Below are 135,593 nucleotides of genomic sequence, written 5' to 3'. Positions count from 1 at the left end.
GCTGCTTCCACAGGGATAGTGTGTTACATGTTCAAGGTGAGTGAAATGCCAGGGCAGCTCCTCTTAGCCCTCAGCTTAACATACTCAGGGTTGCCCATCACCCCAACCCATCTACCGCTGACCACATGCTCCAACACTGTCCCCTAGCCAGGTCACACTTATGAAATCTGCTACTCTGACTGTACACACAACAGAACTTGGATGATTATGAGGGCAATATGTAGCTCTTCTGGAAGCAATTTCTTGTGTTTTCATGTGTACAGTACATTATAAATCAGCCGAACATTTGGAACACAAATATAGCTTTGGCATGGCTGAACTTAATAGGCTGGCATTCTGCGAAACCATGCCACATTCTCTGCAATCACCACTCTTTAACATCTAGCACTGCGTGGACACAGTGTTCCTAGTCGCAATGCACAGAGGGGGCCCTGCCAACTCCTCAGACAGTGAGAGATGACGGTGATTATTCCTAAAGCCATCTCACTATCGACTGATGTATGCAAGGGGGCAGAGAAGGGGGTACGCCTGGGGGGTGCAGGAACATTGGCAACTTTTTTCCAACCCAGAAACAAAAAAAGACCTGCAAACGTGAGCGAGTCGTTGACCTAGAAATAAGACACGGTGTCCCCGTTTGGTAATTATCCTCCTCCACAGATGAGGTCAGGCCGAAAACACTGCGGAAAACAAAGTGGGGTGATGATGATGGCAGCGGTGACGATGGGAGAATGAAAAGGAGAGGGGAAGAGCACATGACGAGGTGAAAATGAGAGAGTGGTGGAACTCACTGCTCAGTGTGAGTGAGCATGGGAAATGCGTGGGACCGTCACTGGCTCTGAGGGCATCTGTTTGGTGCCTGACGCACACACACCCACATGGATGTACACATATGCATGGGTACACACATACACAAATAAGTGTAGAGCTGTTCATTCACTTGCTGAGCAACCCTCAATTGAATGCACGGATGCAGCAGACGGTCATCCTGGCCACTTACCTACATTTCCTTGCTAAATGTTTTGACAAAATCTCCAAATTTAAGCTACAAAAGGTCAACAAAAGTTTTCATGTGGAGCATATTTATAAATTGAATCAGTGAAAAAACATCTTTCATCTGCTGTGTGCAGCTGTGAGGGATGCTTTCACTTGTGGAGGAGTGAAGGGAAACAACAGTGCTGTCTTAGTTGGACCACCAGAGGGCAAAATCTGGTCAGAAACTATAATGCAGATTCTCTCAAGCGTCACGTGAATGAACACACATACACACACACTCATACACATAGGCATTTTCATGTATCTACAGGCACAGATGCACACTCCCTGCTATTTGACACACATACAATCCTTATGTCAGCGTTTACATTCTTCCACTTGCGGTAACATATAGTATATACAAGTCACGGCGTTAACAGTTTATATTACACATTTCTGTTGAGTGTATGGATCTGGATGTACAGTCTTGCTGAGCAAGGAGTAACTAAATATACATATGTAATGGTTGACCCTTAAAGGCACAGTTTGCCATATAATTGCTAAAATACATATTTTTCTTCTTAATTGTAGTGCTTTGAATGAATGTGGATGGTATTGGTGCAGAGTGTGTGTATTGGTGTGAATGTTTCATCTGTGAAATAAGAAACAACAATGGCATCTTACTTCTCTAATTGTAGCTAAAACTAGCTGTATAAAAAAATATAGTTCCTAAGTGAATCTGGTCACAACAAGATCTGTGGATTATTTTGATTTCATGATTTATGGAAACAGATAATGCTGTGGAGTTCTTTAAACATATTTGTTTTACTTTTAACACGACAAGCCAAGTGCCTACTAGATCCATTATATTTGAGGGGAGGCAAACATCTTTACAGCCTATATCTCGATTGATAAATAGCACTTCAGGGAAGAGAAAAATATGTTTTTGATCATACTAAGAAGATGTCAGGTTTTGGGAGGTACATGTGTTGTATTGGGCCTATGATTCATTTAAATGCCCACTAAGATCAAACAGACAGCACAGGTAGCTGTCAGCTTGGAGCCGGGAGGTCTTGAAACTGACTACCCTGTGAGCTCACCTCACTGTAGATTATGGGTCTAGATTTAAGCCAAACGCTGGCAGGATCCAGCATGATGCGGTCTTTTCTCATGCCTAGGTTATTTTTATAGCTGAGGTGGTGGTGGAGCCATTGGGAGGTCTGATTACTCTCTGGAATAGGCCAATACAATCAAATCTCCCTGCCGTGTATCTGTGAATCCAGCCTTGACGAAGCAAGACTGCAAAGGGTGATTCTGAGCAGCAGCAGGAAGTTATTACGCTGCATTTAGTGTATGCTGCACATTCAGCTCCATCCAAGCCCGCCGTGCAGCCCACGTCTGTGCAGCTTTTTTATTTCACATTTGTATGTTTCATATACGTCTGTGCAGAGAAGCCATAGATGGTTTAGGTCAGCTGTTGTGAAGCCCATGCTGAGGGCGGAGGGAAACAGCCGCTAAGGGCCATGACGTGTGCTGTTACTGCATTCGTGTGCACTTTTATACGGCTTTAATTACAGACTGCAAACACAGACAGACTTGTTTATTCTGCTGCATAGTATACACTGAGGCCTGGTTGGCACCACAAACACACACACACACACACACACACACACACACACACACACACACACACACACACACACACACACACGCACACACACACACACACACACACACACACACACACACACACACACACACACACACACACACACACACACACACACACACACACACACACACACACACACACACACACATTTCTTTGTAGTAGTAAAATTATCTGTCCTGGACAGTGGAGCAGGTTGTACCTGCCAGTTGACTGACTCACTTTTTTATGTTCATGAACATAGTCATTTATGGATATATAAGTGCAGAACATCATCACAAACAAGCAAGGACCTCTTACATTTAGAAGTTTTCTTTTCATCTTTTATTTTGTATGCATTAAACAATTCAACGTTCTCCAGATTTAAGCTTTCGCCATCCAATGGTGGCAGTCTCCCTCAGCTTAAACAAATAGGCTATTTAAAGGGCATCAGCCTAACATAGGCTGCTTTATTTTGAGTAGACGAAGTAGGTATAAATAGACTTTCAGGAGTGCAACAAGCGAACGCTTCATATGAAATGGCTGGCGTTACATCATTGCCTGTGAGAGTGAAGTGCTGGAGAAGCGCTGGGCTCTCTGGGCCAGCCATTATGGTTTGTACTAATGTTCTGGTTTCACAGTCCAAACATTCTAAGAGCTGTTATTTGCTCTCTTTTTCCCTTTTACTCAGTAATTCTGCTTGTTTTTTTCAGCCGAGCAAAGCTGTCAACAGAGAGGAGAAGCAGCTTAAAGTGGGAGACAGAAAAGGGATGGAGGAGGAAGAAGAGAGAGACAGGACGAAGAGAAAAAGTAAAGCAACAAAAACATAATCGACTTACAAGTTTGTAAACTTGTGTCTCCTGTGGGGTAAAGTTATAACATGCCACGTGTCCTTATACGTTTTTACTTACTTGCGTCTCGGAGCAATGGGTGTACGTTTGTCGATGCGTGTGCGGTAAGAAAAGAAGGTTGGTTTGATTAAAGGATTAAAATCGCCGATGCTTTTTTCCCCTGGCTTTTTGGCACTCTTCTGTATTCTCAACCACTCAAACAGCAAGGTGTATCTCAGTGCAGACAGTCTGGGGTCTGAGGAGGCAGCGTCCACCGTGTGGTTAGCATACTGCAACTCATCATTACCGTTGGCTTTGGCTGACGCTACTGAGCGGACTTGTATAAGTGAATCAGTGCCGCTGTGAGAAGTTCCAACTGGTAGCTAAATCACTGGACAAACCAACGTTCCCCCATCATGCATCTCTCCCGCATTTATCCTCTGTCTGTAATGGCGCCTGCTCTTTTTCATACACAGTGTGATGAAGAATCGCTGAATTGGCACATTCTGACACCAGACTTCAAGTTGTCTCTTAGTTGGCTCTTACATCTGTCATTCTGTACCAAAGAGAGAGAAAACGTTTAAGAGATAATGATGGAGACATTTATGATGGCGGGGCTGGGATTTGTCGAAGTTGTAAGCGACTGTATTGGCCATTCGTTTTTTTTCTGTATGACTACTTAAAAGATCACGAGATAAATGCAGCTATGAAATGTATGAATGTGGTCTTAGACAGTACCATTGGACCCATTGTCCCATAATGCAATGCTCAATTGAAATGGTTCTAGTCTGTCCAAATGTTCCCAAATCGGCCTGCCTAAGCCGCAAAGCTCACTTTACACCTCTATCTCATTTGTTTTATACATACAAAAGGTCCTGTGTTGCTGCACCAGGTCAAGCAATAGTCCTGCACAAAAGGATACTTTTAAAACCCCAGCCTGCTGCTTTTACATTTTTACACCATTTCTTTGTATGTTTTTTCATATGAACTCAACATCTGATGAATCATGTCTGCATATCATATTTTTGTTGACATTTTCGTCCAAATAACAGATCTTCTTCACCCTTTTCAAGAATTTCTTTCTTCCAAATTACACCTGACGCAAAAGAAGCGCCGTCTAGATACTTTCAGGGTTGTGGATGGATGTGTAAAAGGGTCCTTGGACAGAGCAAGCTGGTTGCCCCTGTTTTCAGTAAATACTGGTATTCCCATACAGAGCTCAAAAGCAAGTTATAGACTGTTATAGTATGTCAGTAAAAGACTTACTGACCAAATGTGCTTTCAGTAGTTAATTGCTTGCAGCTTGCAGTCCTTTAGACATAAATCATGTACTATTGGTCAAGCTGACTGGCGGTCCCACACTCAGTGATTGTACCTAAAGGCCTTACCGAGGAATGAGAAATGTGATGTTTTGACTAATAGTGTGCGAGCTGAAGGAAAGTCAAATTGCCTCTTGTCCATTGACAAAATTATTGGAACACAATTTGTTTAACGTCCTCATCTCAAAGGGAAAAATGAAGGCAGTGTACCCGCTCTGTTCTTTTCAAGCTGGCATGCTGTTATACCTAACAATGGGTCTTTCACCAGGTGTTGGGTAGGTGTATTTGTCAATGGGCTGCCATTATTTCATTGACACAAGTCATGTTTTCTTAATCTATAATAACTCTGCAATTGCAAACCAGCTGTAAAATCACAAGGATGGCTGTTCTCATTTAATTTCAAACCTTTATTTACCCAGGTGTATCCCATTGAGATCATTGATCTCTTTTTCAAGGGAGACCTGCTCAAGTAGGTGAAACATGAAACATAAAAACATAAACAGAACAACAAGAAGGACATCATACAGCATCATTACAGGGATTACAATTTACATAACTATCCACATGTACAGGTACCAACAGCTTCCGATTGAGTAGCATCCAACCGAGCTTTAAAAACATTTAGTGGCACCAGATTGCTCAGTTTCCATTTCAAGACAGAGGAGCTGCGCATCTAAAAGCTGTCTTCCCTAAGACAGTCCTAGCAGTTGGCACATTTAATAAAACTACAGCATGCGATCTCAGGCAGTAGCCACTTACAATTCGCCGTGAGATCAGGGAGCAGATATAGGATGGAAGTTTCCCTAACATGGCTTTGTAAATAAAAATGTACCAGTGACTGAGCCTCCATACAGTTAGTGAAGGCAAACCAGCCCTTGCATACAGGGTACAGTGATGGATTAATGCTTTACAGTTTGTCACAAATCTCAGTGCGCTGTGATACGCAGCATCTAACTTGACCAGGCAATTGGCAGGTGCATTCATATACATCAAATGTTCCTGTAGAAGAAACCTAGCCTAACCCTCAGTGCTTTAAGCAGGTTATTGACATGAAGTTTATCAATCAATCAATCAATCAATGTTTATTTATATAGCCCAATATCACAAATGTTACATTTGTCTCAGTGGTCTTCACAGTTTGTACAGAACATTAGTATGACAATACGACACCCTCTGTCCTTAGACCCTCACATCGTACAAGGAAAAACTTCCGAAGAAAACCCACAGTTTAAAGGGGAAAATGGGAGAAACCTCAGGGAGAGCAACAGAGGAGGGATCCCTCTCCCAGGACGGACAGACGTGCAATAGATGCCGTGTGTAAATTGAAAAGATAATACATTTGCAACATAGGTAGTCCAAATGTTTGGAAATGCATGTGTGTATAATAGGAAGATGAATCCACGAGGATATCCAGCCAGGACCTATGATCCAGGACTACAGCCACGACTCAAGATCCAGGGCTCGCGATGCAGGACACAGGAGCGCAGGATCATCCATGACTCCGGATCCCGGCGTATATAGACACCAAAAAGAAAGACATGTGGGGAAGCTGGGTTAATCGGAACATGAGAGTACACAGGTATAGACAGAGAGAAGGAAGAAGTAAGATGTCCCCCGACAAACTAAGCCTATATCAGCAAAACTAGGGGCTGAATCTAATCAGCCCTAACTATAAGCTTTATCAAAAAGGAAGGTCTTAAGCGCACTCTTAAAAACGGATAGGGTGTCTGCCGCCCGAACACAAACTGGAAGCTGATTCCACAAATGTGGAGCTTGATAAGAAAAGGCTCTGGCTCCCATTGTACTTTTAGAGACTCTAGGAACAACCAACAACCCTGCATTATTGGAACGCAATTTAAAAGTGAGACAATCATCAAGCCAGATACCAAGGTATTTGTAACAGGTAACCACTTCAAGTATTATTCCTTGCATTGTTACAATATCTAAAACAGGCTCTGGTGTCTTTTTAGCTTTTGAAAAGAGCATTACCTTGGTTTTATCAACATTTAAAAGAAGCTTTAGTTCAGAGAGCTGAGTCTGAATAATGTTAAAAACAGCCTGTCATTCAACAACAGCCTCCTTAATGGAGGGACCTGCACAGTACATCACAGTATCGTCCGCATAAAAAAAACATGCTATTGGTCTGAGCTGCTAAACTGTCCCAGCGGTTTCCTTTTTTTTTTACATCCATAAATAAAGTCAAACTGCTGGATTATTATGAACCACCCTGTAACAAGCATTCTGTGGGCAGATCCACAGGATACTCCTGCAATAATGAATAAAGGGCCCTGCATCCAACATTATATAACATTCCTCCTGGAATCTACACCTAAACAGATATCCTGCTCAAACACAAAGAATAAACTGTCTCAAAAGAAAATAGTAAAACTTTGGCCAAGAATGGATGGCGAACTCTTCTAGACTCTTGATTGCAGTTCCAGTGAAAACTGATCCTAGGTAATTGTCCTGCCATCTCACTAACGCCGCACTGATTCCTTTACGAAAAAGAGTTGCAAGGAGGACAGCAAAGAGCTAAGTCTGGACAAAAGCAGGTTAATAAAACTGTTTATGCACATACATGGATTTAAAAGTTGATGGTTTTGTGTTTCTGTTATCATTATTCAAGCGAGTCACTATAGCCTAGCACATCCAGAAGAGGGTGCATGCTGCAAGAGGCATTCATTTCTGTGTGAAGCTGAAGCTGTCGCCACATGGACAGCTGGTTGTGAGCTGCAGAGCTCTGAGAGAGCACAAACTGCCACATCCTTTTACACCATCAATAAGTCGGTGCATAATACGCACAGATCTGCATCGTTTTACCCTCTCTATATCACTAGCAAATAAATGTGTCTAGAGACCATGAAAGTGACCTTAGACAAGTGCCTGGAAACAAAATGACACCCTCCGGCGATCCACAGCAGTGCAACAGGACCCTGTCCCGAGTTAGATGAGCCTGCTTTCAATCAGCACACATCAGGCTGTATATCAGCTCTAATTAGTGCATGTGGGCCTGCAGCACAGAGCTTGGTGTGAGACATGAGCTTTCCGTGCGCTGCGAGCTCTCCCCCGCACGGCACAGCCAGACCTCGGGCCTATACGACTTGCATTGCGTGGGATGTGACGCACAACTTTTATAGGCTCGCTATTCCTCATCTTAGCAGCACATGTGTCACAGTCTGAACAAGATTCCACAACAATTGGATCAAAAATATGAAACACAGACATCCATTTCCGTGCCGCTCTCGCACACAATCTCTGTAGCGATTATTGATGATCGAATGATTGATGATCATTGATCACCTCTTACAAGTGTTACAAGAGCGGATTTAGAGTTAGGCCTTAAAGCTATGATTGGTTATGTACTTCAGAAGTGTTTTTGTTATTTTTTATTTAATCATCTTTATATCCTGACAGCAATCAATAAATAAAATGAAAATAATAAGATACAGTATGTGTGGCTGTTCCAGGACTGTTAAAAGTTCATCCATCATTTCATTAAAGGTCAATCAATAGCTGTCGTGTCTACCTGCACACATTATTTTGTGCTCTCATTGAGCGCACTGGATTCTTCCATAAGCTGCTAGCTTGACAACTGCGGGTGCCAACAATAGCCATGTAAGTTGTTTTTACCTTTTATATTGATCATATTTGAACAATCTAGCCTTCTCTTGCTGGCTTCTCTTTTGTTACTTACCGAAGGGTGCATTGTGGAAAAGAAAGGACGATTCTCGCAGTGAAAGGCCCGCAGAGGAATATCACCTGATTCGGCAGGTTATTGTGTTTAAAGTGTGTAGTTTTTATTGGACCCCAACTTAACTGTTTTGATTAGCTCTCAACGCTCTCATCAACCCATGTTTTCTCAGCAAGTAGATGTTTTCACTGAAAATACCTTGAGAAAACACTGTAAAGTTGACAAAGGGATTAACAGATGAAGAAATATAGTGGAGCATTTTGTGGCTAAAAAGTAAAACATACTTTGTGTATCCCTACCGTGTTTGATTGTGTTCCAAAATCTATAAATGTTTTTGCTCCAAATTGAAATGAGATGAAGCTGTTTTTCCGTTATCCTGCCAACAGACAAACAAACCCAAAAAAAGTAATACAAATGTCCGTGTCATTGTGCTGCCCCTTACCTTCAGAAAACATTCATTAATGTTCGGACTTAAGGCCTCTACATATTGAATCCATTTCCTTCCTCATATAATATTTCCAAAACCAATTTTTTAATGTCTAGAGACTTTTAGAGTTGATATCAGATCATGATGTTCTTCTTCTATTTTTTTGCCATGATGGGGGCGGGCTGTTTGTTTGAGCAAGCTGCCCTTCAGAACGTTGTGTACGTCCCTGGCTAGATGCTGGCCGGGGGGAGGACATTGGCTGAGCTGTGTGACTTTATTGGGAAAATAAGGGTAAGTGGTGCGGTGGGGAGCATGGGGGCCGAGGGGCGAAGGGGCTTTTGGAGCAGGAGGGGGGGGTTTACTGACAGGGGAATTTACTTACTAGTCCACCGGAGACATTCCTCACTTACGCTGTGGCTGTTGAAAAACTAATCCTCGCAGTAAATCTTGACATTATACATCCACACAGCTAAAATTATCCGGTGAAGGTCATGCAGAAATTGTGACCAGGGTTTGGCTGCATTCTGACAAAGTGCTAGAAATCCAGACGTAGACAAACATCCAGATAAACATAGTTCTATCACTCTGGCAGCTTTGCACAGCTCCCTGACAATGTCCAAACATTGCAATTTCAATTTGCACGCCCTGAATCATTACACAAAATGCAGGTATTTTAGGTAGGCCGAAATTGTTTTATTATTTTTAACACAGTAATTGCAAGGCAAATGGTCTTAATTGTAACCCCAGCCTCTGAAATAAACAAGGCTGAAAAACGAAAGTGGTGATTATGGTTTCCCTGGGCCTGATGTGGGATTTGTGAAGCTGCTGCCAACTGCGTTTTCATGTCACTGTTTCAAAGTCCTGCCCAATATAGAAGCATTTAATCACTCATCAGATGCTTTAATGGAGGACAGTTCGAAGACTCTGTCCAGCACAGGAGTGATACCGAGTCTACTCCCCCCCTCATCATTCACCCCTCAGTGGAATGTTCCATAGGCTGTATCCTCCACAATTACCCCTGCAGCCGTGATGAATGGTGGAAAACTGGATCTGACAAATAATATCTATCAGTGTCTCATTTTCCCAGAAAAGACATTTAAATTGTGGTGCAGCCATAATAAATGTACAAATGTCATTGTAACATACAGGAAGGATTTATATGCTTCAATTTGAATAATGCTAAATGTCTGCAATATGATTTGATATCTGTGCCAGTGCTCACCGAGAGGCCAAAACCAGCAGCCAGGGTCTCTGCTTCTCCTAATTTAGTTGTCTTTAGCAGGTACTTCTATCACCGCATGTTTTTTTTTTGACAGATTAGATGACAGTGGATGATACATGCCTGACTCTGGCCTCATTTTATATTAGTGGTAACTTGATAAATGCAGCAATGTGCTAATGGCTACTAGACACATGTGTAAGTCTGTAAGCCTGTGTTTTTGCATTTTGTCTTGTAGGGCAGAGGTGAGGGTGTGACCTTTTTTTTCTTTGCATCGATTCTTGCTGCCTCAGCTTGGCGTTCTCTTCTCAGATGCTGCTGCCAGGCGCTCGCTATGGCCATTTCACTTCTATGCCAGTGTTGTGCTTGGCCAGATGTAAGAATAACTAAAGTATTGGCAGCATGCAACCCTTCAAACACACACACACACACACACACACACACACACACACACACACACACACACACACACACACACACACACACACACACACACACACACACACACACACACACACACACACACACACACACACACACACACACACACACACACACACACAGAAACCTTTCCAATTAAGCATACTTTATAAAGAGTTGATATGTTTAGAGTAAAAATACATTTAAAAAAACGTTTTTCAGAACTATGCTTATTCACTTTCTCTTGAGATTCGGATCAGCAGAAAGATCTCACATCTGAGCTGGAGCCCGGAGACAGTTGAGCTTAACATAAGATCCAGTACTGATGGGCAAAGCAGTTTCTTAATATACTGTATCACTCTAATCTATTAATTTAAAAGTGTCTTTAAAAGATTTGCTAACCATATTGTTCAGTGCTTAACCGAGGCTCCGACTGCACGTAAGCTCAACTGTCTCCGGGCTCCAGCTACATATTTAGCGCTCAGATGTGAGATCTTTCTGCTGATCTGAATCTCAAGAGAAAGTGAATAAGCATAGTTCTGAAAAACGTTTTTTTAAATGTATTTTTATTCTAAACATATCAACTCTTTATAAACCTCCTTCAGACTATCGCTCCTGATATTCTACCGTTTCTTACCCATTTCATCAACACTTCTCTAACTTCTGGTCACTTTCCAAACAGTCTCAAGGAGGCAAGAGTAAACCCTCTCCTAAAGAAACCCACTCTCAACCCGTCCGATGTTATAATCTACAGGCCTGTCTCTCTCCTCCCGTTCCTGTCTAAATCACTTGAACGCGCTGTCTTTAAACAACTCTCCTGTTATCTCCATCAGAACAACCTTCTGGATCCGCACCAGTCTGGTTTCAAGGCAGGTCACTCCACAGAAACTGCTCTCCTTGCTGTCACTGAGGAACTGCACACGGCTAAAGCAGCATCCCTCTCCTCTATCCTGTTGGACCTGTCTGCTGCATTCGACACGGTGAATCATCAGATCCTCCGTTGCACTCTCCAAAAACTTGGAGTTTCAGGCTCTGCACTTTCCCTCCTCACCTCATACCTCAAAGACCGTACCTACAGGGTAACTTGGAGAGGGTCCGAGTCCGACCCTTGTCAATTAACTACAGGGGTCCCTCAGGGCTCTGTTCTTGGTCCCCTCCTCTTCTCCCTGTACACAAACTCGCTCGATCAGTCATTAGCCCGCATGGTTTTTCATACCACTGCTACGCTGATGACACCCAACTAATTCTGTCCTTTCCCCGCTCAGAGACCCAGGTCGTCGCACGCATCTCTGCTTGTCTAGCTGACATCTCTCAGTGGATGTCTGCTCATCACCTCAAGCTCAACCTTGACAAGACTGAACTGCTTTTCCTTCCGGGAAAAGATTGTCCCACTCTTGACCTAACAATCAACATCGGCACCTCTGTTGTTTCCCCGACTCAGACTGCAAGGAATCTGGGTGTGATCCTAGATAACAAACTGTCCTTCACTGAAAACATCGCTGCTACAACCCGCTGCTGCAGATACACTCTTTACAACATCAGGAGGATACGTCCCCAGCTGACCCAGAAAGCAACGCAGGTTCTGGTCCAGGCTCTCGTCATCTCACGCCTAGACTACTGCAACTCCCTCCTGGCTGGTCTACCTGCATGTGCCATCCGACCTCTGCAGCTCATCCAGAATGCAGCGGCTCGTCTGGTCTTTAACCTTCCAACATTTTCCCACACCACTCCGCTCCTCCACTCCCTTCACTGGCTTCCAGTAATTTCTAGAATCCACTTCAAGACACTGGTACTTGCTTACCATGCTGCGAATGGATCTGGCCCTTCCTACATCCAGAACATGGTTAAACCATAAACCCCAGCGCGTGCACTTCGCTCTGCATCAGTCAAACGGCTCGCTGCACCCTCGCTGCGAGGGGGACCCAAGTTCCCATCAGCAAAAACACGTCGGTTTGCTATCCTGGCTCCAAAATGGTGGAATGAGCTTCCCATTGAAATCAGGACAGCAGATAGCTTGCACATCTTCCGGCGCAGACTGAAAACTCATCTCTTTCGACTCCACTTTGAGCGATAGAATTACTAACAAATAACTGCTAACAGAGTATTTATACTAATAAAGGACTGGCTTATCTATAGCCAGTTGAGTAGCACTTGAAATGTTTGGCTCTATGAAACCTGCTTTGGATAAAAGCGTCAGCTAAATGCAATGTAATGTATAGTCACACTCACTGAAACTGCTGGATAGAGATATTGTTTGCAAACTGAAAAAGTCCCACCCCTTTCTCTACAGCACATACATTTTTTGTGACACATATTATATATAACATAAATATTTGCTCCTGCTTCCTACATAAAGACTTCAGAGAGCTGGAGAGGCACAGGCTTGATCGATTGTGTCAGAGAATGAATCATTTAACTAAAGTTTAGCCCGGTGACCAGTGAGCAGGGAACGGTTGCTTGTAAAGGATAAGCCAGTCAGATAATAACGTTCTTGGATAAAGATTCTCGTATTTTCCTCATAGACAACAAGTCTCTTGCCATTGCTTGAGCCTATGTGACGTTTGCAGCGTCGGCCCTCAGTGACGAAAGGACTGAATTGAACTCTCACACACTGCTCCTCTAATGTAATGTCTAGATAACCTAAGGGTTGCAGTGCATGTGTGAAAGGGGAGAATATCAGCCGCACCAACCTTCCAAATTCAACATTCCTCCAATGTATTTAATAATGAAAATATCAACTTGGCAAAACTCTGAATAGCCAGTGGCATCTTATATGCAATAACAAGAGCTACCTTGAGTAACCCTCGTCTCAGCTTTTCTCTCTCTCTGTCGTTGCTTTCCCATTCAGTGTGTGTGTTTCCAACCCAGTCTCACGGCATTTCGTGTTATAGTCACGACATTTAATCTATTGATTCGTGTTCACCAACACGATTTTCCCCTTTTTTTCATGTCACACAGAACGATTTTAAAAGCAATGTATTGTAGTATCTATTGGTAGTATGTTTCGTGCCTGCAGCACCTCTTTTTGTCCGTTCGGGTCTTGGAAGACCGGAAGCTGTGTGGTTCATAAAAACATGTTCTTACTCAATATCAAGCCACGATTATTGTTTTTATTTTAAATCGTATAATGTCGGACTTTTTTTGTCGTCTGTGAGGAAAATAAATGGGGCTCAGAGCCTCAGAATACTGAAATCTGTATTTTTTTAATCTTTTTTTCCTTCTAATTTGTTATTCTTTTCTAAATAACACACTGTTATTTACTCACCAATAACACACAATTATCCTTCTTTTTATTTATTTGTTTAATTCCATAATGTCTGGCTTTTTTGGCATCCGTCAGGAACTGAATTTCAAAATAAAAATAACCAGAAACAGACGTAGGCCTATAAGGGACATTTCGAGCATCATAGAGTGGCGAAGTCCCTCCCCTTCCGGGGGACCTCCATGGGACCTTATTTCGTAAAAATCATGTATTGAAGTCAATGGAGAAAGAAAGATTATCTTTTGATCCCGTTTGAATTGTGCAACGAATTACACATATGATGTTTGTCAATTTAAAAGATAATTTTGCAAGTCAAAACAATTAAAATGTGTCATAAAACTGTGAAGTAACACATTTGTTTGTGTTAAGCGCTCAATGAACTACATCTCCCGTCTCGCAGGACACACCAAGACGGCCGTCGAGTTGGCACATTTCACCTCTTTCTTTCAGAATGAAGTGAAAAGTATTAAAAGAGGTGAAAATCACTACAAGTCTGGCCATGTTGAGAGCTGTACATAGACAAAAGGGGAGTTAGTCGGTTCCGTAAGAGCCAGCATGCGGGACCGGGATTCTGGGATTTGTAGTCTTTCTAGTTGCGTATTTTTCATAGTCTTATATTTCAACAGTTTTACGACAAACTGTGACTTTTTTGACACGGAATTTTTTTTTTAAGATCATATGTGTAATTCATGACACAATTCAAACGGGATCGAAAGATACGTTTTCTCTCTCCATTGACTTCAATACATAATTTTTCAGAAATAAGGTCCCATGGGGCGGAAGTAGATGGGCGTGACTTCGCCACTCTAGAGTGGCGAAGTCACGCCCATCAAATACAAGACTAAATACACAACTAGAAAGACTACAAATCCCAGAGTCGCGTAAGTGATGTCACAATTGTTTTCCTCCACCAAGAGATAGCTAAGATCAGCATGGCGCTGGCTAAGATAAGATAACTTTAACAAGATGCCTGTGTGCTTAGTACCAGGTTGTTATCATACCAGCAATGGGTCTTGCTCGTTCTTTTGCTTCCCGTCTGATGAAAGGACCAGGAGTGGCTGGATCAAGTTAGCTACCTAGCTAGTAGCTAGCACGTTAGTTAGCATTACAGCCTTGTCATTTTTATTAGCCTTAATATGAAGTAACATTAAGTAACCAAAAATGTTAAACAGTAAGAGTAGTAGTCATATTTCGTGAACCCTTTGAAGAGTACTGTCACCGGTGTGATCATTCTATAATACACAATTTAAGCCCGGGGGAGAAATGCTAACGCTAGCATCAGCGATCGCCGATCTTTTCTACTTCATGTTATCTGCACAAATGGTTGACATTAAACATTAATAAGACCAGGCAGTTCAGAGAGAATCAAATTAAGGCAGGCAAGCAGCTTTGCATGACATTCTTCTGGACGTGTTTCATTGTGGTGATAGTGAGGGTAGACAATCCTTTTGTTGACAAGACAGTAGTGACGGCCATCTTGGTGACGTGTGTTGTTGTGAGTCTGCGAGTCCAGAGATGTAGTTCATTAATTGTTTCACACAAACAAATGTGTTACTTCACAGTTTTACGATACTTTTTTTTTTTTGACTTGCAAAATTATCTTTTAAATTGACAAACATCATATGTGTAATTCGTGGCACAATTCAAATGGGATCGAAAGATAATCTTTCTCTCTCCATTGACTTCAATACATAATTTTTTCAAAATAAGGTCCCATGGAGGTCCACCGGAAGGGGAGGGACTTCTCCACTCTATTGCGATACACAGCCACTGAACTGATTACCCAAGATCCTCAGCTATGGACACGAAAAAAAGGGGAAAATCGTGTTGGTCAACACGAATCAATAGATTAAATGTCGTGACTATAACACGAAATGCCGTGAGACAGGGTTGGTGTTTCTCTCTCTCTCACTCTTATACATACATTCTCATAAATGTACAGCTGCAAAAACACAAATTGTTTAGCTAATAGGAAGCTGGCATTGAGCCTTTAAAGTGATTGTAGTAGCTCCTCAAGCTGAGTCGAAGTTCAACCCCATGGATATGTTAAATGAGGGAACACAGATCTTTATAAGATTGGGCATTAGACGTTACCTCAGTTCATCCCTCATGCTTCGTCTTATTTCTCCACCCATGTTTCTTCCTTTTTCTCCATCAATGTTTTTCAAAGCTTCTTGGCTGATGTTTGAGGGTTGGTGAGTTGTTCTGCTCCTCTTTGCTATTACTTCCCCTTACTCTTCCTCTCTATTCTTAACCTGAATTCTACCCTTTATCCTTTCAGAGCTGCAGCAATGCTGGGGAAAGAGAAACACAGACCAGGCTTCTCTTCATTCCAAGTGCAATCTCTGAGACATCTCTCTTGGTGAGTTTAAATTGGGAAAAATGTAAACTGTATCATATGCTTCTGTTTGAATTGGAAAGTGTGTGAATTCTCACTGTGAGGAGCGTACTTCTGGAGTGTGCCATGCAGAGACTGTAGCTAACATAAAGACAGCTGTCAGCTGTTACAGGAATAACTCGCAATTGGCTCCTTAATAGTAGTCACTAAGTGTGTAAAAAGTCATGACAACAAAGAACATTCAGGCTGGCAGTGGATCTACCTTCAGTCAGAATCAATGGCTAGCTAAAACAAAATATGCTAGCCAAATGTTGATGTTGAAGACAAGTTTGTGGACTCCAAAATAAGTCGATTAAACAGGCGCACAGATAATCTATCACTTTACAAAGTTGACCCTGCTGGCTGCTTTGCATTAGCACTTCATATAAGTTAATTGGTATGCCCCCCGCCCACTGCCATCCAGCCAGGAAAGAAGGAAAGTGATGATGTGACCCTAATACTCGACCGAGCATAATGATGTGTAAATACCTCCTCACAGTCGGCGGCCTGCTTGTTAAAATTTTGCAGGCGTGTTAGGGTGATAGCCCTGATGTTGTTGTAAGCAACCCAGTCTCACGGCATTTCGTGTTATAATCACGACATTTATTTAATCTATTGATTCGTGTTCACCAACACCATTTTCGCATTTGTTTCGTGTCACACAGAACGATTTTGAAAGCAATGTATTTCTATTGGTAGTATGTTTCGTGCCTGCACCACGTCTTTTTGTCTGGTCGGGTCTTGGAAGACCAGAAGCTGTGTGGTTCATAAAAACATTTTCTTTCTCAATATCTTATCCTAAGCCTAACCCTATCCCTTTTATTTTAAATTGTATAATGTCGGAGTTTTTTTGCCGTCCGCGAGGAAAATAAATGGGGCTCAGAGCCTCAGAATACTGAAATCTGTATTTTTTGTAATCTTTTTTTCCTTCTAATTTGTTATTATTTGGTGCAGGCACGAAACATATACCAATAGAAATACATTGCTTCTAAAATCGTTCTGTGTCAGAATACTGAAATCTGTATTTGACAAACCACCTGTTTTGACTGTAGCTTGAAAAGAAAAATCCCGTCTGTGTGAAGCAGAAAAGTTTGGCTTAGTTAAAGCCAATGCAGAACCACATTTTCCACTCTACATGGATGAATGCATTGTAGCTTTTAAGAGTCAGTTTAATCAAATGTAATTCACCAAACTATTCCTTTAACATCTTAAGAAATTATTTATCTACATTTGTTTCAAGAACCAGAGCTAACTGTCTGTCTGCTGTTGGTTTCCATTGACCAACAGTAATAGGAGAGCTGAACAAAGGAAAGGCAACAGAAAGAGACAAAGGAAGCTCTCAGTACTAGTATCTGATGTGACCTGAAAGCTCACATTCAGGTATGAAGCGGTGAATGGAGTGAGGTAATCTTGGACCTCTGTGAGTAACAGATAGAAAAGGAGCAAGTCCATTCAAGGACTGTCCCCCGACTGAACTTTAGCTGATCAATTAACTCCATTATGTTAATCTGGGATGCACTCCATGTTCCCTGTGGCTCTCAATCAACCCAGGAACCCAGGGATGAGCCAAGACAGAGAGGACGGGTACACCAGTTCATTTCCCGCCGACCAATGAGGTCATCCAATGAGGAGGCCGGGTGGCATCCGTCCTCCTACGAGGTCACCTCAGGGTCTGTCACGGCCTTCAGCACATGTCTTATAAGTGACCACTTTGATGTCTTCAAGGAAAACAAGATCAGATGAAGATTTATCAGAGACAATCCAGTCTCTTTTTATTTGTGTTTTTATGTGCCAAAGTTTTAATGGGGCCCAGATTCTTTTGTGCAAGATACCATTTAAACCCGATGAACTGAGGGGCAAACATGCATGCAGTCTTACATCTAAAGTGCGTTGGGTTACACCCAAACCCAAGAGCTAAGAATAAAACACAGATGCATTTTCCACCACATCCAGGTGCAGCTTTAACAATGAACAAAGCAAAACAACGCATTTTTTTGTCTCTAACAGAGACGCTTTGGTTCTGCTAAAGCATGCATCCCGAAGGCGATTCATGACAGTTGAGCATCCAGGGTCCATTACCTTGAGCTGACGCACCAAATCAAGACCACTTCAATGACCCAGAGAGGCAGCCGTGACTAAAAATAAAGAGGCAGAAAGGCCAAGAATAGCCTCGGCATGAGGGGAAGGAGTGAATTACTGCCGCGATAAGCCATGATTCCTACACATGCAGTGGGATCATGATGTGGCGGGGGCATGCAAATTGGTACCAGCTGTGTGGCCTTGGAGTATGCTGTTGCGGACAGGAGACACGGTCCAACTATGCAGATTAATCATTTACTCATATAACACGGCCACGTTGGAAACCTCAGGCACTCACTGCATTTATCTCCATTCATGTGTGGTGGCTCTCAAGCTTGGCCTTGTGTCATGGGACTCAGGAAACAATGGTGGCCTCAGAGAAGCACCACATAGTTCATTAAGGTTGACGAGGGAGCTTACAGGATCAATCATCTCATCACCCCGGATCATGAGCAACATGACTGTTATAAGACACCCTCCTGCTCCTCCTTCCCCTGGGCATCTCACCATCCCATACCCCACTATAATTCTTTCTATTGATAGTCCCAAAGTGTTGCTGTCAATCTATTTCAAAGATTGGCTTTCGTGGAAACTATTTGGCCCACATTTGGGTTATAGATGCATTCTTGCGATTTAGCACCCAGTTTTCTAGGAACTACATATTCTCCGAACTGGAATTTATGATTTAAGAAAGTGTGATTTTGAAAGTGGAGCCAGCTGGAGTGGCAGTCAACAAATAACATTTATTTAACATGAGAAACTTAGACCTTCAAGGAAAGATGTCAGTGCTGAGATGTCAGTAAAGTCATCACTGACACAACGCTAAGGAGTCTATATATCCTTTATTTAACCAGGTAAAAGACTAAAAGATTAAAATCTCTTTTCCAAGAGCGACCTGGCCAAGAAGGGCAGCATGTACAAAGTTACAACAGATAAAACACAGACATGACAGGCAGACAAATACAGCTGTAAAACACAAATAAAATGGCACATTAGCCAGTTACACACTTAGCTAGCTAGTCTACATCCACACCGGGCGCTATGGACGTTCAACAACTACTGACAGTTCTTATAAACCTCTGAGTTCACATACATGGAATTGCACACCTAATTTTACAGATGGGGGTTAAACACTCAGAATCATGATGACAGAATTCTAACGGCTGCATATGCATACACAAAAATCATTGCCTCTTTGGGTTGTTGGTTTACTGGACAAGACCCCCATGTGTTACTCAGTCAAGCCTCTGTTTATGGTGCTGTTTTTACAGGTCTATAAAATATTAGTCTGAACCACTCTACTCTTGTGTGTATGGAAAAGCCACATCTGAAGCCTGCTGGTTTGTCAGGAGTGGCTGTGGGGAATAAGAGCTAATGCCGTGGCTTGGGAGCCTTCCTATAACAACACAGACTCCTTCAAGGGTCCCACCATGACAGCCAAGACCACTGCTCGGGGCCTCGACTGCTGAATGTACTTCAAACATTGAACACGCTGCAGGGGACCCGTGCTGTGTTTACTGACCGACCTGTCTGGCTTATTGCCAAGAGCAGCTCTCAGACAGAAGTTGTGACATCACTGCACATCTCAGCCTGTGTTGTATAATAACGACTAAGACCTGTTCTAGGGAGCGTGCCGTGTTCGCGGTGTCTTCTCTGAGGGTCTACTCTCAGAGAGGCACAACCTCCAGATAGAGAAGCTTGGCCTCATGTCTTTCATCACTTTCAGCTTGTCCTTATCTTGTGTCCCTAATGTCTCTCTCATGCATTATTTTCTTTTGCATCATGACAGTTTTACAGGCTTTTTTTCATCTCTTGGTATCATATTATCTTATATTAGTTAAATGGATTTAATAATCCTCCAAATCACTAGATACCACTCTTTCTTTATCAGAGAGAAAGAGACAAAAAGCGACAAACAGAAAGTAAAGAACACAAACTTTTAATCATTTTCTACCAGCTATGGCAGTCTCACGTCATTTTGTGTTATAGTCACGACATTTAATCTATTGATTCGTGTTCACCAACACGATTTTCCCCTTTTTTTTCGTGTCACACAGAACGATTTTAAAAGCAATGTATTTGTATTGTTTAAAAGTGTGTGTTATGGTTCTGGTGTGAAATAAAGTACAATTACATTTAAGACAAGAAAAGAAGAATCGGAATCGCAACTCTTGACTTGGTATCGAAACCAAAATGTTGGTATCGTGACAACACTACTCCTGACAGTTAAACCTGATATTTAGTAGGTCTGTTAAGTATTGAATGCTGATCATTCTGACGTAAACGGAGCCCCGCGCCAACGGAGCCCCGCGCCCCCCCCCCCCCTGAAATTCAAGGTGATATATATAATTAAAAAAATATATATATATATATAGCACCAAATTGCAAATAATCTATAACTACTGTCACTTTTCACATTGAACATGTGCTCTTTTATTAAATAAACTAAACGCTTTCATCTTAAGTTGTGGGTTTAGTGTTTTTGACCCTAAGAAACACTGATGCATTAATCAATAACAATAATCCACAGCTCCTCTCTCTGCTCCAGAGGATTTAAAAAATATATCCCAATGCCAAAAAAATGCATCAGTGACGTGGTTGAAATCTTGTCTCCAGAAAACCAAAAACTGAAACAAGCGGTATCAGTGACTGTGTGTTTGATGTGGCTCTTTGTAGTAACATAGAAAAAATGTGGCTCTTAACCTCTAACTGGTTGGCCACCCCTGGCCTAGTGGTTAAAGCACGTTATTGAATTATTGTTTTTATGTGTTATATATTTGATGAAAAAAATAGGGGGAAAGTAGAAGGTCAATGATAGAAATATAGAATATAAAAAATCAAGAAGATACTATAAGTGATCTCTACAATACAACAGTTTAGTGCAGGATGTACAAAGATATTAATAGGAGGAGATGCAAAACAGAAAAACGAATTAACCTTTATTTAAACATTAAATAATACTTTAGATTAAGGTCTTCTTTTAAATAAATATTAAGCCTGACAAAGTACTTTATATTATACGTATGAATTATACTCTTATGTATGTAGATAGTATAAGAAATGTGCAGAATATGACAGTTTAATGGTGGAGGTACACACATATTGATAGATGTCTTGTAATGCACTGTTGAGGAACCTGCGACCCAAGTTTTTCATTCATTGCATAACTCCACCATAGTTGTGTATATGATATGTCAATAAACCTTAGAAAATCTTGAAATCTTGAAAGGGATGTGCAAAATAGCCATTATATACAGTCTTTAATTAACTATTAGTAGAGAATAACGAGTAATGAATATACTTGATAGGGATCTGCAGATAAATGCTTAGTCTTCTCAAGCACCAACTATCAAATATCCTGATTGTTGGCACTTGACCATCACCTTCCCTGAATTTTACTCCGGTGTAACTAAAGTCTGATTTAAGGGTTGTTTATATTTCACATCATTAATCAGAATCTGCAAAGTAACTCCAATAAATGTAGTGGAGTAAAAATACCAGGTAAACCTCTGAATTGTAGTGGAGTAGAATTACAAAGTAACAATGAGCTGTCATGTGGGTATATTAATGCTGCGCATTATGGACACAAGCGATTTTCACCCATTTATTAATTATATGTTTTACATTTGATAACACCAATGTTTTTAATACTGGCAACTTCTAATTGTGGGAAAAACAAAAACGTTCAGTAAAGACGTCCCATAGAACATTTTGCGAAACCCAATAGCCAGCATGTGTAGTTCTGGGGGGGGCGTTCGATTCCAGTTTTGGATAGTCTGGCGTGGTTTCGTTCCATTTCAAACAGCTGTTTGACGCTCAGCGTAACCTTGGAGCACAGCCAAGCCCGCCTTAACCTGCCATCAGGCCCTGGGGCTGATGGCAGGTTTTGTAGGCCCCCTATTTAAACAACAAATCAAAGTCCTTTATAGCCTCGGCAGGCTCTGTGATCGCACTTCTCCACTCTGTTCTACGCGTGCCTGGTCCTCTCCTCCAGATGAGTGACGTATCGGGCCTCCCTCATGTATCTGTCCGGTTGCCGTTGGCTCCCCTCCACGTAGCAAGTCCTCGTCGTCCTCTCCATCTCCTCCATCGGATAATGTTCCTCCTGTCTGTTTTTCCTCTCCCGCTACTCCATCGCTATCAGAACCAGGCGGCCTACTTGGCTCCGAGGCCCCGCGGCCGGCACCGCTGCCGCTCGGTACAGAACTCATCTGTCCTTCCTCCTCATCCTGGCCTACAGGTTTAAAACAATCTGTAAGCTTCGGCATTTTTTGTAATAGCTGCTTGTCTCGAAACTCCTTTTCCCTCAACAATTTCCTTTTCCGAGCGCCACTCTCAAACTTTTTCTTCTCCGACATTTTCTCCTAAACAACCTTCATCTGTCACTCAATCACTCGCAATTTCAATACGTCACATGTGAAACATAATCTCATTCTGATTGGCTGATAAGTGGTGCCCACTGGCTGTTTCGGAGTCATCATTTTTGAGAAAAATCTCTGGAATCCATCGATCTGATTGATTAGCGGAGCAAATGATCAAAATACTACAGAGGGAAGATATTTTCGTTTGGATTACTGGTCTGGGGGAAGCTCGTGTGTGTGTGTGTGTGTGTGTGTGTGTGTGTGTGTGTGTGTGTGTGTGTGTGTGTGTGTGTGTGTGTGTGTGTGTGTGTGTGTGTGTGTGTGTGTGTGTGTGTGTGTGTGTGTGTGTGTGTGTGTGTGTGTGTGTGTGTGTGTGTGTGTGTGTGTGTGTGTGTATTTTTGCGTTTGTGTGTATTGTGTTTGTTTCCCGGGGAAAACACTCACGAGAAACACCGGCTGTTGTCATGCCTGCTGTGACGTCAAGTTACTCCGTTCTCTGCTTGTAATTATGTCGTTACAAGCTTCAAAGTTGTATTTATCATCTGAATTTGCCGAAACAAGTTTAATATTCTGAAAGCCAAGACTTTGTTTATTTGAAACCAGATGAAAACAAACTGTCACGGACCCTGCCGTGTTATTTATGATTACTATACGCCTTACATTCATAATTTCAGCGGAGGGAGGGGGGGCGGCGCTGTGGAACAGCAGAGTGGCGAGGGAGAGCTGTCTTCTTCCCTTTACAAGCTTCAAAAATGTATTTATCGTGTGATTTTGGAAATAAAAGTTTCATATTCTGAAAGCCAAGACTTTGTTTATTTAAACAAAAATTAAAAACATCTGCAATAAAAACCTTTTTATTTTTATTTATTTATTTATTTTTAATTGGCTCATGATAGGCCCCTGATCTCCGTAGGCCCCTGGGCTTCAGCCCAGGTCAGCCCGTGCATTAAGGCGGCCCTGCGCACAGCCACTCCAACATCCAATCCCAGAGCTTGAAGATTAATCACGGGGACAGTAGTCCTAAACGATAGCTGGGGATTATGGGTAGTGTCGTGTCTTCGGCCATCCTAAACTCAGAAATGTTTTTCGGATTTGATATGGCATTAACACCATATCCCTACATGCATTGCAACTAAAACATCCAATCAGCGAGCTTAAACCATAGCTGAGGATCTTGGGTAATCAGTTCAGTGTATCGCAATGATGCTCGAAATGTCCCTTATAGGCCTACGTCTGTTTCCGGTTATTTTATTTTGAAATTCAGTTCCTGACGGTCGCCAAAAAAGCCTGAGATTTAAAATAAATCGTTCTGTGTGACACGAAAAAAAAGGGGAAAATCGTGTTGGTGAACACGAATCAATAGATTAAATGTCGTAACTATAACACGAAATGCCGTGAGACTGGGTTGGCTATGGAGACCAAACAAAACACTTTCTCGACATATTTCCATTAACAAAGCCAAGAGCTCGGCTAAAATGTTGGAGAGGAACACAGCTCACACTGTGACAGGTTACGTTTAAAGACCAACGGTGAAGATGACAGACAACACATATTTTGTCATTTTATTAGAAATGCATTCACCCCCTCCTAACATGCTCCTAATTCTTTGCACATCATTACAAGGAAAATGTTTGGAATCTAAAATACACACAACACATAAACAGACCGAGTAACATTTGTATATTCAAGAAATAACTTTGTCTCTGAAAAATGTAAATAATTCAAAAAGACAAACTCAATCTGTAGAGGAGATATAAACTTTGAGAAATCAGAAAGAGAGAGACGGAGAGAGCTAGAATAATATGGACTATAAGGTATTATGACGGAAGATGGCCTGAGGCATAGAGTCTGGTGTACACATCATATGCACCCCTTTGTGTACTGCATGCATTTACCAGATACACACCCACAAACACACTCACACGAAGTGAATCCCATCCACCAACCCAGCAAGAGGAATGCGGGTCCAGTAAATATCTAAAAGGGGAGAGTTGACAGATGGCAGTCCTGAACACAATAATTACCACATACTTCCCGCCACTGTGCATGTCTGCTACATCCTCAGCTCCTCAGGCTAACTCCCTCAAACCCAAACCAACGGCGCAAAGAGCCCACACAGCAGCTTTATCCAGCTTAGGGCTCACAAAGAAGCCTGGCTGTGGGTTAGCAGCTACATGTTAACCACAACACATACTGTATAGGTTGGCTAGCTGTTAACCAAACGCATTAGCCTACAGACATATAGGTTTAAACTAACTAGAATCATGTGATACTGCAGCGTAGATCAGCTCAGACCACAGAAGCGTATAACCACGGAAGAGCCATTATCTGCCTCCCTCACCAAACCTACCGTGACAGACTCCACTGAGACCGTGTTTAGACCCCGGGGCTGCTTCTCACACCATAAACACTCAACTTCAATTCACTAGCTGTCTGCAGCTCCCATCCAACCCACAGGTATGGCTACGCAAGCTGGGATGGCCAAGACAGCGTAATCAGCAGATTGGGGGTTGGGATCCGCAACCATGAAGATGAGTGGCGTCCACCATCAGAATGTCCTGAAAACTAAGCTGCACCTCGCTGAAACATTTCTCACTCTGCCATGTGGCCTCCCTTGATAGAGAGTTCAGAGACAAACACACTGGAGGAAGACATCAACATTGCAACAAGTACTTACGGGTTCCAGTTTATTTCAACTTGTTTCACAAGCGCAGTAGAGTTTCAAATGTTTACACCAGAGTTCTGAACCTTGCGGACGAGATGCTATTTGTGTTGTTTAATATACAAACAGGGTCACAGGAGATTTGTCAGTCTTTGAATGTCTGACATATTTGTATTTTGATGAGGAGCTTTAAATATATCAGTATGGGATCTATTTGGTGCTCAAAATATGTACATGACTTGTCAATCTGTGTCAAAAATGTTAATAAATCGTGGTTCAGACATAATAAATAACTTACATTTTTGCCTTGAAATCCAACCAACCACACAGAGAACAGATTTATTAAACAACTCAATAAAATGTGCCTAAAGGCAATGGATACGTAAGGGGTTTAGGGGATAGATCATGGATCGTGAGCTGGAAAAAAGTGTGTTTTATGTGTGCACAAACAACCCTGCTCCCTCTCTCTCACCATGACCTTTCCGCACAAGGTATGATGAAGGATGAACTGGCCTTCCAGGGTTCACTGAGTTGGTCCACAAGTACTCCACTGACCCCCCTCTGTGCACTCAGCTCTGATGCTTGGCCATGCAAGGAATGTTCACACATACGGATACAAACACAAACACTCAGGCATGGCCTGAAAACTGGTAGCAGGCTATCTAACATTCCTGACCTGGAAGACATTGTCTAAATTTGGAGACTGGTCCTCCTTCCAAAAAAGCTACAGCACCGGTTGTTTGCTCAAATGCCTCAAATGACCTATGTTTGTGATTTTCTGAGAAGGACCTCGTGTGGCCATGCGAATTATGACTGTTGTCTGTCAGAAGCAAAGGTGGAAGCAGCGTGATGTTGTTAAAGTACCGCAAAAGCTCTTAGGGAAGGTTGGAACGGATGGTTGGGTGACACCAGCATCTGTTTGCGTCTCCATTTACCGTTGTTTTTACCATGACTATCATCCTCTCCTAAACTTAACCACATAGATGTTGATTTTAAACCTACACCACAATGTGTTTCCAACCTTAACCAAGGTTTTAGCCTTGCTAGTGGCTCTACAGATGGATAAGTCATTTAGTTGGTACACCACTTTGGTCCAAAATTAAACATCTCAACAAACAGGATGGATTGTCAATAAATATTGTACAGACACTCATCGCCCGCACAGGATTAAACCCTTTGACTGGTGATCATTTCCCTCTTACTTAAGGCACTGCTGCGCTCACTCTCCCAGAGTTGATAGCATAGCTTTAGACGCTTAGCCCCCTTTTAACCCTGATACACGATATTCCACGATCTGCAGTTTTTTTCTGGAAGGTATGACAAAGATGCCAATGGGGAGAAGGATCAGAAAACACCCACTGTTTTTGGAATTGTATAACACATTAATAAAGTCAGCCAACACCTCTGATGCAGATTAATATAGCATTGGCTAACAATGATTAGTAACCCCCTTAGAGATTTTATGTGAGTTTCATGGTGTTTATCCAACTGCTTCTGTGTGTTTTTGATCCAGCATCACTAGATTAGTATTTTCCCCTTTCTCTTTCCTCTGATTCTTACCCTGTCTTTTTCTTTCTCTTAGTTGAAGGGCGGTGGAGAGGGGAGGGAAAGTGAGCAAGCCGTCTGACCCCATAAGACTGGACTCCGTCAACCATGCATCGACCACAAGCATTGGTCTCAACTGCTCATGTCAGATGTTATAAAGTGCCCATGTAGGCCTCATGAAGGACCCCTGTGTGCCATCACTAATAAAGGGCCTCTATTTCCCCACGACGACTCACACAGTGGTCTGGCCCTGGGCTCAATCCTAAAAATATAGAAACATACATATGCAATTTAGTAATTGGTATATTTGTTTCATAGATAATTCATGCACATTCACTGAAGCTCAGTCAAGAGATTTTTCAGAGGAGGAATAAAAAAAGGGGGGGGAAAGACTGCACTTGACAGGTTTTAATCAAAACGATTCATTACAGCTTTACAGTCTGACAGCAGCACTAAAATAGGCAGTCTTCTAACCCATTTTTTTTCAGACGGCATTGGGATGAGGTTGGGAACATGTTGGTCAGCAATGTTGTTTACGGAACTGCCAAGCACATCAATTAATCTTCACTCCCTGTGAGTTGACATATTGTCAAAATAGTAGCACTTAATCAGTGAGATTTCCCAAAGGGACAAAATGTACAGAGCAAACAGCAACACTCGAGCTCGGTTCATACCTCCCACGACTTACAACAGAGGATTTGTGTCCAAAAGCACTTCTGGCACATGAAATGAAGGAGCTGTATGGAAAGCCAGGCTAACCAGCCCTATACTGCTTTGTGTGGGGGGGAAAGGTGGGAGCAATAGGCTTTATAACTAGACGTTTTTTAAGGAATCAAACAACTATTATGAATCCAGCACTTTTATTTTAAAGGGGACATACATGCTCTTGTTCAAATGTGTCTCTACAGTGACATGTTTACATGCTTTAATGTTCTAAAAGTGCTTTATTTTTCCCATACTGCCTGTGCTGCAGCACCTCTTTTCACCCTCTGTCTGAAACCAGAGCCCAGTCTGCAATGATTGGTTGGCTGGCCTGCTCTGTTGTGATTGGTCAACCGCTTAAGAATGTCAGAAATGTCCTGTGCCTTAGCCTATCGCGTACAATGTTCTGGAGTGCTAGCCAATTGATGCGTTTGTGTAGTGATGTCACTATGTTACGTATTTAAACAAAGGAGTGTTGTTAATGCTTTCTGTTTTTTTTACTTTCACTTATATATTTTAACATATTCTATCTTTTTATTTTATTTTTGCCTTAAATGCCTGGCTTTTACGTATTCCTTGTAAAGCACTTTAAGGTAAAAAAAATGTCCATAAAAAGATTAATATTACTTAATTATAATTGTTTGACCTATTATTATTACTGTTATGTGTAATAGGGTTTGCTCATAGTGATAACCCTAAAGAGAAATATCACCTAGCCTCTTTCAGTTCATTGTTTTGGTTCATGACCCAAACTCATATCTCTCCACTCAAGCCTAAAAAGTAAATGAGCAAAGAAGCTCTAAAAACAGACTGACACTGATAGACAGCCTGCCGGACGGTAGCTGGTTAACATAGTGCAGTGTTTCTCAAAGTGGGGGGCGCGTCCCTCCTGGGGGGCGCAGAGGCATGATAGGGGGCGCAAGAGACGCCACTGAGCCTGCAACCCCGTTTTGAAGAAATGTGCAGTGCCAAACAGGCTCATTGCAGCCACTTTTTTGCCAAATATCAGCATTTTCTTTCTTTTCATTTTTTTGCAGAGATTGCAAAGTGGCAAAGTATTATAACTTATTGTTCTAGCAAAGGGATTGCACAATTGTATTATGTATTTTTTTTTTTGAGCACACAGACTTATGGAGCATTGTTTTATTATCACTGTTCTAGCAGTGATTTTTTTTTTTAAATGTTGAAAGGAATGCTCACGTTCATATTGATGTATTTTAATAAATGTTAACTTGGCCCATTACGTGACTATTTGTGTTGGGGGGTCCGACTTTTTTTTTCTCCAAAAGGGGGGCCTGACGTTTGAGAACCACTGACATAGTGGAACATTTAGCAGCTAATGAGCCAGATTATCCCCTTAAGCGTTTAAGCTAAAAGGAGACTGGATACTTGCCCTTAAGGTGACCAGAAACACAACTCCAAATTATTGAGTATATTTCTTTATTGCCGCTAGATGTGCACATAGTCAACTCTTTGCTAACAAGTCCTCCCTATCAAGTAAAACATTGATAATTATTCAGTGTTGTGTTTAGAGCTTGTTTCTGCTGCCCCCAAATGGCCAAACATTTCAGTTATTGCCAAATTCAACTGATATGCAGTTTGTTACAAATCCTTCCAAAACAAGCCGCCAAGGAAAGCTATCTGTATTTCGCAGTATGCCAGAGTTGTGGTGTCTGGTGTCTCGGTTGACTTTTGGTGCATCTTTCCCCTGTCCAAGGTATAAAACCGTCAAACAATAATGAGTCACTTTAGTTTTAAAAAGACTAAGCTGAATGGGGCTTGCCATACTACTGAAGTACCTTCAAAGACAGAAAAGGAAATGGCAATGACTTAACAGTCACTCAAAGCCAGCACTTCCTCCTTGTTTTCCATATCTTATCTTCCTCTTTATGCTCTGAGGCTCCTCAACCATTTCCCCGTCACTTTCCATCTCTTATCTGATGATGCTCAAAGAAGGGAATTGGAATGTGTGTGTAAGTGCGTGTGTTTGCATGCGTGTGCGTGTGTTCAGCAGTTGTGTGTGTGATTGGTGAAAGGGGGGTTATTGTTGGGCCTCTGCTACACGGATGTCATAATTAGGAAATGGAATTCTGGGAATTCCTGGTAAGGTTAGACGGTCCTAGAACTCTTTATCTGCTGGAGCCGAGCCCCCCTCTCCTTACGGAAAATTACAACATGTTCCAGCACACACCATCAGAGCAATCAATTACCCCCTCCTCATAGAACACACATCGTAAACAACAAATATCCCAAAACATCCTACAATTGTAACCTCATGGCACTGAGGTTCACAAGCATCAGTGACATGTTGGTTTGATGTGGACCCAACCACATGGGCTGGCTAATTAACCTCAACTATTCTAAATATATCAAGTGCTTTATTTATACCACTATCAGAAAATAGTTATTTCCAGGAAAGGGAAATAAACTGCTGAATGCACTCCTCACTAGTACAATAAAATGCTTTATTCTTTAAAACAGGTAATTTTTTTATATAAGGCTGTAACATTATCACCATACCAGTCCAATGTTGTTTTTCGTGTAGACACAGGCGCCAGTATAGAAACAATGCTCTCCAATCAAGACATGTCAAATAACACTTTTCTAATGAGCTAGCTAAAAGGTTTATTATTGCTTACTAATGCATAGTTTTGCAGGGTCCAACATGTCTCTGAGGAGCACTGGAAAATAACAGACACAAATAAGACTTTGGATCGTCCTACTTCTTATGCTACGTTCACACCGGACGCGATGCGAATATTCGCTTCGCTCTAAACGCTCCTATCGCTCCTATCGCATCGCTCTAGTCGCTCGAGTTTCACCGCGGCTGCCAGCTGTGTTTACTCGCATCATTCAAACAAGACGCGCTAGCTCGGGAGCTACAACTACAACAAAATGAACATATTTTACCGTGATTAAATTGTAATACACGTTTCTAAATGATGCCGACGTAACAACATACTGATACCGGTTAGTAAAAACCATGAATTAATGCTTGACAAGTCTGGAGACAAGTCTGCAGGCGAAAAACCTTTTAAAATGCTTGTTTTCTGAATGGAGATTGAGTCGACCAGGCTAAGCTAACGTTGTATATGCTCACGCCACACTCATAACAACGGCCTACAGACATAAATAAACCAGCGACTGTATTCGCCATGACACAGACAGTCTGTGGTTTGTTCTTGTTTAACTTTTGTACAGTTTCTGAACAGATATGAGGAGCTGTGATCTCTGTGTGCTAACTGCTAACAGCTAATGGCTGATGTTTTCTGGTTGAACGTCAGTGACGGCAGGCTGAGATCCTCACCGCTGATTGGCCTCCGTGAGAACGCGTCACGTGAATTTGACGCCCGAGTTGAAAAAATTGAACTCTCGCGTTTGACGCGGCCCCCTTCAATCGCCTCAATCGCGTGATTCGCGCCGCGTCCACCGCTTCATGCGCGCCGTCGGAGCAAATTCGCGTCTGATTGTGTCTCTGCATTGACTTTACATGTAATCGCGCCGCCCCCAAACGTCGCATCGCGTCCGGTGTGAACGTAGCATTAGAAACTCTTAACAACAACCACATGAAGCCAAGAGGATGAATTGATGAATTGTAAATGAAGTACTCGTACTTCTAGGTCTCAGCATTAAGCACAGCAGTTTGTTAGCCTTGTTGTGCCATTTCTAGCAGCCGGTTCACAATTTAAAAGTGCATGATGCAACCAAAAACAGGAGTTTCAATAGGCTGAAATCACCAAAACTTTTCCTCCATCACCATGTCACTACAGGTCCACTACAAGTGGTCAACAACGTCTTGTTACTGGTAGCATTTTACGGTACCACATTCAGTTATTTTAGGTTGTGTTTTGGGGTTCATTAAGTTGTATACTTCTTGTTTTGTGAGTCATCCGCTCCCAAATTGACTCACAAAGTCTTGTGCGGACGCCTTTAAACAAACAAACCTGGATTTACATCACATAGCCGAGACCTCACAGTGCCTTTTGCGACTGAGCACTGCCAAATTCTATTTAGTTTGGCAGCCTCAGTGATGTTGCCACCTTTGAGTTTTTCACAGCTTGGTCTAGCATTAGCTTTTATTGGTTGTGTTTGGGCCAGTGTTGCTTTGTGGAGATAATCACGTAATAAACACATCAAATAGCATAAGCCGATTTGCGAAAACATAATATAAAAATATTTTCCATATTACCAACGCAACGAGTGAATAAATAGATAAACGATCCTGCCATATGCCCTCTCAATCGCAAACGCAAACGGACCGAATTCGTTATCAGAAAAGTATTCCGTTCACTCGCATTCGGCTCATTTAACGTATCCGTTCACACGAGACCACTGGAAACGCTGTAGTACATATGCCGGGCCTGTAAGTGGCGCTGTACTTCTGCCACAAAATACACCAAAAGCGGCGAAGAAAACACTTGAGCATGGTTGCCATGGTTGCCCTTCTGTTTATGCCCTGCGGTAGATTTAGCAACATGTAGTTCATGTAATTCTCCATGTCCACTTGTTGCTGATGGTTGTGGTAGAGGAGCTGTAGATTTTGCACTAACATCTGTAGTATGGTCAGTAGCAGTAGCTACTGTCAGTAGCTACTGCCCATGCTACAGCAGTGAGCAGCAGAAAATGATCGTAGGGTGTACACACTGAGCCGTTTGGCCCCCCAGAGCGTTCCGTTTGCAGATCTATCCACCTTGGGACCCGTTATCGTTTGCGGGGTCCGTTTCCGCAGTTCCGTTACTGCCTCGTGTGAACGAACGGGCTATACGCGAGAGAAAAGTAGTTTCGTTCTCGTGTAAACACCGCCTTACACACCAGAGCCCACGGTTTGGGCTTACAGTGGAGCGGGGTATTGTTGCACTGCAGGAATACTGTGAGCCAGCTTGTCTTCTAACACAGTCTAATGAGGCAGGAACATGACTATCCACTCTAACACTCTTTCTCTACGTGCACTTCCCTGAATATTGTCAATTATCCCCCATGTCTTGGCTGACCTGACTCTGAATGTGGGTCACGGACTACACAATCACCTGGTAATTACCACAGAGTAAACATGCCAAGCCAGGGGAGAAGTTTTAATGATTGTCAGGCTGCCACAAAGGACCCTTCATCTCTAATGAGGGGTAAGTGTGTCATATTATGTTTGCACAATTGTTGGACCTGAACACCATTATAAATATATCATCCCTGGATCCAATATTATGGGATGAGGGAAATGTTGGGGGGATCAGTGTGATCAAATGGAAGTGTAACCCAGAAAGGTCTCGCTTTGCCTCGATGAAGCTGTCTAAAGTGATGTTACATAAAAAGCCCTTTGCCCAGTTCTTGAATCAGATGATTAATTGCTCACCGGTCTTTTCAGCAGCTATGACACTATGTGCCACCCACGGAGTCCGCTCTGGCCTCATGTCTCACTCTCATTAAATGGGGCCTTTGTGTCCCAGCTGCTCTCTTTTGTCCCAGCGTGCCTACCTATCAGAGGGGTCGACCCCTGTGTCTCTAGCCACGATGACATCAGCTCTGTCCTCATCATGGCTAGAGCAGCCAAGGTGTGGGCTCTCATAGGCAGCTACGGGCCATCTCTTTCCCCTTATCACTCAATCACTCCTTTGTACTGGCCGGGCCTGCAGGCTTATATGGACAGTAATGAGACGAAGCACTTTGTAATCCGCCAGCGCTCTAGCAATATAACCCATACAGAGCAAACTCTATAATAGCACATTGTTTGAGGCAAGTTAAGTTTGGGTCTGAGATGTGGCGCTTTCTGGATGGTTGGAATCAGAGCCCAGAGTTTGCCTGCTGAGCTGGGCCAGTAAGACCTCTCTTTTCACAAGTCAGGTGAGTTAACTCACCAAAGAGTGCATTAATGGGATAGGGAGAGAGAGAGGGAGAAAGATTTTGCAGACCTATGTTGCGAACCTGCGTGTTTTTATGTTGCGGTACGCAGTGCAAAACATCAAGTTTACATGCTCTTTAATGAGATGAGACAGTTTTTCAACTCTCTGGACTCATAAAACCTTATAAAGTATGTACTTCCATCGTGTTAAAACAAGCATATTTTTCTTAAATGCAGCTCCCATAAGTCAACATTTAGACGATACGTATTCACTGGACAATACGTACACACACACACCAACAAATACACACCAACAAATACACACGCACACACACATACCAACAAATACACACCAACAAATACACAGTCATAAACTGAGCCACATTTAGAAACTAAGATATCATCTTCAGTTTCCTCGAAGACTTAAGTGTTGGATATTTCACAGCTTCTCCTTACAGAGGAACACTGATCCCTACTCGTGCTTTTTCTCCTCTGAGGGGTTTTATAAGTTTTGTTTACACTACAAGACTCTATGCTCAGCTTTGATTAACTGATCTGAGTCTTTTCATACTATGTTTTTGTAGCCATGTCCTGAATGGATCTGAACTGACCCTATGATGACGAATAACAATATTAACATAAAAATAAGATATTGGGAAATATGTGAATTTTTTTTTTTGCTGAGAGACAATGGTCCAGTGTTTGGGATTTTTTGGCAGAAATGGAATGTATCGTTTTCATAAATATGTTTTCATTAGTGTACAATCACCTCAAAGTTAGTTGCTGATTTTTTCCCTCAGATTGGAATTCCCTCTTCGTATTTTGCAGGTCTTCTTCCACAGAGCAAGCCACGTTGCATCGCCACAACACAAGCAAGCCAAAACTCCAGAAAGGTCATTTCATGTTTTAACTTACCAAAAGGCCACAGTAGTTCTCCTACACGCTTAGAAAGGGAAGGGTGAGCAGATTTATAATATTAAATTGGTTGCAATCTGCAACCTCACCAGTAGATGACACTAAATCCTACACACTGGTCCTTTAAATTAGAAGATTATTACCTCATTTATCTCATGTCGATGCGATAAATCTGAAGCTACAGCTAACATGCAGTTAGACTGGTAAATCCACAACCTCTCTGTTTGACACCTAACTTTAGAGGTGTTAGTAGGTGGGTTATGTAATTTCTAGACAGAGAGCCAGGCTTGCGGTATCTTCCTGTTTTCAGACTTTGTGCTAAGCTAAGCTAATCAGCTTGGATAAACATGAGAGTAGAATCAATCTTCTAATCTAATTAAACAAGAATGGAAATAAGAATATGCCACCTCTTAGTTGTTTAATCACTTAATTGGTCGTTTTTGTCTGTCTACTAACATTTATTTGGTAGATTGGTCAATTTGTAATGCTTATGCATGCTGAATTACTTTTTTTGAAGTAGCTCATGAGCACATTGCTGGAAACATTTAAAGTGGAAAAGTAGCATTATTCCTTTTGGAGAAACATAGTTGTTATCAGGCGTGTTTATCAACTAGTCCATTAGTCCACAAAATGGTATGTTATAAGTGTTATTCGACTAAGATCTTCTATGGTCAAGCACAGTCTTGTGTATTTCCCAGAACATCAAATCAATTTATATATAATGTACGGTGTATTGTTTTTTCATCGCCTTTTACACCAGTGCGTTGGAGCTGTTTTTGAGTGCTTGTTTATGTTTGTTTGTTTTTCTTTTTGGCAGTGAGACAAAATTCCAAATTCTATTAAAAAAACAATTATTCAGTGACATCATTGATGCTATCATTGTTTTTCAAATGCTAGTACAGAATCAAGAGAGATATTGCACTGGATGCACGCCCAAGTCACAATTTAATATAGAATAAATATATCTGATCAAGGACAGCAATCAGAGAATGTAATGAAATGTAAAATATGTATTTTTTTCTGTTCACACTGAATTAATTTGAGGGGGAACAAATTCAGATTGGAGACACTTTTACCTGAAGTGTAAACGCGGCGATACTGTCCCTCATTTACAACAACACACACGGTTTGAGAGTTAAAGGAGAAGATGTTATACGTTTTTTTATTGAAGTCTCTTTAGGCGCGTTCACACCGCAGTTCCGATATAGTTCCGAAATGTTGCGTTCACACCAAAAAGAGCCGGAACTAAAATTAGTTAATGAGAACCTTTTCACCCCCTTTTCCGTCCCTGCTAGAGAGCAGGGACTTTCATGGGAGAAAAGGGTTCCTATGTCTGATTGGCTGGATGGAATGCAAACCACGCCCCGTAAAACTCCCAAAAAAGTTTTGTGAAGCCGCCATTTTATTATCCTCGCATTAGCATTATTAGCATTAGCATTAGCCCAGCGCAGAAACGCAGAGAGACTAACTTATGGCAACACAAAATAAAACATGGGAGCGGTGGAGATGAGGAGGTGTCGGCGTTCTGGCGATTTACTCGGAAGGCTTCAGTAGAAGCTGCTGGGACTCCCAGCAGCTTCTACTGAAGCCAGTCCCCAACTCCGGGGACTTCCGGCCGGGGACTTTGGGCGGCAGTATACGCCGTGAAGTGGTTTGCGGCCTGCCAGTAAACCCAAAGCAGAAGAAGAAGAAGTGATGTCAATGGCTTAATTTGCCTAATCCTCCCCCAAGGACTTATTCCGGTGTGAACACGATCTGTACTTAGTTCATGAGAACTAAAGAGTTCTCATGAACTAAGTTCTGATGAACCTTTGTGGGAAAAGTACTGCAGTGTGAATGCGCCTTTTGGGGTCACTCAGTCAGGAGTAATGGTCCAGCTGCTTTCCACGGCTGAGCCTGAACTTTTAGCCGTATTGCACCCACATGCTTCCCATAAAGTACTATAAGCAGTCTGTAAACTCGTAATATTAATTGCTGTTACAGAAGCCTCCCTCCAAGTGAAGTGAGCCCCCATTCACACAAACAAATACACACGCTCACACACACACCCCAGCCGGGCCTCTCTGTTGTGGTTTCATTGGTTGATCACTTGCCAGGGCCGCAGGGGTCCCAACTCAGAACACATGTCTGCTTTCTGTATGTTTACAGTACAGCAGTCAAAGTGAATGAGCATTACTCCTGTCAAAGCATACTCCTCATTTTCTGGACAGTCACAAAAAGGAGACAATGCCTTCACGCAACATAAATATGAAACAGATTCTTAATACCTCTGAAACAAGACAGATTAAATAGGCTATGAAAAAAAACATATCACTATAGCTTTCACGCCACCATCTGTGGATCAGACTGAGACAGTCCTCACATTTATTCAAGTGAGCGTGACAGATGCAGTCAAGTTGTGAACAAGGTCTTCATACAAAGTGCAACAAACCCTGACACACGTACAAAACACGCAATCATATCATATAAACTCAATTTTGTAATCAACATGGATGACATGTCGCTTCATCTGCTAATGACAACCACGCAAAATTATTGAAAGCTCCAGGGTAGCCACTAAATTGAGCTTTAGGTGCAATTGTTTAGTCAAACTTAAACATACTTTTTATTCAAATTTGAAAAAACTTGATTATACGTTTCAAAGTATACAGTTGGTCGCTGCTTGCTCACTCTTTGCGAGATTATTTTAACCTTGTGAATAAAGTTTTAAATCATGATGTTCATTTGGTTAGTCAAACCACTGAATGTTCTTGTTTCTTTGTTTGGCATTTTGTGTTGCTTTCATATGAAGTAAACACGAGTGGTGCCAGTAGCTCCAACCCTTAAAGGTGTCCTGTGGTGTTGCCATGACAAAAACAAAAGATTTGTTCAGTTCAGTGTTATTGACTAAAACAAATTGTGTGTAAGACATTTGCAAAGCACATTTTTTTTAAAAGCTCGAATCCTTCATGGTTTACTTCCATGTTTGTATTGGCATGTCTTTGTTAGCACATTGCTGCATTTCCATATCACTACTAGTGGTCCAAAACGTCATCATTACATTACATTACATTACATTGCATTTAGCTGACGCTTTTATCCAAAGCGACTTACAATAAGTACATTCGACCAGGAAGACACAACCTTGAAGAAAACAGAATCATATAAGTACATCAGGTTTCATAGAGCCAAACATTTCAAGTGCTACTCAACTGGCTTTAGGTAAGCCAGTCCTTTATTAGTATAAAAGTGCTTCGTTAATAGTTCTAACGCTCGAAGTGGAGTCGAAAGAGATGAGTTTTCAGTTTGCGCCGGAAGATGTGCAAGCTATCTGCCGTCCTGATGTCAATGGGGAGCTCATTCCACCATCTTGGAGCCAGGACAGCAAACCCACGTGTTTTCGCCGATGGGAACTTGGGTCCCCCTCGCAGCGAGGGCGCAACGAGTCGTTTGGCTGATGCAGAGCGTAGTGCACGCGCTGGGGTATACGGTTTAACCATGTCCTGGATGTAGGAAGGGCCAGATCCATTCGCAGCATGGTAAGCAAGTACCAGTGTCTTGAAGTGGATTCTAGCAGTTACCGGAAGCCCGTGCAGGGAGCGGAGGAGCGGAGTGGTGTGGGAGAATTTAGGAAGGTTGAAGACCAGACGAGCCGCTGCATTCTGGATGAGCTGCAGAGGTCGGATGGCACATGCAGGTAGACCAGCCAGGAGGGAGTTGCAGTAGTCTAGGCGTGAGATGACGAGAGCCTGGACCAGAACCTGAGTCGCTTTCTGAGTCATCACACCAAAACGAGTCCATATTTAGCAGTGGTGATGCCCAGCCATGCAATTGTGATGTAGTTCGTTTTAGCCTAGCGTTAGCTTTTTACCTGTGGCGCTTCGAAAGTCACAAATTGGCGTTAATATGTGGAGATTATCCTGCCGAACATTATATCTTAGTATCATGAATGGGTGTTTGCCATGGAGCTTTTTTTTCTGCAATACAGAAAAAACAATCTTTTGTGAAACATGCTAACTGTTTAGCATGACTGTACATTATCAATACTTGAAACTGTATCTTTACAAACAAAAACAACCAGGGTTCACTTACCAGCTGTTACTCAGCAGATTGCTCTGTTGTCTTGGAGATATATGTTGAGTTGTGTCCATCCACAGAGGAAGACTGTGAAATACAAATGTGGTTCTAGTGTAAATTGTCCTTGAGATTTTGTTTTGTTTTGTAATATACCAGCTGACGTTTAAGACGAAATAAGGATGGGAGGTCTGTTGGTGAGTCCAGCGGTTGACAAAGTCTTCAGATATGTTCTTAAGTAAAAGTAGAAAAACCACAGTCCTACTTTGTTTGTTCGAAAAACATCAGAGTATACCTGAAATACCAAAAGTGTAAAAACGTTTTCTGGCGCTTTCTACAGAATTCACAATGATATAATATAATTGTGTTATATTTATCGATGCACTAATGTGTTTATCACGCTAAGGTTGTGGTTGGTTTACCATATGCTGATTAGCTTATGGATTTCTATAGGATCTATAAAGATTTTCCTAACTTGAAAAATAAATAATTTGTTGATTTTGCGCAATAAAAAACGTAACCACAGTTATATTATAGTCTCTAAATAACTATAATACTTGAATGCCTCCAGGTCGTTAGTCTTGGTTGAGCAGTTTTTCCCATATGACTTGCATGCAGCACCAGCAGGCATCGGTGACGCACTCCATTACAAGCCTGTGGTCCACTGCAGCGCCCTGATTGGGCCAAACCGAGGGTGTGTTCACAGCGTGGGCAGCTTTTAGCAGACGTGAATTGAGCAGGAGATTCCAGTTTGTGGTATAGGCACAACTGGAAACGCTCCAAGCCCATCTCCAGACGCGCGCCTCGGCCGCTGCACCCTCCTGTGTGTGAGCCGGCTGCAAATCCAGTGGACTTTGAAAAATAATGCTGCATTGCAATTTCCGTTCTGTGCTCTTCAAGCTTAAGCCAATTTGTGGCAAACAGACTGGAACAACTTTTTATTGAGGAACGCAAAGTTTATAACGATGCTATATTGAATTTAGATTATACCATACTAATACCAAAACAAATCTTTGAATTAGAGTAATAGTATGAGGATAGGAGACAACACTGAGACAAGATCATTGTAAATCAACAGCAGACAGCAGAGTCTACCACATCCAGCATAAGAATATAATGGGAATATTGAAATGTTGAGGTTTTCCACGCTCCACCATCTCCTGGCCAGAATACCTCCCATTTCTCAGCTGTGGTGACTTCTCTGAAATTCATTCCACTGACTAAAAACCTAAATTAAACCGATAGATACTGCAGTCTGTAGATAATAATTATCTATATTTAGAGCTATAAGTGATCATCATTTTGGTTAGGCTAGAGCGGGAGTTCAAAAATGCTCTAGGCTAATTTCATTGATGGTGTAAATATAGCCATGGGTTTAAAGTTTTTCCACCAGACAGAGCCAGAGCTTCCCATGAAAAGGATTTTATGAAAATAAATGAAATTGTTACGATAAACACATTTCAAAGTCACAGATCTATGAAATTAGGCAGGCCACAATCAGATGCCTGTTTGTCTGTCTTTTCCTCTGTCTGTCTTTCACACACACTCGCACCACGGCCAATTGTTTCCCCATGTTCCTGTATAGGAGGTCTGAGCAGTGGCGTAGCACATTTGTCCCAGGGTTTGAGTTTCAGTATGGTCCCCACATCCACCCGATCACACGCAGATACTAAGGCCACGTTTACACAGAGACGAAACGGAGACGAAAACGAACTTTAGTCGACTCGATATCAAAAAAGTCTATGCCGGGTCTGTAAGTGGCGCTGTACTTCTGCCACAAAATACACCAAAAGCAGCGAAGAAGACCCCCCCGAGCATGGTTGCCTGGTTGCCCTTCTGTTTATTCTCCGCGGTAGATTTAGCAACATGTAGTTCCAACCCAATCTCACAAAAAAACGTGTAATAATTACATTGGTCCACAACTTGGGACGTAGTATTTCTACAAAAACGCCTCTGAAATTGTAAGATCCCTACGTTTTTTTTCACCATTCATTCCAATGGCTGGATGTCACGTGATCTTCAAATTTCTCCCTGCAGAAAAAAAAAAACATGGCCGACATTCGTTTTATTCTCGGTGGCAAATGCCTATTTTAAGGTTAGTTTGGCCATTAAAATGCGTTTTGATGTCATTTGATGCGAGAAATATGAGTTGTTATTTCAGATTATGTGTGCAGTGGATGCACATGATCTTTAGTTTGCTAGTTATTACGAAGATTACTTCAGGAAATTGTGTCCATTCAACATTTTCATTGTTACCAAGGTGGTTGCTATCGATATTATTTCTGTTATGTTGTGTAACTGTTTAATGGTGTTATTTTTAATGCTACCCCCTTCCCCGTCAATTTATAGTGTTGGTCCACAGCGCAAACGTATTAGTTTAACAAAATCCGCATCTAAAATTGTGGCATAGATACGTTATTTCCCCCTGTGCAATTCTCTAACCCAGTCTCACATCTCACATCACATCGTCATAAACAAATACCGGAAACAGACCAAAAACATTTTTTTTAAATAATACTTTATTCGGAGTGTGCTTGCTTTTCTCTTTGAAAGTCATCACATAACGGCATTGTAATAAACTGTTCGGCTGCATTAAATATTACATATCTGCCGTAGTTCTCTATGTATAGAGCCCTGATGAGAAGACTTCTAGACAAACTGGAAGACCTGCGGCCAAAACTGAAAACGTGACGTGGATCATAAATATATCAGCAATAAAACAACATCTTCCATTTCTTTTCACACAATACGTCTCCTTGCAGTATCAACACTAATTCGGCTGACTTTTATATTTGATCCAATTGGTAGATAGGCTGTATTTACACCATAAACGTGCACAGCTAATATAAAGGGACACCTAGTGGTTAAAGCATGTTATTGAATTTCATTATTTGTATTATTAGATATTAATAGGATCCCTATAAAGCAGGGGTATTCAACTAAAATTCAACGAGGTCCAGTTAGAGAAAATCTCCCCATGCAAAGGTCCGGAACATCAAAATGTCTAAGTTGCTTTATGAATTAGTGTGATATATATTGAAGTAGCCTGCAGCTTTATCAACGTCTGCATGTAATCAACAACTGACTGCCAATCAAATAAAGAAAGTACAATTCAAAAACAACAATATGTATTGTCTATTAACATTGAACTATACAGATACACAGTAAATACTGTGGATATGTGTAATGTTCCTTTTGGGCTGCATTTAAAAAATAAAATAGAGAAAATAAATAAAATAGCTTTTGAAAATATGTGCATCTTAAAAGTGCTTAATTTTAGATAAATAAAATAAAGTGTAGCAGCAGCTTGAGTGTCCCTTTTTCTTTGTTAACCGTTTCACATCATGACCTAACTTTTTCAGCCTATAGAACAATATCAGTCTTTACACATCACAACAATTGAACAGTTTTAAAGTTTCTCTTTCTTTCCCTCTTATATTGCAGTCCCTCACTCGCTTTTTTTAATTCAGTGCGAGAATTGAGCTCCAGCTTGTCCTGCCAGGAGTTTAAATCTGGGCTGAAATGGTGTCAGGGCCATTCTCATACACACATGCAGGTGCTCATTGGTTAGCCTCGGTTAGCCTGCGCTGGAACGATATTTAGTTTTAATTTTGATCCTGGTGGACTGATCATATTGGGCTCTGAGACTGCTTATTTTTTGTGACCTCAGTTCTGAATTGAGAGGGAATGTTTGGTCAAACACTTTGTGTTTTGTCTCATAGTGGCATTTTGGCACTTTTAATGAGCGCCACGGTCTCTGAACAAATGAGACACACCGGTTCTTTGCTCCCAGTGGGCAGGATGAACATGAACGAGTCCGTCCACTCAGGGTTAAAAGCTCTGTTCTCACTGTCCACTTTTCTCTTCTTGGAGAGCGCCATGTGTAATTATTTGTCTCTCCCTGTCTGCCGCTAACACGCCTGTTCACTCTCCTCTCCGTCTTCTCTCCCTGTATCGCTAATTATTCTCTTCACTCACTTTCCTCTGCGCTTCTCTCTGCCGCGCTTTCATCTCTTCTTCTGTGTTTCTCTCCCTGTATCGCTCCCTCGTCTCTTTCGCCCCCTGTCGGTGGCGGTTAAAATAGAATCGCCCCGTCAAAATTGAAATCCCCTATTAATGTATTGATTATAGGTCCGGGTCCGTACAGGTCGGCGTCTGGGTCCGGATCCGGACCGCGGTCCGCCTGTTGCCGACCCCTGCTATAAAGTTAATTAGCTATAAATAGTTCATTAAAGACTGTATACAATGACTATTTTGCACATCCCTTTCAAGATTTCAAGATTTTCTAAGGTTTATTGACATATCATATACACAACTTGTGTTTTTCAAGTTTTTCATTCATTGCATAACTATGCAATCTATATCTATATGGCGCTGATTTTAGCTATCTCTTAGTGGAGGAAAACAGTTATGACATCACTTACGTGACTCTGGGATTTGTAGTCTTTCTAGTTGCGTATTTTTCATAGTCTTATATTTCAACAGTTTTATGACAAACTGACCTTTCCGAAATAAGGTCCCATGGACCGGAAGTAGATGGGCGTGACTTCGCCACTCTATAGGACGTACACACAGTGGCGGCGCCAGAGATTTCCTCTAGGGGGTGCTGTGGGGTAGCTTGACGTTTCATAGAGGGTGCTCAAACATTTAGGGTTTCCCATTAATGCACCAGCGCTACAGTTGAATTGTCTACTGCAGGGGTGCCCAACCTTTTTTGAACCGAGAGCTACTTTTAAAGTTGCCAGTCTGCCGAGATCTACCAGTCCAAATAGAGAGGCGTAGCCATTACTGACAGCCTACTACCAGGTAAATACACACTACTTGTATAAAACTGACCTTTCTACAATGAATACTTCATAAAATACTGCAGATCCTTTATCTTACCTCTTTCTAATCTACACACATACAAGTATTTAACTGAAGTTACACAAGTGTTGTTGATACAGAGTTGGAGTTTATTCACACGTCACATACTACAGTGGGTCATGTTTTCAAGAAACATTGAAGTGCTGCCACATATGACACAGGAAAAAAAGAAAAGACTCTGAACCCTTTATTTGCCATTATATAAAAATAGTGTTGCTACAAAAGTATAAATGAGGCTTACTAATAAGACAACTCAGATCTGAAGCTACACAGGAATCTGCTGCCAAAGTGCAATAAAAAAGACAAAATTAATAGAATCAAACCCTTTTTTTGTTGCATTTTAGTAGATTATAAAAAGAAATGCCTTTAAAATAGGATGCAAGCAACACTAGTTTCTTAACCTGAATTGATAATAGACTAATCAATTTAAACAGAACATATCTTAATGTTTGCATTCTTATACCATGTTGTACAATAATTATAATGAATAAGTTCAAACAAACTAAAACTTAAAGCTGATTAATAGCGGTATCTAACTTGAGTTTTTATTATATCAAAAACCTGTTGAAATGCTACCGTTTTTTACTGTCCCCCAAAAGCGCGTCGGCAGCCTCCAGGACTGCTTCTTTCACAACTTCGCCATCTTTGAAAGACTGCATGTGTTTGGCAAGAACGTGACTGACACGATAAGATGCTCTGGTAGCAGCAGCCTTGCTCTTGTTGTTGGGCCCTGGTGAAAATGGACTGCTGTGCATTTAGCTGTCCTTTCAGGCCCCTCCCCTTTTGGAGCGTAGGGCAGAATTAGGAGGGAATTCCGTCTCGTAGCGTTTGTGCACTGTTTTGAAATGCCGCTCCTAAATTACCCTTCTTCGATAAAGCCACGCTCGCATTGCAGATGAGACAGATGGACTTTGAATTGGAATAGATACAAAAATAATCATCCTCCCACTCGGAGTGAGAATTATATATGTTTTGCTTCTGCCATAATTGCGGTCTTGTGTGTGTGCGGCCTGTCACTCCTGTGTTGACACGGACAACGTTAGCGAACTAGTGCAGTGCACACTGCCCACTGCTCACCAGCCACGCCCCGACACATGGGGTCACGCCGGCCAATCACAAAGCTTTGATGCGTTCAAGTGCATTATTCTGGCACAGGAAGATTATGTTACAGGACATTAACGATAAAACAGAATATTGTTGTTCTATTTTTAGACACATCTCGCGATCGACTGGGAATCTCCCCGCGATCGACCGGTCGATCGCGATCGACTGGTTGGGCACCCCTGGTCTACTGCAACACTCCCCACACACACACACACACACACACACACACACACACACACACACACACACACACACACACACACACACACACACACACACACACACACACACACACACACACACACACACACACACACACACACACACACACACACACACACACACACACACACACACACACACACACACACACACACACACACACACACACACACACACACAGTGCACCCGCGACTGTTACAATGAAGGCTCGATAATCAGCTCACGGCATATAGGCAGGGGTAAAGTGCTATTTTTACAAGTGGAGAGCGGACCTCACCTCCTCTAGGAGGGTCCTCACCTCCTCTAGGGGGGTCCGGGGGCATGCTCCCCCGGGAAGATTTGTTTTTAAATATTGAAGTTAAAAGCATCAATCTGGTGCACTTTGAGAGCAACATTAAGAGATCTATGGATACATCTCTCAATACCCATACGAAACAGAACTGTCAACAGATTTACTTTTTCTTTATAGATATTTTACAAATCACTCCCCTTTTAAAACAAACCGTTTGAGACCCACTGAGATAACTAGACTAAAGTGAACCATCTAAACACTGAGAGAGTCCTTTACTTCACCTGAGCTGAGGTTACCTGAGACTCTCCGTCTGACAGGAGAGAGTTCTCTCTCCACCTTGTTGTTGAAAAAGCTCCTTATATCCGTTAGCTTGGCTAGCTAGCACCAGATGCTAACCACTGTCACTACCCGATCTGCAGCTCTGCCCGATCTGCAGTGCGCATGTGCGAGATGGTCCACCATATTGGACAACTCCGGACGGCAACCCAAGATGGACACTTGACCAGTGGCGAGCCGTGACTTTTCTACCTAGGCCCTCTGACCCCACCCCCCTCTTCCCTCGAAAAAAAAAAAAGAAAACGTTTTTACGTCACAGCCTATAATATACTTCAGCGGAATATCAAAACAGCGGCCCGGGGTGCAAAACGCATCAATGACAGCGACCCTCTACCACACAAAACAACACCATTTATATACACACCTATCATGACAGGATACCCACAGCCAAGTAACAATTACAAATGAATTAAGTCGGCACGGCGGCCCACATTGAAAATCACTTTGACTTACCTTTGATGATCAAATCACCTAAACACAAAGTCCATCCTCCTGTCTTTTTGGATGAAGAACTTGATGGCGTCGTCATGCAGCTGATCCTTTGCTTTTAAAGCAATCAGCAATTCCTTCTCGATCGAAATTAAGGCCAAGTCTGACAGTCGGACTTGCCCAGTCGTGGACCTCGAGTAGCTTTTTATGCGCTTCAGCGCAGAGAAGGACCTCTCCACAGAGGCAGTGGACACAGGTATTGTCAGGATGATGCATGAGAGGGTGTACACCTGTTTCATGCTTTCACTCAGTCCTTTTTTGAGGAGAAACTGATGAATGTCGGCTGGGCTTTTCCCCAAAATGTCAGACATGCCGTACATCACGGCGAGTTCCGTGTGCAGTCGAGGCTGGTCGAAATATCCGCCATAGCTCTCCATCAAACTGTTCAAGGCAGCAGTTGGGAAATAGTTACAGTAATGCCCGAACTGTTGCGGGTCCAGAAGGGCCAGGAATTCCAGCTTTTTGTGGTCACTGAAGCGGTTGGAAATCTGGGTTAGCAGGCTGTCAATTACGCTGCAGTGGAGCTCCCTGTACCGTGCACGAACGTCTCCTTGAGCTCCACGGCCGCGCGGAGGACCAACCAAAGCCTGGGTTTCATCGTAGACGCTGTCAAAGTTCCCCTTCTCCTGTTCAATTTGTCGCTGTAGCTGATCCACTCTGGCCAGGCAGAACTGCATATCAAAACCTTTGTTCTGAAGTATTTCAAAAACAACATCCGAGTAGGAGAAGATAGCGTGGAAGGTTTTCAACCAAAAGCTGAAATCGAAGCTGGTAAGGAGGGTGATGTATCCATCAGAGCAATGAACAGTTTCGTCATCAAACTCTGTGTGATGGTCTACGATGTGCTCGAACACCTACGAGAGTAATGCTTAGTTTAGAAAAAACAACTTATAGACCTCCAGTAAACACTAAGATTAGCTTTTCATTTAATGTAATACTAGCATAGTTCTTTACCTTCATGTTTTTATGAGTGGGTAGTTTCCAACACTAAATCATTTCTTTATTATTGTTAATATTTCCATTACGTTCATTGTTATTATTATCTTACCTCTCTCAATTCCCTGGTCTTCTCTGCCACTGTGCACACCAAGCGAGAATGAAAGCACCAGCGAGTAGGAGCTGCCCGTGGAAGCCTATGCTGGCAAATATCATCCAGTAGCTTGGTGCGCTTTGCTGAGCGGCTGAAAAAGGTGGCCAAGCCAGAGAGGTGGGAGAAGAAGACCTTACACTCTCTTATCTTGGAAGCTCCCTTTGACAAGACGAGATTTAAGATGTGAGCATAGCAGTGAATGAAAAGGGCCTGTGGAATTGTTTCCTTAACTTTCGCTTGCACCCCATTCAATCCAGAGGCCATAACAGCTGCTCCATCGTAGCACTGCGCGACCACTTTGTCAATACAGCCACTCTCCCTCAGGAACTCCAGCAGCCGTGTAGCTATGGCCTCTGCTCGTTTGTCCTCTGTCACATCTTCGTACTTGAAGAAACGCTCTTTTATCCCATCGTCAGTGACATATCGAAGCACATATGACATCTGCGCCACGTTGCTAATGTCTGTCGTTTCATCCAACATGACCGCAACAAAAGGTGCCTTCCTCAGCTCCTCTTTCATGCTATCCGTCATTACACTAGCGACAGCGCTGATCAGGTCATTCTGAATCCTTGAAGATGTGCCGGTAAATACTGTTGATGTGGCGAGGTGTGTGTGCAGGTCGCTGTCATATTCTGCCACTAAATCCAGCAACTCTATGTAATTCCCCTTGTTTGATGAAGTTACACTCTCATCGTGACCTCGGAACGGCAACTCCTGCTTGCCCAAGTACACCACACAATTTATCAGGCGTTTCAAAATTCCTCGGTTCCTCTTCACCTTTTCATTATGAAGGATGACACCCCGGCGTTGTTGCTCATCCAGCTGGAGCTCTATCCTGGTGTCCCCAAATGTTTTAAGCCGAATAGTAGCTCTGAGGTGACCTGAAGCATTCTGATGGCGATGTGCTGATTTGGATAAACTTCCTAAATCAGAATATCCATCTCTGGCCCATGACCCACTGTCCGCTCCAAAAAGCAAGCAATCCCAGCAGTACAGCTTGTGTTCCCTGGTTGATCCGGTCATCCAGTTGTATCTGGCGTAATTGCCGATATTAAAATGCCTCTCGAACCGTTTGGGTTTTTGAACCAAATTAAGCTGTGGTGTTGGTCGCCCTTTGGTAATTAACTCCAATTTATCCGTGTAACTCATTCTTGAAAAAGACTCGGTTAGTAGTTTCGCAACGATGTCATCACTATCACTAACGTCAGCCATCGTGAATGAACGTATGCTAATTCCGCCTAGCTTGACCCGTTGATATATCACATGCATAAACTTGGCAGCGCAGTGGGCGGAACTTGTCATAAAGTCCGCGATAATAAAGCCCTCCCATTTAGAGGGAAGATATGATTGGTCAATTGTACTGTCACTTGACATTACTCTCTCGTTGTTTTACTATAGCGGGCCCTCTGTGAATCGCATAGAGGGCCAGACGAGCTTTTTTCATGTAACCCTTCACATTCAAACAGAAACTGAACAGGCAGATTCGAAGGATTTATTTCTTTGGAAATTTTATTTTAAATACAATTAAATCAAGTTTTTTCGGTAAAAATATAACACAAATAATATTTAAAAAATATATATTTAAAAAAAATAATATTTTTTAAAAATGTTTTTTAATATTATTTTTTAGAATATCTTAGGCCCTCACAGAGGGCCTAGAGGGCCCTGACGGCTCGCCACTGCACTTGACACAGTGGCTTTTAGCAAAGCTCAAAAATAAAACGAGAGATGAGTTATTGTTATTACAATGTGACTTCACTATTATTTAACAACTCTTTTTATGGGGTTCTTTTATTTGGGGTTAAGTACATTGTCAGAATAAGTGATAAATGAATTTAACTTCTGTTAGACAGCTATATGCCATACGTTTTTGCACACATTCACAGTAAATATGTATTCAGTATGATAGCTGTCTAACAGAAGTTAAATCCATTTCTCACTTATTATGACAATGTACTTAACCCCAAATAAACGAACCCAATAAAAAGAGTTGTTAAATAATAGTGAAGTCACGTTGTAATAACAATAACTCATCCCTCTCGAGTTTTCCTTTTTAGCTTTGCCAAAAGCCACTGTGTCAATGTTGTCCTATTTGGGTTGCCGTCCGGAGTTGTCCAATATGGCGGACCATCTCGCACATGCGCACTGCAGATCGGGCAGAGCTGCAGATCGGGTAGTGACAACCACAACGATCTCCGGTAGATACCCACTGGTGCGCGAGGCGAGCTCTCTCGCTCGCTCGCGCACGCACGCACACAAAATGGCTCGTGCCACACACACACACACACACACACACACACACACACACACACACACACAGAGCAGGGCTTGAATGAAACACAGAGACCCAGAAGTAAGCTACTTGTACTCACGAGGCCTATTATGTGCAGAATCCCTCTCGCTTTCAGTTGGTTTTGATTGAGTGTCCACACGTGTACGTTTAAGGATTAAAAACGATCAATTTTTCACTTTGCTGTTAGCAAATCATTTGGCGCTCTAGCTAACAGGAAGTCACCCACGTGTCACAATGTAATTTAGTCTATGGGTAGGTCAAAAATCGAATGGGTGCTGGCCATTGGCCTAATCATATCACCTGTGTTGGCTTTATGTTTTTGGTCAAAATGTGTTTGTTTCACATATGCATTGATGTAATCAATAATATTTCTAATTTAATTTAATAAAAATAATAATAATAATTTTTGAAGAAAAAAAAAAACACATATTTCTTGGGGGTGCTTAGGGGGTGCTTTGGCAATCCTGGGGGGTGCTTCAGCACCCCCTAGCTCCCTCCTGGGGCCGCCCCTGCGTACACACGGAGCCGTTTGGCCCCCCAGAGCGTTTCGCAGATCTATCCACCTTGGGAGCCGTTATCGTTTGAGGGCTCCGTTTCCGCGGTTCCGTTACGGCCTCGTTTGGACGAACCGTCCATACGATAGAGAACTGTAGCAGATACAACCCGTTTCGTCCTAAAACACATCATCATTGCTCATTATTACTGTCAGGATGGAAGTTTAAGTTTGTGTCAAACCAGAAAGTATGTTTTGTTTTAGTGTGGGTCATTACTTTGTCTCCCTGAGTTTACTCCCAACATTTTAAAATATGCAGATGAGTTGAACAAACAAATCTTGCTTGAAAACAAATTGTATTTGTGTTTATGCGTATTGTTTGCATGTATGGAAGCTTATTATAATGAGGTTGCTCTGGTGCAAAGTTAAAATTGCAAAAATGAATAAACAATTAGTATCACTGGGCCCCCTATGGCTTTGGAAATAAGTGCAGTTGCCCCCCCCCCCTGCACCCTGATAGTAACTTCCTGCCATCAATACTATTTCATGTCCCCTTGTGGTTCTATGGCATGACAAGTGACACACGCAGGGACATCCTATTCTGCATCGCACCACTGTCTCCTATGGAGGCCTTTACCTGAAAGAGTTCCACCATTAGGTAACTGGAAACATTTCAAAGAAAATAGACTTTCTGTTCTCACTGCAGGCTCAGTCTGCTCGCAGTTATTCCACATGACATCCTCGAGTGTTGCTCTCGAAAAAGATTCCTCTAAGGTCTCCAAATGTGCGACCCTGCCAACCTTGGTCATCTATTCTTAGACCACTCCCTGTAGTAGTGGTTAGCAAATCTCATTGTCATGGACTAAACCAGGCATTAGACCTCTTCATATATCCATCCCCATAAACACAGAGTTATTAAGGCTTCTATTTTTAGGATCCTTTGAATGGAAGAATCCATTAAGTATAGCATTATCACCAAATCAATATGACATCCTGTTGTTTGAGTAAAGGTATTGATTTTACAGCATCGATTGCAAGATTACAAATTCAATTTATTTTCATGGGGTGCTGACTTTTCACCTTTATTTTTAAAGCAGTGACAACATAATGAAGCTGCAGTCAATTGAATTACTCCCTTGCATTAATGACCCACAGGCTAAGCCTATATTTTATGTAGACTACTTTCACCTCACAGCTACAATTTTCTCCAGTCTGTTGGCAAGCTTGGTCCTCTCGCTTCTCTCATAGCCTAAATAAGTGTTCCGGATTTATGGCAAAAACAGACTTTCTATTGACTTTACAACGAAAAACAGGAACTGTGAGTTATCTTGCAATATGCACATGAAATAAGCTGTTGAAAGTATCACAGTTCCTATTGGAGATCAGCGTTTTATATTGGAGCGTTTTATGATTGACAGATTTGGTTTGTGAGAAACTACTTGATCATCCGAAAGCTGTCACAGTCAACTTACTCATGAATATTTCTTTATAGCACCAGTTTTATTGCAAAAAGGGACTTTCAAAAGACTTTCACTGGACACTCCCCTAAAACCTTGGACGTGGATGTCTGCGTCTCTGATTGGTTGTGAAGCCCCAACCGACAACACCTGCTTAACTCCTTCATCCAAATTGACACCCGGGGCTCTGAGAAATATAGGCAGCATCCCTTCCAGCTCATGCATTCAGTCCTACAGCTGCCCCATAAGACACCGAGCCGCAGCTGAGCTGATCACTGATCCAAGGTGAACCCCTCACACACGCACACGCACGCACGCACACACACACCGCAGGACCTTTGCTGGGAATCGTAGCACAGGGACGCAATGTTGGTCAAACTGGCCGTGGCGCTGCTGGTTTTGTCAGTGCTGGAGCAAGTGGTGGGATCGGATAATATAGATATCCACGACAGCCTCCCGGAGAAGCCTGCGAGCCAGAAAGGACGCCTCTCCCTGCAGAATACAGGTAAGAACTACAAGTGTCAGTGGAGATAAGGAATGGGAAGATTCGGTGATGCAACTGCGCGCACATCTCCGTGGGGTTTGTCCGTACACGTGTTTCGGTGGCTGAAAATTAAACCTTGCTGGGGACCCCTCCGGGCGATTTGATCAATCCGCAGCTTTTAAATTAAATCCAGGCGCCGTGCTGCACACTAGTGACCCTTTTTCGATTATTCAGAAAGACGATATCTTGTAAATACTCTCAGACAGAAACTCAATATGTTAGTAAACTATGAATAGATCGGCACAAGGTAATAGGTAATGTATACGGCAGCGCATCTAGGTGTGCTTGCGTGCTGGTGTACGTGTGCGCGCGTCATGGATGACAGTATCAGTGTCTTCTGGAAACAATCTGCATGTGTTGTGTCTCCAATCAATGCTGTGTGATGTGTTCAAGCAGGCTAGTAGAGCAGTCATGATTGTAGTAGTGTGGCTAAAGAAGAGCAGGAGTTTATTTCTTGACCCAATCTTCTGGGGGAAATATAGCGTAGAAACCATCCAAAGACACTCGTCTAACACACAGCACTAACCACATTGGACTACTGCCTTTTCGTTCAAACTGCTGGTTTATATTGGCTGATTTGTCGTCGTCCACCCCCCCCTTAGTGAGAGCATAACTTGCGCCACACCACGTGAACCTGTGTCAAAAATATTACAGCATTGGAATAAAAACTATAAGGACAAACTCCAATGCAGGTCTCACAGCAGAGACCCTGGTAACACCACTGTGTAATTCAATGCACGTTGCGGCCAGGCTCGTACGATCCAAGCGCATTCCCGTGATGCCAAAACAAGCACTGCTGACGGCGGCTCACTTTTCCTGCGCACTAAAGTTCAACTCAGTGCCTACAAACTCTGCCCCTTCCCCCTACCACCCCCAACAGAGGCTCTTTGTTGACAAGCGTGATTCTTAATAAATCCCATTTAATCCTGTATTTGCTTCACCTTTACGCGCCTGATGCGCACTTCCGACTGAAGGAAAACATTTTCTTACGCCCTTCAGTTATCAGCTTCGAGGCAGATAACGCGTGTAATTATGTTTTCACTCGAGTCAACACTCAGGGTTTTCGGAGCCAAACTGTGTAAGGCTGGTTTTGCTGCCAACCTAACGTGCAATTTGCCAGATTAATTTAAGAGTAATGTCACATGGGGAAAGCAGTAGTTTCTGTGACAGGTTCCCTGCTGGTAGATGGCTCATAACGCATGCTATTACACAGCAATTTTGGGCTAAAAGAGACCTTAACTTTCACATGGTAATTTCTGTCCTCAGACATCTGTTTTATTCCTGTCTTTTGTGGCCACTATAAAGAGGAAATGTCATTTTGGAGCCAGCCAGTGGTGTGCAGAAGCTCATATTATGTGTTCACATGACATATACTTAGATATTTTGCAAGTTGTTTTGCCTGCATGGCGTCTGTTTTACCCCTTCATAGCTAATGATGCACATTTTTTATACTGCCGATTTACTGTGCAGTTCATCGTTGAATGCAAAAATTGAGAGACTTGTTGATGCACATTTATAGAAACGACTGCATTTGTGTTTTCATCCACTCAGTAGCAGTCAAGGCTATATCTGCAATGCACCATCCCATCTCAATGCTAGGCAATGCAGATGGACTGCGGTGCAGAATGACACAGTAATATCTGTCACCAGTCACAGTGTTCCTCTGCAGGAACCCCTCAGCCTGGGAAATTAGACTTCTCTCCCTTCCCTCCACCCGCCCTGCATCCCTTTTCTCTCTCTGACTCTATGTCATGAACACACAAGCAAGCGCCTGTGTCTGTGGTAATAGTCGTACGCCACATCAGCTTTGTGATTTCGTGCAGCAATATGAAGTGGAGTTGTGTCTTCCAGCAGTAAAACTGTAACAATGTGCTGCCGTCTTTGCTGTGAACAGACAATAAGGTCCCTCTCCTAACCTGTTCTCTCTTTCCAGCTGAGATCCAGCACTGCCTGGTGAGTGCAGGGGATGTCGGCTGTGGTGTGTTTGAGTGCTTTGAGAATAACTCCTGCGAGATACGAGGGCTGCAGGAAATCTGCATGACGTTCCTGCACAACGCTGGCAAATTTGACTCTCAGGTACTAAACTAGTCTGTTTGCAAAAATGGTATAACCAGAGGCAACATTCCTCTTCACCGCTCCACACTTGTCATTTATGCACAGATGTGTTTACTTGTTCTTTTTGTATTATATATATACATACCCACATTTCCTAGAAGTACGATCATGAATGTACGGTTCCCCTATTCTCTTTTCCTCTCTTGGGAGGTTCCCTTCCCTCTCATTGGACTGGTGCATGTACAGTTGGGATCAGGGGTCATGAGCCAATTGGCCGTACGCCTAGCGGACGCCGAAGACCTGCCAAGCCAGGCCTGACTGGGGTCTTAACATGTCTCTAGGATCACATTCTGGGAATCTTTGGCAGTCAAATCATGCACAATTTACTGCTATTCACACAGCATTTCTCCACCCCAATACAGTTACACACTCAAAACAAGTTTGCTTTAACACAACTGCACATATTCACAAAATCTGCCTAAACGGGTGAAGTTCTCGAAAGTAGCAACATTATATTTTAATATGTTAAAGAAATACCTGAAGGCTTTTCTTTGGCTGACATGATCCAACAACTTCAGCTTGTCTTGAGAGTTTGCTCACAGTTTCATCTCTGCTGTGTTTTATAGGGGAAATCCTTCATCAAGGATGCTCTGAAATGTATGGCACATGGGCTACGGCACAAGTTCAGCTGCATCAGCAGGAAGTGTGTGTCCATTAAAGAGATGGTGTTCCAGCTCCAGAGAGAGTGCTACATCAAACATAACCTGTGCTCTGCGGCTAAGGACAATGTGGCCGTCATGGTGGAGATGATCCATTTTCAAGATCTCTTTCCTAAAGGGTGAGTGGCTACTCCGGACTGCATGTTTGGATAGATTTATTTGGCCTGTCCCTTCTTCTTATCAAATCTCTGCTTGTGTACCTTCCCTACCTCCCTGTTCTGTTATTTCATGTATAGTAATAGTGCCATCCCATTTATTCCTGTTGTTTCCTAGACATTGGTCTTTATTGTGCTTCCAAATCACAAGCTTCATGTGAGTTATCTGCCTCTCTCTGCCCAGCCCATACGTGGAGCTGGTGAATATTCTCCTGAGTTGCGGAGAGGAGGTGAAGGAGGCGTTGACACGGAGCGTGCGGCTACAGTGCGAGCAGAACTGGGGGGCTTTGTGTGACAGCCTGAGCCTCTGCTCCTCCCTCGCCCCTTCTCCAGCCGGCTCTGCCGTCGAACACCACCGCCAGCCCTTGACCTCCCACCCTGAGTTGGAGCTCCCTCGCCCTCCGCGGCAAGGCGAAAAGGACAAACTGGCTAAAGCGGCTTTCAATGCTCACCCACGCAATCGCAGTCAGGGACCCCGCCGCCAGAGCCCAGAGGCTGGACTCGTGGCTGAGCAGGAAGACCCTGAGGCCACCGACATCCGGAGGTGAAAGCGCAGGAGACTGTCCCGACCTTTGACCCCATACAACGTTTAAAAACCACACTTGCAGACTTATGCACACAAACACAAATGAACACACCCTCACACACAAAAACACACTCTCGCACACTTCTTCAAACACACACACACAAATTCCCAGACAGACTGAGCAGAAGGAAACAAGCCCCAACCTTTTCCTGTCCTTATTCCGCCCTCTCCAGTCATTCCAGCAGTCCCACATGGTAAACTTTCAGGGTAATTGTGGTGTAGCTTGTATTGTTATGCCAGACTGTAGGCCACTATTTTTTTAGAAATTGAATAATAATTGTAATTATCATGATTATTTCATCTGTTAGGACTATTTAGGCTCTAATATAGCATTTCTCAAATCATACTTACTGTAAGATTTGATTATATTTGTATTATTTATTTTATTCTGTATGCAATGTTGAAGTATCAAAATGTACATAGAAATATACCTATCTATATTTATATAAACATGCATAAATATAGTTGCAATACTGATATACTATAGATCACATAGTATATGGCGTGCTGTCTGTCGTTCTCTTCACAGTATTGCACCCATCACACATTGGTCTGTAGATATGTAACATACACCATTTGTGGTTTCAAAAGTGGGAATGTGTATTATAATTATAGATACTTGATGATTAAATACAAAATTGTACAGGTTTCAAGTCCAGTTCTGGCACATATGAATTGTAGTGCATGATGGCCACGAAGCCAACAAACTTGTGCAAGTGAAAATCCACTCTAAAGAGGATGCACATGTAATACTATGAATATGGACATTTCACACTTGTATGTATTGATAAGTCTCTCACAAAGCTAATAATAAGAGAGCCGAGATTAATCTCTGATGTCATCCAGCACTGCTGTCTGGACAGCAATGAATGGGAGACATGGACTCTTTGTTATTTTTATCAAAAAGTGTCACGGCGCTCCCATTCATTGTTAATGGAGCTTCAGAAACTCTGCCCTGGTGACATCACAGATTAATTTCATGTTTATTCTTTCAGGAGACATTATTGTTCTTTTCCACAAGCAAGAATTTAACTGTCAAATCTTATACATTGGTTTTCCATCTAGCTATTGGTGAACTGCAGCAAAGAGAGGATGTTCAATCAAGTCCTTTTCAAATGTAAAATCACACACATCAAGGTGCCTAAACTTGTTATTGTCCACAGTGACCGCCTCTCTGTGATTTAAGTGAATGGATGATACTGTGTCATGGGGAGATTTAATGTTGAAGCTATTTAACGATGATGTTGAGCCACAGAAGTCTTAGATGTTGCACTTTGGATGATTGTTAGTCCGTGTTGGACTGCTGCAGGTTAAGAAATAAGACCAGGTTTCTAGAGCAGTCGCCCTCTAATCAGAGCTAACTGTACAAGACATTTAATTTGATCAAACCTGGTTTCTTTATCAACTAAAGCACCAAGCCTCTATCCCAGCATGCCCCTTAGGACCAGATTGAGCCCCTTCTTCAGAAGATTGAGGTGTCCCAATGGGCAGGAAAGAGGCTTTAAAGAAACCCTCCAGATCTCTAAATCATCCCTTATCCCTCTCTGGTCCCTTACCTAGTTCAGGAGAGACATGAAGGCCTGTTATTCTACCCGTTAGAGCCGCAGGCAACGCAGCAAGGAACCAGGAACTGGGTTAAGTCCACACACGGGGGCTCTGGCGCTGTTATTCTAAATGTTGTATTTACCGAGGCCACCAGAGAATTCCTCTGGGCCACAGCCAAGAGCGAGCAACTCGGAGAGGCAAAGAGGAGTGCAGAGAAAAAGGAGACTTTTTTTTAATGTGATGATTCACTCCATCTTGACTTCTCCTAGTACTCTTCTTCTCTCCCTGCTTTAATTCACAGACACTTATTTTGACCATTTCAGGCCAGTCTTACTCTTTAAGCTGCGGAAGTGCAGCTTGTGAGCACATTACACCACATGCCGGGGAGCGATTGGTGCAAAAAAAAGAAGCTAAAACCTGCGCAGACTTTGTGGCTCAGTTTTTTTCCTACTTTATTTTCCTGATGTACTTACATTCAGGTTATTTCCTCCCAATCCTTTAGAGAGTATTATAAGCTCTGTGGATTTGAATCATCAGTGAGGCTTTCAGGCTTTTCTTTTTTTATTGGAAGTTGGGATTCCTGTGACATCCCAGCATGAGACATAAGCTAATCCTATTGAGAATGTACTGTATGTGTGTGTAAAGTAACAATCTGTTCAGCTCTGTCATTAGGTTTGATATGGCTTTTTGTAATAATGTAGTGGCTTGAATGGCTTTTTCTTTATGTGTTCAGAGGAAATAAAACTAACCACGTTTCCGGTATTGTTAGTGCTCCATCACGACGTGTTTTCCTCCGTTAAGCACAAGGACTCTTCTTCCACCGCTGAAAATACAGAACATGGTCTAGAAGTTTGTAACTCACCTAAGACATTGGGCATATGATCCTACAAATATCTTTGGACTCATGAAGTCAAATGTATCTTGTTATCATTAAAGTATTTTTGTCTGTATTTTGTACATGTGTCTATCACTATAGTATTTATTTAACCCTCCGGTTTTTCCCTTGCTTTGGTGTTCGTGGTCAAATTTGACCTGTCTGTTTTATGCTCTTACAACCATTAATCATCACCACATTTTATCTAACAGCCTTTTAAGCTGTAAACAATGTATCAGACTGGTTTACATAAATAACTGCATTACATATACAAAGAATAGACACTGGTAATGTATTACAAAATGAATATTTAGTCGATTTTGGTGTGTGCTTTCTGATGAAAGAACCTTATCTAGGGTTTCCTATTCATTTCCTATGGCGGTCATCTTTGACCAGGTACATACGTGTTAAAAAGTTGATGAGACCACTCAAAATTAAATTAAACAAATCAGCAAAGATGTGTTCAAAGATATCATAAGGCCTTCAAATGTAAAACAGAACATTTATGATTGATGAAAGTAGTAAATCTTACCCGAACCGAACAGAAGGATTTCATTGAAGTATGGCATAAACACCATGACAAACACATTCTTGTGGCACAGTATCAGATAAGAAGGTTGTCTCAGGTATACACACAAGTTAAAAGACACCCCATCTGCCTCCGTCTAACTTGACGCCTCTGACAGTGAAATACAGACTGTGTTTAAAGTTTCAAGGACTGGAAATATCCTCCCTTTTGAAAGGCCTAAACACTGATGTCAGCTGCTCTGGATTGTAGTCTATGCTTGGGCTTGGTTCAGGGTGTCAGTTTTTATGAGTTGTCCCCACAGTGTACATTGTCTCACTAAACATTTACACAGTGCTCTGATTTGAATGGTGGACTTCCAACTGTCCTTCTGCAGCTTTAAGTCATTCTAGGGTCAAGTTAAGTGTGCTGTGGCCATTTGCCCATACATGGGAATGTGAGACACAAAACCCTTGGTTCGGTTTTTTGTATGTGTCTACGGTGTGGCAGGAAAGATAAAAAGCAACATGCCACATAACGTATCTTACAACCTAAGTAAGTGGTATCAGCACCTCTGCAGTTCATTGTGAATATGCCACAATGCCACAGTTAGCCAGCATTCTCTGAGTGTGTAGTGAAAGTAAATGACCACTGGGTGGTGACATTTCTCTTTTTATTGACTAAAATGCATATAGTGGGAGCATGAGAACATATTTAATTCAATATGGGTTGTTTTACTTCATGGAAGCTGCAAATGTTTTTAAAGCTGAAAATGTATAGTTATGAACCCTCTCTAAGGTGTAATCCCTTTTTTCATACTTTGGTTCACCTGGTCTTTTTGTGTAGAAATCCTTGTATAACCTCAACCCTGAAAGGCATAATCAAGTAGTATACATATTTATTTTCAGGACAAACTAAGCTATCACCATATGTTGGATACAAGGATGTCACATTAAGGAAGCATTGGTTGTCTCTTATAATTAGTTCTAAAAAGTGAATCTGAAGTGTCTAAGCTTCCTGTTATGCTCTGTTATCTTTGATTACAGGAAGTACATTACAATAGTATGTCTCTAAACTACCTACACTGAACAAAAATATAAATGCAACACTTTTGTTTTTGCTCCCATTTTTCATGAGATGAACTCAAAGATCTAAAACATTTTCTATATACACAAAATAACCATTTCTCTCAAATATTGTTCACAAATCTGAAAAAAATCTGTGATAGTGAGCACTTCTCCTTTGCCGAGATAATCCATCCCACCTCACAGGTGTGGCATATCAAGATGCTGATTAGACAGCATGATTATTGCACAGGTGTGCCTTAGGCGGGCCACAATAAAAGGCCACTCTGAAACGTGCAGTTTTGCTTTATTGGGGGGGTCTGGGGGGGTCTGGGGGGGTCCGAAAACCAGTCAGTAACTGGTGTGACCACCATTTGCCTCACGCAGTGCAACACATCTCCTTCGCATAGAGTTGATCATGTTGTTGATTGTGGCCTGTGGAATGTTGGTCCACTCCTCTTCAATGGCTGTGCGAAGTTGCTGGATATTGGCAGGAACTGGAACACGCTGTCGTATACGCCGATCCAGAGCATCCCAAACATGCTCAATGGGTGACATGTCCGGTGAGTATGCTGGCCATGCAAGAACTGGGATGTTTTCAGCCTCCAGGAATTGTGTACAGATCCTTGCAACATGGGGCCGTGCATTATCATGCTGCAACATGAGGTGATGGTCGTGGATGAATGGCACAACAATGGGCCTCAGGATCTCGTCACGGTATCTCTGTGCATTCACAATGCCATCAATAAAATGCACCTGTGTTCGTCGTCCATAACATACGCCTGCCCATACCATAACCACACCACCACCATGGGCCACTCGATTCACAACATTGACATCAGAAAACCGCTCACCCACACGACGCCACACACGCTGTCTGCCATCTGCCCTGAACAGTGAAAACCGGGATTCATCCGTGAAGAGAACACCTCTCCAACGTGCCAGACGCCATCGAATGTGAGCATTTGCCCACTCAAGTCGGTTACGACGACGAACTGGAGTCAGGTCGAGACCCCGATGAGGACGACGAGCATGCAGATGAGCTTCCCTGAGACGGTTTCTGACAGTTTGTGCAGAAATTCTTTGGTTATGCAAACCGATTGTTGCAGCAGTTGTCGGAGTGGCTGGTCTCAGACGATCTTGGAGGTGAACATGCTGGATGTGGAGGTCCTGGGTTGGTGTGGTTACACGTGGTCTGCGGTTGTGAGGCCGGTTGGATGTACTGCCAAATCCTCTGAAACGCCTTTGGAGACGGCTTATGGTAGAGAAATGAACATTCAATTCACGGGCAACAGCTCTGGTGGACATTCCTGCTGTCAGCATGCCAATTGCACGCTCCCTCAAAACTTGCGACATCTGTGGCATTGTGCTGTGTGATACAACTGAACATTTCAGAGTGGCCTTTTATTGTGGCCAGCCTAAGGCTCACCTGTGCAATAATCATGCTGTCTAATCAGCATCTTGATATGCCACACCTGTGAGGTGGGATGGATTATCTCGGCAAAGGAGAAGTGCTCACTATCACAGATTATTTCAGATTTGTGAACAATATTTGAGAGAAATGGTTATTTTGTGTATATAGAAAATGTTTTAGATCTTTGAGTTCATCTCATGAAAAATGGGAGCAAAAACAAAAGTGTTGCATTTATATTTTTGTTCAGTGTATTTAGGAACAACCAATGCATTTGAATTATGTTTTACATTAATGGAGGACTCGATGAAGTTGAGTCATCACGAGGGCTCAGCCTGTTGAAACACTATAATGTCTTCTGTGGCTCTAGAGGAGCTTTCTAATGTTCCAAACTTCCCTGATGACATTATAAGGATTATCAGAGTTTAGGTGACAATACTATTAATTTGTGTAATGAGAAGTCTAGCATTGTTGGACTTTGACCCAGATAAGAGTCTAAGAATCAGGATATCACATCCTCTACTGCTTCAGTTTCACCCTGGTATCACCAAATTACATGCGAGTAACAGGTCAATTTCTTAAGTATTCTTAAGCATGTTATCACTGCGCGTCCTTTTGCTTAACTTTCACTTTCATAATTTTACTCCATGACAAAAATCAGGTAAGGTAGTATAAAGAAATTAAAACTGTATCAACTTATTTATGATGAAAGATCAGGACTGTTTGTGTGTCATTGACTTATTGACATTGACTAATTAACTTACATAGGAAACTTAAAGCTTCAGAAGGTAACATTGTAGAAGCCAACACAAGTAAACAAGCTTTTTTTAATATATCCATCTGAAAAACCCAACCCGATGTTGCCAACATTTTTACAATGAAAGTAGCTAGCAGCACTAGCTCCAAAGATTGCTACATCTAGCAAGAAAGACGCAATTTTGGCAACACTGAAAGCCTGTCCCTTCAAGCCTCCGTCCAAGGTCACTCTCCAGTAATTATCATTATGAATGTAATAATATCTTAATGAACATAAAAGACTAACAGGGCTTAGTTTGAACAGCTGTCAGGCTAACAGCTTGTCGTAGACTCCAGTGACATGCAATGAGTGCATGGGCAGGCAAGTAGACTTATAAAAGTCCTGCAACATCGACATTTACCAGATTCTTTTTTTTGACAAAGCATTAGATGTATTCATTGTCGTCAGGATGCGAAGAGTGTTTCAACAAATACGCACCCATCCTGGCTTTAATTCAACATACTTATTTTAACCCGAACTGTGATGTTTTTCTGTTTTTTCAAGTAGTTTTTTTGCAGCATACTCCTCAAACACCCATTAGATCCTGTTGACAGTTTCTTCTTTTCAATTCTGTACCCTGTGAGTCCCCAATCTTTACGTAACCCCTTGATGAAATAACACACTTGATACGTGGGATAAAATCTCCAATTTTAGTTTTAAACTACAACTTTTCTTGTTTAGAAAAACATTGCAGGAATGACTGCACCATACTACTTTTGTGTTTATCCTAATATTACTAACTCATTTCCAAATACATTGGCACCGTCCTAACGGAAATGTGAGCTACAGTATATGCCAACACTCAAATTAATGCTGACATATTTGCCTGTACATCGAAAACTGTGAGTGTTAGTTACGCTACAGTCAGGGAGCTGATATAAAGGCCACAGAGTGGAGTGGGATACATTGTGTAAGAGAAATTATGCTTTGTCACAATGTTGTAACAATGCATTGCGTCTGATACCGATGACCTCCTGGCCAAACAATTGGCTGCCGGCTGGACTAGACATCTCCCAGTTTGCATGGTTGGTATGACAACCAAGCTCTATCAATATGGAGGCAGTAGATCACATCTGAGAGGAGGCTGAGCAGCAGAGAAACCTGAGACAGTCGGCCTTGTCTGCTTTGTGAACATCTACCCTGTGTTCCAGTGAGAACTAATGAATTAATGACTGGGTGCCTAAGTTCCATGGATGAATCATTAAAGAACCTTTGGGGGTGAATGGGTGCACCCCACTTCTGTCTATACTGTTGGGCCTCAGAGAGAAGAATGTCCTATGGTACAACACACATTTTATAAACTGCGTGTTGAATAATCATGTGTAATTTGTCTGCATTAAATGAGTGGAACCTCAGCAGCAGGGCTCAGTTTCACTGGGGAATACAGAGCGTGTTGCTCTTAGGGAAGAAAACGCTGACACAACTCACTGTGCTCAAATTACTGTCGCCCTCAAAAGACCAGGCAGCAGCATATATAAGATGGTGGATCCCAGCACACGTTCTGAGACGCTTATCCTTGCACACACTATACTGGCCTGGGAAATATTAAACAAGTAAGACCTGGAACAGCAGTCTGTTATTTTAAAAAGAAACCAGAAGCTCAAGACACGCCGCTGTGTGTGTTGTTAAACCACCCCAACAGGCCCTGCTGCACACTGGAGTGGGGTGGGGTGATGTGTGCTGTTACTACAGGATACAAATGAAGGGTGGGTCCGCCTTGGGGAACACTGTGTTAACAAGAATAAGCTCTTTCAGGGAGATTTTTCATGGCACAGTTATGAAGACAGTCTTTTTGAGCTTGCTTTGAAACTCGCTTCCTTAAAAAGGCACATTTGCTAATGCTTTCAGAGACAAAATGGCCAACAGTTATTGGCGTAGTACTGAACTGCACAGCATTTTTTGATCAAGTATTCATGTTAATATGAGATAGGACCCCAAACATGCCCTATAGTGTCTACAATTAAATATGACGTTTACTAGGACTTTATAAATGAGTATTTTTGCTTGAGCTTTAACATAAGTAATGTTACGCCTCACTTGACGAATGTATACTGTAGGTCTTGCAAGAGTAATTATATTGAACAGGATACTCTTTCCTCTCCTGGTGAGGGATCATTAAGGGTTTAATGAATTGGCTTCAGCAAGGAGAGACACTAACTAAGTGAGGTACTGGCTATGTGTGAATAGATATGTTATGTATTAACTTGCTGATATTGTGGTATGATCAATGTACAGCACGCATCTGACTAAAGTTAAATTAATCAAGCTTTCAAACTTGATTGTGTGCTGAATATAATATACTTTGCCATAGACTGCCTCCAGTGTAAATCGTCAAACAAAAATATCTATATATCTATCTTATCCATTGCTTTTTTCAGGGCCTTACTGATACACAACACACCAATCCTAGACAACTGCTGTAGGCGTATGTAATGGAGAAACATATTTGCTTAGCCAAATTAACACAACTGCATTTAAAATAAATGCAAATACCAATCCTAAACCTTGCATTTTAACCCTTTCCACTGGCCTTAAGTAATCACATTTGTGTCTTGGTTGATATAAATTAGCTTGGATCTTTAATGTATTTGCTTTGCATTACAACGAAACTCCTCCCATTGATTGCAAGGCATCCTTATTTGGGAGGAGAACGTCTTGAGGGCATGTGCCATTCATTGAGAATGACTGATGTGGGCGTGGCCAAATGGCAAACATCCTATCAAATGTCAGATTTCAGTAGAATGGACGGGGCTTGTGAGGGAAATCCTGACCCTCACAGTGGCTGGTGGCTGATGGTATGGGCGGGGCTTATAGACGGAAGTGTCTCCCGACTGGTCCAGCTGTCATCGAGAAGAGAGAAGAGACCATTTACACCGGCTGCCTAGGAAATGCAGAAAAAGGGAAAACGCTAAAATATGTTAACATCTAAACAATAAGGTCATGACGCCGAACTGAAGGTAACTATGCCCGACATATCACAAAATGCACATGTTTGTCGATACGTTGGAACAACCGTCGACGTTGCGTTGCGTTATTTCGAGATGTAAAAATGATGACAAGGTTTGGTAGGCTGTGTGTGACATTGAACATACAGGACACGAAACAGACGAGGTCGTTTAAAGAGATTTATACAATTTCTAACCACTCATGTCATGTAATACTCTGCCGTGCTGTCGTTGGTAACGCTGTCGTGTAGGTTACTGACATTTAAAGGGACGTTGTAGCCGTGTAATTCGTTTATGGCTTCCCAGCTGCTTTGCAAATATGCTACAGCGTCTCTGCGGTATCGGCTATTATCCTAGCCTAGCGGCTCGGTGAAGGGAACTACCCTAGATTCAGAACAGACAGGAGACGTCATCAACATTTTCCTGTATTTAAATGGTCGCGTATGAGGAGGTCATTGCTGAAAAGGGAAGATTATTCGGTAAGTGTCCATGCTGTAAGCCTCCACAGCGCTTATGCGTTCACGGATGCACAGTAATGCATAATCGTACTTTAAATTTGACTGCTGGGATCTGCATGATTTAAAAGGGCACATGGAAGGTGGCGGAGCAGCTGTTAGCTTGCTGCTAGCTGCGTAACGACCTTTAGAGACGTATAAGCTTCACAAGGCTGTTAGCTGCCTGCGCTGGTTAGGCTGGGTGTTTTCCGTGGTTAACTGCCTGCTACCCCGGTGTTATATTTCATCCAGGCCTCCAATGGCCTAAAGAGTCAATGATTTAATCTCATTGATTGCATCACAAGACCAGACAGGGTGCAGCCCAAGCACATTCAATGGTTAAAGCGAGGCTTGTTTTTGTAAATGTTGTTTTAGATGCCAGATCAACTTGAGGTCTAACAGCCTTATGCTTATTGTCACCCATTCCTCCCCCCTTCCGTGCCCATCCTCAACCCACACATTAGAATAAAGAAGACGGTGAAAGCCAGAAGTGAATTGAAGATTTACTGGCTGTCCTAAATGGGGGACTACGGGTTCGGAGTTCTGGTGAAGAACAGCAGTGGTAACAAATCTGCTTTCCCTGTAAGGATCCCTCCTCACCTCCAACCCCAGCACCCTCACCACCCTTCCAACCCCCCCAGCCCCCCTTCCTTCATAAACAACACCTGCTCCACCAATGGGGGCAGTGCTTGGCTCTTCCCTGCTGTAGCCCAACACAGTAACATGCAAGATGAGATTCTGGAGTCAGACAAGTCCAAGGCCTTGGACCTCCAGGACATGCAGGAGAAGTCTCAGGTCCAGTCCCAGCCTCAGGCCCTGTCCCCGGGCCAGCAGGAGGCTGGGGGAGGCCTAGGAGAGCTCGAGGGAGGTCTTCCCGAAGACGGCCCATTAGAGAAGGGTTCTTTGGAGAGCAGTGGTGGAAAGGAGAAGCTGAGGATGGAATCCCCTGTGCTGAGTGGGTTTGATTACCAGGACAGCCTGGGTATGGGTACAAGCTGTGCACAATCCACCTCCTCATCCTCCCTGACCAGCTTTAACAACTGGTCCCCCGCTGTCCCATCCACCCAGTCTCCAGTGGTCGGAGAAGACGTGGGAGGGTTCTTTGGTCCCACTGGCTCCAACGCCAACGGACCTCCCCTGCTGTTCCAGAACTTCTCTCACCACGCTGGGCCTGGCTTTGGAGCAGGAGGTAGTTTCTCCCCGCAGATTGGACCGGTCTCCCAGCACCACCCACCCACACCTCACCCCCAGCACTACCACCCACACGGTCAGGGGGTCCCGCAGCAGCACCGGCGCTCCCCAGCTAGCCCTCATCCACCCCAGCCCTCCTTCCCTCCGCATCCCCACCGCTCCGGACCGTTCACCCAGCTGCCCCACCTCACTCCTGCCCAGAGCAAACCCCCTTCACCTTGGGGAAGCTACCAGAGCCCCTCCACTCCCACCTCCACCTCCTGGAGCCCCGGTGGCTATGGCGGCTGGGGAGGCACGCAGGGGGTCCGAGAGTACAGGCGTGGGGTAGGTGGAGGCATGACGGGTCTTAACTCCATTTCTCCGCTGAAGAAGTCCTTCCCCAACAATCAGGTAGATTTCATGACTCATCTCAAACACAATATATTCGCATATTTGTTATAATAGCACACGATGCATTTGTTTCGTAAACATGTTTGAAACTCATCCAACTGTCTTTACAGGTTCCCTCTCAGAAGTTCCCCAGGAATAGCTCTGGTTTCAATCACAAAGGCTGGGTAGAAGACGGCATGAGCCGCAGTGACAGTGTCTACCCTTTCCAGGTGAGCATATCACATGTCATATTGCAGTAAGCACAAAATTGTTAAAGGAAAAATATTTATCAAAATGAATTAAGAATTACGGAGCTCCAGAGATGTCCCTGCCTGCAAACCAGAGGAGAGAAATATTTGCTTGGTTAAAATGGCTCAAAAATTAGAATTATATCATTTCCATATCATGGATCATATCGCAATAAGATCTTCTTTTTTTTTCACATCATGCACCAATAATCCCAGGTAATACTCTGGCTGGTGTTAAGGGAATTTCTTTGTGTGATGCCTAAAGGAACAACGTTTAGTTTTAGTGTGGCCTCCATGGGCAAATGATGTTAATCCTATTAAACACGCTCATCTGTATCAAATACAACAAATAGGCCATTGACCAAAGCGGGATGCGTGACAGTTAAGCCAACTAAACGGATGAATTTAAACATATTGTGTGAGCTCTTATCTAGATCATTGCATTGAAGGAGAGCAGTGTTATCATCTGCCCTCATCACATGGTCTTCCTCTTGTCCTGATTTGAGAAGTCTTGTGCTCGGCTGCAGCTTTGCATGCTCCCAACCCATTTAGATAAACTGAAGCACCCTCACTTGTGTTTTGTATTACATATCAAAGCTTTTTAGCGTTGTTTGAATTGATTCAAATGCTAATATATCATTTAACCTTCAGCTATTCAATTAGAATTTGTATTGATCTGAAATTAGCCAAGTGGAAGGATGATATTTTTTAGCCCCTTAACTAGCATATATTCTTATATCTTATGCTATTGGATACAGGAAGAAGATCTTATCATATTGCAGAGATATGCAGGTGATTTTGTGTTGCATACTGGGCTCCATTTTCTGTTTACAGTGCTATCCGATGAAGTCTCTACGGGGATAATCTATGCAGCTTTTTATTAGCTTTTAGCATCATGGCAAACTATGTCAGCGCTCTTGCAGCTTCAGATGGTGATGTGGGAAATGAGGAGGCTAATTGTTGTCTTCCTCTCTTTCAGCAGGAGCGAACACGGTCCTTTGATGGTTTCAGTATGCACTCTCTGGAGAACTCTCTGATTGACATTATGAGGGCTGAGCAGGATTCCTTGAAAGGTTGGTTCCCACACTACCAAAAGGGAGGAAAGGATACTTCTCCTCAGCAATAGCTCTCCATAAATACAGCAATTTGTTGTATGTATTTGACAGCAAGTGGAAATTATTTTCACCTTGCTAATTGTGTTGAAGGCAGTTTGAACGTGCATTGTGCTTTTTAGGTCCCAAATACAACAGTTCTACACGTATCATAATTAAGATTCTCAGTAACTCGTGAAAATAATTACCTTCAGCATTTTTGCAGACCCTTCATCACTTACTCCATTAATTAAACAATTCGGATCATTTTTGTTCCAGTCAATCTTATAAAGCTCAATTTCCATCACAGCCATGATACTAATCCGTGCCAGCGGATTCTTGTACTTTCTTTTTTACAGCAACACATCTATTTTCGAATACATATTGTATTTCCTAGAATGTGTTGATTTGCAAACATGCACTTTTGTACATGTAAGAATAAGCTGAACTACATTTGAGGCACTATTGGATTTTTCTACTGATATCTTCATTATCATCCCAATTGTGTGCTATTATGGTCTTTTTCTTTAGACACAGAAAAGAATGCATTAAGATGAAAAGAACATTATGTGAAAGGTGAAGGAGTTAAATGTCATGAAATGGTGTTCTGAGGCCTCTCCTGTTTCTGTCATGTAGGACGCTACAACTTCTCTCACCAGGGAGGAGACGGGCCTCTACCTATGAATGGTATGTAAATGACATGCACACAAATATGCAGTGCTGAAGCAGAAGTCAGGGCTTGGAACTAATGTCTGCCAAATGCAGGGAAAAAAATGTGGAGGAAGCAAGATCATAGACTAGGTCTTACTACAATTTAAACGTTGATAAGTTTGATAAGCTGACATAAAATAGAAAACAAAAGAGAAACCTATGGATATCACATGACCACATCTGAGATAAAACGAGTGGTAAAATCATAAAATGGCTCGAGTCATGTTACTAGTTTTATACCTCTCTGAACTGCTGTGGTAGTTACAGTGACACACGACCAAAATGGCTGACTAAAAGGAAACCAGACCAGACCGGCTTCTTGGAGTAGGAAAATAATACTGCTGTCAGGGAGGTTCAGAGACGGGAGGGAGCTAATTCATTTCATCTCAAGTATGCTGTCAGAGACAGATGCTGTATGTTGTATTTATTTTGGTAGTGATATTGGAAATCCAGGTATCACTTTTCGGATGCAAAATGATAAGAATTATATTTATAAAATCAATGATTCAGTGTTTCTCAAGTAATGTGGTATTACTGAAAGTTTAGCACTAGAAACCATTGTAATAATGCAGGTATGCTTTATTTTGGTTTAATTGCATTAGTGATTTAATTAGGCATTTAATTGCTGTGGTGTACATGCCGTGCTGTCTTTCAGAAATATGTATTTATTCCAATTTCAGTGGGAATGTATCTCTCCTAAAGTTTTGAATGGATAGGTACATCAGATGAAAAGCATATTTGGCTTAGTGTATATTCAGTCTCTGTAAATATCAAATACACTCTCACACACTGAACTGGTCATTCTACAAATTAATTTCAAGCCCTGGCAATGTTTTACTTGCTGTCTCTTATTTTGTGCCTTTTTAAAAAAAAAAGTATTTTCAAGAGTGTTTTGTGTTGTTTTACATGCAGCGAGAAGTTATGGCAGAAGACGAGGTAAAGCTTGTGAATATGTCTTGATTCCTTCATTCATTTTGAATTTAGTAATCAGTCATGACTCCTGATGATGACCTTGTGGTTCTATCTTTTTGTTTGTCTGCTTGGCTGTTCAGTGTCAGTGATTTGACTTTAAATAGTGTCAGGTTAAATCATATTTTTCTGTAGGGCGTAAAAGCCTTCCAATGTTGCCTGCTAAGACCTAGTAGTATTGTCTGTGTCATCAAAACTAGCATTCACAGCTGCTTCTGTATGCATTTCTTGACATAATTTATTTGCATCAAATTCCCCTCTAATTGTAATATTAATATTATTTCAAATAAGTAAGATTTGTTGTATAACCATGCTGGGGGTGAAACAATATGTGTAATCCAGATTGTTATCTCCTCTAGGTCACTCGTCTCTGTTCCCCATGGAGGATGAGCGCTCTTTTGGAGAGGATGAGTCTGGGGACCAGGGTCTGGCTGGCCTGGGTTCAGCCCACTGCTTCCCCCACCTCAATGGTGAACGCGTGGAGCGATATTCTCGCAAAGTGTTTGTTGGAGGGCTCCCCCCAGACATAGATGAAGGTATGTAACTGGCTGCAGAGGGTGGTTCTATTCTAAACTGTTGTTAATCAAAAGCTGTACCAAACTTAAATATTGGACTTCTTTTGATGGTACCTGTAATTCTTGTAAGAGATTTTAATATCATTACCAATCATTTATTGTAATGTAAATGTAGTCATATCACAAATGTTAATTCAACTTTAGTTTCTCTCTTCAGCTTTCCTTTTCATGACACTAAAAGCATAATTTAGTTTTGACGAGGGTTTGGCGATTTGATTTACACAAGGGCCACAATTGCTGATGTCAATACTTTTTAATATTAAAGTGGCTTATGTGCTTTTATGTAAGGGTGGGCAGTTTAAATAAGTCAGGGTATGCATTTATTGTTTATTTACTACATGTTGTGCACTCTTTGGTGAATTACAAATGTAGAAGAGAAAAATATACTATTATAGAATCTATATTCCAAAAAAAATATTGGTATTGATCTGCCCACCCATAATCTTGAAGGCAGCTCTAATTACCATTACTGATTGTCTTGAGTTTCCTTTTCCAGATGAAATTACTGCCAGTTTCCGCCGATTTGGTCACTTGTTTGTTGACTGGCCTCACAAGGCAGAGAGCAAGTCCTATTTTCCACCAAAAGGTGAGTCAAACCAGTTGAACATTATATTTCTGCCAGCATGTTGACTCAACAGCAGTGTGATGATGAATATTTGCTCGTTATGCACACTCATTATTCTGTTTATCCAACCTTTCCAGGATATGCATTCCTGCTGTTTCAAGACGAGAGCTCTGTGCAGGCCCTGATTGATGCCTGTATTCAGGAGGATGGCAAGCTTTACCTGTGTGTCTCCAGTCCCACCATCAAAGACAAGCCTGTGAGTCGGTTATACTGTTTAATATTTTATGCTAGTTATCTGCCCTGCTCAGCAAAAGCAGACTCGCACAAATGGTGTAGTATAGTGTGGCTGGTCATTGTATCTCAGAAAGGATCTCTTAATTTTGTTTGCCCAAATGAGGACTTCACAGTGGTAATCCATCTGATACATAGTTTAAGTGCACTGCTCATTTTTAGTGCAACATATGATTTAAAAATAGATTGGTACACATGTGAAGGATCAAGTAATTGTGAGCATTGGAAGTACTTTTAACTGTAACATTCATTTAGATTTTTTCAGTGTACTTTTATGTAGATGTTTCAGTATTCTGCTAACGGCACAAAAGGAGAGAAAAGCGAAACGTAGTGACCTCACAAGTTGGTGCATTTACTGGATCATCATTCTAGAAGCTTCCTTTAAGTATCCTCCGCAACAACAACATCCTGCAAAAGCAGTGAAATAGAACCAAAGGAATGTTTCAATACATATTACATGAGCTGCAATCCACTTTCCTTTTTTACAATCCAAAATGGATGACTAGAGCCCAACTGAGGAAGATTGTTTTCCTGGTCTTGATTTTTGCAGGTCCAGATCCGGCCCTGGAACCTGAACGACAGTGACTTTGTAATGGACGGCTCTCAGCCATTGGACCCGAGGAAAACTATCTTTGTAGGAGGTGTCCCCCGTCCCCTACGTGCAGGTACGGGTGTGCTGTGACCCCTAAATGTTGTGCAGTTTCGCAGTTGTTCTGATCCCAATAACACACGTTTTGTATTGCTCTTCCAGTGGAGCTCGCCATGATCATGGACCGTCTGTATGGGGGAGTGTGTTACGCTGGGATAGACACAGACCCTGAACTTAAGTATCCAAAAGGGGCGGGCCGAGTAGCCTTCTCCAATCAGCAAAGCTACATTGCAGCTATTAGTGCCCGATTTGTTCAACTGCAGCACGGGGAGATTGATAAACGGGTGAGTCCATCTCCTATTCAGGTCTGTAAACATTTGGAAGTTCATTAAATATTTATCTGACATGCTGCTGTGCATGCATTCAGACTTTTCTCAACCTCCATTTTAACACAGCTTTTCTGTCCTCCATTTCATCTCTGTTTCTCAGGTGGAAGTGAAGCCATATGTCCTGGACGACCAGCTGTGTGATGAGTGCCAGGGCACCCGCTGCGGGGGGAAGTTTGCTCCTTTCTTCTGCGCCAACGTGACCTGTCTGCAGTACTACTGTGAGTACTGCTGGGCAGCCATCCATTCCCGGGCCGGCCGCGAGTTCCACAAGCCGCTGGTGAAGGAGGGAGGCGACCGGCCGAGACACATCTCCTTCCGCTGGAACTGAGGCGAGAGGGCAAGGGAGGGAGAAGATGCAGGACCGGAGAGGGATTGAGAGAAAGGGGTAGTAAGGGAAGGGGTACGGGCTATGATATGAAAAATGAATGCACTTTTCTTTTAAGTTAAAAAAAAAAAAAACATAATTTATTTTTTATTATTTTAATTGGGCCTTCTAAAAGAAGTAACTGCTAAGAAGAGAGTGAAATCCCATTTATGTTTTGACTTTAAGTGTGCATGAGCATATTGATGCATTAGATTTGGATTTAGATGTTTTCTGACTTGACTGTACTTTCTTTTCGTGTTAGCTGGCAAAGCTGCTTACATTTGTTGTCAAGAGTAACATCAAATTTTAGTGAGGTTCATCATACCTAAATCAGTATACTAACTATGGAAGTTGAGTTTAAGAAGGGTGCATTTTCTTACTTTTCGCTTGCAGGATTAGAAAACAACTGTACCATTTACCAAAGGTTGAGTGCAAATGGTTGGGTTGAAGAGAGGAGGAAAGCCGTTTCACACGGTCGTACGATTGAGTTTTCCAAGAAGCTCAGTGTATAGCATCTCGCCACGTCACAAAACAAAATCTCCCCTCAGTCTGGCGCACGTGTTTCGATTGCTGGCATGAGTTTTTAGGTTTATGTTTAAAAGTCGACACTTTGTAACCAGAAAGGGCAAACCAAAGATTGGCCTAAAACGCATCATCAAAAGCAGATGTTGATCTGAGGGTTTTTCAGGATAATGTTGTGTCCTCTTGTCACTCGGCGGAGGAAAGGCTGGCGTTGTCTGGAGTTTCGGTTTGTGAGTGTCGGCTAATAAAGACACAGCCCTCAGGGCTCAGGTATTGGCAGTAGTATTTGCTCACTTTATATTGTCAGGGATATTAGCACTGGAAGCTAACATGCTAATGTAGTACAAACTAATGGGAATGCACAGTCCAGTCTCCCTGAGCTGTCCTCATGGTGTACCACTGCACGCTCTACCATGACTGGAGCTTCTATCACAAGTGTTGTGGTTGGATATGGTAGTAGCTAGAATTTGCTGTCACAGAGATAAAGATATTATTTTATACATGGCCTGCTGATTTTTGTACAGTGTTTTATAGCTGATTATTTTGTCATGAACATATATACATTTATTATGCACTACTTTTCTAAATATTTTTTTCAATAGTCATTTTAGGCACATTTTTCACAGATGGGAGAACTCCTTTTGCAATACCTCATTTTTTTCACTTGGTGAAAAATAATTTTGTACCTTTGTTACTAAGAGATCTGCATTTATGGTAAACTTAATTTAAAAAAGAAAATGAATGATATTAATATAATTTTCAATTAGCTTTTATATATTTAAGTGCTGGTAAATCTGAAAATTGTCTGGTGCATCGGTGTGATTCTGTAGATAAAAAAAAAAGGCTATCTGTAGCCAGTCATATATGGATTCTCCTCTGTCCTTATAAACATAATTACAGGATCCTAAGGCATGACAAGACCTTTCTAAACTGATTTTTGATAGTCTTGAAAATATATTCTGATATTTCTCTCCTAGGTGTATTCAATAAGATTATAAATAGGGTAAATGTTTTGGCTTTGGTCAATGTGAAATCTTCCCTTCTATCACCGGAGTGGATATCATCTGTTTGAATATTTAGATCCTCTTTCTGGGACTGCCTGTAAGTTCTACTTATTCTTGGCATGCATAATGTAATACAGAAATAACATGGCTAGTGTTAATGCAGGACCTAATGTAATGCACTAGATCTCCTTTTTAACTTTTTTTTTTGTCCTTATCTCTTTGAGATCACCTCTCTTGTAGCCTCTCTTTACATGATGGAGTCTGCCTTCCTTACACAGACATGATGTTTATGCAATCTACACAGTGACAACACTTTGGATGCGTTTTGTAATGTAGAGGACACTCAGTAGGACATAGGTATGGAGACTTGATCACTTGACCCCCTTTGTGATGTGGCATGCTTTGGGACATAACCTGAATGTGATTTAATGTTGCAAGTTAACTTTGAGCCATTATGTGCAATACTTATTCTTTCCAGAAACAAGTCTCCGCAGTGTAAGTCATTTAATCCATATAAATCATGCAGTCATTTACACATTATTTGTTTCCTATTGTTCATGCTGATGTCTGCAAGAAAAAAAAAACTAATTTATACCTGAATTTATTTTTAAACATTAGTTTTGTGCTTATTTACTTATTTTGCTACTACCATGCTACTGTGATTGAAAACATTGTATATACTAGGTCGATAATGTATTTAGCATTTGCTATATTTTCAATTGAAATGTATAACTATCATTTTGATCAGATTTTTGTTATATTTTTGGGGTGATGTGTTAAACTCGTTGATGTGTCTAGTTTTTCTAATTGCTGTATTGTGCTCCACATTTTCAGATGAAAAGAATATTGATTATGTCTGTTAGTATTACTTGATTGCAAAATTTCAATAGTTTTTAATTGTATGCTGGGAAGGTTATATTTATTAACTTTTTTTTACCTGATATCATTTTGATTTTTATTAAGTCATTTCACATTTATACGTAAGTTCCAATTTTTATATTTTCTTCCTGATTAATTTACGCTACAATACAGACGTCAGTTTTTATAGTTGGTTTGTAGTATTGAAGTAAAACAAAAATCTAATGTCATATATTCATTTGCTGCCAACTGTTTGTAACTGTATGCATACATTTGAAGTATTTGTAATGTGAGTTGTTGAATGAATAAAACAGCTGTGAGGAAGAATTACACGCCTAGAGTTGATTCACAAAAAAAAAGGTACTCTTTTCATTTCAGTATATTCAGAAAGGCTCTTTAAATAGATTTTTGCTGGGGATGTTTTATAGTAAATGGGAATCTAACACCTGATGCCATTGTTGTGTGACAGCCATTTTGGGGCACATCTGGTGGGTGGTGTTTAATTAGGTTAGTGGTATTTATAGGCGGAGGGTTCTTTTAGGCCATGGTGAGCGCCTAGTTACCCTAAGCCCTCTGTCTTCTGTACCAACAAACATTTTCCAGTCTAATAAAAGGAAGTATTTTCAATACAATAAAACTATACCCATACGTGACAAAAGGTCATGAGATTTTATAACCCTTATACACATAAATATAATTCAACTTAATATCGAAAATGGATACAATGTTTTTTATTAAAGGCATTTTGAATCAAGATTTTTTTTTAGATGTTGTATGGGGACTGGGAAACACAGTGCATTCTGGGGCATTGCAGCCATTTTAGGGGGATAGAGTCTCTATAGCAAGTCGTTAATACCTAACAGCAGTCACCTGTCATTTGTCGGCTGCATTCCATCCAAAATTAATAAAGTATGCCCAACATCTGCTTATCATGCATACATAAATTACCATGTATGCAAACTGCGGCATTTGATGTTTAATATCGAATCCCTGGTGAGGTGGTATGTGTTACTGTATTTTAGCTTTTCTCAACACTTTTAGTAAACTGGCTGTTACAGCTAGCAACATAACGGTGCCTACTGACTGAGACTGATGTTTAAAAGGTTTAAAGTGAAAAGTAATGCTACTTTGCTCTGCATACAGGTTAAGTGAATAGGTTGCGTTCGCTGGTATCCTCCCAAGATGGATGACTCGCCGTTGATGATGTCACATTCCCATGACCTATTAAGATGCATAAATTAATTAACTATGACATGTAATGCACTACAGTTGCATATAACAATGTAAGATTAGCAGCACCCTTTCCAACGTTAATGCATCAGAACTATAATAGTATCATTTTTCGGGAGGCTAGTTTTGCTGTAATACTTGACATACATAATAGTAATTAAAGACTAAGATATTTTTCCTAAAGGTAAGCCTATGTGAGTTCTTCCTTAACTACTGCTTCTTCGGAAAGCTGATTATATTTCTCAGGTTGTAAACGTACCTTAGGCCTTTCATATCAGTTTATGGGTACTATAGGTGGAAGAAGTATTCCGATTATATACTTAAGTAAAAGTAGCATTACCACAGTACAAATACCTAGTAAAAGTTCTGCATTCAAAAGTGTACTTAATTAAGTAAAATAAAAAAAGTATTGTCAAAATATACTTCAAGTACCAAAAGTAACAATTCTCATTATGGACAATGGCCATTTTAAATACCAAATACATCAAATAAGTGTATTTAACTAATATTTAAAGATACTTAAATGTAGTTGTTCATCGCTTGCATTTGGTAAGAGTTTGGTTAATATGAGATACTCTATTTACTGTACTAATTAATACAGTATTAGTTGATTTATATTTTTGCATTAATAACCACAATCATCAATGTAACTACTCTCACATAAATTTAATGAAGTAAAAGGTACATTATTTGCCTGCAAAATGTAATGGAGTAAAAGTGTAAGTAGCATAATGTGAACATACTCAAGTAAAGTTCCGTACCTCTAATTTTTACTTAAATACAGCACTTGAGTAAATGTACTTAGTTACAACTTAGTTACATTCCACCAAGGGGCGCAGGTGAGATTTTTGAAATGGGGGGGACGAAACTGAGAGAAATTATTTTCACAATATGTACTTACTATTTGTTTTACTATATGTTTTACAATCATAAGTAACATTAACCGTAAGCTCAAATATGAACTGTTTCAAGATAAAATACAATACAATGTAAGTATGTATATGGATTAACAAATGAATTGGTATTTACTATTTACCTTTAAGTGCAAGACAGACAATGTATTAAGGTGGAAATAACAATTTAGAGGAATAACAATTAATAAGTAAAAGTTGTCTATATATTACATATGCATATTACAACGATCATGTGAACAAATAACAAAAACATCTAAATATATATTTTTTTAATATAGGCCTAAATATATATATATATTATATATATATATATAATATATATATCTTTTTTTTTTTTTTTAATGTGGGGGACGGATCAGTGTCCCTATGAAATTGGTTGGGACGTATCCCCCCACGCCCACTATCTGCGCCCCTGTTACCACTGATGGGTTCAATTTACATGCGTAGCAATTTGACTCACGTAAAGGTCTTTAGTACCCGGATACTGTCACCTGCTGGCTGACAGCGCGACAGGCAAATAAATAAATCCTGACAGTTGGTCAAGCTGATACCTTCCATCAAACTTTAAAGTAGAGTTTATAGGGGAAAACATGTTACCTGTTAGGTCAATATATGTGCCCCACTTTGGCTCACAGCTGGGCTCCAGCCAAAAAGATGAAACACAACCGGACCAGACCCCGGCCCAGCTCTCCTCTCGGATCAAGCGCGGGAACAAGAGGGGCAACGTCAGCGATGAAAAAACTCGACTATTTTTAAAAGTTAAATTGCAAAGAGTCAATAACAGCACTTTGTCCAACACGAGGCCAGAGAAGAACAAAAAGAAACAATGGATGAAAGAGGACGCCACAAATAAAACCCAGAGCACCGTGATCGGAGGAGGTAATGTTGCTCCCATGGTTAGTTCAAGTTAGCAAGGTTAGCCGTAACGCTAGCTAGCTAGTTAGCAGCATCTGTGTTTGTGAACCAGGAAGCATAATACAGTGTCAAGTTCTAAGAATCTGAGAGGTTATCAGTGGTGAAATGCAACTAAATACATTTACTCAAGTCATATTCAGAGGTATGTGCACTTTTGTATTTCATTTTTTTACTTTGTACTTCTACTCCACTAAAATTAGAGGAAAACATTTTACTTTTACTTCACTACATGTATGTAGGTCATTTTTGTTACTTTGCAGATATGGATTAATGATAAAACACATGATCAAGACTTAAATAAGACTTTAGTTACACCTGGATTATTTTCATATTTTACCTAAAATGAGTTCCACCTTCACCAGCTTTGATAACACTCTGTCTAGTATGCATCAATAATTATAATATAGTATGCATCAATAGTTATAATAAAAAACATGTAATACGTATTATTCTGAAATCTGCATTGTGAGTACTTTTACTTAGGGTACTTTAGGTATATTTAGATGCCAATACTGTTGTACATTACTTGAGTACAATTAAATTCAGGACTTTTAATTATTACGGGGTATTCCTACATTTTGGTATTTCTACTTTGACAAGATCGGAGTACTTGACTTGATGGGCATTGTACCTGCACATTTTATTTTGTGTACTGCTGGCCACATTTGTTGGCCACTGAATCAGCCAGGTAAGACAAACTGAGAGGAGAGGCAACACTTTGGTTAGACTATTATATCTAATGTTTACACAAAGGCTGTCACCTGTAGTGTTGGGGGTCAGAATTGTAAAATGTCACACACTGAAAAAGGCTGAGGACCATTGCAGTTCAGTACAGTTTCCTAAATCTGCAACAAACTACTTATAATAATATATTATAACATTTAGTTTAAATGTTGTACTGCTGGTGCTGCACAGGCCCTGCTTCAATTGTTTTCATCAGTTATTTGTGTGAAGCCTGAGAGTTAATTCTGTTTGAAAGCAGGGCTGTTATTTTTATTATCACTAAAATCTTTTCAGATGGCCTTCTAAAGGTCAAAGTCTTAAAACTGGATGACTGTGGTTTAAATGATCTCAAGCAAAAGCGTGTATAGCTAGAAAAAAATAATCAAACACTAGTGCTGGGGGGGAAACGATTATTTTGAAAACGATTAATCGGGCGATTATTTGATCGATTAGTCGACTAATCTAACGATTATTTTTCTGTTGTTCAATTCATAAAAAACGTAATGTAAAAAAAAAAAATTCACGATACTGTGTCTCAGGGGATCTTAATATTTAAGAACCTATTAATGTGTTATACCAGATTAACGGAAATAATCTCAGCTAATTGACGATACAAACCATGTTTACCAAAACAAAACACAAGTCTCATAAGAAGCATCTAAATGACCCCTGAGCGAAAAATGCTAACGGACATTGGCACAGAACTCAAGATAAAAGTACCCTTATTACTTATCGTAGCTGCACACACAATATATTCGATTAAAGCTGAGACTCCACAGATTATGTAGGTATATAGTATCATCACTGAGTGATCCGGACTCGCGACAGTGGAAGCAAATACAGTCATCACAACACGTACCTTCACAGAGCTTCTAGGGAGATCGTCTCACCACCGTAGCTGTCAATCTGATCAAAAGACGTGTTCAATGGCATTAAAATGATTAAAAACGCGGCTGAATCGGTTAATCCATAGGTTTTTAACGCCTATGTATAAAAAAAAGATTGAATTTATAATCCATAATTCTATTTTTATGTAAAAATCGGAGAGCAAATGCTAGCTGCTAATGGTATCCACCACAGCTAGCTGCTGCTTCTGCTAGGCTATGCAGCAGTCTCAGTGAGATATAAATATATAAATATCTTTGCGTTTTGGACTAACTTTAAAATATTCCCATGCTTTGAAGACCTAGGGCGAGATGTTGTCGTTTGGGGGCTTCGTGCGCAATCCTGTGAGGAGGAGGTGGTAGCCGTTTCAGTCTCCATTGTGTTTGAAGTGCGATTGCGAACTGCTTGTTGCTTTGGGTGACCCACGTGTGTGTAGCGACGCGTCGACGCGGAAATATGTCGTCGACGATATTTTGAAGTCGACGTTGTCGACGCGTCGCTACAGCACTATCAAACACAGACCTGCTTCGTTTAAATTGTCAAAGCTAAGCCTAAATAAGCTAAGAGATGATTTATTGTGGGTAGTAAGCAGAAGCCTCATTTTAAAATGTAATTTGTTTTTCAGGTGCTGGAACTAATTCTGACTCGATTGTTAGAGATGTTTTCTTCTTCTCCCAAAGACCCACCAGCAGAGAATTAAACGAGAAGGAAAAGGTAGGCTCTTTAAAAACTATACATAATGTACATAGGAGATGACATTCAAGAAGAAAAAGGAAATACACTAAAAACCTTTTTTAAAGTTAAATTGTGTTGAACTCATATAGAATTTTGGTTCAACTGAACTAAGATTGTAGATAATAAGTGTATTGGTGATGGACATCAAAAGGTTAGGAGGTGTGTCCTACTCATAAAGATAAACATGAGCATTATTACGGGCCCTTACCGATTATTTTTAGCTTTGCTGTATATTGAATATACTTGGAGTCAGCACATCTTGTGTGCCGCAATCAATTAATTTTTAATCACCAGACGTAAATTATCTAGAGGCTAATCATTATCTTCGATAACCAGCACACACACGTGTGATATTTGTTTGTGCAAAGATATTTGTAAAGATAACACAAGATGTTGATTCAGTTTTGAATTTCAATACTGGTACTTTAATACTAGCCAATACAAGTCAAAGTGAGTTTGATTACATCCATAGTCCTTTTTCATAGAAGACATTTCAGAGTAGGAAGTCCACAGGTATGAATAGGAAAAACAATAATGGCTGCCTGCCATGACTTAGTGAGACTATTGAGAAGAACAGAGTGATTGTTAAATGTAAGCAGTAAACTCCTGTGCTTTTCTTCTTCTTCTTTTCTATTATGATATAAGTCAAATAGTTTGCGTTGAAAAGTCTTGGTAACAAGTCAGCTGAAACAGAAACTCCTCATCCACCATACAGTAGAGACACACATTTACATTGTATCCTCAGTATCTGTAAGAGCCATTTAGGGACATTATGTTATTACATTACATTTAGCTGACGCTTTTATCCAAAGCGACTTACAATAAGTACATTCGACCAGGAAGACACAACCTTGAAGAAAACAGAATCATATAAGTACATCAGGTTTCATAGAGCCAAACATTTCAAGTGCTACTCAACTGGCTATAGATAAGCCAATCCTTTATTAGTATATAAGTGCTTTGTTAATAATTCTATCGCTCGAAGTGGAGTCGAAAGAGATGAGTTTTCAGTCTGCGCCGGAAGATGTGCAAGCTATCTGCTGTCCTGATGTCAATGGGGAGCTCATTCCACCATCTTGGAGCCAGGATAGCAAACCCACGTGTTTTTGCTGATGGGAACTTGGGTCCCCCTCGCAGCGAGGGTGCAGCGAGTCGTTTGGCTGATGCAGAGCGTAGTGCACGCGCTGGGGTGTACAGTTTAACCATGTCCTGGATGTACGAAGGGCCAGATCCATTCGCAGCATGGTAAGCTAGTAGAGGTCGGATGGCACATGCAGGTAGACCAGCCAGGAGGGAGTTGCAGTAGTCTAGGCGTGAGATGACGAGAGCCTGGACCAGAACCTGCGTCGCTTTCTGTGTCAGCTGGGGACGTATCTTCCTGATGTTGTAAAGCGTATATCTGCAGCAACGGGTTGTAGCAGCGATGTTTGCAGTGAAGGACAGTTTGTTATCTAGGATCACACCCAGATTCCTTGCAGTCTGAGTCGGGGAAACAACACAGTTGCCGATGTTGATAGTCAGGTCAAGAGTGGGACAATCTTTTCCCGGAAGGAAAAGCAGCTCAGTCTTGTCAAGGTTGAGCTTGAGGTGATGAGCAGACATCCACTGAGAGATGTCAGCTAGACAAGCAGAGATGCGTGCGACGACCTGGGTCTCTGAGCGGGGAAATTAATTGGGTGTCGTCAGCGTAGCAGTGGTATGAAAAACCATGCGGGCTAATGACTGATCCGAGGGAGTTTGTGTACAGGGAGAAGAGGAGGGGACCAAGAACAGAGCCCTGAGGGACCCCTGTAGTTAATTGACAAGGGTCGGACTCAGACCCTCTCCAAGTTACCCTGTAGGTACGGTCTTTGAGGTATGAGGTGAGGAAGGAAAGTGCAGAGCCTGAAACTCCAAGTTTTTGGAGAGTGCGAAGGAGGATCTGATGGTTCACCGTGTCGAATGCAGCAGACAGGTCCAACAGGATGATGACAGAGGAGAGGGATGCTGCTTTGGCAGTGTGCAGTTCCTCAGTGACAGCAATGAGAGCAGTTTCTGTGGAGTGACCTGCCTTGAAACCAGACTGGTGCGGATCCAGAAGGTTGTTCTGATGGAGATAACAGGAGAGTTGTTTAAAGACAGCGCGTTCAAGTGTTTTAGACAGGAACGGGAGGAGAGAGACAGGCCTGTAGTTTATAACATCAGACGGGTTGAGAGTGGGTTTCTTTAGGAGAGGGTTTACTCTTGCCTCCTTGAGACTGTTTGGAAAGTGACCAGAAGTTAGAGAAGTATTGATGAAATGGGAGAGAAACGGTAGAATATCAGGAGCGATAGTCTGAAGGAGGTTTGAAGGGATAGGGTCCAGAGGACAGGTGGTAGGGCGGGCAGAGGTAATGAGGGTAAGAACCTCACTTGGAGAGAGAGGGGAAAAGGAGGTTAGTGTGTGGGTGGAAGGAGGGTCTGGTGACCCAGCGGTGAGTAAAGGTGAGTCAGAAAAAGAAGAGCGAATATCATCAACCTTTTTTTCAAAGTGGATAACAAAGTCGCTTGACAGAAGTGAGGTGGGGGAAGGGGCTTTGGGAGGGTCCAAGAGGGTGGAGAAGATGGGAAATAGTTTTTTGGGATTGGAATAGGAAGATTGGATCTTATCTTGAAAGAAAGTGCTTTTTGCCTGAGAGATCGAAGCAGAGAAAGAGGAGAGGAGAGCCTGATAGGTTAGGAGGTCGTCACGGTGTTTGGATTTCCACCGTTTCCGCTCTGCTGCCCTAAGGACGGTTCTATTAGCATGCAGTGCATCATTTAGCCAGGGAGCATGAGGGGACTGACGAGCCTGCCGAGATGTGAGAGGACAGAGAGAGTCCAGAGAGGATGAGAGAGTAGAGAGGAGAGTTTCTGCAGCAGAGTTTGGAGGCAGGAGTTGGAACGAGTCAGGTGAAGGGAGGGCTGAGAGCACCGATGAGGCAAAGGTAGAGGGGGAGAGGGGGAGAGGGGGGAGAGGGGGAGAGGGAACGAAGGTTACGGCGGACAGGTGCAGGATGAGAAGAGATTAGTTTGTTATGTTTGGAAAAGGGTAGAGAGAATGAAATTAAGAAGTGATCGGATGTGTGGAGCGGGTTTACAGAGAGGTTAGAAGTAGCGCAGTTCCTTGAGAATATGAGATCAAGGACATTGCCAGCTTTAGGAGTTGGTGGGGAAGGAGACAGTGAGAAAGCAAAGGCGGTTAACAGAGATGTTAGTTCGTCTATATTCCCTGTCTGGAGGTTGAAGTCTCCGAGAAGTACAGCGGGAGGGCCAGTTTCAGGGATGTGTGAGAGGAGATGATCTAATTCCTCCAAGAAGTCCCCCAAGGCGCCTGGTGGACGGTAGAGAACAACAATGGTTAATTGTATAGGATGGGTTACTGTGACGGCATGGAATTCAAAGGTGGAAGGAGTGAAGTTAGGTAGCTTGAAGAGGGAAAGCTCCATTTGGGAGAGAGCAGGAGACCAGTGCCACCTCCTCTGCCAGTGGGTCTGGGTGTATGGGAGAAGGAATATGCTGTGGAGAGAGCTGCTGGGGTGGATGTGTTGAATGGAGTAATCCAGGTCTCAGTGAGAGCAAGGAAATCCAGGGACTGTAGGGAGGCGTAGCCAGAGATGAAGTCAGCCTTAGGAACAGCTGACTGGCAGTTCCACAGGCCACCTGAAACTAGATGTAGGATCTCAGTGGAGCATGTGGGATAGATGAGAGCAGGCCGGTTATAGCGATTAGGAGATACACGGGACCAGTGATAATTGCGAGAAGACACATGAACAGGAATGGAGAAAATACACATGATTATAGCCTGAGGGGCTAGAAAACGAAAGAAAATAAAAATAAGACACCAGCGGTAATTAGCTGAATCAGAGTAGGATTTGCCTCCTCTTTGCCTCCCTCGTGACTCCAGCAGGACTCCAATGTCTTTGTCAGTCTTACTCCCGCAGGACTCCAATGTCTTTGTCAGTCTTACTCCCGCAGGACTCCAATGTCTTTGTCAGTCTTACTCCCGCAGGACTCCAATGTCTTTGTCAGTCTTCGGCTGTCTGACGCTAAAGCTGACGCTCCAGGAAAGAGCTACCTTTAATGGACGCCTGATTGCTGAGTTCTCACAGCTGTGGGGCCACGCCCCTCTAATTGGTTAACTCTCTACAGCTGATGGGCGACAGCAGACTGGCCCTGCCTATATTGTAATGCAGGCTTGAGTGCCCACTGCGACCTGTGTAACAGGTTCCCTTGAGCAGATCTGAGATTTAAAATCTCTCAAAAGCACCGTTTTAGCTACAATAACTACAGAACAATTATACAGAGTAGAATAAATGAAACAGAGAAGTCTAATTAAACAAGAATATAACTTACAGTGGTTGCTGCGTCGATAGGTATTGTCGTCACCCGGTCGAGATGCACATATGGTAATTAATGATGGTTTGGTGAGCCCATTGAATATTCTTTTAATTGAACTCAAATTAGCTAAATAACTATGAATTATACTGTTTTTGTAATGTTGTATTTTGCTTATTTAGCTCTTGTTTTATGTTTTGTTATTATTCATAGAAAGCAGAATGTAGTAGCGTGCTCAGGTATAAATGACGCTGCCAGCAGGAAGTCTAGAGAGGAAGTTGGAAGACATTTTTGACCGCACACATCCGTACGACTGTTGGATTTGTTTGTTTATTTGTTTAAATACCGTGCAAAAGTTGCAAGTCGGCAGTGGGCCGCCAGCTGATCCATTGAACCTCCTAATAAAGCACTTGAATGGAACGAGCAAGGTATTTGAATTTCTTCAACATACGCGAGTCAATACTCCTAGACCAGTGTTTCTCAAACTTTTTCATACCAAGGACCACTTAACCAATAAAAAAACACTCGCGGACCACCTAACTCCACAAATATCCAAAAACACATCGTTTTTTACAAATCGCCTGAAAATTGTACAAACAAGTGGCAACATGTGTGATGAAGGTGCTTATCTGGGCTATATCATGCAATCGAAAGTGAAACTTAAGCTCGTTCCATTGCGGAGATATTCCCGCGAGAGTGCGAAAAACTTAAATAAATGTATTTATTTCAAATGTGAAATTTTACCAATATACTCACGGACCACTAGGGGGCGCTCACGGACCACCAGTGGTCCGCGGACCACACTTTGAGAAGCACTGTCCTAGACTAATGGCGCGTTTCCACTGCAGCGGATAGCTCGCTTTAAGCGTGCCGAGCCGTGCGGGGCCCGTTTTTGGTTGCGTTTCCACTTGGCCTAGTTTTGGCCCGGGGCTACTTTTTCACCTTTTTTCTGGCCCGACTAAATCGTAGTTCTAGGGCCAGGAACAACCAGGCTGAGTCGGGCTGAGTATGCTAAACTAGAGAGAGAATCGCTGGCAAGGGGGCTACAACTACAACAAGATGAACATATTTGACCGTGATTTAATTGTAATACACGTTTCAAAATGATGCCGAAGTAACAACATACTGATACCGGTTAGTAAAAACCATGAATTAATGCTTTGACAAGTCTGCAGACAGACGGCAGGCGAAAAACCCTTTTTAAAATGCGTGTTTTCTAAATGTAGCTTGGCTAAGCTAACGTTATATATGCTCCGACCGTCCACACTCACAACAACGGCCTATACAGACATAAATAAAGCAGCGACTGTATTCACCATGACACAGACAGTCTGTGGTTTGTACTTGTTTAACTTTTGTCTAGTTTCTGAACAGATATGAAGAGCTGTGAGCTCTGAGTGCTAAGAGCTAACGGCTGTGTTGTTTTTCTGGGGCTCTCATTGAAGATGACGTCACGGCTCCGCCTACACTGCGTTACTATAGTAACTGCCCCAGTTCCTAAACTGTAATGGAAGCGCAGCATTAAAGTGAGCCGGGCCTAATAAGGCCTAACCAAACCGAGCGAGGCCGAGCGAGGCCGAGCGAGGCCTGCAGTGGAAACGCGCCATAAGTGGCTTTTGAACATTACTTTTTGCATAATTGGCCACAACAGTATCCATGAACCAAAGTACCAACATCTTTTTTACCCACACCTTCTTTTCCCTGGAATGCATCACCCTGTCCTGGATAGGCCAAGTTTGCCGTTCTCAGGACCATCTCCAAGATGCTGGAGGAGAACCAGTTGATCAGACAGAGGCTGGCCGCTGTCTGACAGGCCAACTGAGGCTGCACGTCCCACAACCAGAGCAGGTCACTTTCCCTATTTGATCTAAAACACATTAACTTTCGTATTCCTCCACATCAAAGTTCTTACCAATGGAAACGTTTAGTTCCTTAAGCATGGAATGTTGAAAACCAATGTTATAACAATATATATTTGTGTTTTCCAGAACATAAAGTAATCTGCATAGGAATGTATTGCCAAAGAGAACACTCTTCTTACAAACTGTTCATACAACATTGTTGTTTTGTTTTATTACGAGACCATATTTACATCTGTGTGCATACATTTGTATTCAAATGAGTCTGGTATTTTACAGTTCCACAATGTAGGTGTGTCCGGACTGTATAGTATCTCATATTTTTGGTTATACCAAGTTCTAAATCAACATTTAAATGCAGCAAGTCTTTATTTTTCTTGCATGTCTATTCTGTTCTGTTTAAACCTGGTATTGCTGCACTGTGGTAAATACAAATTATCTACTACAATTATCATTATATATCTGTAGAATAAGATTCCTTTTTGGGCTGCGTAATAACTCCAGAGGGTTGCTATATCCCAAAGTCTACATTTATTGAAAAAGATGGGTGTTTTAATTTCCAAAAAACACAACATGTTTGTACATGAAATAATCATTTTGTGAGGTTTTGCCTTTCAAAATTAACATTAACCACAGTCAAACATTCTTTAGCCTAAATTACATTTATAAACAATCAAATAAATAATCTTTATATACATTTTTTTGTTTTACAATGATTTTGTCAAACAATGGCAGGTGTAGAATTTTTTTTTACCAGCCATTGAATCTTTTTATCTGCTAGCGGTACTAGACACTATTAATATAGAATATATATCATATGGCCCTAATTTTCATTTAGGAATTGCTTTTTTCAAAGTAATATTTATTTATTTAACTCCATCTACCATGGTGGCAGGTGACTTAAATGTACATCAACACATATACTAACACTACAAATGTTCTCCAATATGTTTTAAAGTTGTGATGCATGATTATTTATGGTATTGAGTCCACCAACCCATAGCACAGCTTTGTGCAGGAATGATATTATCTCTTTTGTTTAGATAAAAGTCTCTTAATTATCCACCAGAGGGCACCACCTCCTATAATATCAAAGTCTGCTGTGGTAGTTCAGGTGTTCCTTTTCCTTCGTGGACTTGCTCCTTTTTTAAGATCCACTCAGACTTGTCACTAGTCAATTTCATAGTTACATTAGGAAACTAACACATGTCTGTACTTGTGGGTGGTGGCAAAAAAACAAACAACCTTTCTTACATATTTTATTTAAAGAAGTGGCATGTGTTTTTGTTATACAAGTAAAGAAATATGTTCCTAAGATTATTTGTAAAAGCTGACCTCATTTGGCTGAATGTCTAGTTATAAAAGCTGCTTCATTAACTGATTAACTGTTATACAGGCAACTCTTTGATTTTGGATTTCAATAAAGTCAACTGGCTTTCTGAGATGAGTGTGTTTTCTTTACTCCTTTTATCAGAATTTAGATAACAACATCAGATTGCAGCATATGGCTGTGGTTATTTTAACAGTAAAATAATTGCCGTTAAACCATGGACTATTTGTTTTAAAATGTTCTGCAGTTTCTCAATGTTTAGATTGATAAGCCTCATTGCCTCTGTGCTTAGAGGCCAGTTGTTTGACCCTTTTCTGCCCTGAACACAACATGGCAGCCTTATCAGAACTCTAACACACCATTGAAGTCTTTTGGGAAGGGCCCATGTTTATAACAGCTGTGAATATTTTCAATGTTGCTTTTCAATGTTTATGGGTTTATTATATAATTCCTTGAATCCCTTAATTCTTGATTATATAGATAAAAGCACAATTACTGCATTAAAGACATTGCTTTGTAGCTTGACTCCTTTGGTCCCTGATGTGAATATTCCAGATGACCTATTACTAGGCACCTCAGCATATGATCCCTACAACAAAAGAACTTTGATTCAACCTGAGATGTATCACTTAAAACTTGACATTGCACTCTTATTATTAAAGTTCCAGCAGCAAAACCTGCACAGCTGGTTTAAAGACCACTGTATTATCAACCCCCTTAATAAACACAACTAAGTGACTTTGAAATACTGAGTGCTCATAACAGGCTCGATTCATGAGATTGAAGATGTTTTAACTCAAACCCTGTAGACCACAGGCTGTTGTGCTCTTCAGGAAATGGAGTTGGCTGTGGTTTTGAATCAGTAGGCGGTTTATGGGACTGTTTCTACAGCATTGAGGATAAATTGCTGTAGGAGTAGTGATTAGCGGTTAAACAGGCCTTTTAATCAGAGCTGTGACTGGCAGACTGTGGCAGCTGGACCGCCAGATCACATGTGTAGCATGTTGACCGGCAGTGTGTTGCATTGTCCACATGGACAGAGGCCCCAGGAGGTTCTGCAGTTTGAACAAAAGGTTGAATTGTACAAGACCTGCTTAGAAACTAATGTGGTAGACAGAAGACCTGTAAAAGACACCGGGAATGACCATTGCAATAAGAAAGCAATGAGCATGTTGTGTGTTAAGTATTGTGAATTAATGTATGTATAAAGTCACCTTCTGTTTTTGCAACTCTAGACTGCAAAGCCTGATTCCGAGCCGCTTTTGAGGTTGTAGTGCGTTGTTGGGTTTATTCAAATGCTGGCATCCTAGATAGTAGTGTGGTGGAGCTTCTGGTTCTGAGAATTTTGGGTGATTGATTCTGTTTTAACACCTATGTTTTAACACCTACTGCACCACATCCTGACTGTGAAAGCTCCACGTGAGAAACAGGAGCTCGTGATGTCAGCAGATTTGAAAGCTGTGTTGTTACACTGCTGACACTGGCATGTGCATCAACCTCAACGTATAGGTAGGTAGTTTTGCTGTCTTCAACCTCAAATTTGATAACAGATAAAACAGACAGACATAAATGGACTAGACCTATGCCTGTATTTACCTTTTTTGACACAGTTTAATAATTGTCAATAAAAAGTAAAGATTGAACTTGCTTATCACAAGCTATTTATACATTCACCATTTTGTGACCTATACAACAACTACACATATCTGATTGGTGCTAAAATGACAAAGAAATGTGTGAGGCAGTGAAATATGAATAGCTCCAGAGCCGTGCAGGCAGCTCTATGTGGTTGTGCTTGCTAACATATTCACGGTGCCCATGCTAAGCCATGCAAAATGTCAACCATGTAGAATAGCTAACTGTAGTGTGCTAACATTTGCTAATTGGCACTAAACTCAAATGACATATGATACCGATGAGAACGTCATTGCGTTTTCAGATATTTGCTCGTTAACAAATAAACTAGAAAATGTTGATGCGATGGCAGTGCTAAAGAAAAGGGACAAGGATATTACAATTCATCCCGAGCAGACAGCAATGTTTGTATCAAATGTTATGGTGATCCACTCTCATTTGAAATGTTTTAATCTGGATCAAAGTAGTAAAGTGGCTTACTGCAAATGGCATCCATAAAAGCCTGGTAAGAAACATATTGATTAGAGTTGCTTCAAATGGAAAGTTGTTTTGCTATCCAATCCTATCCCCTGAGCTGTGAGGCTCCAACAAGTTAGGGGAAGCAAGCAGAACCTTTGAATGGGCGCAATGTGGCACTTCCCTTCCTCTCATCCCTAAAGCAATTAAAGGACAAATTATCACCACCACACTGTGTTAAATCACAATGTGATTATGGTGCCCTGTCTGTTTTATGTAGATACCAACTCCTGAAGAGCATTTCATTATTTTCATTTCCAGAAAAAGCTCAAGTTGTTAAATTTAGCAGGAAAGCTGTCACAGAGTTTCATCGGCCTTAATTGAGTCAACAGGCAGTCCCCTTTCAAGCCAAGAGCAAGCTGCTGTGAAGTGTTTGACTAAATAATGAGAGTCTTTTAGTTCTGCTCGTATCTGCAGAGTAACAGAAGACGCATGGACCGATCAGGCTGTCCTCAACACTAGTGAATGTTACATGTGTATTTTTGCCAATCATTTACATGTATCTTTGCTATAAATGTAAAGAAACATATTTGTAATAACTGTTGAGATGAAACACACAAAAGTGTTTGAAGGAGAGGGGGGGGGGGGGTTAGAGAAAGAGTATGAAGTGGCTGTGGCAAATGTAATGCAAGAGGAAGTAGTATGGTTGTATGTCATTTGATTCCTTTTGTTTTAACTCCCATTAAAGGACTGTATCTACAGCACAGCTTGAGGTGTGTGTGTTGTGTGTGTGTGTGTGTGTGTGTGTGTGTGTGTGTGTGTGTGTGTGTGTGTGTGTGTGTGCACATGTGCGTGAAAACTGTATTTGAATACTGTATTTTTAGGCCGTTTTATGTAGGCTATTTTTAAAGTGTGCTGTTTATTTTTCAAGGAATTGATTGACATATAATCTTTTGTTTGGCTTTATGAATATTTAGAGCGGATCATTTGGTTGTATCTGTTCTTGATTGTTAATTCAATAAGATGCGCTGTTTTGGTGGTTGTGTTTATTTGGTGATCACCTTGGTCTCTCTGCAGCAGGTTCCTGGGCTCTTTGAGTTTGAGAGAGAGACCATCCTTTTCCTTGTTGAGATCCAGGACTCAGAGTCCCTCTTAAGGATCTGCTGCTCCATGGCTGGTCCACCTTGATCTGGTATTCTCTCCTCTGGGTCTGGGCTTCTTACATATTGTCTTGGTCTGAGACTGTAATTATCTGCAAATGACTAGTTGGGTATAAGAGACTGTGAAGTTTTTTCTGGGCTAAAGCGCACTTGACTGAACACTTGTGTGAAGTTGGTTTAACTAAAAGTTGTCCACTTATAGGCCGGCTTATTTCTAAAACCCGCAAAAAAAAAAGTTTTCATTTTGTATAATCATTTTGCGTAAAGATGGCACTCAAGGGCACACTAGTGGTGGTGTTCCTGGCCGGATTTGAACTCACAGCCTTCCGATCTTCAGCCCACCTCACTATCCATTAGATCAATCACTACCCTCTCAAATGGAAATATGTGTTTACATAAATGGTGACCACACCGTTTGAGACCCACTGAGAACTTAAACTAAGTTAACTATCTAAACACTCAGAGAGTCCTTTACCTCACCTGAGCTGAGGTTATCCCGAGCTTGAATGACACACAGAGACCAATCAAGGGCTTTGATTTATGATCTCTATGACAGTGGCCATGTTGGCAGGCCACATCATGTAGACAGCCAGTCACCCTGTGTGAGGCAGGCCACTTAACGAGGCGAGATCAGAGCAAGGGAGCGAGGGATCATTGTCCACAAGTTAATCGATCGCAGATGGCGTCGTGGTCACGGACGAATAAAAAATAAAAAAAATAAAAAAAAATAATAAAAAAAAAAAAAAAAATGGGTCGCGAAATATACTTGGGCGGCCGTTAATATACCTGGGCGGCCCGCCCAAGTATAGTCTATGTGTGGGAAACCCTGCATTCTGAAAAAATAATGTTTTCGATAAATATCAAATACGATTAATAAGAATGAATGATTGTTTTCATCTAGCACTCAAGTTACAGGGTTCTTACGGTCATTAAAAACCTGGAAAAGTCATGGAAATTCAAATTGCTAATTCCAGGCCCTGGAAAAGTTATGGAAAACAATATTTTCCCCAAAGTTTTGGAAAGGACATGGAAATTTAACTAAAGTTGCATAAAATATAATTTATATTTTATCTAATCGCCGAAATAGTAATACTATAATGATAATACATACTGTATGGTATAGTAATGAAACATAAAATGGCATTTAACTGACGAGGTATTTTGCTGGTGAGAGATTTGAGTTGCTTTAGCGTGTAGAAGCTAGTAAGCCTACTATTTGATTTGTTTTAGATAGGCACGACATGTTTCATAACAGACCTTATTTTCCTGTTCCATGTTCAAATAAACCATTTTCAGTGGCACCGCTGAGAAAGAGTAATTTTTTTGGTCATGGAAAATTAGGTAAAGGTCATGGAGAAGTCATTGAAAATCATTGGTGAAAAAGTGTTTGAACCCTGAAGTTAGCATTGTACTGATTCTCTAGACAAACTTTCTGTCTCCATGTTTTGCACACTTATTCCTTGTATGGCTAATAATGTTCATTAATGTACAGTTGGTTTGCATTCCAGCAATACAGCACAGAAACCATCAGAACTTATTGCTAAATATATTTGCATATGGAAGAGAAAGAGTTCAATGACATGCTTTTACTTCATCATTACTTATGCAATATGCAGCGCCGAGACTTAATAACCGCATAGCAGCACACCTACTCATTGTGGTTGTTTTCGTATACTTCTGTCATTTCCAAAATGGTTTCTGTGAAGATGCGTAGGTGTGATTTACTGAAGCCGCAGCTCATTTTCAGGAAGAAGTTCTGAATTATACATTTGTGAGATCATATCAGTGAATATTAATTTGTGGTTTACTTTTTACAGTTAATGTATGTCATAGTTTTCACATGCTCTCAGACTCGTGAAAATATCACATTTGCATATCTGTCATTTGTTGCAGTGAGATGGGGGTTCACCATAGCTAAAGTGCTTTCTACAGTCAAAAGATTAGTTTAATTAGATTTGGGTCTTCTATGATTATAATCTGACTTGCTCCAGACAACAACAGCAATGTGGAAACACAATGAAGAGCTGTGAGATCCATCAACAAACCATGAAGTAATGATTGCACTGACTGGGGCCTGAAGAGGCAATAATGAGAAAACACAGCCGACCACCTTCAGGAGGTAACTACCCTTAGATTGAAGCTGTTGGTCCAAGTTGCATTACAATACATGTACGACCTATGTATTCTGCATTGATTATGAGTTCAGCAGCCATGTGATACTTAAAACTGGAAATTACATATTATTTAATATATCACTTGTGTATACTTTGGGCAGCTCTGTTTATTTGCCATTTCCCTTTATATTGCAATGTTTATATATTGCAATGTTTAGTTCCCATCGTAGATCCTTGTCTATCTTTTGTGATTTATACATCAATTCAAATCAGCGTGAGGCGCCACAACTGTTCTCTGTGCTTTTCACTGTTGAAATGCTTTGCAAAGCGGCGAGGAACTGTTCTGTATGTAGAACAACAGTGCAGTTTTAAGAAAGTACACTGTAACCACCGTGCTTCAGTAAGTAAACAGTTCTGGGAGTGGTGGGAGTCCGCTTTATAACACAGGCCTCATCTGGCCAAAGTGCACCCCGAATGACCTCTCTAGATTTAAGAAGACATCTTAAAAGCTCATTTTACTTATAGCTGTAATCCTTACTCACCTATACTTAAAACGACATTTTTCTATGGGTTGTTTATTTTCACTGTCTCCAGATGAAGTATGGTGTCAGTCTTGATTGGCCCATGATGGCTGCAATAAGAAAGTGTGTGGGCTGCATGCTGTGTGTGTGGCGCTCTCTGGACATGAAGCATGTCCTCGAAACAACGCTGTGGCAAAAATAGACCCAATCCTCACTAAAATTGTGTGGACTATTATTTCAATATATGACGCTAATTGTTTGTATTCAGGAATCACCATTTATAATTATCTAAATGAACTTTTCTCCTGATTTAGAATCTTATGTGTCTGTAGTTCCTCGTAAAATGCACTTGTGTTGATACAAAATAAAGTTTCCGGTTGCAAACTGTACACTTTTGAGCCATGTGCTTCTGTGTAATGCAGGTGCAGCGAGGCAGAAGAGAGAGCAGTAGTAATTGGTGTTAGGGACGATCAATGTGAGCAGAGGACGTTCGCTCTCTGGTCTGATGCTGCTCGGCCACATACAGAGACTCTCTTACCTTTGATTGGATGATCAGATTGCCCACGAAAAAAGACTGCAAAGTCAGATTACACTGGTGAAAGATTAAAGGGGGCATTTTATGCTCTGCTCAATCACCCTCAAATTATAGAAAAGTCTACTTCTGTTTAGCTGCAAAAATGTGTTGGACTAGCAATTTCAGTAATGTCCTATCTCTTAATTTACTCTATGAAACTGGGGTCGAATATATCCTACAATATATTTGTCAAATGCATGGTGCAGTATTTCAGAATAAGGAGTCAAAGCTGTGTTGTTAAACACTGATTTATAAGACGATTATCAAATGGAAAGGTTTTCTTATAGGAAGCACACTTAAAGGACAGGTAAGCCCCTAATTGATTTGCATGTGTTTACAGTGGAGGGAGCTCATGCTATGTGTGCACTTTGCTTCATATGGAGACTAATGTTGAGGCTCTGGGGAGCCGAGCCCCTGATGCCGCTGTAATCCTGCTGATTACAGATTACAGACAGCACACAGATCACAGAGCTCTGGACAGCACACTGCAGTCACTGCACAGGTGGCCTTTACATGTGTGGGCTTCTAGGATAGACCTGCATGGTAGACAAGGAGACAGACATGGAAGTAAAAATAGAAACTCGGAGCAGAGGACATGCAAAAAGCACATTCATTTTGCATCAGCAGCTGTGCAAGTCTTTCCCTGGCTGAATGAACACTGAATCTCAGAATCTCAGTGGTTAGAGGAGAGGCTGCACTTCTCATGATGTTTCCTAATACTCCGGAGCCCTACAGGTACGAGCTTCAAACGGGCATGAGACGCCTCTGTTTCCTCCAACAGAGCAGAGACTGGGACTAATCGCAGCGGGCGCCACACACCTCAGGAAGGTAGCAATTTTCCATCATTACCGTTAAATCCTGCTTAAAAGAACCGGATTCCACAGACCTAATTACAAGGTGTTAATAACAACAATGTAATGACAGTCATTTTAAAGCCTGCCCAAAACCATAATCCATCTCCAAACTGGCTCTCACATTTAAGTGTGTGTTTTCTCTTCAGTGAGATTTGACTTTTTAAAGCTCCATGATTCTTATTGATTACCATCGCAATTGTTTTGTCAGGTCCTACGAGTTCGGGCTTGACTGAGCTCTGTCAGCTTTTGTTAAGTGGAAATGTAGCTCTTCAGATGTCACACTGACGCAACGAGAGACAGAAGGCCATCACCAGCTGGATAGAGAGGACATTGGATTGATTTACTTATATTAGTACGTTTTCTATAACAAAATTCAAGGCCTCCATCTCATCCAAATGTCCCTTGCATATGAAATTCAGGACATCCATCAGGACTCATTTCCTGTGTACTTTCGAAGTGAGCTAAGCATATTCAGTGTGCAGAGTGAATTGAATACAGTCTCTTACTGTCGGTAATTATGATTAAGACAATCATCTCTCTGCATAATTACTGATGTGCAGCTAACCTGCTGTGTAGTTGGGGGTGTGGCCCCGCAGTGATCCCGTCCAATCAAAAGCCTTCCCCAAATCCTGAACATGACTGAAATTCCAGAGAACCTCCCAAAGTTTTTTTTCCCGGCACAACTTTGTCAATTTACTCCTTAACTGTTTTTTTGTCTTCGTGTGGAGCCCGCATGTTTGCACTACGTGACAGAAAGTTATGTGTTGGCTGGATTGGAATTATTTATCGACCCCGGCCCTGAAAAGAAAAGCATGCCTTCCCCTGGAGACCGGAGGGACCGGTACGCTACAGACGAGGAGAAGAATAAGCGCACGGAGCAGGTGTTGCGCCTGCCCTTCAGCGTGGACGCGCTCATGTCCGACACGACACTGCATGCGACCGACAGGAAAGCTCAAAATCACTCGCACAGGCCGGAGGAGTTTCCTCAACATTTAGTGGGCCTATCTATGAAATCAGAACCATCGGGAAGAGGGGACTGTGTGTCCTGGATACCCAGCCCCATTAAGATGTCAACACCACAGCGTAAGTGATGCAGGGTGAGGTCTGGGAAGATGTATTAATAGGCGTTTACTGGTTATAATGCCTTCTATAATCGTTAATATATATTTAGTGCCTTAAATCATCCAAGGTAGGATTCAATCTTCTGTTATGTTTTAGATAATCAAAGTTCATAAGTGATAGATTTAAGGTGAGATAGGCATAGTTGTAATAAATATAAGAAAACAATTAAAAGGTTCAGAGGTTTTTTCACAAGGAAAATCACATATGAAAGGCAGAACCGTAAACAATAATAGGTTAACTCATAAATGTTTAAATATGTTTCCTCTCATTTGTGGTTTGTATGTTAAAAGCTGCTCATGGGGATTACAAAATTAATTAATGATTTTTAGACTATTTTAAAGTGACATTAAATAAAAAAGGCCATGTTTTGCAATTCTCTTGATAATTCAGATGCATCAACATGGTTGTCGAATCATTTCCTGTTAAATACATGTATACAAATAATAATGTCAGCCCTTATTTAGTACTTTGGATATTTAACTATTGGAAAGGTGCTCTGCAAAATGTCAGCCTCACATCTTCCCCATGTCCTGTAGGGCAGCTCAGTCCAGCAGTTTGCTCCTTGAGGAAGCACAAAACCAACCGCAAGCCTCGCACTCCCTTCACCACTGCGCAGCTCCTGGCCCTGGAGAGAAGGTTTCGTCAGAAGCAGTACCTCTCCATCGCAGAACGGGCCGAGTTCTCCTCCTCGCTCTCACTGTCCGAGACCCAGGTCAAGATCTGGTTCCAAAACCGACGAGCTAAAGCTAAAAGGCTTCAGGAGGCCGACGTGGAGAAACTCAAAATAGCGGCTGGCATTGGGCCCAAAGCCTTATTCCCCCCAGGCTTCTCGTCCTTAGGTTTTCCCCTCAGTGTTCACCTGCAGGCTGGACCAGCAGCTCTCTACGGACTGGCCTGCTCATACGGCCGTGGCCCCATTCTCCCTGCTGCACATCTGTACGCCTCGCAGCTTGGCCACAGCCTGTACCACCGCTCCTGAGAGGAAGCAGCATTATACACACTAGGTGATGTACATGTGTGGGGATAACAATAGGAAAAGAGTGTCTGCTGAACTCATGCACCTTTATAAAAGCCCTGATTAAGGACCTGAAGTGGAGCTGAAGCTTTATGACTATCTGGTCTTGTAAATGCCCTCTTACAAAGATAAGAGTGTCTCATTATTGACGAAATACCAGATTGAATTTATAGTAGCTATCTCAATTTGTTTTCCCTATTCTTCTTGCATTTCCAGCTTAAAGGAAAATACATATTTTCTTTATTGGCCTTGAATATTCAGGGATATTGTATTTTATACTTCTATTAGAATAAAAAGAGGCTTTACTTGGCGAATTTTGGCTTTGTGAAGTGCACTCTTACACATGCTAAAGCATTTTTCAATGACAGATATTTATTTATGATAGCCCTTAGAGTCGTTTATATCATGATGCATATCTAAATGCTAAAACAATATATATTTGATGTGTTTGACATTACATTAAACAATTGACCCTGTTGTGTTCTCTTGTTGATCTCCTCTTTTGCTCAAGCCTTGGATGCACTTGTCTAATGACAAAAATATTTGTGTGTGTTTTGAGCTCTACAGTTGACTGGCTGTTTGAGTAAAGTGCTTTGCTTTCCTTTTTACACTTGTTCAAGCTATGTTGAGTTTCTGTTTACATCATTCAAGGTACCATTGAAGTATACGTGACAAGCCAAAACCTGATGATGAAAGCACGGTATACTGAAAAAGTGAAAAGGATCCACTGTATGTTTTGTGTAGACGGATCTTCATCTGGGTGGCCCTAATGGGGAGGTGTTGCACTCTAATGAATATGTATCCAGCCAAAAGTCCTCTAAAGATGTGAAATTACGTCTGCAAAAAATTATGTTTTCTGCAAAATAGCACGTCTCACATGGTCTTAATTGCAAACATGTGTTTTCAGTTTGCGCTTGGACACCCTGGAGCCTACGTGTTTTTGTTATATGTGAGCTGTATTTTTAAACCATACTTTAAATGAACAGTGGACTTTGTAACACAGTATTACGCCAAGCTGTCCCTTTGCAGTCCCTGGTTTAATTGTCCTTGTCCATGTTTATGGCTCTTTGAAAGGATATGTGTCGACTCAGTGATAACAGCACAGGGCTTTATCCGTCTCTTTTTCTCTCACTTTGTAAGCGAACGCTTATTACCATTAGCACATATTTCACAGTCCATTTGCTCCCCCCATTCTGAATTGAAAGTCAGCATTAAGCTGTTAGTGAGATCTTTAATGGATTTGATTGCCCCATAACCCCAGCCTGCTGTTTCAGATGTTTGCAATGTGAAACCCTGGGACTTATATGATAGAAAGTAGAGGAAATCCAATTGATGAAGAATGGAAATAAGTTTATGGCAATATCCTTAGGAGTTATTCATTATACTGACTGACCTCCGTTGAGAATAGATAATGCAACATTATTAGAGGAAGAGACTTCATATAATACTCACACGCTTATATGAGAATTAAAACCGTTTTTGGTCATTGCAATACTTCGTCTTCTGCATACTGACCCTGACGAGACTCCTGCCTAACTTGATTCCAGCGTAGGATATAGAGGACAAAATCATGCTCCTCGTTCCGTGCTAAAATGCTTTCTGAAGTTCGGCTTATAGCAATATGTGAAACTTAATCAAATCAAGTGTGTATCTACCCAATGTAAAGTCCTTTTAGTCTGAATTTCTCATGTTGTTCTCATGCACAGTGTTTTCTGCTTTAATAAATGTAAGATTATGTTTTGTACAAAAATGACTGACTTTGGCTGAACTGTAGAATATATATTTTTTAAACCATAGAACAAGTAAGTTTGACCTCCATTTCTTCCTTAATAATTGCTTTATAATCTCCAGGTCATGGACATTTCTTTCCTTTAAATCTGCTTTTTGCATAGCTTTTCACAACCACTTGAGTGTCACTGATCCGTTCTGATTGAGACATTTGACAGTTTCTTCATTAACTTGGATATAATAAGCATGTCCGTGCATAAGCCTTGTTTCTAAAGGTTCTCGCCCTTCTGCCTTAAATCCACTAGGTGTAGCAGCTTCTCATCTGTTGCTGCGCACTTATTTCATACAGGCTACTCTCATATTTATACACTTATTCTTCAAAATATAACTCAGGAGGAAACTTTAGGTAACAACACATTATCTCATTGTGAGGTGAACGTGATATTTAACTTGCAGCTTAAAGCGTCTCAGAACATGTCAGATGAATTCTTCGTAAGTGCCTTGCTGAATAAAAGATGAAACTCCTATGCATTGTTCCGTTGTTCCGGTGTTGTGTCACATTATGCCTCCCCGTCATGAAATGCCCCCCTTGTCACGGGAACGCGCATTTCTAAATGACACGTTTCACCTCTAAATGACACGTTAACACCATAGGTTTACACCTTAAAACGATGTTTAAAACGAAAAGTAAACGTTCAGGGTTTTTATTAATGGTAATTTTCAGACTGTGAGTTGTTTAGTGGTAGCTCATAGTCTTGATTCTTCTGGTTTAACTTTTCGCTCCGTATTTGAGGTGTCGAAATTCGTTCGTCACTTCCTTTTCAGTTTGTTTTTTTAAATGTTTTTTTTTATCATTATTGTTACGTCCTGTCTGTATAAACGTGCTTTAAAATGTATTGTTTAATTTTACATAGTTGTCATCTAATAATCTAAATATGTTTACAAATGTTACATAGTCTTTGTCAGCATATATGCTATGCGTACAAAATAAAAGTGTGACATTCATGAAACTTGCTCCATTTATTGGTACCAGTCCTAGAACCATACCCTGAAAAATGCTTGAGGGTGGGATTCATAGAAACCTCTTTTGGTGGGGGGGGCATTATATGACAGGCCTGGCCATCACAATATGCCCCCCCCTTGCTATCTTACAAAATAAAAGTGTCACATTCATGAAACTTGCTCCATTTATTGGTACCAGTCCTAGAACCATACCCTGAAAATTCAACCAGCGCAATGACGGTCAAGCAGCTGTTATTGACAGCTACGCTATGACCGCCATCTGGAAACACAAATTTGGAAGAATCCGGGTATGTACATGATTGGAATGACTTTGCTTTTGTAAATGTTGCAAATGTGCATTTTTCAACAGGAATGTAATACTTTTGCAACTACTCTCAGGTTGATCCAATGGCACACACAGTCATCGTGGGAATTGTGAACGAGAACCATCACTGGATGTTGGTGGTGAGAATAGGAGCATATTTTAAGCTCCAATCTGTATCTATAGTGCTGTATACACCATATATAATTAGTAATTTGCAAGATAACCGGGCCACACATACATGCTGTCACTTATTATTGATAACATCTAAACAATACCCTACATCGTACCTGCGTAATGTATGGTTCCTGCCTAATGCATGTTGTGTTTCCATGTGAATAATAAAAGGTAATGTACCCCCATGAGAAGAAAACCCTCTTCTTGGATCCACTTGGAGAAGGGAAAGGCAAAACGAAGGTGTGCCTGCAGTCTACAAGGTACATTTGATACAGTGTACTAGTTCCGGTGTTTTATGAGTATTTTGACAATGATGTGCTGCATCTTGACACATGTACTATCTACATACTGTAGAGCCTTTATGAGGATGAAAGGCTGCAAGGTGTCAAGATGGACATGCAGCACCCTCCCCCATAATCGCCAACAAGACAGCACATCCTGTGGTGTCCTGGCCTTAAAAGTGAGTGTGAAATGCATTTAGCCAAACATTACTCTCAAACTCAAATTCAGTAGCAATTAGACTGAATATCTTGACTTGCTTTTATACATCTTGATCAAAGATGTATTGAATTGTGTCAAACTACACATATACAACATGTCATTCTTTAAATCTGTTGGGTCATTTGTCTGTATTCCATTTGAGGGTAAAATCATAGACCATGCAGTCCATATACTAATCAAGGTTCTCTTCAGTTTGCAGAGAACATTTTACTGGGGGAGGCAATTGAGTTTGAAACCTCACAGAAGGCAGTGCACGAGCTGAGGCTGGACATTGCTACTTCTCTCCTCAGAGAATCTGGTTTGTTACCTTTTCTCAACATTGTCAATGACTTCATGTAGTTACTTTTATTAATTGTATCTCATAAGTATGCATCAATAACCTAGTATATTAATAATGTGCCATGCAAATTGTTGTATTGTATCACTGCTTGGACCATTGGTACTGTTGGGTTAATATTGACCAGGGACATTATCAGGGTTTTAAAAGCAACACAGTAGCTTAAGTATAGATTAGGGTAAATAGTCACTACATACAGTATATTGTGTATCTCAACTCCAAACAGATAACATATGAAGCATCGCAGGCAGGCATCTTCAACTGCAATTTCATATAGGCTACACACATCACACTCTAACACACCCTTTCAATTCTGCGGTTTATTTAAGATGTGAGATTTCCCCATCTTCCTCCTTTCAATGTGCTCATTGGTGTGTATTACTTTTAACTGATATCCTCAGTTAATTTTTACCTTGAACTTATTATAATCAAAGCTGTAAAGCTAATACATGTGATGAACAACAAAAGAACCATGAGAACCAAACTTAAATTGATGCGTACAGTGCGAAAGAAGTTTTTGGATGTTTTGTAATGACATTGTGCAGGTTCCCATTCTACAGAGGGTAAGGAGAGAGTGAAAGAAGGAGCAGATGGCTCCTCTGTGCTCAGATTTAATCATTTAGAAAATCTATGTGTTTGTGTGTGTTTTGCCTTTTCTTCACACAAAATAATAAAAGACCACAACAAATGTGTCCTTATATAATTGACCTTTTAGTCAAAAATTGGAATGGGTCACCTTGACCCCAAATCTGCAATGTGGTTTATCTGAAGATATTGATTACGTTTTGTCTCAACAGATGATCTAAGCAGGCTTTGCTTTTACTGCGGGGTGGAGGAGCAGGATGAAGAACATTGGGTAATTTCCTATTGCACATTACAAATAAAGAAAATTAGCAGAAATATGTTTCCAGACTTTATCAACATAACATTTGCGTTGGTAATTGCTACTATATTTGGCATCTTCAGCATTAACTGATAAAGGATTAATGTTTTGCTTGTTTTTCCATACATTTTTGTTGAAAATGTATTTCTTTCTCATAACACAACATTTATGTTTTTGAAAGATTTCGATAATTGAAGGAATGGTTAGAATGTTAGTGGGAAATACATTAGAGATATTCTATTATCATAACAAAATCCCATAATGCATACCTTACATAACAAGTATTTATTGTTTTCTCAGATTTGCTGTGACATTTGTCAGCAGTGGTACCACCACCAATGTGTACAAAGGCCGCCAGTTGATCAACCGTACTTGTGCCCTGGATGCACATAATGCCCCGAAGGAACCATCATTAACTGTCCACTGTCATTTCAACCAATGCAACTATTGTTTGGCCTGTCATAAAATGCCCCCCACCCCAAAAGAGGTTTCTATGAATCCCACCCTCAAGCATTTTTCAGGGTATGGTTCTAGGACTGGTACCAATAAATGGAGCAAGTTTCATGAATGTGACACTTTTATTTTGTAAGATAGCAAGGGGGGGCATATTGTGATGGCCAGGCCTGTCATATAATGCCCCCCCCCACCAAAAGAGGTTTATATGAATCCCACCCTCAAGCATTTTTCAGGGTATGGTTCTAGGACTGGTACCAATGGTACCAATGTCACACTTTTATTTTGTACGCATAGCATATATGCTGACAGAGACTATGTAACATTTGTAAACATATTTAGATTATTAGATGACAACTATGTAAAATTAAACAATACATTTTAAAGCACGTTTATACAGACAGGACGTAACAATAATGATAAAAAAAAACATTTAAAAAAACAAACTGAAAAGGAAGTGACGAACGAATTTCGACACCTCAAATACGGAGCGAAAAGTTAAACCAGAAGAATCAAGACTATGAGCTACCACTAAACAACTCACAGTCTGAAAATTACCATTAATAAAAACCCTGAACGTTTACTTTTCGTTTTAAACATCGTTGTAAGGTGTAAACCTATGGTGTAAACGTGTCATTTAGAGGTGAAACGTGTCATTTAGAAATGCGCGTTCCCGTGACAAGGGGGGCATTTCATGACGGGGAGGCATAATGTGACACAACACTGGCACGATTATGTGGATTGGGGCTTTGTAGCTTTCAGTGTTGCTGGGTCAGGAGCCTTTAGGTCTTATACATGCATCATTGCAAAGCAGTGTTGCATCAAATTAAAAAAGATTGAATCTGATATAGAGGACATAAGTGCAATGTAGCTCCCCTCCCCTCTCTCCTGCTCTCTTCAATGTGATAAATGCAGATATCCATGATGATATGCAGCTGCCTAATCTAATGACTTCTATAACACTTGCATTTCATTAAACACAACTGCTCATAATTTAAAAAATCTGTTTATTCTCTGTAAATGCAAAAACAAAGCATTGATGTGTTGAAGAAAGGAAAAGCCAGTGTGGGGTTTCTCGCTGCCTCTGCCCTCCTGTCCCAGCCTGTCAGGAAAAACTGAGATTTGGAGGAACATTTCAACATCTACGCAGGAGCAAAACTCAGGTGCAGTTTGTGCTTCATCGCACTGCAGAAATACACACATTTGAGGATCGCTTCCCACAACTGGGCAGTAATGTGAGATATGACATATAAAGTAGGGGTGGGGGGCAGTGAGAGTATTTGTTCTTTCACTATACACACCTTAGGATGCAGGGGTGAAGCATGTGTGTTGTTCAAAGTGCTGTCATTAGAGGACATGCTTTGATCTCTTTTTCAAAGCTGTGGAGCAGGTGTGTTTCCCCCAAACAATCCGTGCTTCATCCCCCCCCCCTCTCTGCAGTGGATTTACAGCTGCTACATTTCTGAACACATTTCTCCTTCTGAGTTTCCTGATGACGCCTTGTATACATCATGTTGCATAGAAAGAAGGAGGGGCTATATGAGTGATGCAGGGGTAATGTATTTTGAAAGGCCCGTCCAGAAGTTAGCCTCACCCTGGTTCCCTCTGCAAAAAAACATCGGGATTTTTCTATTGAATTATTGTAGGAAAAATCACTACTTACACTTTCATCGGCAAGATGAACTTGACCAATGGACACCACTTTTTGGGAGTTGCCAGTGGTTATACAAGCTAATGTTTTTTTTCATCGTTTTTAAGTAAATGAATGGAAGTATTTAATGTGGTAACACAACGAAATGTAAACATTTCTTAAGCTTGTGTTGGTCAAAGAGCTTATTTCAGGCATCTAAACAATCGTGGTGTGGCTGGCACCTACAGCAGGGTGTGTTTAGTTTAAAGCATGCACTTATGAAATATGTTGCAATATCAAATGTGTTTATGTTGTTATTGAATTGTATTTGTGTTGACCTGCCCAGAAACAGCAGATGGAAATTAGCAAACTGCTATAATCTGGTACAAAGCAATTTATCTCTTTATGATTTATGTTCTTTTTGTACATGGTCCCTGACAACTAAACCAATCAACTAAATCGTATTACAATAACCAATCGACTTTTAGACGAGGGAATCACAATTGCAAAACTGCTGACTCATTTCCGGGTTTTGGGAACCTGCGTCACTCGATCAACAATCATGACATAATTAGGCACCCAGTCAACCTTCACAACATCGCTGCTAAGTTAATTACTGTGATGATTTTAATGGCGTAGCCGTAGAGCACCCTGCACAGACTTGTGACAGGCTTAGATAGAAAAGTTGACAGATTCCTCACTGGGAGAACTTGATCTGAACATGCATGCTCAAAAACACACAAACAAACACAAACACACACACACACCTTCTTAGAGTAATTCCACCTCTAGCAGTTTTTGTCTTTTGTTTAGTCTTTCAACTGGTTTTCTAGGGAGGTTTCCCTCGGTCAGGTCGGCCAAACAACATGACCTATTTATGTGTGTGAATACACACCTAATACACAGCTTTGGATTTTCAGTTATTAGATAGAGAGCTTTCTCTGGGGTTATGGCTGGTAGATCTGGGGCATGGATGGCAACAAAGGGAAGAATTCATCACAGAATGAGAACAATGCACTCCAGGATATTATTCTTTGTGTTATCAGCTCTAATGTTGAAATACTCTCCTACTTCACCCTCAACCCCCTGATGTCTTTCTCTTACTCTCAACCTTTTATTTTATTTCCCTTGTGTGTGCTGAGGGTTTTGTTGGATGTAAGTAAGCTCCTGTGAAGCTCTTTTGAAGCCTGAGATGAACAGGTCTGGCTCCGCATTGCTGTTGACCGCTGAGACTAAAGAACAGCATGAAGTAAAATGTTAGTCACTGTTTTTAGCACTGTACATTCCTTACATGATGTCCTCTTTTTGTTTCACCCCAAGCTTACCTGGTACCTATTCCAGACTGGATACACCAATGTCATTAGCGTCTTGCAGTGACATCCATACATTGCCCTGTGGGAGGTTTATCCAGCCTTTTCAGAGCCGTGCAATCTGTAGCCTTCACCATTGTCCGTGTCTCCTCGATAATCTGTGCATCCGCTCCCTCTCCTGAGATCCTATGAGTCATCAATCTCCCCATGGCCTTAAGTGTACTGAAGTAGCCCTACAACAGTGTGTGGTAACCCAACACACTCGCCGACATGGGATATTCACCCAGATACACCCAGAGTCTGATTCACACAGACGCATGCGTTGGGGTTCAAATTCCACAGAAGTTCTATACACTGAAATCTGAGTTATGGTAAACATGGAAGAGCATTACTGTATATTTACTCTCTGCTGAGGCTCGGTTTAGCTGTCACCATGTTTCCATTTTTGTTTATAAAATGGGGTCCCTGTCTCTGATTTGCATCTGAAATCGGAAGTTGTATATTTTACCATCCATGTCATTTAAATAGCTCATCAACGAGGTGTTTATCTTTCCTGTGGTGGATCAAAGAAGTTAAGATAAGTCTGCTGGCTTTATCTATGATGTAGAGTTTTTTTTAAGACTTTAAATCCAGCATGAAGTTATTTTCCCTTCATTTGTTTCATATTTGACCCATAAAAGGCCTCTGAAATGTTTGTGCTTAGTCTATCAGTTCACACACACACATTTACTAGATGTTATCTCTGGTATTATTCTCTACTAGCTGGTAAAACATGTAGCAAAGCAGGCTTGACCTCCCCTCTGGTGACATATTGAAATATCGATAAACAGACGGGGGTCTAAGCAGGGGAGCAGACTTCTAGACGGGACAATTAAAGCAGATTAACGTAGTCCACTTCCTGTCCAGTACTTGAATAAAATAATCCTTTCTTTGAATAGAGGTCTACAGCTGAACGTGTTTGTTTTACCCCTTCTTATAGCCATGCAAGCAGTTCTCTCTCTGCTGATTAGCCACCCCCCATGTTGGTCCAAGGATGGAAAATGAATGAGACCCCATCATCCTTAGATACACTTTTCTTTATTGGGTAATAGGCTAACATTGGCATGCTACAGTAAGATGTTACACATTCCACCTGCTTTACGTCAACATGTGTGTTTAGCATTACTATGCCTCAGTGCGGCCTCACAGAGCAGACACCGTGGCTGTAGCAGTTTTTCACTTCTATCTAAAGACGAGGAGTATTAGCTTATTCAATTATAGCTAATCCACACAGTTAACATTCACTATGTCCTGGGACACAATAAAGGGTGTAAACCAGGCCCCCAAGTTCTGTAGTGGCCGTCATGTGATGCAAAAAAATATTTTCCCCCATTGGGAAAGAAACGCCTGTAAGATCATCAGATATTTTTGCTTAATGCACCACTGAGCATCTTTCATGGGAATGAATGGGGCCCCTCCTCCAACACTCTATCCAGTTATTTTGATGTTGTTATTGTACAGAGACCAGGGTTCAAGCCCCATAGCATCCACCTCTCTGTGTTGTCCTTGACACAAACATACACAAACAAGCCCCACCAGCTCAGGGAGGCGGTTCTGTAACCGACTCTGACCTTTGACCTCTGCATAAAGGAGCAGCAGGGAAAAGAGGTTTTTCCATATTACTCTGTTACATGCGCAGTAAGCCCTAAAGTGGCTTACGGCAGGTTCATTTTGGTCAGCTGGAGAATTGTGAGGACAGATGTCTGTTTATGAATATAAAGGGTGCACGTTTCTCCTGGTCTGTTGTTAGAAATTCAACAGCTTTGAATTCAAATCAAATAAGGTAACAGCCTGTCATCTAAAGGCCAGATTTTTTTAAGATGATTGGATTGAGACGCTCAATTAAACCTTCCTCTAGTAACGTAGCCGAACCAGAGGCAGTAAAAGGTTTTTTTGTTTGCTGGCAACAGCCAAATAAAAGATCCAAAATATTTGTTTCCACAGTCTCCCAGCTGTGTCCCTGGTGTGTGTGAGTTTGCCTGAGCATGTTTGTGTCCGCTCGTGCTCGTGCGGTCCCATCTGAACTTTCCAGAGGGTAAAAAAGGCTCCCGCTGTGCTTCTGTTTGTCAAGTCCCTTGCTAAAATAGACTAGATTGTGTGTGCTGTCTGCTTCCCTCCTATGGAATAAAAAAAAACTGCCACAGTAGCACCCGGCTGCAATAATAAATGTTTGAGTTGTTCTTCTCTTCTGAGTGAAGCTGTGTAGACTCTTTGGCCTCGTCTTTTTCTTAGGTCTTTATTACTACTGGTGTCTTGATTCATTCATGTCAAACATCCATTCTGCCTGCATCAATCTGATAAAACAATCCAATAGAATGAATCACTGACTGGCATCAGCAATTGTATTGAGTGTTTTTGAAAAAGCTTTGAATCAAATTACATGATTTTAAAATATGAAATCCCCTCACGCTGCCGTACATATTTTCTTGTGAAATGGAGTACATCATCTCCAAGCACTTTGAGTTTGTATTCCTCTGAAGGGGTGACGCTACTTTGTTCTTAAACATATATATAAATGCTGTGTTTAAAGAGTTCCTGCATTGCAGACAAAAGGAGCAACCTTGAGATCTTGTGTTGATGCTTCACTGAACCTATGGCAGCATTATGGCTTTTAACTCTGTAAAACTGCTGTGTAAAGTACGTTAAACTGCCAGGGGTACTTTGTAAATGCATCAAACCTGTTTTTAAGCTGCACATGCATTTTTTCGACTTCCACTCTACCTTTAGATAATTAAAATTACAATCAAGTATAGGTTTAATATGTGTATTTTTGCACAACATTTTCAAATTCCGCCTAATGGTAAATCATTTCTCAGTAATTAAATCTGAATGACTTCATGTTCTGAGGCCATACATACTGAAAAAGGTGGCTTTAAAAAAGTGTTGACTTTGGGGGGTGAATACTTATGCACATCAAATACAATCTCTCCAAAAGATAACATGTAATAACTTGTAAAAACATTACAGGTTTGAATGCAATACAACGTTTGCAAGGCACTCACTGTATGCCCCCTAATTATTGTTCATATTTTAATTCTGATTTTCTAGCTTGACCGACCTTCCTCTTAAAGCTAAAGAAAAAGTAGAATTGCTACATAATCTTTCCTATCTATCTTTCTCAGATACTTCTCAGACGTCTAGGAATCCACCATGTCATAAGAGATCATGAGAAATATAGCAGGGTTGTAGCCTTCCTACGCAGACCTCTGAACAATGTTTATAACCAGCCAAATAATGCTAATAGATCCTATTAGCACAACTTATAGTGTCCCTCTGAGATCCAGTTCCTTCAAGATAAGTGGACCAGAATCACTGCTGTTTTCTTATCACACACCTTGTCACAGTTTTCTTCCCTAACTCTCAAGCAGTCTTTCCATCCCGTCGTCCTCATCTCCCCCCCCTCTCCTCCTTCCTCCTCTTACTCTCTCTCTGTTGGGGATGTTTGTGCAGCTTGTCACTGTGCCATCTCTTGAGTGGGATGTCTGTCGCTGAGTGGTCTTCTGTATAACCCTCCTGCTCTGTTAATCCCCTTTTTCAGATTCACAGAGCAGAGCCTAAAAGATCTGCCTGGCTTTTATGTTCTGTGTATTATTCTGCATTTACCGCACTCTGTCCTGTATGTTCTTCTACTTTTGACAGACGCATTCTATTCAGTGATTTACTGTTATCATTACAAAGTATTTTACCCGTCACACAACACATGAGCCTTTATAAAGCCTAACTTTGCCCTAATATATAATATATATAATATTCAAGGAAACAACATCCTTGAAGAGTTTCAATCAGGTTTTAGAAGATACCACAGCACTGAGACTGCTCTTATTAAAAAAATAGTCAGTGACCTCAGACTGAACTGTAATGAAAATAGGGTCTCATTTCTTATCCTCTTGGATCTCAGTGCAGCATTCAACACAATTGATCACGACATCCTCATCAATCATCTCGAAAAGTGGGTTGGCCTTTCTGACTGTGTCTTAAACTGGTTCAGAACATATATCAAAGGGAGAATGTTTCGTGTCAGCCTTGGAAATCATGTGTCCAAAGAACACAACAGCTATTATGGGTTCCACAAGGGAGCTGCCTTGGTCCGTTATTGTTTTCTTTATACATGCTACCACTTGGTGACCTGATCAGAAAACACAATGTATGCTTTCACAGCTATGGGGATGATACACAACTGTATGTATCGGCAGAACCAAATGACACTGCGGCTATTACCTCCATCACCAACTGCCTATTGGATATAGATAAATGGATGAGCAGTAACTTCCTAAAGCTGAATGAGGACAAAACTGAAAGCCTGCTAGTCGGCCCGAAAGCAAAAAGAGATATGCTGGTCAATTTCATTTCATTTTTATTTCAAACCTTTATTTATACAGATAAATAGTACTTCGTGACCACAGAGTGTGAACGTTGTGATCAGCTGTTTTAGCGCAGTTCTCCAGTGAAGGGGGGGGGGGAGTCTCCCTCCGCAGCCGGTTGGAGTAGTTTTGGCACAATTCCGTTGTACGACGTTAACAGCAGCCCTGTCTGTGCACACGGAGACCGACTCTGTCGTCCGGTGATCTAACCGCCTTCTGGAAAAGCTTCACAAGTACGTCGGTACGCAAATGCGCTTTGTGACACAAGTGACGGTACGCATTTCAGATTACGCACATAACCTGCGTACCAGTTATGTGCACCCCGTACTACAGCAAAAGTATTCTCCGTCGGGACTTCCTGCAACAACACCACGCCGTTATCAAATATGTTCTATTGAGAGAAGACGATCACTACGTGACAAAAGTTTTCAAAACCGTGGCTACTGAAATCAATCTTACTAACTGCTGTCTGTGCAATTTACTCCGCGCGAGTTGGCAGACTTTATTTAGCTTACTTTAACATCATTTTTCATGGTGGGGCTAAACCATTTCTTGGTAAGGGTGTAGCCTACCCCAGCCATAGATGAGAGTAACACCTACGTCACTTCCGGGCAAAAATTACGGCCCCGCCCACTTTTTGGGGAAAACAACGCTGTCATTTGAATGGCGGTCAATACAAATTCTGAAGTTTTTGCCAATCCGATCAAATTTTTGGGAAAACCGTGGATTTTTGGATCTTCAAAGAGCCCGATTACGATGGCCAGTCAGGCAAACAATTACATTCGATCATTGGTAATCGACAATCGGTCTTGATATATGGTTAAATTAAAATCAGTAGGCGAGGCTGTAATTTCTCCAGCTTTTACTCTCATGAGCGAGGCGGAACATAATAGTTGTATCATGCCAAAAAGCTGCTGTGTCGTTTATTGCACCTCAAACATTAAAAATAATCAAGAGTTCAGTGTTTCTGTACTTCCTCTAAGAAGAAAGGACAGTAAAGGAAGAGCTCTGTGGCTTCAGGCTCGATCGCCATTCAAATGACAGCGTTGTTTCCCCCAAAAGTGGGCGGGGCCGTAAAGTGACGTAGATGTTACTCTCATCTATGAAAATCGATAGCCTACTGCTATATTTAACCATATATCGAGCCCGATCGTCGATTTATAATGGCTTAATGCAATTGTTTGCCCGTCTGGCCATTGGAATCGGGCTCTTTGAAGATCCAAAAGTCTCCGGTTTTCTTAAATTTCTGATCGGATTGGCAAAAACTTCAGAATTTGTATTGACCGCCATTCAACTGACAGCGTTGTTTTCCCCAAAAAGTGGGCGGAGCTGTTATTTTTGCCCGGAAGTGACGCATTTGTTACTCTCATCTATACCCTGGCGCTGCCACTGGTGGCACGTATGGGGCGGGCCATTCTGCACATGCGTTACATGCGTTAAATATTTTAACGCAATTAATTCGAAAAATTAATTACCGCCGTTAACGCGATAATTTTGACAGCACTAATAAAAACATAAATAGAACAACAAAAGGACATCATACAGCATCATTTACATAATTATACACATAAACAGGTACCAATAGCTTCCGATTGAGTAGCATCCAACCGAGCTTTAAAAACATTTAGTGGCACCAGATTGTTCAGTTTCCATTTATTTTGCAGACTATTCCAAGACAGAGGAGCTGCGCATCTAAAAGCTGTCTTCCCTAAGACAGACCTAGCAGTTGGCACATTTAATAAAACCACAGCATTCGATCTCAGGCAGTAGCCACTTACAATTTTCCGTGAGATCAGGGAGCAGATATAAGATGGAAGTTTCCCTAACATGGCTTTGTATATAAAAATGTACCAGTGACTGAGCCTCCGTACAGTTAGTGAAAGCAAACCAGCCCTTGCATACAGGGTACAGTGATGGGTTAATGCTTTACAGTTTGTCACAAATCTCAGTGCGCTGTGATACGCAGCATCTAACTTGACCAGGCAATTGGCAGGTGCATTCATATACATCAAATCACCAGTCAGCACAGGTAAAAAGGTCACAGTGACTAGCCTTTTCCTGGCCTCAAGCGAGAAACAGGACTTATTCCTGTAGAAGAAACCTAGCCTAACCCTCAGCTTTTTAAGCAGGTTATTGACATGAAGTTTAAAAGTGAGACAATCATCAAGCCAGATACCAAGGTATTTGTAACAGGTAACCACTTCAAGTTTTATTCCTTGCGTAGTTACAATATCTAAAACAGGCTCTGGTGTCTTTTTAGCTTTAGAAAAGAGCATTACCTTGGTTTTATCAACATTTAAAAGAAGCTTTAGTTCAGAGAGCTGAGTCTGAATAATCCCAATAATCTTGGGATATTTACTTACCGGTTCAAACCGGAGGTCACAAGTCTTGGTGTTATATTAGATTCAGATCTAACCTTCAGCTCTCACATTAGAAAAGTGACAAAAACACAGTTCTTTCACCTTAGAAACATTGCTAAAGTGAGACCATTCATAAATCAAAAAGATGCAGAGAAGCTAATACATGCCTTCTTCTCAAGCCGGATAGACTACAGCAATGCACTTTTCACTGACCTCCCGAAAAAAACTACTGCCAGACTTCAGCTCATCCAAAACTCTGAAGCTCGGTTGTTAACTAGAACTAAGAGGAGATAACACATTATTCCAGTTCTAGCCGCTCTGCACTGGCTTCCTGTTTCTTTTAGGATTGATTTTAAGGTCCTCCTGACATATAAGGCCTTTAATGGGCAAGGTCAAAGTCACATTATTAACTCCCTTGTAAGCTACAAGCCATCAAGAACACAGCGATCCTCTGCTACTGGTTTTTTACAAGTTCCGAAAAACAGCGGTAAAAAGATGTTTGGTAAAAAAAGGTTTTAACCTGTCACCTGATTGTGTGTTGAATTTGTACTATTCTCTTTTTATTGCACAATTTCATTGTTTTAACTTTAATCTATTGTATTTTTGATATATGTCTACTCTATGCAATTTTTTGTTTGTTTTTATGTCTTTTACTGGTATCTGAATTCTGTGTGATACAGTATACATTTTCTGTGAAATGTCTATGTGAAGCAATACAAATAAAGATTATTGTTCATATTCATATTCATTATTGAAAGCAGAGACAGGCTGGACCTGAATAATCTCCTCCATTTTCTTTGTGCAATGCATTGTGGGAGGCTCACGTCTACCAGCAGCACACTTAAAACACATTTGTATTCAATTACATGAATCACCAACGCATGTGGGCTTTCCGTTCTAAAATTGAAATTGTTCAAGTGTGACACATTACCATTACTATCAACGGTGCAAGTTATCCCTTTAAGGATGCATGGAGTTTCCTGAGCAGCATTTGTTTAAAAACCATCACCCGAGCTGCAACAAGAAATCGTCAATCCATTAGTCGATCTAAATATTGATTGATTACTTTGCAGAAATCTGTTTTCTATTTCTCTTGAATATGGAGATTTCCTGCTCTTTTCTGCCTCTTATATTTGTATTATGTGAATCTTTTTGGGATTAAAGACCTACACAACATTAAATAAATGAAACCCACATCTAATGAATTTGATTTCGTAAAATGAAATAAGAATGATTATATTGATAAATATATTACTGCACTCAATTGACTAACAATTGTGAGTTTCAATAGCATTGGCACACATGGTCTGGCTGGCACCAGCGTCAATCAGCTCATGGTCAGCACTGGTTACTCAGGCCAGACACTCGGCAGCCATCTCCTATCTTAAGTCCAGGTGGAAGAGACGGCTATCTCTTATTTCCCTGCATAGTTATCAGTAATCACTCTGTTGTTCTAACTGTCACTTCATGGCGCTAATGTTGTGTTCTTACAGAGATAAGACTCATCTGCTTTTCCCTACAAGCTAGCTGATTAGCCTTTTCGTGGTCACGATTAACCCACAGGGCATCCTACCAGCAGGAGCATTGGCATCATTAACAACTTGATCTCCACTCAGAGCAGCACCTCTCTCCTGCTAAGCCGCATACTGTGGCTGGAGTGGGCATCACCCCATTGGTGGACAAAACACCATTCATAAGCCAGCCTCGTTTGCACCCGGCTTATTATTCATTGTATAATTGGATCAGCTCTCAATGACTTTGCTTATTTAACATGCTACAGTGATGTTTTCTACTCTACCACTATACCAATGTGTGATAGGTCAGAGATGAGACCGATATGAGCAATTATTATCCAGCATATTCCTCAAATCTGTCTTGATTTCTCCAGAGGATTTGATCAGGCCGAATTCAGCCTGGGAATTTAAGACCTAGGTCAAGTCATCTCCATATTCGGTCCATCTCCAGCAGAGGTCACTCCATGACCCTGTATTGAAACTCAGTTTATGAGGGATTATATTCTCCTCTATTTATTTCAGAGGATTTGGGCATCAATACTGTTACTCTGAAATGTGTCAGCGGAACAGACACCTATAAATATAAAAAAGAGGTGAACAAGGTAGTTAGATAAGTGGATTAATGAGGATGATGCAATGGTCTTCATATCCTCTTGCATCATCGTTTCTTGCTCTCATTCTCTCTCACTTGTCACTTACAGATGGGTGACAAATGAAAGGAACATCTGATTAAACAGGAGAAGCAACATAATAGATGCAGATGCATCAACACAGACTGTGAAGCGTCACACCATGATTTGATGGAGATTAAAATAATGTGATGATCTGGCCACAATCACTCAAATGTAAGTCAATTATTTTTGCTCTCATACTCGGAGGAGGAAATCTTTATCTTCAGTAGCACTTACATACAACAAACTTTCCAAATGAATTCTCTATATTCTAATTGTTATTACAAATTGGTTTGTTCATGTATCGTTCATAGCCTTTAACATATTATTTCTAAAAACAGCTAAATAGTTTGCTGTTGACAGTACTTTGTTATAAATGGAGTGATACAATGTGGTTACACAATTAGACTCTAATACATCAACGCTATGAAACAAGTATGGATGTATCAAATGTACAGGTTTATATTCTTGAAATGTATTCAAAATAGAACACATTTATTATTATTATCTGCATATTTAAACATGACATTTCAGACTACTTGATATACAAAAAAGAATTGTCTTATCTATTTGTTTAACTGTTTCACCTGCAACATAAGTTCATCTCTATAGGAGATTTTACAGCTAGATTCAAAGGTGCTCTCCACTGACCTTACGAAAACACCAAACATATTAGAGGATGGGTTTCTTTATATATACAGTCTATGGTTTCTACCCTTGCAGGTTGTTGTTTTCCCTTTAATCTGGTATGGATATTGTTGTGCCCTCACTCCGTGTCCTCAGTGATAACTCTCTGCCCTCTCTGTTATTCCCTACATCCCCTCGTTCCTTTGCTCCTTTCTCAGTGGTGGGGTCAGGGGTCCTGTCCTCTCCGCTGGAGCCAGTTGGAGTGACGAATGGCAACACGGCACTTCCAGCTGCCCGCAGCACACACAGTAAACAGAGCGAGGGTGGAGGAAGAGAGCAGAGGGGTTTGATAAGAAAGAGAAATGAAGAGCAGGAGTAAACTAGGGAGAGCAATGAAGGGGTTTGCCACAAAGGACCCACACTAAAAGTCAAAACATGTGCGATCCCGTGTCTATTTCTGAAGCGCAGGGTAACATTTGTTTAATACTTTTTAAATGAATGCTGTGGTGTACAAAGATGAACACATTTCCTCGAGAGGAGTGAGTGCAGACGTGGCCTGATGTGTGCTTGTTGATCAGTTAAATGAATATAGAGCATCTGTTTACCCCAAAAAAGGAGACCAGATAGGGACAAACAGAGCAACAACATTTTTTCAAATGCAAAGTGCGTTCACTTCTGTCAGCATGTTACTGTGTTGACACTCTTTGGATGGAGTCACCAACACGCTCACTCTCAATTATGCTTATCTTGGTTTCGTGATAGCAAACGGCATGTGACCACAGAGGAAACTTCATTATGGATGTGACAGCAGTCTGACTTTGGTGGGACTTATGTGATATTTACAGAGCATCCTTTTTAAGTAACCATTGCTTGATAGTTACATAAGACTCCCTGTCTCTCTCTTTGCCCCTTTCTTCCTCCCTCCCTGTCTCAGTAAGTCATTTCCCCAGAGCCAGTCATTAGCATCATCTGATGTTGCCATGTCTTACATCTCTTCTCTGATGTGCCAATCTAAAAAGACAGAATTGATGTGAAAATCTCAAGAGCTCCATTGCAACCAAAGGACAGCAAAATAAAACAAATTGTGTGTAATTGCAAAGTGCGGGTGACATTTTTAGGGGAGTGCGTGTTGGGCGCTGGAGCAGGTGATAATAGCGCTGCTGCTGCACTACACATAAACATACACACTGTCTTGTCGCCACCTCAGCCATCACTCTGAATGATGTCAGTCAAATTAATTGCTGCTTCTTCCCGTGGCACGCTTGAGGAGGTTTCACAGAGGCAAGGACAGTCCGGGGCCCAGAGAAACTGGGCTTAAGAGGAGAACTCTGTGTGCGTTTTTGTGCAGTGGTGTAATGTAACTAAGTACATTTACTCAAGTACTGTACTTAAGTACAATGATTTCCATTGTATGCTACTTTGTAATTCTAATCCACTACATTTCAGAGGTAAATATTGTACTTTTACTCCACTACATTTACGTAGTACCTTTAGTTACTTTGCAGATATTGATTAACTACAATAAATATATATAATCAACACTTAAATAAGACTTTAGTGAAACCTGGATTAAATTCACATGATGCCCAGCAGTAAATAAAGTAATTAAAATGTGTCTTTACAAGCTGATTACTACATCAATAATTATAATCAAAACATACATGATTCTGAAATGGACCAATCTGCATAGTGAGTACTTTTACTTTTGGTTCTATAAATATATTTCGATGCCAATACTTTTGTACTTTTACTTGATTAACATTTTGAATACAGGAGTTTTACTTGAGTGTACACTTTGGTACTTCTACTTTAAATTATGTACAATATCTGATTACTTCTTCCACCTCTGTTTGTGTGAAGGAGTGACCATCATAGTATAATACTTATTCAGATTTCTAATGAGCATTAACTTAATTTCATAAAATTAATCCTTCTAATAAATCTGTTGACGGTTACTATTTATTGACAGTAGTTCATGACTCTTCAATCACTTTTAAGTTAAGCTTCATTGATTAGCAAAGTAATCAATTAGTCAAAAATCAGTGAATTGTTACATGCTAAAATGGCAGAAAATGTTTTGAACCCCTTAAATATGAACATTGTTATCAGTTTTACATCATATTGTACTTTGGGTCGGCCATTTATTTACTATTTTTCTTTGACCAATCGATTAATCTGGAAAATAATCTGCAGATGAATTGTGATGTTTAGTTGAACTGAAGTATATGACACGACAACTGAAATTCAGATTAATTAGATCATTGAAGAGCAGACATATCAAAATACATTCTCATTAGCTTCAGTAAAGAGAATCATAACTCTAAATCAGTTTAGGTTTTGATTCATTTATATTTTCAAAATAGCTGGCAAATCTCTGAGGGAATGTTTTACCAAGAAATCTCGTCCTTGAGGCTGTTCTCCCTCCACACTTCAACTACGGGCATCACTCTCTTACTCAACTGCAGTGTCCATTTATGTGACAGGTGCATCCTTGATATACAAAGCTCCTGAACATTTAAATGTAAAATCACCTCCTAATTTCAGCTGTGAATCAGAATGTGTGTTTAGTTTTTTGGTATTGTTGCAACAGTTCAGTCAATCATTTGAGCCTGAAACAACAGCAGTTCAGCAAATGAATGAAACAAAGCCAAAATAAATTGATAAAGAGGGTATTATTCCATGTTATTCAGACTCCAGATCGGACCTTTAACTTTGCTAATGGTGTCGATTCATCGCCAAACCGAACAAACATGAACACCAGAGTAACGCAAGAGTGAGATTTTGGACGTTCAAACAGCAGGTCCCTTTAAGTTTGTACTTCAGGAAGTTTTATCTGTAGATCTGTACAGACAATCACATACACCACGCAGTCGATTTCACCAAAATTGACACATACACTTTTATTAAGATGGGCATTGAGATGCTAAAGCAGACACTTCACAACTGTTATGAATGTAACATAATACAGTATTTATTTGTCAGACCTCTATAACAACTTCTAAAAAGATTTTAGCCAAGTACAACCACCTACAGCTTTGTTTGTGTCATCAATGCTCACCATAGGTAAGTGATGACGCCATTTAGCACATACAAAAATAAATACTTTACATCAAATAAGAGGTAACTGTTGATGATGATGGCAATACATCCTGTTCTTCACAGTCCAACATACAATGCTTACTCAATACTTCAGAGTCTCTTTCTTTGGTCTTGAAAAGATTCATCCATAATATCTTTATGTCATGATAATATTGTAGGTAATGAGGTAAGGGAAAAGTTCAAAATGTCAGGGATTAAGACCGATTATACCACCAGAATCTCTTAAAGTCTCTAATTTACTCATGATACTCGTTTGAATTATCCAAAGTCTGACCAAGTTTTAGTTAAACACACCAGGTTCCTCTGTGTCAAGTTCATGGATGTTGATCCCAGATTACCATTTCTTTAACTGCTGAGATTTGGAAACACCTGGACATTGCTAAAAAAAAAAATAGAAATGACGAGATAAAAGACACTTCCACTCAGATATTCAGACCAAAACATTTCAAACAAGCCCTCAGCTCACAAATAAGGAAACAATGAATACAGACATTGTGTGATCAAGGATTATCAGTGACATTATACATCTCATCATCATTTACATTTTATCTCCAAATATAGTTGTTTAAATAATCTGACCTGACCGTGTGCTGGTGTAAGCCTGGTCTGATAGACTGGCTGCTGCTGTATAATGATCATATCAATGTTCAAATATGTCAGAAAATACTTTAGGGACTACACTGTCATCATAACTGATAGGAATGATGGCCGAACCTATAAATACAACACCCATGTTTTTGTATTACTTTGAAGAGCTAATTGAAAGTGATTTATCCAAACATAATTCAGTTACTAGCAATTATTTATCAGCTGCCAAGTAAGCATAGAAGTCAAGGACACCACAAGTCGAGCAAAACCTTTAGGAGGTCATTGACCGTTGTTAATGAAAAATACAGGGCACACAAAGTAATATGGGACATCCATAAAACACTCTCAAGCAGTAAAACAAATAATGTATGAGGTGTCTGTTGAGTAAATTTGATTGAAAGTTATATCAAGAGTTGGATAAGATGTAAAGTGTGAAGCAGTATCAGCAATGAGATCAGTTTCAAAATTAAACACTTCCATCAATAGTGTCAACTCCTCATCGTTAATGGATGGAGTGGTATGTAAACTCTGATGCTTTCATTCGTGCTGTAATCTTTAGTCACATGTCACCCTCTACCTACATGCTCATCTAGTTAGAACCTAATTTAGTTTGATGCTTTTTCCACTGGACTCCTTGTAGAGTGCGGGATGCTAACTTAATGAGTAACAGTATTTCCGTGTGCTGTCATGTAATTTGTCGTAGAGTGCAGGCTGGGTGCTGCATTTACACTGAATTTGGAGGAGCATGTTTTGACAGTGTTTGTGTTTGTGTACGTGTCTGATGGTATTGAAGAGAGCCGTGTCTGACAGCATTAGGGAGTGTGCTGCCCAGTCACTGGATTATCTTTAACAGGGGGCGTGGGCTCTCCCAGTTTCCTGGCACAACAGCGAAGAGTCTTAATCTCAATCCCCCAAAATCCCCTTTCAGGAGCGTCTCCCCCCTTGAAGACAGTGCAGCGACCACGGTGAGCACGGCTAGCTCACTCTGACCATCGGCACATGGACGGGCCACTGGCATAATGCAGACACAGGTACATGTAGGGTCGTTGTGTTCTTCAGTCACACTCAGCACAAAGGGCAGTGTCCTCGTTTGAAGTCCATCAGACCGGCCTGCACAGGAACGCTAGGACTCGTAGCATTAAGGATGAGTCAGTGCTGTGAGAGAGTCATGAGTCATTTCTTGTTTAGACTGACCGTCTCTATGTTGTGGCCTCCTGGATACAGTCTATGGCAGCCCAGCAGGATGGAGAAGGCCTTTCGGAAATCTGCGTTGAAGGCATAGATGATGGGGTTGAGGGAGGAATTAGCCCAGCCGAACCACACAAACACGTCAAACGTGGTGGGGCTGATGCAGGGGAAAGCCTCCCCTCCGCTTGACTGCTCACAGAAGGGCACCATGCAGTTGAGTATAAAGAACGGAAGCCAGCAACACACAAACACCCCCATGATCACCGACAGAGTCTTCAGCACTTTGGTCTCCCTCTTGAACGTCATCTTGAAGGAGCTCTCGGACTCTGACATGCTGGAGCCTCCACCCATGCTGTCATGTCTGTTCTTGGCACTTTCGGCCGCTCGCTCCAAGGCAGAGATCCGCCTGATTTGTCTGTGGGCAATGCGGTATATCTGGGTGTAGGTGGCCACCATGATGGCCACGGGGATGTAAAAGCTTATGAAGGAGGTGGATATGGCATAGGTTCTGTTCAGGCTGGAGTCACAGTTCTCTGGGCTGTGGTAAGATGTATCATTGAAGTCTGAGGAGGACTCTGTGTCAGGGGCGTAAGATTTAGTTTGGGCCTTGTGCCAGTTGAGCTGCACCGGGATAAAGGAAATGAGCACAGATAGCGTCCAGGCCACACTGATCATCACATAGGCCATCCTGGGTGTCATCTTCCTCTCATAGCGGAAGGGGTTGGAGATGGCCCAGTAGCGGTCCAGGCTTATCACGCAAAGGTTCAAAATGGACGCGGTGGAGCACATGATGTCAAATGCAACCCAGGTGTCACAAAAAGAGCCAAATGGCCAGAATCCGGCGATCTCCGTCACTGCCTTCCACGGCATCACCAAGATGGCGACCAAGAGGTCTGACACGGCCAGCGAGATCACAAAAAAGTTGGTGACCTTCAATCGTAGATGTCGAAACTTGATGACGGCGGCACAAACAAGAATGTTTCCCAGCAAGGTGGTAAGGATGAGCAACGAGAGGAAACAGCCAGTCAGGACGCGGCTCGACGGAGCCTCGTCCAAAAACCCGTTATCGATGACAGTTGTAAGGTTCATGAGATCCATCCCTGAACATTCGAGGGTTGGGGAGAGCTTGTTTATTAAGTCATGCTGAAGGGTTGTACATTATATCCACAGGATTAAAAACTGGGAGGCTTCTGTGCAACAGCTTTGCAAACAATCTCCATCACTGTGTCTTCCAAATGTATGAAGAGGGCTGACATGTTTGAGGCAAACATGCTCTTGGCAGGACATTAGCCCACTGACTTTATAAATTAGATTTGACATTATTCAAGCTGCAGAACTGAAGAGGTTGTGTTAACTTAGTTCCTTGATAATGACCGCCATTGGCTCTTCTTTCTTTGTCTTGGAGTTTGTAGATCCCACACTTTAGGTAGCCTCTGTCTGCTAATTAAAGTCATCAGCAGCCCTGCAGATTGAAGAAAGGAATTATACAAGATTGGATGTATTGCATTAATTTAAATAAAAGCAAATTGGTCAAAATACTTTATTTATTCTTATTGATATAATATTGTGTGTGTGTGTGTGTGTGTGTGTGTGTGTGTGTGTGTGTGTGTGTGTGTGTGTGTGTGTGTGTGTGTGTGTGTGTGTGTGTGTGTGTGTGTGTGTGTGTCATAAAGGAAATGTGATGTGTGTTGCTTTGCCAATGATCAGATTTCAAACGGAATACAAATGGAGTTTCCCATGCAAGCATTGTTGTTGAATGCGTGATTACCAAATAGTCACACCTCCCTACATGCATGACAACAATAACAATTTTCTCACCTCTTACTCATGGGGTCGCAGCAAGCTGTAGCTTGATTTTCACATTTCAAAATAAACGTCCCGTCGCCTCCATGAGAATTTAACAGCGTAAAGTCAATCCAAAAGGGCAGGTGCAGTCTTCATGTCCGACAAAAACAAACTAGATAAGAGTCCGATAATATCCTCGATGGCCTCCACATCGCTGACTGTTATAAAATACACCACACACAACTGTAGTTGTCACTCAGCCGTCCCCTCTCTCGCTGCGTCCTCCCGCAGCCCCTGCTCGCTCTGCGGCGGGTCTCTGTCTGTGCGCCGCGCGGCACAGCCTCACTCCGGCGCGCTGACGTTGTCCCATTCAAGACAAAGTGAATGAGAGCATGCGACTTCGGGCCCCTCGGTGATTAAAGCCACTACTGCCTATATGCACCACGACACAGGAGGGACTTGTCATGTGCCACATTGCCGGCTCTTGAGTGGCAGAGTTTAGAGGCTTAAAACAGCATGGTGCTGAATACACCTAGCTGTTATCAACATGCTTAATCTCAATTCAATTCAATTGACCCAGTTTAATCTGCACTGTGGTGTAGTTTAATTAAATTAAGATGCAGGTTATAAAAATTAGGGACAAGGGCCAAACATGCATGGCCAGTGGGTCGCTGAGGCCACCTAATGGAGGAAGAGAACAATTGTGCCTACAGAGGGATATCAGGCTGCAGGGATATAAACCCTCCTGTGCAGCAATATATTGAATGGAGATTTGACATAAAACAGATTTATAACCAGACAGAGGATTTGATTAGAAGCCAATATTCTTCATTGACCTGTGGCAAGGTTTTCATGTGCTTTCATGTGTTTTAGACCATTGTCAGCTGCAGTCATCATTTCCGTCTGATGATGACAGCCCACAGTTTTACTCGGTTCAAGCTGGTATCTTCCATGCAGAGCATCATGGGATGCGGAAACAATCGTGACATGCCAGCTGTCACCTTACAGTGATGTGAGTAGTTCTGACAGGAGGAGAAGAAACAGCTTTTACCCTTTTCCTTCACAAGCATCCACACTATAGGACGTTAAATAGATGGGATAAAGCCATGGGAGTAAAAGGATTGAGGATAAAATAAGGAAGAACATAATTAGTTACAAAACAAAAAGTACCATATCTTTCTTTAATATGATAATAGAGATTTTTTTTGTTATGAAATTATGAAAAAGCCATGAATGCTTGTTTTTGTATTCAGTTGAGATGTAAATGCAGCTTTTCAAATATGAATCCCAAAGAAATAAAGGAATAGAGGAAGTCTAATACAAATTGTACAAAAATAAATTCTTATTTATTTTGATAATCAACTAAAATTAGGTAAAAGGGATTTAATTTAAGCAAAGATACTTGATATTTTCTGCACCGAGCTTCTCATGGGTTATTTTTTGTAATTTGTGATTGTAAACGGAATATATTTCAGTCTTGGATCATATACACCTTTGAGTCTTTTAAATTATAAACCCTCACAAAACAGAATATACATATAGAAATAAAAAGGGATAATGATATAATTCTATGCTTTACACTGAAAAGTGTATTGAGCAGAGCAGCAAACTCAACACTGTCAACACAAACAGAGAGGAAAGCTAGATGGGAAATCTGCTGAAAGAGCATTTAGCTCGACATTTTGGAAAAATATATTTTCCTTTTTGCAATTTGAACCGCTGTTTCCAATCGCTTAACATTATCCCACTTCTCGCTGCAGCCTGGACAGACGGCAACCTGCTTCTTATCTCACTCTCGGCACATTGGGCACATTACACAAAATATTTCCCTTTACGTTTAACTTTAAAAATATGCTTAAATCCTGTGAATTATTTAAATATCAGTGTCATTCTCTTCCTCTATTTATGACCATGTGCTCTTTGTTGTCATTCTCTCTTAAACATATGGGCCGTTCTTTCCTGCTCTCAGGTCTTTTTGCATAGTGCTGCCTTGCTGTTAGGACATCAAAGGTACAGCAGTGAGACAGGTTAGAGAGTTCAAAGGTCAGAGGTGAGACCAGGGACAGACGGGCAAGCTGAGGAGCATTTTGGGTCTACTTCAGAGCGTCTCTCTCCACCTGCCTTCTGCTCTGGTACTTCTCTGTGTTCAAAGGTGCAGCTACCGCTCTTATTCAATTCAATTCAATTCAAAACCTTTATTTATACAGATAAAACCCATTGAGATCATAGACCTCTTTTACAATGGTGACCTGCTTCAATTAGTTCCAAACATTAATACAAACATGACAGAAAACAAAGGACATTATATGATACTACAGTTTGTATACTAGTAGCATTTACAGACACCAATATTTTCTGATTGTATAGCGTCTATCCTAGCTTTAAAAACATGAAATGGAATCAAACTGCTTAGCTTCCATTCCTTTTGTAGACTGTTCCATGCTAGCGGCGCTGCGCATCTAAAAGCTGTATTTCCTAATACAGTCCTAGCAGTTGGCACATGTAATACAACCACAGCTTTAGATCTCAGGCAGTAGCCATTTACAATACGCTGTGAGATCAGGGAACAGATGTAAGACGGAAGTTTCCCTAACATTGCTTTATAAATAAAAAGATACCAGTGATTTAGCCGCCGTACAGTAAGTGAAAGCAACCCTGCCCTTGTATACAGGGTACAATGATGAGTCAAAGTCTTACAGTCTGTCACAAACCTTAGTGCACTATGATAGGCGGCATCTATCTTGGTGAGGTAATTGGCCGGCGCATTCATATAAAATAGATCACCATAGTCCAGCACAGGTAAAAAGGTCACAGTGACTACACTGTAAACAATTACCAGCATTTCACAACATTTAACAGTATTATTTTACAGTGACATATTGTATTCAAGGCCCCCTGTAATATCCCAACAAATACATGTAAAAAGGACTGTATCCTTGTGATTTCACAGCATTTAACTATTATTTCACAATAAAATACTGCAATCAAAATCCTCTGTAATATCACATCAAATGTTGTAATATCACAACAACATTGTAAAAATTGCAAGGATTTCACAGCATTTAAGAGTATCATATTACAGAGAAATATTGTAATCAAAAGCCCCTGTAATATCACAACAAAATATCTATAAAACAGTAGAATTGGATTTCACATTATTTAACTATTATTTCACAGTAAAGCACTGTACTCAAAATCATCTTAGCACAACCATGATAGACTGTATATAAAGAGCACAACTCATTACTGTAAAATTTGAATTGTGCACTATTGCACATGTGCAGAATAGACTATTCTAATCGGCGTGTGTCCTGGCAACCCTGTCTCCTAAAAATTACGTTCCCACAGAACTAAACTGCATTCTCAATTACGTTTAGCTAGAAATGTATTTTTACAACGATTCCAGGGATGCCTGACTTGAGTTTCTAGCACCAGGGAAAGTGGAAAAAGTGCCCCAAATCAGCGTCTTAATTTACCCAGGGCCTAGTGCTTGGCTTTCGGCATGAAAATTCAGGAAACTCCCCTGAGTATTTTATTACATATCTCAACTTTGGAGAGGAGTTGGGGGACAAACGACACATCAAATCACATCTCCACATCAAACCAAAGCTAACTAGAATAATCTTGTCTGCCTAGCATGCGGGAAAATTGGCGTGCTCTGTCACCACAAGAGCGAGAGTGAAAGCGGCATAATGGAAGGCTTTGTCCCGTTTTAAGCCGTAACGTTTGACATTCGGAGCAGCAGAGGGATGAATCTGCATGTACTCTTCGAGGCGATTCCAACGACACCAAGCTCAAAGCTGTCGGACCTTCCTTTGTGCCGTCTAGAGTACTGAGAGCCATGAAAACATGACCTTTAACCTTAGTTTGAGACTTGGTTGAAGGTCACCGCGGCCCCAAATTTTGCAAGCGGGTTCCACACAAGTGAAGCAACACACTCTCAAAGTCTCGAAGCGCCAAGCACCTTTTTTCAATTTTTTTCAATTTTCTCTCCCTCCCTCACCAAAGGGTGTCCAATCTTTAGCTCTAGACAGGATTTTGTGAGAGTTTGACATTAGATTGAAAAAAAAATGTCTGGGTGAGTTACGGTTCCCATATTTCATATTTCTTATCTGGGCCCTATTTAGAGGCCCCTGGTGAAAAAAGTATCTTTCCAGCCCTTTCCAAAGTCAGGTTATTAAAGATGAAAGATTATTCAACAAAACATTTCAATAACGTGCTTTAACCACTAGGTGTCCCTATCTACCAATTGGATCAAATATATAAGTCAGCCGAATTAGTGTTGATACTGAAAGGAGACGTATTGTGTGAAAATAAATGGAATATGTTGTTTAATTGCTGATATATTTATATTTATTTTATTCTGCTGAGAAAGTTGAAGATCACGTGACATACACGCCAGAAAAAACGTAATTTCTGGATATTTGTCCACTGGTTTGCCTGTTAACCGTAGGTGTCACGTTTGAAGGGACGAAACGGAACGTCATCGCTCGAACGGCCAATCATATCGCGCATTGAGGAACCCAAAGCCTCCTAACAGAGATGCCTCGATCCTTTCGAAAATTCGCACGGAGGCAACAGTCAAGGTGAACATCTGTGAGTTTCTCCAAAGCGGTTACCATCGGTAAACAGCAAGTAAGTACTGCCCATAATGTGGATTAGTGGTGGATATTATGTGCTTTCGATTGTGAACGCCAGTGGAGTAGTGTCGTGTTGGTTTGTACATGGTAGCGAATAGATAGCTAGCGTTAGCTAGTAACATTAGCTTGATAGCAGCCATGTCCACCTTCAAGCAGGTGGCCTTAACGTTAGCCTAGCTAGTGCTAGCCAGCGCCGTATATGGCTATGGTAGATGGCTCTGGTGCTAGCCAGCCAACTGTTGCTGACTGTTCCATTTGTTGGCAGAAGGCTTATGCTGTATTCGAATGAAAGAGCGAACAATGAATACTTTAACCGGTAAGACTGGTATAATTGCCATTGGTATAAGCTAGTTAGCTTAGCATTGCTGCTAAGTCTGAATTCTGACGCCATGGTCTAACTAACTTACTAGTAGGTTAGCTGATGTTAGCTAGCTAATGAATGTTTCTTGTGCTAGGTGCTTGGTGGTTTCATGACATTGTCTAATCAAATTAGACCTAATCTAAATCTGTGTCAAAGTTGGTAAAGTTAGTTGCTCTTACAATGTTCGTAATGAATTCGTCACAGACCCTATTGCACATTGGTGTCACCACGTGTCATCACTAGGGCTGCAACACACGACTAATTTGATAATCGATGAATCTATCGATTCATCGATTATTCGGATCGTTAAGGTTTTAACTGTACTACTCAGGGTTCGTACGGGTGCTTGAAATCCTTGAAAATGCTTGACATTTGACGTGGTGTTTTCAAGGTTAGGAAAGTGCTTGAATTTTGGAAATGGTGCTTGAAATTGAGATAAAGTGCTTGAAAATGTAAATGCTTTACTTTTACAATAAATTGCTGTCTGACTGAATAGTTCGCTTTTTAGATTAAAAGAAAAGAATTGCTTCGCTTCTACATAAAACAGCTCCGCTGCGGCCTTCCCGCGCGATGCGCGCGACCTGCAAGTGTTTGTGTTACGTGTGACCTGGGCATTCTGATGAGAGTGATAGATGACTGTGTGCCAGGAGGTTGCAGTTTCAACGAGCGTTGGCTAGCAGAAGACAAATACAAGCCATGGCTAAGACGAGGGTCAAGCCCACGAGTAGCCTCCTGCAAAGTTTGCAAAAATAACGATGCGAGAGTCTGCGCTGACGAGCCACATGAAAGGTACGCCGTAGTAGAGCATTTTAGATTAGGCTAACGTTGCATGTTACGTTTGTTTAAGCTAACGTTAGCTAGCTGAATAGCGATCTCGATTGAGGGATAATAATAATTGCAGGGGACAATCATTTCAGAGGAGCGTACCTATGTTAATATGTGCGTTACAGACGCCACCCTGTGGCGAGCAAAGTTTCAATCACTCAATACTTTCATCAACACTACTCTGGATGATAAAGGATTACCAAACTCTCTTGCCTCTTCACAATGTTTACAGATTCGCAATGTTTATAGGTTTGAAATGTTTATAGGTTATTGCAATGCGTAATGTTATTTCTCTGAAAACACAATTTTTTAAATCTTATTTTTACTTCTATACTATTCTAGCCTAAATTAGCTTCTACTTTTACCTGCATTTTGTACACTGTCCTGTTTTGCACTTGTCCTGTCTTGTCCCTGCACCCTGTCCAATGTTGTCTTTATGTCAGTACCTACCAGCAACACATTTCTAGTATGTTGTAAAACTACATGGCGAATAAACAGATCTTGTATCTTGCTCTAGGCCTACTGATTGCCTGCCTGGTGTTGACCGACGCGACGAGGTGTATTGCCTAAATCCAATCCACGGATTGCTTCCTAGTTGGAGGTAGGCCTAGTATGCAACACAGACCGTAGTTTATAGACTGTGCATAACTGCAGTCCCCAGCTCCAGTGCTTCCCTCCATGAAGTACTGAAGCTCAGACATTTGTTACCTGTGCAGCACACCTGAGATTAATCACTTCATCCAATACTGTTTGACAGTACATTTATGTGAGCTTACCTCTCTTGCTTCCCTGTGGTGGTTTTTTACTGCCTCTATTCCAGATTTGACATCCTCGTGATCCTGGTGTGCGTGCGCCATCCTCGAGGAAATTGCTAGTGACTGTTCGAGTGTTGTTGCAGCTAAGGTAGTTAACATTTCGATATGATTGTGACTGCTGTCTCGTCTAAATGGGATGCTCGACTACCTGACCTTGAACACCTTTACAACATGCTCATGTTCATAATCTGCATGCAAACTGAAAAATTCCTTTTGTTGGTTGCCTTTGTAATTTCTCCTTTCTCTGGTCTCCTTTTTTCTAGGTCATCAGAGAGGACAGACCATCCTGCATTTCTGTCAGAAACTGGACAACCCGAAGATCAGGGAATTTCTGGCCAGCTATGATCCAGAGGGTTCGGAGAAGGCTGCCTGCATCCTCCAGCTCCTTATGGTCTACTTTAAGGAGCCTACGGAGAAACTGATGCTCGAAGTTGATGTAAGTTTTTTTTAATTTATTTAAATATTTAAAATGCTAAACGAGTGATTACATTAGGGGCAACTGAAGCTCAGTTGGTAGAGCTGGTCGTTCATCGACCGTAGGGTTGGTGGTTCGAATCCTGGCTCTGACTGTCCGCATGTCGGAAGTGTCCTTGAGCAAGACACTTAACCCCCAAGTTGCTCCAAATGGGCCGAGCTGATCTGTGTTGAGCTGTAGTGCGCGGATTAGCTGTTGCCTTAGCATCACCCAGGCGGGGGCTACACATTGGTTTGCGGACGTCCATTTGTAAGCGCTTTGGGTGTCTTGAAAAGCGCTATATAAATGCAAGTAATTATTATTATTAGACCATTTATTATGTTCTGATTTACCTCTGACCAATGAACGATCTTCATCCTTGCATAATGTTAAATCTATGCTATTGTGTGTTACTTTGTTACAGACCTGTGCCACTGCTGCTGATGTAGTGAATACTGCAGCACTCCCAAGCACCCCCTGCTTGATCATTCAAGGTAATGTAATGTTCAGGGTTGGGATTTTTCCTGTTTATACAGGATTTCCTGCTTTTCTGACCTGAATGGCTAGACTTCACTGCTGCTTTTATTCTAGTTATATAATTTCTCTTAGGACATCCCTGTTCTGCTCCACCATCGATGAGGTATAGGATACTGAATAGTTACTCTAAAGAGCTTAAGTGTTCCTTTGCATCAAGGGGAGAATCTGACTGAAGGCCTTCCATCTCTCCTGCACTCCATTCAAGTCCAGTCTGTGAAACGACACTTACGATACTCTGACGCCATATGTTTCAGCGATTTGCGTTAGTTAAAATCTATAGCCTGTTTCAATGATTCAGGGGTCTGACGAGTTGACATGTTCTCGTTCTAGCTGGGCTCGTAACCATCTACCCATAGAGGAATGAGGTTAAACCGTCTATCCATAAAGGCAGAGGGAGGAGGGCTAGGGAGTTGCTTTGTCATTCAGCCAGATTCTCCTATCTGCACAAACACCTTTGATGCTTTTACAGTGACTGTTAAGTAGCCTACCTCACTGATGGTGGAGTAGAAAAGTGCTGTCCACCTGGAGGGTTCTGTGTCATGTCCTTGCATGCTCTGCACTGTATATTTTCCTGCTTTTTGGTCCTTGGCAATCATGAATGTTACTCGGATCTGGTATTGACATCTCCAGCTCAAGTATTATTTTTGATTGATTCTGGGAATGTACCTATCCACAATAACGCATGACGGGGTATCTGTTCATTTCAGGTGACACAATGAAGCCTTCTGGGTGGATGCTATCGAGGGACAAGTGGTAATGGGCCCACACCCATTTTTTTTGCATGGGCTAGCTGCTTTATTCAGCACCTACTATGTCTTCAACCTCAAATATCCCATTGGATCATGCACACTGGAGTTCATCCAAAGGTATTGTAACACTCAAACACATGATCAATGTCATCAGTAAGACTTGTCATGCAAATTTGTGTTTCACTATCTTGCTATTAAGTCCATGCCTTTCTACAGAGGCTATAAAGTAGATTAAATGCTTTGAGTATGAAGCCTGGAACCAAATATGTGAATTGGGACCACACCATCACTTGATGTTGCTGGGCTAGCTTGTTAAAAAATTGACATAATGGTTTAATTCACAATATAGTATGGCTTCAAAATTCAGATAAGTAAGTAAACCTTATGTTAGAGGTACCTGAGGCACTCTGCTAGGCTACAAATAATGTTATTGTGAGAGGATGATCCAACAGGTTTGTACTAGTAACAGTCGGTGTGGGAAAAGACACAGGTGAACACCTTGATAAATGCTGCCTGCAATACATGAGTGTATTTAAAACTGAAACTTATCTTTGCTTATTAACAGATGCTTCTTGGGCATCAACCCGGAGAAAGGCTCCAAGGCAAAGAAGCGAAGCTCCATTAATCCTCACGTGAGCACCCTTCACCGGAAGCTGATAGACTTGGAATGGTCTGCATAGACTGCATGGTGTGCGGGGACAAGTTTAGTGGGAAGCATTACGGTCAGTTCACCTGCGAGGGATTATTTGTTTAAAGGATCCGTTAAGGGTTCATCTGTTTTTTATGGATAGTTGAGGTGAACTAGTTCATGTTCCTGTTTGTTTACTCTGTTGTTTATTTTGTCAATAAATATGCCAGTGGGCTTCCATTGATTTTACCTCATTTGTGCGTTTGGTGTGTTGTTTTTAATTGTACAATAACATTACGTGCATTTTTATAGTGCAGCTCCAGTACTTCCAGGAGGAAGCTCACACTTTGGTTTCCTGTTAAACTTGGACAGGAAACCATTGTATGAGCTTCCTCCAGGAAGTACTGGAGCTGGGAATTACAGTTATGCAAGTGTATCATTGTAAATTACTGGCTACTCCTGCAGTACTTTCACAATAGAAATGTAAAAGTACAGGCCCTTGTTGTAATTAATGTACAACAAAATAATGTAATTCCCCAGTAACATACTGTAATATCACAGTAATTGAAGCTGTGAAGTTACAGTATACAGTTGTACCTTTACAACAATGCATTGTAATATCATGGATGTGAAATTACAATACATTGCTGTGAAGACATTCACAGTAAATTGCTGTGAACCTTACTGTGAAAGTCATGCAACAAGTTGCCAGGTAATTATTGTGAATTCACGGTGGATATTTTTACAGTGTAGCCTTTTCCTGGCCTCAAGAGAGAAACAGGACTTGTGTGACAAAGGTAACCATTCACAGAGGCTGCTACTGTATATCCTCTGAATTGTTTTCAAACAATGTAATGAGTGTGAATGACTTGACATATGGATTTGAAATAACAGATAATTGAACCCTTGACTGCAGATGCTTTTCAAACAGTATGTCAATCACCACACGCTCTTATGGAGACCTCTGCTCAAACATCTTTAAGATCCCCCTGCAGCAGCAATAAAGTCATGAAAACATTTCTGAGCGTTTTTTTGTCTGATGAGGGATGACAGGTAAACAGCCATCCACAAAACACCCAGGAGTGATGAGTAAGACAGCTGAGGGCAGAGCGGGGTGTTTTAGGGACAGAAATGTTTGAGAACCTCAACTCTTTTTGCTACTTCCTTTGTGTGTGCATGCATGTGTACGGACACAGCTGTGTGTATGTATCAGTCATGCAGATTTTCGTAGGTTCACGTGAGTCCATTTGCGTGCTGGCATGCAAACATGTCGAGTTTTACTGCTCCCGTGACGAGAAAAATAGATGAAAGAGACAGTGATTCATTTATCTTTGGCATCCAGACAATGTGACTCTTCAAACATAGCAGTGTATGATTTTACAAATACTCAGTGAGACAGAATTATGAAAGTAGTTGATTTATTTGACAACAGCAGCACAACATTTCAGAAATGAAATAAGTTATTTTCACATTGTGAATATCAAAATGGAAATGTCTTCAGAGAATCAATAGTTGTATTGAAATAAATAAATAAATAAATAAATTTTGAGATAAATGGACATAAATAATACTGATAAATAATGTAGAACATTTCTGAGTTGGAAACTGCATAAAAATACATATCTAATACATTCATTTAAAATTACTTTTTATTCAGTAAAAACTGAGGCAGCCCTGTATAAAACAGGAAGTCTTCATGTTTTCTTTGAGTTAAGTTTCATGAAGAAACGTATGTATGGTTTGAAATGCCGCTTAATCATTCGGCTCGGAATCATTGTGCAATTGCGTTGAACCTGGAAGAGAAACAGAGACGGTTAGGGGTTTATTCTCATCTATATGTTTCTGTTGCAGAATGCACAAAGTTAACAGTAAGACTGCAGTGTCTGTCAAAAAATCGCAGCTTCATATTTATGTTGGCTCACCCCTAGATTCAGGATCTGCAGGTTCGCCTGAAGTCCTTGGATAATATGCTTGTTCGATTTATTCACCGTCACATTGCCAAGAAGGCTCTTCAGCTCTTTGACATAGCAGCTCACACAGGAAGACTGCAATAGCAAAATGACGAGGCCTTGTGAGGATATTGCGTCAAATATTATGCACGTGTCATAGCTCAATGTTACAAGAAGAGCAACAGAGACAGAAAAGATGAAACACTTACTTGGTCTGTTTTCATATCCATGAGTGGAACAAGCACCGTTGGCTATCAGGACAGAAAATAAATGAATTAGTTTATTAATCATTGGATGTTAATGTGCTATGGAACTACATTTATATAGAGACGTTGCAATTTAAAATATATGCAGCATGGAACTGATGTGCTGAACAGGGAGTTATAGCCAATATTTCCAACTCTTGCCCAGATTTTGGACTTTTACATAAAGTATATCTAGTATGTTTAGCTAAAATGTATAGGTTTCAATTTCATAAAACCACGTTACACATATAATTTTCACTCAAGAAATGACAGCAAAGCAAATAAGCTGTACTGTGATCATTTAAATGCATTTAACTCACCAATGAGATGTTGGCTGGGCCCAGTTCGTTCAGTCCGTCTATAATCTCTTTGTACACTTTCTTGTTGTCGTTACTGTGGCAGAGATGCAGCAGGACAACAAGTGCAAACACAACCTTCATCTTAGTGCAGTCTTTCTCTCTTCCTTTTACAGCTTGTCTTGTCTTGTCTAAAGTGTGAGTAATGATGTGAGATAAGTATCTGCCAATTCTTTATACACCTCTAGAGGTCAGAGAGGAAAAGGAAATGACTGACGTCTTAGTTAACACCCACTTGGAAATTATAATGTTTTTTTTATAAAATGTATTCCAATGTGTAAATTGCATATTTTAAAGGTTATGAGAAACCCGGCCAATTTAGTTCGAACTTTCTAATCTTGTTAGCCACCTGATCTCATCCTCCACCACAAAAAAAGGTTACTCCTCTCTGACTGCAAAAAGGAACTGAAACTGCATTTCAATGTACAAACCTGTGTTCGACTTTATTTGTTTTTTTCTTAACAAAACATTTATATATCAGTCTTTAACTAGAACTAAATGAACCTCATGAACTCATATGTTGTGAGGGAGTGACACAATCTGGTTTCACTGCATTCTTCAAGAAGACATTCTGGAAGAGATAATAGGGCTCTAAATATACACTGTGCTACATTGCACACTTTTGCAAGGTAGCACAGTGTTACTAGAAAGTACTAGAAAGGATCTAAGAACTGTGTGAACAGTGACTTCCCTGTTTACATACAATACAACTCATTGTCCTTTGTTGTGCTATACTGTAAAGGTTTTTTATTATTTGTCCAGGAGTGGTCAATGTTATCAGACTGAAAAACTGTATATCATCATCTTAACTTTTTTTTTAACTGGACTTTTTTCAACTGGACTTCCCCAGCATCTGCTGATGTCACATTGAGAAGTGGTCTGTGACCTCGTAAGTAACTCTTTTACTCTCTCAAGAGGCTGCCATAAAGCAAACATCCTCTTTCATTCAGTCGTGCTGGAGGCACTGTGTATAACTTCAATATCGTGTGGTCATATGGCAATTATCATAAATGTACCACATCTTACAGATAATATCTACAAAGTAAGCATGTCCACTTAATTAAGAGAAATGTCTTTCATTTTGACCAGAGGAAGCACCATCGAGAGCAAAATAAAGCGTATTCTTAGAGTAAGGGGAATCTCGTTCTTGAAGAGTGAAAAAAACTGAAATCTTCTGCTTTATTTGCCCCATCTCTCCCAACACCTTAGTTTCTGTGTGTTTACACAGATATGTAAATATCAATAACGGGGATTTTATAGTTTCACAAGTCCAGTTAATTAGTAATGCTGCTGACTCGTTTGTTTTCCAATGGTGCTTTTTGGTTTATCTTTTCAATCTGTCAGACAGAGGGTGGGGATATCCCCCACTCTACCTGCTCCCATGTCATGGTGTCACGTTGTTGGCACAGGCAGATGAAACTCAATTCAATGTACAATATCTTCTAGGTTTTTTTCATTTATGTTTGAACATACAGTCTGAAGTCCACTTATCCTCCAGCACCTGGACTCAGCAGGATCCTACGCCGGGATCCTGTTTGTAGACTTCAGCTCTGCCTTCAACACAATAATCCCGGCTCTGCTACATCACAAGTTATCCCCGCTGCATGTGCCCGACTCCACCTGCAGGGGATCACAGACTTCCTGTCTGACAGGAAGCAGCACGTGGAGCTGGGGATACACGTCTCAGACCCTTAGACATGGACCACTGGTTCCCCTCAAGGCTGCGTTCTTTCCCCTATGCTCTTCCCCCTGTACACCAACAGCTGCACCTCCGCTCACCTGTCAGAAAAGCTCCTGAAGTTCAAAGACCACACCACCCTCACCAGATCATCTCTGGTCTGCCTACAGATGGGAGATAATCATCTGGTGACTTGGTTGATAACAATTTAGAGCTTAACTTTCTAAAGACACTGGAAATGGTTGTACATTTCTGTAAGAATGCAGGCCCACCCGCCCCCATCTCCCTGTCTGACCACCCAGTCCAGCCAATGGAGTCTTTCGGCTCCCTGGGAAACATCATTGGCCATGACCTCAGGTTTAACCTGCCAAAGACGATGATGCTGAACTTCTACACCGCCATCATTGGGTCCATCCTCACCCCCTCCATCAACCTGTACGCCTCTTTCTTTACATCAGCTTCTTCCCTCATGAATAAAGCCTGGACCACCTCTGACGCTGTCTCTTTAACTCCCCTAATAGTCACATTACATTAACGCATTTCATGTGAACCATTCCTCAAAATACTGTAAACCTCGCACATTCACTGTATTTGTCTGGTTGTACTTCATTGTTTGTATATTTTTATTTCTTGTAAACATTTATTTGTATTTCTAATTATATAATAGTTGTTATAAATAGCTTTATATTAGTTCCATATTTACTCCGGTTTTACAACTGAATTCCTCTTACTGTGTTTGTGTATGTACCGATGTGCACCGAAGCAAATGTTGCATATCCACGATACATGTAGCAGTAAAAGTGACATCATTGAAGTGTACAATGCAATATATATTCAGTAAAAGTAGAACTGAATTTTTGTTGAAATTAATCAATTTAAAAAAACATAAGACTATACCTGCTACACACAGGCCATTATTTTTGCCATCAAATGCTTTATGCAAGCTCTGCTGTGTCCAAACGTTTCTAGTGTGTGTTTGGTTTTAACTTGAGTTATGTGGTGGGAGCCAGGCCAGCTT

At 41.3% G+C, this 135,593-nt stretch overlaps 5 protein-coding genes and 2 long non-coding RNA genes across 13 annotated transcripts; 5 read left to right on the top strand and 2 right to left on the bottom strand.

Moving 5' to 3' along the window:
• Nucleotides 1–15,629: 15,629 nt before the first annotated feature.
• On the top strand, nt 15,630–28,450 carry LOC117545237. Its single transcript, XR_004568794.1, has 3 exons — nt 15,630–15,983; nt 16,070–16,150; nt 26,850–28,450. It is a non-coding gene; the product is annotated as an uncharacterized LOC117545237 (long non-coding RNA).
• Nucleotides 28,451–45,525: 17,075 nt separating this feature from the next.
• Nucleotides 45,526–48,257, bottom strand: LOC117545211 (zinc finger MYM-type protein 1-like). Its single transcript, XM_034214916.1, has 2 exons — nt 46,673–48,257; nt 45,526–46,478 (listed from the first exon to the last, which is right to left on the bottom strand). The coding sequence occupies exons 1-2, from the start codon at nt 48,086–48,088 to the stop codon at nt 45,603–45,605; spliced, it is 2,292 nt and encodes a 763-aa protein (XP_034070807.1). The 5' UTR covers nt 48,089–48,257; the 3' UTR covers nt 45,526–45,602.
• Nucleotides 48,258–51,323: 3,066 nt separating this feature from the next.
• On the top strand, nt 51,324–57,516 carry stc2a (stanniocalcin 2a). Its single transcript, XM_034214902.1, has 4 exons — nt 51,324–51,462; nt 53,435–53,577; nt 54,183–54,394; nt 54,615–57,516. Exons 1-4 carry the CDS (start codon nt 51,324–51,326, stop codon nt 54,976–54,978), a joined length of 858 nt encoding a protein of 285 aa, XP_034070793.1. The 3' UTR covers nt 54,979–57,516.
• A 6,498-nt stretch (nt 57,517–64,014) lies between these two features.
• On the top strand, nt 64,015–74,724 carry LOC117545222 (cytoplasmic polyadenylation element-binding protein 4-like). 6 transcript variants are annotated; one of them, XM_034214932.1, is made up of 12 exons: nt 64,015–64,168; nt 65,115–66,231; nt 66,342–66,440; nt 67,441–67,531; nt 68,186–68,236; nt 69,173–69,196; nt 69,589–69,765; nt 70,301–70,390; nt 70,507–70,625; nt 71,211–71,325; nt 71,412–71,593; nt 71,739–74,724. In XM_034214932.1, the coding sequence occupies exons 2-12, from the start codon at nt 65,170–65,172 to the stop codon at nt 71,964–71,966; spliced, it is 2,238 nt and encodes a 745-aa protein (XP_034070823.1). In that variant the 5' UTR covers nt 64,015–64,168; nt 65,115–65,169; the 3' UTR covers nt 71,967–74,724. The 6 variants fall into 6 exon arrangements, with proteins under 6 accessions (XP_034070823.1, XP_034070821.1, XP_034070825.1 ...); XM_034214930.1 differs by having other exon boundaries at nt 67,438–67,531; XM_034214935.1 differs by having other exon boundaries at nt 64,020–64,168; nt 65,238–66,231; nt 67,438–67,531.
• Nucleotides 74,725–95,432: 20,708 nt separating this feature from the next.
• Nucleotides 95,433–96,727, top strand: LOC117545198 (homeobox protein MSX-2-like). The gene is made up of 2 exons (XM_034214900.1): nt 95,433–95,709; nt 96,285–96,727. Exons 1-2 carry the CDS (start codon nt 95,439–95,441, stop codon nt 96,725–96,727), a joined length of 714 nt encoding a protein of 237 aa, XP_034070791.1. The 5' UTR covers nt 95,433–95,438.
• A 20,897-nt stretch (nt 96,728–117,624) lies between these two features.
• On the bottom strand, nt 117,625–121,653 carry drd1a (dopamine receptor D1a). The gene is made up of 2 exons (XM_034214953.1): nt 121,372–121,653; nt 117,625–121,015 (listed from the first exon to the last, which is right to left on the bottom strand). Exon 2 carries the CDS (start codon nt 120,649–120,651, stop codon nt 119,539–119,541), a length of 1,113 nt encoding a protein of 370 aa, XP_034070844.1. The 5' UTR covers nt 120,652–121,015; nt 121,372–121,653; the 3' UTR covers nt 117,625–119,538.
• A 4,122-nt stretch (nt 121,654–125,775) lies between these two features.
• Nucleotides 125,776–130,601, top strand: LOC117545250. Of its 2 annotated transcripts, XR_004568799.1 has the most exons (7): nt 125,776–125,973; nt 127,682–127,765; nt 127,985–128,067; nt 128,243–128,415; nt 128,858–128,927; nt 129,678–129,836; nt 130,285–130,601. It is a non-coding gene; the product is annotated as an uncharacterized LOC117545250 (long non-coding RNA). The 2 variants fall into 2 exon arrangements; XR_004568800.1 differs by lacking the exon at nt 129,678–129,836.
• Nucleotides 130,602–135,593: the final 4,992 nt, after the last annotated feature.

This window comes from Gymnodraco acuticeps, unplaced genomic scaffold, assembly GCF_902827175.1.
Source record: "Gymnodraco acuticeps unplaced genomic scaffold, fGymAcu1.1, whole genome shotgun sequence".
In the NCBI taxonomy this organism is placed as follows: Eukaryota; Metazoa; Chordata; class Actinopteri; order Perciformes; family Bathydraconidae; genus Gymnodraco; species Gymnodraco acuticeps.
The sequence above is the reverse complement of the archived record's forward strand: the minus strand, read 5'-3'. Positions and strand labels throughout refer to the sequence as shown.

Coding starts and splice junctions, on each gene's coding strand:
- LOC117545211 (XM_034214916.1), bottom strand. CDS start 48,088: ATGTCAAGTGACAGTACAATTGACCAATCATATCTTCCCTCTAAATGG. Junction 46,479..46,672: donor AGACCAGGGAATTGAGAGAG/GTAAGATAATAA, acceptor TTACTCTCGTAG/GTGTTCGAGCACATCGTAGA.
- stc2a (XM_034214902.1), top strand. CDS start 51,324: ATGTTGGTCAAACTGGCCGTGGCGCTGCTGGTTTTGTCAGTGCTGGAG. Junction 51,463..53,434: donor CCTCTCCCTGCAGAATACAG/GTAAGAACTACA, acceptor CTCTCTTTCCAG/CTGAGATCCAGCACTGCCTG. Junction 53,578..54,182: donor CTGGCAAATTTGACTCTCAG/GTACTAAACTAG, acceptor TGTGTTTTATAG/GGGAAATCCTTCATCAAGGA.
- LOC117545222 (XM_034214930.1), top strand. CDS start 65,170: ATGGGGGACTACGGGTTCGGAGTTCTGGTGAAGAACAGCAGTGGTAAC. Junction 66,441..67,437: donor ACAGTGTCTACCCTTTCCAG/GTGAGCATATCA, acceptor CCTCTCTTTCAG/CAGGAGCGAACACGGTCCTT. Junction 71,326..71,411: donor CCCCCGTCCCCTACGTGCAG/GTACGGGTGTGC, acceptor TTGCTCTTCCAG/TGGAGCTCGCCATGATCATG.
- LOC117545198 (XM_034214900.1), top strand. CDS start 95,439: ATGCCTTCCCCTGGAGACCGGAGGGACCGGTACGCTACAGACGAGGAG. Junction 95,710..96,284: donor TAAGATGTCAACACCACAGC/GTAAGTGATGCA, acceptor CATGTCCTGTAG/GGCAGCTCAGTCCAGCAGTT.
- drd1a (XM_034214953.1), bottom strand. CDS start 120,651: ATGGATCTCATGAACCTTACAACTGTCATCGATAACGGGTTTTTGGAC.